The 137,109-nt window shown below is 39.0% G+C and overlaps 1 protein-coding gene across 1 annotated transcript; it reads left to right on the top strand.

The window, feature by feature from the left end:
- Positions 1–64,186: 64,186 nt before the first annotated feature.
- NOX3 (NADPH oxidase 3) lies at positions 64,187–121,612 on the top strand. Its single transcript, XM_014846976.2, has 13 exons — positions 64,187–64,234; positions 64,848–64,943; positions 65,056–65,166; positions 66,182–66,266; positions 74,897–75,042; positions 77,514–77,695; positions 81,137–81,266; positions 86,555–86,647; positions 88,471–88,724; positions 94,468–94,630; positions 106,021–106,167; positions 110,334–110,458; positions 121,486–121,612. The coding sequence occupies exons 1-13, from the start codon at positions 64,187–64,189 to the stop codon at positions 121,610–121,612; spliced, it is 1,707 nt and encodes a 568-aa protein (XP_014702462.2).
- Positions 121,613–137,109: the final 15,497 nt, after the last annotated feature.

Genomic DNA, 137,109 nt, shown 5'->3' on the forward strand with positions numbered 1-137,109 from the left:
CAGTCCACTTAATAGTAAAATCTAGGCGGATTCACCAAAGGAATGTGTCATCATTTAAAAAATATTTAGTATATTCAATAATAATGATAGTGTTATACAAAATAACTCAAAAAATGATTCTCTTGATTATTTTATGAGACATAGTATTGCTAAACGGACTCTCCATTACCAACGGTAACGATTGTTAAAGATCACCAATTCTACACAGACCAATTCTTGGTTTTTCTTCACAGGTAACTTGCATGTGGTTATATTATCTTCATATAAAGACTTCTCCCTTCCCCTATAGTCATCAAAATGTGTACCTGAATGTGAGTATCAACACTGGCTATCATTGGCCCTGGACTACCCATGCTCTTTTGCCTGGAATCCTTTGTGATGGAGTATGCAATTTTTGACCTGTTTAAGAGTATAATTTAAATAAAATGGTTATTATTTCTTTTTTGTGAAGCTAGTGACCTACATGGGGACTAAGCCTACAAATTTGGACTCATTAGCATTACGTTCAAACTTAGTTAACTCCCAGGAGGCATTATTACCCTGAAATATTTTTAGTTGTAAATCAGAATACAATCTCATGATAATATATCACTGTTGTTGGAACAGCCAGTGCTCTAGCAAGATTTCAAAGAGAAAGTAAGGAGACAGGATCAGGGATTACAAAACAAGGGGAGACCCTGGTATATAATAAATATACATAGAGCTACATAACTAGAATCCTGATCAACGAAGAGCTGAGGGTCAACGGCCGGAAGTCCAAGGTGATTTGCGCTGGTTGATCACTCAGAGCAAAGCAAAGAGGAAAATGCTCACATGCAAGGGAAGACAATAAGAGTTAGAGAACTTACATGCTTCACAGGCAACAAGGGGAGCTACTGTGAGGTCAAGTTCCCCCAGAGCCAGGAAGTTCCTCCTAGGGAGTCAGTTTTTGTTGCAAACAAACCACCTTAGAAGTTAATGGTTTAAAACAATATCCATTCATTATATATCACGGGTACATGGGCTCATTGGGCAGTTGTTTCTGATGATCTGGGCAAGGCTCAGCTGATCTTGGCTGAGTGCCCTCATGCGTCTGTGATCAGCTAGGCTGTTAGGTGGGGGCTGGCTTGTCTTGGACGGCTTCACCTCAGGAGACTCAGCTCTTCTCCGGGATGCTCTCTTATCTCTCCAGCAGGTTAGCCTGGGCATGTTCTCATGGTGAGGTACAAGAAAAGAGGCTACACAGGCACTTTTTCAAGCCTTTGCTCACATCTAATTTGCTATCACCCTATTGACAGAAGCAAATTACGTGGTTAAGCCCAGAGCCAGTGTGGGAGGGCATGACCAAAGAGATGGTACAAATTGGAACCATTAACAAAGGGAACATACCACAGTGAGGAGCCAATATCAAGGTATCAGTAGTTCAGAGCTAAGTAACTAGACAGGTAAGTCCTTATACCTTCTGATAAAGAATAACCTGGAAACTGATGCATGCAAAGGAAGTATTTAGCTTGTAAATACTTACTCAAAAATAATTAAGGAAATAAAGACCATTCAAATCCTGGTTGCACATTTCTCCCTGCTAAGGTTTAAGAATGCAATGTGGGAGACTCAGGCTAGACATAAAGAAAATCTTGCTGACAATGAGAGTTGTTAAACACTGGAATGGATTACTAAAGGAAATTGTAATTTTCTTTTCTTTTAAAGTACTTAAAATCAGACTAGCTACCTAGTTATCTGGTATGTGTTCTTGGACGGAAGCAGAAAGATGAACTAATTGAACTTTCAGAGTCCCTCCAGACCTATTATTGTCATCCTGAACCTGTTCACACAGTGGAAGAAAGATTCTAACAGTCTGCCTTTTATTTCTACTCTTAACACACATTTATTGCAGACCCTCTCTGTGCTTGGCACTCTGCTTGGTGCTAGAGATGCAATCCCAACCTTTAAGGAGATCATAGGCTTTGGTCAAAAGGTGGAGCAAAAATGTTCCATCTACATAACTGTTAGCACATAGGGGTGATAGAAGATGCTATTTAAAATAGTGAATGTCTTCAAAGGACAAAGCTGCTGTGAAAGGAAAGATCTCTTGCCCTGGGTCTCTGCCTATCTTTTGAGCTGCCCAAGAGCAGAAGGCTCTTTTGTTCAACTGAGCCCATTGATGGGTTTGAGACAGACAAAGGGACTTAGAGCAGAGTTACAGGGTAGGAATGGGAGAGAGCAGAGTTCTCTGCATAGTAAAATGAGAATTTGTGATTCTCCAGAAAATGTAGGTGAGAATGGGAGTGGAAGAGAGATGGAATAGGGAAGCCAGGAATCCAGGCAGTAAGAGGGGAACACGCCAGTGAGAAATCCCTTGTTCTGTGGTATCTAAAGGATATCTAAGAATCTAGTAATATAACTTTAAAAAAATCTAACAAGAATTCTAGCCAAACAAAATAGCTTGTGTAGACTCATCTCTCCCTTCTTCTCCCCGCTAGGTGCAATGATAAACCCTGGAAATAGTGCAGGAGAAATTCAGAGGAGAACTTTGAGAAGTGGTAAGAGGAAGAAAAACTGATCAGGGAGCCAGGACTGAAGAAACAACATAATGTTGGAGCATCTTGCAATCTCCTGCCCAACATAAGAAGGTAACCCAGCCCTGGTATTTCCCAACCACCAAAACTAACAACAGAAAGTGGCCCAGATAGTCCTAAGGGAAACAGAATCCACCAAGAAGGCTTAATCACCCTAAATGTGTAGACACTGAGCAATAGAGCCTCTAAATATATGAAACAAACACTGATAGAGCTGAAAGGAGAAATAAACAAATCCACAATTATAGTTGGGGATATCAACACCTACCTCTCGGCGATTGATAGAACTGCAAGACAGAAATCAGCAAGAATGTAGTGTATCCAAACAACACAATCTAATTGATCTAATTAGAACACTTGAACACTCCACCCAATAATACATATTTTTTTCAGCTGCCAATGGAACATTCACCAAGACTGACCACATCCTAAGCAATAAAAGAAAATATTGACAAATTCAAAAGAATTTAAATCATAGAGAGTATGTTCTCTGACCATAGTGGAATCAAAACAATAACAGAAAAATCTTTGAACACTTGGAAATTAAACAATGCATTAAAAAATATTCGTGGTCAAAGAGGAGGTCCCAAAGAAAATTTTAAAAAATATGTAGAACTAAATGAAATTGAAAATACAACATGTCAAAATGTGTGGGAGGGAGCTAACACAGAGCCAAGAGGGAAATTTATAGTACGAAATTCTTGTATTAGGAAAGAGGAAAGGTCACAATTCAATAATCTAAATTCCTACTCAGGGAACTACAAGAAAAGAGCAAAATAAACTCAAATCCGTAGAAAGAAGAAAATCTTTAGAAAAAATCAATAATATCGATAGAACTCCAGCAAGACTGACAAAAACAAAAAGAGAGAAGACACAAATCACAATATCAAGAATGAAACAGGAGATATCAGTATAGAAATTGTAGTTATTTAAAGGACAATAAAGAAATTCTACAAATGCTTTAAGCCCGTAAATTCAACAACTTAGAAGAAATGGAGTAATTCCTCGAAACCCACAAACTACCAACTAGACTAAATGAAAGAGTTAATCAGAACAGTCCAATCACCAGTAAAAAAATTGAATTTATAATTGAAAAGCTCCAAAAAAGCAATCTCCAGGCCCAGATTCGTTCACTGAGGGATCCTGGCAAACATTTAAAGAAGAATTAATACCAATTTTATACAGTCTCTTCCAGAAAATAAAAATGGAAGAAATATTTCCTAACTAATATTACTACTCTGATACAAAAAACAAAGACAGTACAAAAAGAGAAATTTAGAGACCAACCTCTCTCATAAACTTAGATGCAAAAACTTCAACAAAATATCAGTAAATCAAATACAAGAATGTATACTAAGAATTCCACACTATGTCCAATTAGAATTTATTTCAGTTATGCAAGGCAGTTCAACATTGGAAAATCAATCACTGTAATTCACCATAGTAACAGACTAAAGAAGAAAAATGTCATGATTAGACCAAATATGCAGATTATACCAAATTTGTCAAAATTTGAAACTCATTCATGATAAAAATTCACAGCAATTTAGGAACAGAGGGTAACTAACTCAGAAATAGACCAACATCTATGCTCAATTCAATGGAGGAAGGCTAGACCTTTCAATAAATGGTGCTGGAGGGATTGGATATCCACAGGCAAAAAGTAAAAATAAAAATAAGAGTCTTGACCTACAACTCACACCTTACATAAAATTAACTCAAAATGAGTCACAGAGTTAGACGTAAAACATAGAATTATAAAATTTTAGAATACAACATAGGAGAAAATATTTAGGATATAGGGCTAGACAAAGAGTTCTTTGACTCAAAAAATTAAATATTCAACTACCAGATGACCTAGTAACTGCACTCCTTGGCATTTACCCCAGAGAAATGAAAACTTATGTTCACACAAAAATCTGTACATGTGTGTTATTGACAGCTTTATTTATAACAGACATTTAAAAACTAGAAGCAGCCCAGATGTTCTTCAACGGGTGAACGGTCCAACGAACTGTGGTACATCCACGCCATGGAGTACAACTCAGTAACACAAAGAAGCAAACTATTGACACACACACACAACTTGGATGGCTCTCCACGAAATTACACTGAGTGAAAAAGCCGATCCCCAGTGGTTACATAATGTATGATTACATTTATGTAACACTATTGAAATGACAAGATTATAGAAATAGAACAACAAATTAGTGGCTGCCAGAGATTAGGGACAGGAGAGAGGGTAGAGAAATGGTATGGCTATAAAAGGGCATCATGTTGGGTCCCTGTAGTGATAGAAATGTTCTGTATTTTGACTATGTCAATGTCATTATCTTGGTTGTAATATTGTATTACAATTTTGAAAGATGTTACCATGGGGGCAAACTGAGTAAAGTGCAGGATCTTCCAGCATTATTTCTTACACGTGAATCTATAATTACCTCAAAATAAAAAGTTTAATTTAAAAAGTCTAACAAGAGGGGCCTGGCCCTGTGGTGTAGTGGTTAAGTTTGTGCACTCCGCTTTGGCAGCCCAGGTTTTGTGGGTTCAGATACCGGGCGTGGACCTGTGCATCGCTCATTAGGCCATGCTGTGGTGGCATCCCACATACAAAATAGAGGAAGATTGGCACAGATGTTGGCTCAGGGACAATTTTCCTCAAGCAAAAAGAGGAAGATTGGCAACAGATGTTAACTCAAGGCCAGTCTTCCTCACACACACACACACAAAAGCATAACAAGAAATGAGCAGAGTCTACAACATAAAACATTTAAACTCTACTGAAAGACATAAAATAAGATAAGCATATCGCAAGGCTTTCTGTTTTTGGATAGTATGTAAGATTTAATATTTAAATACTATTTTACCTAAATTATTCAATAAATTCAATGTGATCCCAATGAAGCTACAAATGGGTTTTTGAGAGAGAGAGTGAGACAAGCTTGTTCTCAAAGAGAGTGATTGCCATATTTGTTGAAATTAAATATCTGAATACCTTGTTAGCCAAGAAATTCCATTCATAGAAATTTATCCTACCAAACCTTCAATCACGTGGGGATGAAGGCATATAAAAGACTCTTTGTTGCAGAATTTATTGAAATAACAACAGACTGGAAACTTCTTGAACATCCTTTAAGAGCCAACTGGTTAATAAATTATGGTACATCTCCTACATTGGAATATTATGCAGCTATTCAAAAGAATAAAGCAGGTCCATAGATGTTGATATTATATTACTCAAAAATATTTTGTTAAATGAAATGCAAGTTACAAAATATTGAGCATAGTGTGATCCCATTTTGTTTACAAAAAGGGATTGAGATATATACATAAGCCTATATACATATATAAATGTTATAGAAGATTACAAAAAGATATTCATCGTCGTTACTTCTGATGGGGGCAATTGGGGATCTGCTAAGAGAATATTTTTCACTGTACACTTTCCATACTACTTAAAAATTTTAGCACATGCACTGATTAGTTTTTCTAACCACAAACCGTTAGTAAAAGTCCTACTTTATGTGATTAATCTGCATTAATGTTGCTCTGCAGTGAAAAGAGAATCAATGAAAAGCATCTGTGTTCCTTCTTTGTGTCAACACCAGGACTGGGAAGTAGGAATAGCCACGAGGTGAAGCATGAACAGCAGTTCAGCAGAGGCAAAAGGAGAGCCAAAGTTGACCATATCTGAGTCCCCTCACCGTCCCCCCCGACACACACACCAGAGAATCACAGGAATCTTGATGCACGCATTGAACTTTCACACAGCCAGGTGTTGTTGTTCGAGCTCATTTCATTGACATCTCAAAGGCAGAGTTCCTTAGCTGACCACCAGGTGACAGCAGTGTGACCTATCTCTTGGTCTATGCCACTGTGTCCACTTGTAGAAAGACAGGGTGAAATGGTTTGACCAAAAATTACACATCCGGAGTCTTCAAAAATTTTCAAGGATAATGCCCATTGACAAGATTCACAATTTTAACTATTTAAGTACTATTTCTAAATATAATAAAAGAATCGCGTTCCTTAGATACAAGTTGCTTGAAGCACCTACACCATATTTTGCAATATATCTGGAGCCATTTTGAAATTCAGAAAGAGAATGCCCATGAGCTGAACCCTCAATGACAAATTCTGTTCCTTCTCTCATGACAGTAGCAGTGGGTGAGACAGATGACTCAGAGCTTTCATATATTAAGATTTTCCCCATTAGCTATTTATAGGGAAATCTTTTAAAAATGTATATGCTTAAAAGTTTAAAGCGTGCTCCTCAGCATGTTACATTGACAAATGGATATGCTGCGGGTTACTCAGTTCTTTTACTCCAGACTTAATTTTATTGCCAAAGGAAACAGAAAATGTAGAATGTTTCAAGTTCCTGATCAAGACTCTCAAATAAAAAAAGAATTTTTCTCTAGATAAAAAATAATACTATCCAAAATCCTTAAATAAAAAGACAGGAATTTTTTTCCCGAGAAAATACAACAGTACAAGAAAATACACTTGTAAGGGTGATTCAGACCTGGCAAGGGAGCGGTATTTGGAGATACAGGAAGAATATTGAGATTAAATGGAAGAAATGACAAGAAAAACTCCAAAAGAGGATTCAGTCTTATGGACCTCATTGGCTATTCTTGTCACTTGTCTCTTCTATCTAGTAGCTTTAGAAGTGGCACAATAGTGAAGAAATTACTCTAATGGCCGCCATATTAGAATTCTATCTACCTTATTACTAAGTGAAGTTGATTTGATTCCTGTAGATAAGTAAGGTGCATTGGTCAGCACATTGGGTTGGAGAGAGGTTTTCTACACAATCAAATGACCTATTTAATTGCCAAATCATTATTTCACCCTGGACAAAGTACTTATAGCCTATGCATGTCTAACAGCAAGAAAAAGCAGATCAGATTTTGCACTACCACTCACCAGTAGCCTTAAGCTTCTTAGGATCCACTTGGTTTTCTTGAAGCGAAGAATACAATCTTCCACTTGGCTCTCGACCAGAGAGGCCAAGAATGATTGCCTAATGCTGCAGTTTATTTTGAGTGACTGCCCTCTTCTTATACCATATTTAAATTCCTGTACCAAAATAAACAGAGGAGGCAGTAGGGAATAATTCAACTCTTGTGGATCATATTGTTTAAACCTAGAAGGACAAAATGCCCTGCACTAGTGCGTGCAAAACATATATATTTGGAAGATCCAAACTTGGGTTTTTTTGAAGTCAATTTATTATTCCCTTTTTTACTTCTACTATATGTGAAGGACATAGGCAAAGTGGAGGAATCCAAGTCTAAAAGATTTCAGAAGTGCAATATATAATAAGATCACCCTTAATTCAACAGAGTTATTAGGAAACTTCCATACCAGCTTTTTTATATATACAAAGCTTAATTCAGCTGACTTCCCTAAATATTTTCCCTGTCTTCAAGGAATTTGTAACTGAATAGTGTAACCAGTATAACAAATTGTTCAGTGGTGCAAATGATCACAAAGAGAAAAATAGAGGAAAAGAAGAGAGAGAAACAAGAATCACTATTGGAGAAAGAATATAGTTATTTACATGGAGTATTTGCCATGGAAATATTTTACCGTATAAGATTGGTTGTTCACTGTAAAATCCTGTTTAGAAACTGTTGTATATTACAGAGATTTGGTGTTATGAAAACAAATAGTGGACTAAGAGTAATAAGAGAGTTTCCAATGTCAGCTGATGTGCAATATTTGACAATGGGCAACACACTTAATTTTGTATGTCTTCATTTCCTCATCTATACAATGAAGGCCTTGGACCAAAACTATTTCTAAGCTCTACACAATAGGAAATATATTTTTTAAGCACTAGAGGGTCAAAAATTTTAAAATATATGTTTCAGAAGAAGTAAGACATGGACTAAATATTGTTTCCTTTGAAATTTTTTTGCATTTAGTATTTTACAAAAATAATTTTTATTAAAAAATAAGTCATCTATGATTTTTTCCTAAAGGATTTTGCATTATTAAAGGTTGGAAAAGCAGGCAGGACTTTAAATGTTTCTAAGTAATGACTATCTCTAAGAATTTTTTTAAGTTATTCAGTCTTCAAACAAGCTGATAATAGTTTATTTTTAAGATATCTTGAGATGTAATATCAGAAGACATAACATGTATGAAAATATTTGGTCAACTGTAAGCCAATACAAAATACAAATATCACTACATATGACAATAATAATATTGTCCGTGCTAAAAAATTTCACATATGCTGCTATTGAGTTTTCAGGTTTATGGTTTATTTCTTTTCATTTTTAGTTACAATAAAATCTAGATGTTAAATTCTAAGCAAATTTCTAAGATGAGCAATTTAGGTGAATGCTCTTTCTCCTCATCTTTTAGAATATTTGGTAAACCCAGATACTATCTATAATTCTTCAACAGTTTTATTCAAATACGGTACTACTACTGATTTTAGCTGAAGAAGCTATCTATCATCACTCCTGTAGCTCTGGATGAATGAGTTTTAATTTGACCCTCAAGAGTCAGTCTAGCCAAATAATAACAATGAAAATGCATGAGAACAGCAATTTCAACCTGGCTATTTCACAGACAAGCTTATTTTATGCATCAATAGCAAATAAATCAAGAAATTGGATGGACTTGCTGAATGTCTTTCACTGCTCTAAGTAAATCCACCTAGCTAGCGTAACAAGCAGTTCTAAAGATTGGAGTGTAAGCAGAGAAGAAATATTGATTGATTGCTTTATTTAGACTAGAACTGTAACACCACCTATGTAAGGAATTCAGCATATATAGCCAGGCAGTACCATCTTGTTGCTATAAACTTAACTGCAAGATAGATTAGACACCAGTGTGTGGATTTTGGTCCCGTAATTTAAAGCCATCTCTAATAGCAAAACAGCTCCTACTTAAAGGTATTAACTTTTGGGAGATGCAAGTGACCACTGGTGGGCACATTAGGTTTCCATAATGCCACACTGCAGGGTAGCTGAGTATTTGTGGGAATGTTAAAATTCACATGTAGGAGCAAGTTGTTTCCAATCAACCTTGTAGACACTTTAAAGAGGAAGAATGCCTTACATCAAGGAACTAAATTCCAAATTTATGCTCCATTTTGGAGATTTAGACATTGTTATATACACACATCAATAAAGCATCCTTCAGAAAAATCTTCTCCTTGCCTATCAGCAATTCTTACTGTTGTTGTAATTATTATTTCACAATAGGAATAATATGAATAAGCCCTGACCCAGTCTGAGACCTAAGAGATATCCTACTGAGACTAAAAGAGCATGAAAGAATTAAAAGAATAGGAAATATCTGCATTAGCAATAAAACCACCCTGGTAGAGAACTGTGCTTAAGTTCTTTTTTTTGAGGAAGATTAGCTCTGAGCTAACATCTGCCACCAATCCTCCTCTTTTTTGCTGAGGAAGACTGGCCATGAGCTAACATACATGCCAATCTTCCTCTACTTTATACGTGGGATGCTGCCACAGCATGGCTTGATAAGTGGCATGTACATCCGTGACCAGGATCCGAACCAGCGAACCCCAGGCCGCTGAAGCAGAGCACATGAACTTAACCACATCGCCAGTGGGCTGGCCCCGGTGCTCAAGTTCTTGTTGTGTGATTAGCAGTATTTTAATATCAATGCCAGGCCTGAGAAAAACTGGGGGAAATATTTACCAACTTCATGAATTTCTAGACTACTCTACAAAAGTATCCAATTACCCAAGTTTTCCAGGGGACATTTCTCTAGAATCTACTCATCCACTTTGAAGCCTTCTTTGAGCAGCTTCCAGCCAGTGCTCCCCTCATGGATATTTGAAATGCTGCTGATTCCTGGTGCCTGTGATTCCAGTGCATCCTTCATGTTCCGAGCACCATTTGTGGTGTTGACGCAGACACTCCTCAGGGAACCTAAATTATGGAGGCCACAAACTTTAAGAGGAGATAATTAAAAATTCAATCAGTTGCTTGAGGCTGAGAAGCAAAATTGTCCAGGTAGTATAGTAGCTCTTGACATTCACGGGGAACTAAATCCCAAGAGCTTTGTGTATCTACAAATTAACATGCAGCATTATAGCTTATAAATTCTTCCACATAATGAAGTGAGTTATATTTGAAAAAATAATCCCAAATGACTCCTTCAATCCCTTCAAAAAGAGTTACTTTGAATACAATAAACAGTAGGGAAAAGCAAAGCAGCATTCAGATTCAGGCTGGTCAACCAGGCTTGCTCCCTAGCTAGATAACCCGCCATGCAGAGGTAAGAACGCATGGATTCTGGTGCGTGAGATGCCAACTGCTTTTCTAGGAAAATGACAAATTGTTAGAAATCCCAGGCCTTGAAGTGGGTCACTTGTAAATGTAACTGCTCAAACTTATTTATTACTGTGTAAAATCTTATAGGCATGTTTATCAGAAGAAAGTTGTCTGTTCTCACAAATAACTTGACATAATCAGTTGGGAATGTGATTCAGAAGTAGAACCATGGCTTATACTTAATACAAACACCAAGGGAAGGTGTTTAAATATATTTGTATTACACTCAAATGAACAGTAGTAGTTTGATAACTTTAAAAGAGGAATATGAGGGGCTGGCCCCGTGGTCGAGTGGTTAAGTTCGCGCGCTCCGCTGCAGGCGGCCCAGTGTTTCGTTGGTTCAAATCCTGGGCGCGGACATGGCACTGCTCATCAAACCACGCTGAGGCGGCGTCCCACATGCCACAACTAGAAGGACCCACAACGAAGAATATATAACTATGTAGTGGGGGGCTTTGGGGAGAAAAAGGAAAAAAATAAAATCTTTAAATATGCTAACAACTATAAACTAATGAAAAAAAAAAAAAAGAGGAATATGAGTGGGGCCCGGCCCAGTGACGTAGTGGTTAAGCTCACATGTTCCGTTTGGGAGGTCAGGGGTTTACAGATTTGGATCCTGGGCGGGGACCTATGCACCACTCATCAGGACATGCTGTGTCAGACATCCCATATACAAAGTAGAGGAAGATTGGCAGACGTGTTAGCTCAGGGTGAATCTTCCTCTAGCGAAAAGAAGAAGATTGGTAACAGATTCAGGACCAATCTTCCTCATAAAAAAAAAAGAAGAAGAAGAAGAAGAAGAATGTGATTATAATTTTTTGTAAAGACTTGGTTTACAAATATCTGGTCCAGTATCTATCAGACACTCGCCTGTGAAACTGACATTCGTCTACATGTTACTCTGCGATAACAGCGCTACAGCGAATCCACCCGCATGCCTTCTTTAAACACCACGATTCCTACACTGGAGGATTGCAGAAACACGTGATACATTCTACTCCTGAATTTTACAGCTTTCACTCAGTTGCAGTGATATCAAAGAATGTGAGAATTATTTTCATGGATATTTTGTAGCTATCTGGAACATCTCCTTGCTCTGTGAGGTGATGCCTCTCCTCCGTGTTCTGGCGATTTCCTCTCCCTCTGTCCTGGCACATAACCCACGGTACTCATACTATCTGACAATCATATGAATAGATGATAAGCTCCACAAGAATAAGAGCTCTCTATTAGTCATCTCTGTGTCCCCAACCTCAAGCAATAGTGCATGTCACATCGACGCTCATACAACATGTATTGACTATTTAAACTGAATAGTGACCAGCCATTTGACTACCTTAGCTTTCCATTTCTAATGACTGATACCCTCCCACATTTTTTCTTATCCGAAGCCTTAGGAAGCATAACCAAGCCCTTGGCAGAAGATCATAAGACTTTTTGGTTCTCCAGTGACAGAAGAGGAAAGCAAAATGGAAGGTTTTAGCAGGGAAGATAAATAGCTGTACCAAGCAATGCCGAAGGGCAATCTAGTGCATCTCGGTGAGATGGTGAAACGGGAATAGTTTATCACCTAGTGTAAACAGAAAAATGAGCACAGCTACTCTCGTTTCTTATAGTGCAGTATGAAAGGAAATTGAATAAACACCCTTGATGCCCAAATCACTAGGTTTCATACTTGAAATGACTGAGCAAAAAGAGAGAGTCTCAGAAAAGGTTTTTTAAAATGGGCCTGTTTAAGCAGCTTGTTTCCTCAAGCAAAACTATAAATTTTGATTTATAAAGTGCAAGTAGTTGTGGAAGCACCTTTGAAAAGGCAGGAACCTCATAACACTAGGTGGTTATTTTTCTACAGAAAATGCTGTTGCCAATGTGTTGGACGTGCATTGTTACACAGGAATCCACTTTTCTCCCATCAGTGAGGAACTCCCCAGTAAGTGAACAGAAAAGAAACTCCAGTTCTCTTCAGCCTTCCTTCTGCCCATGTCAGAAAAGAAATATCTAGAAGGTTGCACAAGGCTGGTTGGCTGAGAGTTGAGCTGCAACGTCATGAGAAGACTAGTCAACTCTCTACCCCTCTGTGATCATGCTGGCTTTTGAACTCCTATGGCCCGGGATGTCACACATCTACCACAAAGGAGGACAGACCCTCTGCATCATTTCTAGATTTCTCTAGCAGTGATTTTCTCATTCCTCTTCTGATTTGGATTGTTCCTCCCCTTTCTTCTCAAAACATGTCACAGGTTCATTTTCAAGGCTCAGGAGAAGAGTAAGCTGATTATATCAAAGAGTGATCTTGATAATTAACAATTTTCCCCTTTTTACACTTCCACTCTATTTTATGTGTTTTCCAGTCCTGGTAGAGGACAAAATGAGCATTTTTATGTTCTAACCATATTTTGTAAAAGAAAAAAAATGGTTTTAAACTCTCCTTTAAAGTTGGCAGGAACATAAAATTAAACTCCCCCTAAGATCCTAAAATCAACCTAATAAAGAATAAAATAATGAGATTTCTAAAAACCTTTAAACAGCTCCAGCTAAGAAAAATGTAAATTCAACCCTATAGCCTGAAAAGTCTTCCATGAGAAATAATTAAGGTTTGGAGAATGAAGTTTAGGAAGAGAGGAGGGAGGAATTCTTCCACAGTGGGGACTAATTTCTAAGGTGAACATCATTCACTCACATACAAAATGGAGCTGCAAATTTATGTAGACAACTTCCGTATCTACAGAGTAAGGAAAGCATCGTCAAAGCTTCTACCCATGAAGGGTTAACTGCTATGGGACTTGCCGGCTGCTTTACACAACTAGAAAACCAGACAAAATATTTGAGACAAATGTTTTCAGACAGTGGACAACAAGAAATATAGGTCAGTGGCTCCTGAGAGACAGGTAAAAGTGAGGTAAATCCTACAATTACCCTACTTGACTGCCTGGAGGCAGTTTCTAGGACCAAAAGCAGTCGGCAGAAAACAAAGAGGTTGAAGGTCTCACTGAGTTGAAGAGCTCAGATTTGGAGTTTGGAAAAGCCAGAGTGTCTAAAATTTGTAGAACAGAAGAGTGAAGGAGAGGGAGACACCTCCAGAGATCTGTAGATGTGTCCACTCGGATCATCGCCTGAATACTAATCTGCATATGCATATGGAAAATTCCAGAATATTGGGGAAAGAACCAAAAAGCATTAGGATGAAAAATTAATCTTAGAGAAGGCAGGAAAAGCAGGAGGAAAGAAAAAAGGAAAAGTAGACAGCAACCAGCAACATAGTAGATTTAACGCAAAACATGTCAATAACTACATTTAACAGAAATGGTCTAAAGACTAATTAAGAGCAGAAATTGTCAGATTTAATAAAGAAACACAACTTAGCTATAAACTGCCACCAAGAAACCAATTTTAAGCATAAACACTAAAACAAATTAAATGTAAAAGTGTGGAAACAGATATACTAAGAAGATATACTAAGAAAAATAATCAGAAGAAAGCTGGGAGGGCTATATTAACAGCAGACAAACTAGACTTCAGCACAAGAAATACTACCATGGATTAAGAAGGCCATTTCATCACTATGAAGGGGTCAATCCATCACAGTCCTAAAGATGTACTCACCTCACAACAGACCTTCTAAATATATAAAGCAAATATTGATGAACTGAAGGGAGGTACAGATAAATCCAAAATTATAAGTAGATCTCTGAATATTTTCTTCATAATTGAAAAAACAAGTAGAAATCATTAAAATATTGAAGACCTGAGAACAGCACTATCAATCAAGTTGACCAAACTGGTATTTATAGAACACTCCACCCCAAAACAGAAGAATACATATTCTTTTCAACTGTACATGACTGAAACCAGCTCAACACAAGGTTGACATAAGGGAAGCCATATTCTAGAAAAGAGACCATGTTGTAACTTTGAAGGACCTCTGACTAACTAACCCAGCTGGATTTGCACCCTCCAGGAGATCCACCTGTTCTATAGATTTTATGACCCCTGCTAGTGCATATACTTCTCAGCTATGATAAGACGATAGCTTCGTTCCTTTGAGTTCCTTAGGAATGTGATGACCCCCCAAACAGAAAGTCTATGCTGATAGCCATCATCAATGAAAACTGAAAGATCTGGTGTGGCGACTCCCAGTCTGTAACACCAGAGCGTCAACATTCCTAACCCCTCCTCTATAACCCACTGGTCTATACAACTGCTTCAAGATTCTGTGCCCCCTTAAGATGGTTCTTTCGGACATTAATCGGCCATCTTCCCTCTTGCTAGCAAGCTGTAATAAAATGCCCTTTCTCTGTCACCATCTTACCTCTTGACCATTGGCTTTGGCTTTTGTCTCGCAGTGAGCAGATTGTGCCCTATGCGCAGTAACAAGTCCATGTGCTATGTCATACATTGTCTCGATAAATTTAAATAGACTGATCATACAAAGTATGTTCTTTAAGCACAGCGGGATTAAACTAAAAGTCAAAAGGAAAAGCATGAGGAAAATGACAAACGATTTGGAAATTAAATAACACACTTCTAAATAATCCATGGGTCAAAAAAATATTACAAAGGAGATAAGAAAATATTTTCAACTAAATGACAATGAAAATACAACATATCAATATTTGTGGGGTGCAGCAAAAGCACGGCTTAGAGGGAAATGTATAGCTTTAAATACTTATACTAAGAAAGGAAAATAGTCTAGAAATAATTATCTAAGAAATTAAATCCAAATTTAGCAAAAGAAAGGAAATAATAAGAAAGAGGACTATGAAATAGAAACTGGATAAACAATAGTAAAAAATCAGCATAACCAAAAGCTCATTATCTGAAAAAAAGGAAGAGGATATAAATTATCAATATCAGGAATAAAGGAGGTGACACCAATGCTGATTCTATAAATCTTAAAAGAATAATAAGAAAATATTGTAAGCATATTTATACCAATAAATTTGACAGCTTAGATAAAATGGAAAAATTCCTTGAAAGACGGAAAAAACAAAATTCACTCAAGAAGAAATAACCTTAAAGACCTACATTTACTGAAAAAATTGAATTCATAGTTTAAAAACTATCCCACAAAGGAAATTTCAGATCTAAGTGGCCTTATTGGTAAATTCAACGAAATATATGAGGGAAAAATAACACCAACACTTCCAGAAAATAGAAGAAAAAGAAATATTTTCCTAAAACCAACATTATCCTGATTCCAAAACAAGACCAAAAATACCACAAGAAAAGAAAACTACAGTTGGAGATCTTTCATAAGCATAGAGGCAAAAGCCTTTAACAAAATATTAGCCATATGTAAAAAGACAACGCATCATGCCCAAGTCGGATTTATTCCAGGAATGCAACATTCAAAAATCAATGTAATTTACCATATTAAGTGTTAGTTAAAAAAGAATGATTCTCTCAATAGATACGGGAAAAGAATCTGAAAAAACTCAACACATACTCATAATAAAAACTCAGTGAGCTACAAAAAGAAAACTTTCTCAACTTGATAGAGGACATCTACAAAAGAATCTACTACTATCATAAATCATGGTGACCAAGGGAATGATTTCCTCCTAAGATTAAGAATGAGACAAAGATGTCTTTTCTTACCACTCCTATTCAACAATCTACCAGATTCCTAGTTGACACAACAAGGCAAGAAAAAGAGAAAAGAAAAGCATACAGACTGGAAAAGAAAAAATAAAATTGTTTTTATGTTTTGACAACATGATCATTGATGTAGAAAATACTAAGGAATCTAGAAAAGTTAAATTGTTTTAGCAAGATTGCAAGATATAAGGTCAATATAAAAACATCAATTGTAGGGGCTGACCTGGTGGCACAGTGGTTAAGTTCACTGACTCCACTTCAGCAGCCTGGGGTTCGTGGGTTCGGGTCCCGGGCATGGGCCTACACACTGCTCATCAAGCCATGCTGTGGAAGCATCCCACATACAAAATAGAGGAAGATTGGCACAGATGTTACCTCAGGGCCACTCTTTCTCAAACAAAAAGAAGAAGATTGGCTATAGATGTTAGCTTAGGGCCAATCTTCCTCACCAAAAAAGAAAAAAACCACATCAATTGTATTTGTATATACAAGCAATAGACAATGGGAAATTGATTTTTTAAAAGAAACAATTTCACTTGTAATGGCATTAAAATTAAAATTAAAATTGAAACATCTGAGGATAAATGTAGCATAACATATGTAAGACATACACTGAAAACTATAAAACATTGCTGAGAGAAATTAAAGAAAACTTAGATTAAGGAAGGGGTATATCACGTTAGTGGATTAAAAGACTCAATATGACTGAGATGTCAGTCCTCTCTGATTGATCCATGGATTCAACACAATCAAAATCAAAATCCCAGACAGCTTTTAGGTACAAATTGACAATCTGATTCTAAAATTTATATGGAATTGCAAAATCCTTGAATAGTCAAACCAAATTTGAAAAAGAATGACAAACTTAGAGAACTTACTGATTTTGAAATTTGTTATAAAGCTAGAATAATCAAGGCATTGTCGTGTAGGTGTAAGGATAGGCATATAGAACCACGGAACAGAATAGAGAGTCCAGAAATAGAACGACATATATGGTCAATTGATTTTCAACACAAGCGCCAAGGTAATTTAATAAGGAAATGGCACACGTTTCAACAAATGGTGATAGGACAATTGAATATCCATACACACACCAAATTTCATCACACACCATATACAAAAATTGACTCAGAATGAATGAATCATAAGCCTACATACCTCCGATACAAAGCACAGAAGAAAATCTTTATGACCTTGGACTAGGCGAAGATTTCTTAGGACACAAAAAACACAAACCATAAGAAAAATTCGTTACAAAGCATTGCTCTTCAAAAGATACTGTAAAGAAGGTAAGCCATGGACTTGGAGGAAATATTTTTAAAACACATATCTGATAAAAGACTTGTAGCCAGAATATCCCGAGAAGTCATAATTTGCTAATAAGAAGACAAACAACCCAGTAAAGACTGGGTTTTAAAGAAGTATGAATACTTAAAAGAAGATATACAAATGGCAAAAAAAAAGCACAGAAGCTCAGTAACGTTAGTCATTAAAGAAATACAAAGGGGACTACACACCCACTAAATTGGCTAAAGTTTAGAAGACTAACTCTATCAAGTGTTGATGAGGATATGGATCACCTGAACTTCATACACTGCTTCAATGTATAAATACAGCAAAGATTGCTATAGCCACTATCCAACACAGTTTGGCAGCTTCTTATAATGCTAAAAGTATATTTACTGTATTACCCAGAGATTACACACCTACATACTTACTTAAGAAAAATGAAAATATATGTCACACAAAGACTTATATCTGAAGGTTCCTAATAGTTTTTTAAATTAATAAATTAATTAATTTTTATTTTTATTTTTTTGAAGATTGGCACCAGAGCTAACATCTGGTACCAGTCTTCTTTTTCTTATCCTTCTTCTCCCTAAAGCCCCCTGGTACATAGTTGTATATTCTAGTTGTAGATCCTGTTGTAGTTGTGGCATGTGGGATGCTGCCTCAGCATGGCCTGATGAGCGGTGCCGTTCTGAGCCCAGGATCCGAACCGGTGAAACCCTGGGCTGCCGAAGCGGAGCATGCAAACTTAACCACTCGGCCACGGGGCCGGCCCCTCGTAATAGTTTTATTCATAATAGCCCAAAACCAGAAACAAACCAAATGTGCCTCAAGTGGTGAATGAATAAACAAATGGCATAGCCATACAAGGGAATACTACTCAGCCATAAAAGAAATGTACTACTATAGACTTGAGACGGATGATTCTCAAATGAATTACACAACTGGCTGAAGCCAGACACAGACAGCTACACACTATGTGACAAAGACAAAACTATAGTGATAGAAAGATCCAGAGTTTCCAGGGACCAGGGCAAAGGAGAGATTGAATACAAAAGGTCACAGAAGAATTTTTAGGGATGATAAAAATGCTCTGTATTTTGATTATAGTGATGCTTACTTAGCTGTATACATTTGCCAAAATTATACTTTAAAACTGATTAATTTGATTGTATAATTGTACAACAATATTTTTAAAAAGATTAGAAGGAAATATAATAGAAACTATCAACATTTATTTAAAATTCTGCATAAAAAGATATTGCTTTTTTCCCTGTTATTGTGTGTCCTGATGTATTTTGTCTTTTATCCAGCAGGGGAAAAATTGAGCTATTTAAAACTGAAGTAAACCATGTAGACAGATCTTCAAGTGGTATAAATAAATTTATATTAAAACCAGAGTACTTTGTCGTAACTAATCAATACTCTTTTAAGATGTATTTTAGAAGTGCAAAGAGTACATGTGGATGCTTGCCTTCATTGTGATTTAAGTAGTTTGACATGTCTACAAAAATGTCAATATTTACTACCTTCAATACTTTATTTGAATTATAGCTTCATTTAGAGCGTTCTAATTTTTATAATCAATAAGTCATTGCTTTTTACATACAATTATAATAAAAATAGTGTCGTGATAATATCATGTTTACCCTTTTGCAGTTTCACTTCTAGACTGTTTTGTCAGAATCCGAAAAACAAATTCATTGAGGGGAACAGATTTTCCCTACTTGGCTTTCAAATTCATTGTAATCAATCCTGTAACATTAAGCACATTTCCTCATCAATATGAAAATTAAACTTCAGGGACTAACCTTATAAATAGATCAGAGAAAGCAGAAGGACATTGAGAATAAGTTAATGACATTTCCAGATAATCAAGCCCAATAAAAATGTAGCGTTTGAACGTGAAATGTGCAGAATAAATCAGATTCAAAGGTATATTTCAAGACTTTAAATACCTGTGCTGAATGAGAAAAGAGTAACCTGATAAATCTTGATCACCTTAAATTGGCAACAATCTTGAGTGTGCCGTGCAGGAGGGATAAATGTTGGAGATACACACACATACCCCGTGAGTTTATTACCAAATCAATCAGAATAATACTGAATTAAACAAAATAAAGCCAGTTTCCTCATATCAGGATTTCTTAAAATATTTAATATGCTCATCTGCATTGTGATTCTTATAGAGAAAGCTACATGACCCCCAAATTATTTGATCATGCATTCTTTTATTAAGGATCAGCTACTGGAATTTGTATCTGAAAAACAAACTTTGGGAAAGCTGTCTTGACGTGGTGTTCATTTTCCCAAAGAAACTCTTTCTTAAATATGTGAGCACAGTTCTCTAAATCACATCTCAATCTTTTAATAGGAATGTCGTTTCATTTATTCTGCTTGGTCAATGTCAGAAATAAATGATTTTGTGACTTGTTTTTGAATAATCTCTTAGAAAATGTTTATTTGTATACATGTGTATATTTTTGCAATTTGTTTTCAATAAGTAAATAATTATAAAATGTATGTATATACTTTTTAGGTGATTATGAATGGATCTAACATTTTCTAAACGTTGGTGTGCTAGTCTGGTGTATATCAGACAGGCATACCCACTTATCTGCAAAGGGACACTTTTTAAACAATAAGCAGTTAGAAGACAATTCTCCATTGGTCTCTCGCATTTCTGCATGTTCTAGGACCAGAGGCATTGGCAGCTTTTTTCAGCACTATCTTTTAAAGGACATTTGCATAGAAAACAGCCTTGGAAGAGAGAGAGTCTCCATCTGGGGCATAAGACTCCAGACAAAAGCTGGACATATTTACTAGCAGCTCCCTTCAAAAGAGGGGTTCCTTTAAAAGATTGATTCCTGAGTTCCCTTTAAAAGCTCGGGGCTCCTCAGCCATGAGACAAACCCACTGCATATGGAGTTTCCACCTGGGCCGCTCCACATTAGACCCATAGGTCTTGGGGTGCAATGGAAACATTGTGAACATGAAATTCATGCTTCACACTGTGCCGTGAGTAACAATATTATTTGTCTCTGACTCAGGAGTCTCATATCTTCTACAAGCATCCATGAAAGTGTGACAGGCTAACTTATTAGCTTGCACGTAGCATAAAATCTCAGACTTTTCATAGTTCTTGGCAGCTGTAACAGTTACATTGAGGTGACATTTTCAGGTGAATATCTTCCCATCTAATAGCAGAAAAGATTTGAAGATGTCAGTGGAGGATTGAATGACACAAGGTGGGAAGAAATAAGGAGGCTTAATGTCGTTGAAAGAGCCAAATACATAGCATTGGTTCCCAGGGACTGCCAATATAAGACACAATGACAAAGACAAAAAGAATATGACAGAGGCAGAATTTTAGAACACAGTGGTTTTGTTTTCATGGTCCAGCTGTACCCTCTATATAGATTATGTGACTTACAAACAGAGGAGAGTGGCGGGAAGCTAGAATCTGGAGAGTCAACACACGAATACTCTATAGGTCTGCAAAAAATAAAAAAATTTAGAAAGCCAAAATAGTTCTATGTGTGAACTATACTACATCTTTATTTTGGTTTTTCCCTGGGTGATCAGAATATATACTGCCTGCTTGCAATTCTAGAATGGAAGAAAGGATTTGAAAGGTACCTTGTAGGGACAAACTGCAAAGAACAACATTCCAGAAAAATAAGTGCTCTGGAATTAGAGAAATAAGATTGCACTGTCTGCATTCATGATTAGCACCTAACGGGGTATTCCTATATCATTTTCTTCATTTTATTCTTTTAGGACAAAAAAAAAATCCCAAGGTTTTGGACTATGAAACCCTCTATCCTATTATTCAACACTGTGTGGTAGGTAGAATAATAGCCTCATAAAATATCCATGTCTTAATCCCTAGAACATAAAAATAAGTTGTAATACATGGCAAAAGAGACCTTGCAGATGTAATCTAGGTTACAAACTTTAAAACAGGAAGATAATTCAGATTATTTGGGTGGACCAATCTAACCAACAAGCCCCTAAAACCAGAGAACGTTTAACTAGGGGCCACAAAGATGCATCAGAGGGAAAGTCAGAGAGATTTGAAGCCTGAGACGGACTCGCCCCATAGTTGCTGGAGAGGCACCACGTGGAATGCATGAAAAGCAATGTGGACAACCTCTAGGAGCAAAATCCAGCTAGGAGCAAAGACCTTGCTGATGGTCAGCAAGGAAATGGAGACCTCAGTCCTACACCCACAGGAAGTCAGCCAACAACCTGAATGAGCTTAGGAGTGGATTCGTCACCAGAGCCTCCACAAGGGAGTGTGATCCTGCCATCACATTGATTTCTGCCTTATGATTCTCTAAGCAGAGGACCCAGCTAAGCTAAATTGTACTCGGGCTTCTGACCTACAGATCTGTGAGATAATAAATGAGTGTTATTTTAAGTACTAAATTTGTGGTAATTTATTATGGCAGAAATAGAAACTAATCCAAATACTAAACTCCCTCTATAACCACTGATGAACAACTTGTATGAAGCTTTCATACCTGAGGGTTCACGCAGTGATGACCCAGTAAGCAAACCTACAGAGATGTTGCCAGTTTCTAATTTAAGTGTCATTTATTTGCCTACAGACATTTGTCTAGTAAATGAAATAACTTGATGAATAATTGAAACTTTGCTATTTGATACCTTTTCAATTATTCAATAACAAAAGATAATAACAGTCTCATTGCCAGAGAGTTTAAATAAATATTTCTCTCCTGAATTTATTTACCTCTTACACTGTGACCACAATGTCAAGGTTCCCATACTGGCAGTGAAGATTGGAAGATTTCCTTTGAATTCCTCTTTTAGGCATTGAACCTGATGTCTCTGTAGGTTAGGAAAGCACATAGGTTAGAATTTGCATGTTGCCCAGCAAATGACCTAATCCTTCCAAAAGGATCTTTCCTGTTACTTTGAACTGAGGAAGCTAACTTTTCTTTGAAAATAAAATTCTTTGACAACCTAAACAGCTGGATTGGTGTCCTGTAATCTATGCTTTGGGCAGATGATGATATAACTGATCATTAGTCAACACAGCATTATCTTTATTAACTTTTAAGTTAATTTAAACTAAACTATTAAGGTAATCTTTATTAACAAACCACAAGAAGAGTACTAAAGAACTTCAAAGGAAGGAGGAATCTCTCTAGGGTGCTGTGAGCGATCTGGAAGGATCACATTTGTTTATTTATTTGGTGACACTGAGTCAATACTCCAGAGGAGAAAATGCATTTCAGGATCATTAACAAGGTCTTAACACTTCATGTGGCTTCTCTCCAGCCTTTCATTTAAGATTAAGGTACAGTGGTTAATAATAACAAGCTGTCAATTACCTCCTTCCAAATGTAAATATTTCAGAAGCGGGGCATTCTGCCTATTTCCAGTCTTTTGACATCGACAACAACAAAACTAGAATAGAAAAATGTGCTGGTTCCTCCCTAGAAAATGTCCCGCCATAACACAACTTGGTAGAGAGACCACTGAGCCCCTGCCAGGAGAACTTTCTATGTGATAATAACAATACATGGCATCTCACTTATAGCATGTGGACTCCAATAAAGGAATATGCAAGAAATTTAAGGGAAAATTTTCTTATTGATGCAACTTTTGCTTTTTAAATTGTACCCGGAGGTTGTTAAAGGGCAAACTCAAAGTGGAGCTTAAGGACTAAATGTCATATAATCCTTCTTCCTCTTTTCAAGAAGGACGATACCAAAACTATCTCAAGTAGACAAAAACTTTTCCTATTGAAAAAGTCCTCCAGAAAGGGGCATTTCACAGAGTCCCACGGCAACTCAGATCAATATAGCATTTTTTGGAATACTTATTTTCATATATAACTCATCTATTGAGGTCTGCTTCTTCTTGAAAAATCATTCCATCAATATTTATTAAGTACCTACTAAGGTCTCATTCTTTCTTTCTTTTATTGTAACGGTTTTATTGAGATGTAATTCACATATCAAAAATTCACCCTTTTAAAGTGTTTTTAAAGTGGGTTTTGTATTTTCAGAGTTGTACAACTGTCACTCAAAGTCTGTTGAGAACATTTTCATCACTCCAGAATTAACAGTTACTTCACCATCCTTCCCTCCCCAGCCCTCAGCAAACATTAATCTGCTTTCTGTATCTACACATTTACCTATTTTGGATATTTGATAAATATGTAGAATCATACCAGGTGGGGTCTTTTGTGACTGGCTTTTTTCACTTACAGAATGTTTCAAAGTTTATGCATGTTGTGGTGTGTATCAGTATTTCATTCCTTTTTATGGCTGAATAATATTCTGTTGCATGAATATACCACATTTCATTTATTCGTTTATAAACTGATGGACACGGGTTATTTCCACTTTTTGGCCATTATGAATAATGCTGCTATAATTCATCACACAAGTTATTGTGTGGATATATGTTTTCATTTCTCCTAGATATATACTAGAAGTGGAATAATAGGTTTATGGTATGGCTAACATTTTGAAGGACTGTCAAATTGTTTTCCAAAATGGCTGAATGGTATAACATTCCCACCAACAATGTCCTACACATCCCCACTAGACTTGTTGTTATCTGTCTTTTTTATTATAGCCATCCTAGTCAATATGAAATTATATCTCATTGTGGTTGTAACTTGCATTTTTTGCAGTTAATAATTATGTTGATCATCTCTTCATGTGCTAATTAGCCACTTACCTATCTTCTTTGAAGAACTGTCCGTTCAAATACTTTGCTCACTTATAACTTGGCTTATTTATCTTTTCTATTATCAGGTTGTAATTTTGGATAAAAATATCTTATCAGACACATAATTTGCAAATACTTTCTCCCATTCTGTAGGTTTTATCACTTTCTTGATGGTAGTGTTTATTGAAAAAACTATTCTTTCTCTATTGACACCCTTGTTGAAAATCAATTCACCATAGATGTATGTATTTCTCTACTCTTAATTCTATTCCTTTGATCTATATGTTTATCTTTTGGCACTACCACACTATCTTAATTACTGCAGCTTTGTAGGGTCAAAATTAAGAAATGTGATTCCTTTAACTTTTTCTTTTTCAAGATAGTTTTTGTTATTCTGGATCCCTTGAGATTTCATATGGATTTTAGCTTTGTCAATTGCTACAAAAGAATGCAGCTAGGACTTTGGTAGAGATTGTGTTGAATCAGTAGATCAATTTGGAGAGTATGACCATTTTAACAATATTAAGTCTTCTGATCCATGAACATGGGATATCTTTTTTAATTCATTTAGATCTGCTTTAATTTCTTTCAACAACGTTTGTGGTTTTCAGTGCACAAGTTTTGCACTTCTTTTGTTATTTTTCTTTTACTTTAATTTCCCTAATAATTTTAAAGTTATTTATTATTTCATGTAATAACCTTTTAAATAATCGATCCCGTGAATTTATTGCCATTGTGCCTTCTTGACCAAGCAGTTTGAATTGTTATGTATAAAAGCTCTTTAAAGACATGAATTCTCTTTTCTATTGACTTTGCATCTCCCACAGTACCCAGTTAAATTTATAAGATACTTTACAGGAAGCTAATTTGTAAGTGCTGAATGAATAATTTTTACTGAGGGGGAATTTACCATAGAATGCAGAAACTGAATGACCACGAACATGGAAATTAAGACAATATGCCAAGAAACATTGGGGAAAGTTCCCCCAGGAGTGATTGCTGAAGATTTAAAATATGTAGTCCTAACTTACCAATGACCTATAGCTATATGACAAATTGTGTAGTTTATAAATTTATTTTTCTCCTCCAGAAATCTACATGTCTAGGATGATCAGAGGCTTAGGCACAAGAAGCCCCTTCAGTCAACAATAGGGGTCAGCAATTTTTTCTGTAAAGAATCAAAGAGCAAATATTTTAGACTTTGTGGGCTATCTATTCTCCATTACCACTACTCAATTCTGCTGTTGTAACAGAAAGGCAGACATAGACAATACACAAACAAATGAATGTGGCTGTGTTCCAACAAAATTTAGTACAGAAAAACAGATGGTAGACCATATTTGGGCAGCCAGCTGTAGTTAATCAATTCCCGGTCTATCATGATGTACTTCGAACACAATGCTGTCCTCACAGACCTATAGAACTAAACACCATGGGCAGGGGTTGACGTTTCAAAGAGAAATATTTTTTATTGACACAGCCTAGATTATCAGGAGCACCTCTCCACCAGGCATTCAGCTAACCAAAAGGAAGACAGATTCCACCAACTCTATACCTTTGGTGATGACTGACTTTTGAGGAGGAGTAGGGTTCATGCAGCCAGAGAATAAGGAGCCACCATATCCCAATCTTCTGAATCAGTTCGCTAGGGCATCATAATAAAGTCCCACAGACTTGGGGGCTTAAACAACAAATTTATTATCTCACCATTCTGGAGACTAGAAGTCCAAGATTGAGATGTCAGCAGAGTTGGTTTTTCCTGAGGCCTCTCTCTTGGACTTGTACGTGACCATCTTCTCCCCAGTCTCTTCACATGGTTTTCCTTGTGTGTTTGTCTGCGTCCAAATTTCTCTTCTTATAAGGATACCAATCATATTACATTATGGCCCACCCTAATTACCTCATTTTAATTTAATCAATTTTTCCTCCAATCATGGTCATATTCTAAGGTACTAGGGGTTAGGACTTCAACATACGAATTTGGAGTGGACACAGTTCAACTCATAATACCTTCTCTCAGAAGAAACCCAGAAACACTTCAATCTAAACCCAGTCCCTAAATCCCCCCTTTTCCTTTTGTTTCACCTGTTCCTGTACCTGTGTTGCCCACTTCCCTTTCCGTGGCCACCACCGGCGGTGAAGGATCTGGATTTCTTCCCGTCCTACTCTACTGAAGAACAGATACAACCTCCCAGCTTCTCCCTGATTTCTCCAGCCCATAAACCATGCTCACAGCCATCTGAAGATTTTTATAAGTTTAAAGTATTATGTAATAAATGTCCTTTCCCTCTGTCAGAACTTAAATCTTGTTAGGAGAGACATAGTCACACAAGGAGAAGTCATTGTATATACGATGGACCAGAGAAAGATTTGTCTATTTAACTGTTAATGAAAGTAACTCACATTGACATTGAACTTTGCCAAAATATACATATACATATATCATCACTTTTGATCCCCATGGTAGACTGTGAGGAAAATAGGACATCCTCAATTTACAAATGAAGAGTCTGAGCTTTAGAAAGTTTCAATGATTTTGCCTAAGGTTGCACAACTAGGTTATATACAACTAGAAAGATCCAGGGCTCTGACTCAGACTCAGGGTTATTTATTCCTGATATTGCTCAGGTATTCTAAGCTATGACCTACCTATTTTAAATGAAAATGAAGGTGTGGCATTTCTGATTGAGGAAAAAAGGAGGTGAGGATGGAGAATGGACTTGCCTGAGGAGTGATGAGCAGATTCGGTCCTAGGAGAAGTGGGAGAAGATGAGGTAAGTCGGCTGCAATATTCTGGAAGTACAAAACCCCAATCACGAATGAGAATGGTGTGCTCCCCCACCCCCTCCGCTAGGCTGATGGTCACGAGGCAAAAGTCTGAAGTGCTAGTTTAGGGGAAAGGTGAGAGAGAAGATAAGCAGACCTACCTGGGCTTCCCCAAGACCATTTTCCAAGAGGAAAGATGGCAGAAAGCTATCCCAAGGTGTAGCTGCTCCACAGCCACGGGGGAGCAGGCTTGGAGAGCTGTTGCAGACATGCCCAGCTGCATATTGAAAATATGCAGCCTATGTGCATCAGGCACGAGGAAGCCTGGGTCTGCCTGCAGCCTGTTTACAGAAGAAATGGTCTGTGGGGGATAAACCTAAGGAGAAATCCTCACATCAGAATACTTTGTATTGAAAAGAAATTGTACCATCTTTCCCTCCTTGTCCTCCAGAAAAGGCTTTTTATTTTCTAAAGGGCATGAAGCTTAAATTGTTCCAACCATGGCTGTGCTGAGCTCTTCAAAGGGCCTTCTATGGCTGCCCTTGGGAGACGGTGCCAAAACACATTAGATTTTGAAGCTCTAATTTGAAAAAATGTTTCTAATTCAGATCCTACAGTTTCCTTTAGTGAATTTCATGGTATTATTTCTCATTCTACTTCCTTTTGGCACTATATATAATCCTACCTTTCTTTTTACCCTTCAGATGGCAGTCAAGAGTTATTGCATTTCCCCAATTCATCACTTAGCTAAGACATATAAAGTATATTGAGTTATTTTAGCCACCTTTTGCAGGCTTAAGTCCTTACTATGATCATTTTATGGTCCCCAGCACTCTTCCGGCAAAAGATTTCAAAGTTGGGAAGAATTTTAAAGATCACTTTAGTCAACCCACCCTGTTGATATGTAAACCCCACTCTCCCAGCAGACCAACAAAAAGAATCCCAAATGACTACTTGGCCCTCCAGCTGACTCAATACCTTGTGAGTCAACCCTTTCTTTATTTGGACAGTGGAGATGTATTTTTTTGTGTTTTTTTTGTTTTGTTTCATTCTGATGGGAAAAATATTTGTGGCTTCCAACTATTGTCCCATGCACCAAACAGAAATCTACTCAGAAAGCCAGTCAAATATTGAAAACAACTTTGAAGCTCATTGAATATACCCAAGACTGCAGCTAAGGTCAGGTAATAAGGGCATCCTTTAGCTTTAACTATGAAGTAAGCCATTTGTTTACCTATCTGCTCATCAGCTTGACCAGAAAACACAAAGAAAGCATCCAAGTGCTGTTTTCTGAAATTCTATTCTCCTCATGACTTCTTTCCATCGCTGCCCTGCTTGTTCCCCAGGAGAGCCCTTACTTTGTACTTTTCCCCGTCATTTACCTATAATATTTCCCTTAAGTCCCTAACAGGTGATTGGTAAGAAATCTAACGTGAATTTGGACTAATAAGTGAATATGACAGAATCACTTAGCCTTTTCTGATAACATCATTTTATTTTATCAGAGAACATCGATATTTAACATGAATAAGTACATGATGTTGCAAACATCAGATGACCTAGCAGTTTCAAAAGAATGGGACCTTGAGATGTGGAAAGTGCTTTTGACCTTTTTAAAAGAAAACTTGATTTGTCTAGCCTAGGGCCCAGTGCTGGAGAATAATAGTAATATGTCTCAGATTCTAGAACAAACCTACATTTCAATGTTAAAAGAATTGCTTACGTTATTTGTTTTTGGAGATGACTCAACACGTCTGGCATAAGCTTCAAATCAGCTCAGCTGAATTGTAATTTGCATCTGGGAAGTAAGAAGCTTACCACAAGCGTTCTCCTGTGATTACTCATATATTGCTCATATATTCAGGGGAAGAAAACCCAACTAATTCTAATTCCTCATTTCTAGAAATGCCTTCATTCTGTGGACAGAATGACCCATTAGCTCAGCTGTCTTTCAAGGCAGAACCCCTAAACCTCCCCTGACTGATGAGAAGTTAAAAGTCTCTCAGGAAAACAATGCCACTACATCCTGTGGTTACCTTGCCAATGTGGCACTTAAATACGACTGTGGGTCCCTCTGCCCTTTTCACCCTGAATCTAAACCCTCTGAATCTCCCTGCCTTTTTCTATTATTCCCATCAAGACATTTTCACTCGCCTCACCCTGCCAGATTAATCTTTGCCAAGTCAGCTCTGACCTGCTCAAAGAATGCCAGCAGTTCCATTTGCTTCCAGAAGAAAAGCCAAACTCTAACCTGGCAATCCAGACTCTTCATGAGCCATCTTACTCCTACCTCTCTGGGCTGTCTTCCCACATTCTCTTCATAATTCCTCTGATTTAGGCAAAGCTAACCATTGTACCTACCTCCCATATACACAAACATTGTCGCATCAGCTCTGGATGTCCTTTCTGCCTGGGACGCCCTTTGCTGCTTGTTTCCAAATGAATGTGTTCTACCTGCCCATCAAAGTCTAACAGAATGCTTCTGCAAAGAGTTCTTTGATACTGTTCATAATTCCTCTTTCTAAACTCTCAGGGAATTGGTTTTATTCCTTTCTTGTGGTATTTACATAATCTAACCTACAATATTTTATCATCTTCCTACCTAACCACAGTAATCTCCTACACCAGAGCCTAGTACCATGTTTGAATCCAGTAGTGCTCTATAAGTGCTTATCAGATGGCGTCAATCTTAAACCAGTAACTTGAGTTTACTCATATACTCAAATTCCAGTGAAAAACAAATCAAGTCAGAATAGATATATAAGTAGCATATCTGCATGTTCATTTTAGGCAGAAGGCCAGCTTTTTAGAATATTGACTTTGGGTACTTGATCCAATGCATTTTTGTGGTTCTATCACTGAGCCTTTTATGTATCCATATTTACTTGCTTCATAATTTGCTCTCATCAAGTCTCAGTCCTGATAAACCATCCTGGAAACTATTTTGCATTTCATTCATTGCTGGCTCACTCACAACTTTTTATTCTGCATCCCTCTTAACATTTCTGTGCTGTTCTCTGAAAGTCTTCAGAGTTGTAGCAGAATATCATTATGTCTTAAAATCATTGAGAAAAATGGAACAATTCAATTTCCTACCACCATAACTCTGGGTAATCCTCTTTTGCTGCTAATTCTGAAAAGGACTGGAAAACATCAAAGTGCTATTTCCTGAAATAATTCCATTCCCCCAGAAGACTTCTCAAAAGTGACAGCAGAAGCAGGGGAAACAAGGTGCAGCTTCCAGAAGCTAATGGTAGTGCCACCATCCAGGACTGCAATAATTGAGTTTTAATGTCCTGAGCTGTTGCTTGTCATAAATCCTCTATATGTAAAACTCGGGCCTCTGCTAGGCAAGATTAATGGCTAGCAGTGTATATAATATTTATTAAACCTCTTTTTATGTTGCTTGGCAATCTGTGCTACCATCAAACAAGTTGAAATAATTGACATTTAGCACATCAACCTGCTTTTGACTAAGAAGCATGACATTCATGTGGATAGTAAACATTTGGCAATTGCTGTAAATGTCTCCAAATTTAACGCCATGACCTTTTCTCAGGTAAATGTTTTTGGATAGAATGTAAATAATGATTCACTGTATGTCAAATACCACAGTATGTCAAATACTGCGCAATGTCAAGTTTACTGTCTTGTTACCCTCCAGAGGTTCATAGATTGGTTGACCTGTTGTATCTTCCAGTGAGTTTTATATTAAAACTCACTATTATTTATTATAATTCATTGGCTTTCCAAACTTTTCCCCCACAATATTTCTGACTAAGAAGAAGCGTGGTTTGGTTTCATTGTTTAATTAAATGAAACTTGGCATTTTAAAAATCCATACTCCGGCATGAAAAAATTAATTCTATTTCAGAGGCCTTTAAGCACAAGGATAATTCATGCTTCAGATTCTCTGGAAGTAGTGACTTCAAATTATCAAATAGAAAGTAAGACTAATGCATTCAAGGGGTCCATCCTTTCACCTGCCAACATCTCTGGGCTCTTCTCCAATCACATAACAAATGCTAATGTTATGAAAGCATAACGCAACTGCATCTAATCTTGCAGCTCTATAAAAATTCATCCTCAATCATCAACGTGGAAAGGATCGCTCTAATTAACAGTCCAATGGGTCCTTCCAACTGCACAACTGCATTTACATACTTCCCCTAAAAGGAGCTGGACTCTTCAAATGCTCTTCACTCTGTACACACTGAGTGCAAATGGACTTTTTTCATGCATCTTCCATTCCTTAAGATTAACAAAGTATTCTAGACAGAGTATTTTGCAACTTCTGAAATGTTCAATTAGAGTATTTTAATGAGGCAAGAGAAATGGATGTGCATTGATGTGCTACAAATAAAATTAAATCTATCGAAAATTGTTTCTTATGTTGAAAGATAAGAAATTTGATAGGTCAAATTTCTAGAGAAGTTCCTACAGAGGAGCTAAGATAATCAGTTTAGAAAAAATTAGGTATGAAGACCTTTTGGGTATTATTCATTTGGGTAGTATTCATTTTGCATTTTGAACATTCTTTATTAAACATTCTTTCAACAGAATTTTATTGACTGCTTACTATGAACAAAGGGTCACTCTAGACTTTGTGACTTTAGCTCTGGATTAGAATTGCGGTGCCTCCCCTCATGAAGCTTATGTTCTGGAGGAAACTTTATATTATGTGTACCTTCTCTTTGTCTCCTCAACACCAAGTCACAATTAAAACTGTTGAAACCTTAGAGATCATTTCTTCCAACACCCTCATTTTCTCCATGGAGAACTTTAGACCCAGAATTTCTCTATCACTTGTCCAACGTCACACACTTCCAGTGGCAGAGTGAAATAACAACTGAGTTCTCCTGTCTCCTAGCGGGCTCCACCTAATTCATTCTCCAGTCCATTTAAAATTAAATTACAAAATGGCACCTCATACAATAGTTTGGAAAAAATTATCCGGTTCTCACGCAATTACCCGGAACTACCTGGAAACACAACAAATTCTGCGTACACATTTTCACATCTCTTACAAATACTGTCAGATTGGGATTAAAAATAATGTTGATAATGAAAATGATATCAAACCACTGCATAATGCCTATTAGCTTCCAGACCTATTTCTAAGCCCCTTACCTACCACACTGAATCCTCACAACAACACTGAGGCAGCTACTATTATTATGCCCAGCTTCCAGATGACAAAAATTGAGGCACAGAGAAGTAAAGAAACTTACTGTTAAATAAAATGTTCAAGTTAATGAGTCAGTGCAGCTGTTAAAAAGAATGAACTTCCAATGGATATCGATGCTGTAAGATATCCCTAGTATATTATTAAGTGAAAAATACGCATATATATACGTGAAATCTGTATACATACATACATGTGTATGTGTGTTGCTGTTGTTTGTTTTGTTTTAATCACCAGGGAACTTTGTCAAAATGCACTTTCCAGGATCCTAACCCTAACCTATCGATTCAGAATATCTCTGGACAGGGTCTACCTTCATAAGTAGGGGATTCGTAAGAGCACTCTTGGTTAAGATTGCCTGCCATAGTGCAACTGAACTCATCAGGAAAACAATGTTCTAATTAACCGACCACAATAAGTCATATTAAGTTGTCAAATCCAATAATCTTAAAATTCTCAACATATATTTTATATTTTTATAACTATAAATGTATCCCACATCATGTGCAAGAAAAATACACATGAGCAAGAACAAGAGCGTGCAACCCTGGCTAACAATGAGCATCCACGATGTCGCTCCTGTCACCAATATGCCAGAAAAACAGGATTCAGAACTTTAGCTGTTAATCCCTGATTTAGACCATTGAACTGCAATGGCCTTTAAGCCTAAACTAAATTTTAAATTCAATTCGCTTGAAGGAGTTCATTGGTGACCTTTGAGAAATCAATTGTGTATTATCCCAGAAAAAAACATGATCTAACTTCCCTATAAATTGATGACCTTAAAAGACATGTGCTCTCCTCACCAAATGCATTGGGAGAGCCTTTGCCGGTTAAAGTTGATGACATCCTGTTAAGCCCTAATGTGAAACTTTTAGTCTCCACAAAAAGAGGGAGTGAAGGGACACACAATGAGAGCCAGCTCTGAATTGGGGAATCCGAAGAAACACTTAGCAGTCTTCATAAGCACTATTTTGGCCTTATCCACTCACTGTTTTGACTACTTGAGTAAAAATTAAAGACACTTTTTGATGAATATCATCATTTTAAAAGCAACAAATTTTTTTTAAAATGGTGAAAGTCCTTTATATCTAGACAAATTTTAGCGGTAGTCACAGAAATACAATTTTTGGAATGTAGATACACAAAATAGGAGCTATCCCGTGAATTGTCATTAACTATCCAATGAATGCACCTCCCATGAGTGGCCTTAGCCTGACCAGGTGCTTTCTCTCTCAGGGTCCCAGGATCCCTGAACATGCTGGTTCAAGAGTTCCTTTCCTGCAGCTGAACCTTATTTCAATTGTTTTTCTTTTTTTTTTGGTGAGAAAGATTGACCCTGAGCTAACATCCATTGCCAATCTTTCCCTTTTTTTGCTTGAGGAAGATTAGCCCTAAGCTAACACCTGTGCCAATCCTCCTCTCCTTGGTATGTGGGACACCTCCACAGCATGGCTGATAAGTGAAATAGGTCTACACCTGGATCCGAATCCACGAATGTGGGCCACCGAAGGGGAGCGCTCAGGGCTTTAACCACTCAGCCACGGGCTGGCCCCTCAATTATATTTCTTATGGTTACCAATGGACCTTCCTAAATGATGTGCAACCTATTGCTGAGACTCTCTCTCTCTGAGACCCGTGACATCCCAGCAGCCCTAGTCCCGTGGAAGCCCAAACCAGGCTCCAGTACTTCATCTGGAGACGGCAGCAGTCCTGTCAAATAACTCCATGATTGACTGCAACCACCAGTTCCTAATTTCCTTGACATTTAGTAGTTTCAAACATCCACCAATGAGGTAAACAACCGAGTACAAAGTTTAAACAAAATGATGAGATGCGCCTGTTGTGTGAGATCAGCAGAACTTGGAGGAAAACCGAGAACATTCCAGAATAAAATGACAGAGGTGTTAAGATGTCTCGTGTCTCATCTGTTTTCAGGGAATGTTTGTCAGTTACCCTCTGACACTCAGTAAACAATGACTTAGGTCCCAAGTCCCATCTGCCCAGCCAGCAGAGTTAAACACTGCTTCTCAGGACAGACTTGTATAAATAAGTTATGGACAATATATTGCCAGCTTCCACCACCTAATAACATCATGTATTTTTTATGTATTGTTGGGATTCGTAAGTTGGAGGCATATCCATTGAGATGGATAATAGTTTTGCTCTTTTATTTTATGCACTTAGCCTTCTTATTGAGAACTGCATTAATCTTGTGTTTTATGATGGTGATTGCCAAAGAGGTGTCTCTCCCTCTCTGTTAAAAAAAAATCCTGCTTTGGCTTCTGATGTGCTTCTACTTCTGTTTATCCCCTGCTTAGACATTTTTATTAGTTTAATTGTTTTTGGAAGCGTAAACCAAAAGCCGGAATCCAAGGAGACCAAATTCCTGTGGAGCAGATTTATGATCCAATATGAAAAATTCTGGTACTTTGAAATGCAGTCCCCAAAGTCAAGAAGGATTTGATGTCAGAATGTTTTTAAATCATCTCCTAGAGGAGATCTAATACTGGTGCCTGGTGACTCTCAGGTTCCGACAAATGGAGTTAAATTTCAGATTAATTTGCGTCGATGTCAAGGAGTATGAGGTGATTTAACCATCGTTAGTTTCAAATCGTTATTCAGATTAAGTAGCTGTATTATCCTAAATGCAAACACAACGGCAAAGCACCGAACTATCATTTAATTGTTTTAAATAGACTGTAATTTTGAATATTTCTAGGATGACAGATTTTCTCAACCTTTCTGAAATCAGCAATACCTCCAACATGAGAACAAGCGCTAGTCAGCGTAAACACACCATTACACAGTAGAAAGGAAAGCTTAAGCAGATATGGGGTTTTTGCAACTGCAAATCTGCATTGACATTCTAACACATTTTCTAGTTTATAGAACATCAGAGATAGACAGCATCTTAAAAGATCATCTAGTCTAGCACCTTTCTTTTACACTGGACCAATCTGAGTGGCTAAGTGGATTATCACACAGCCTTTTAGAGGAAGAGATTAGGTAGGAAAGCAGTGTTCTGCCTTCTGTTATACACAATGTTCTTTCCATCAGACTATGTTACAACTATATGACCATGGAAAACCAAAGCGCTAATGTGCTCCTGAAATTACTTGCCGTCCTTGAATGACAATTTGAAGGACCCCATGATCACTATAAGGGAATCTGATGGTAGTATTTTAAAAAATAAAACTAGGTAAAAACCAAATTGCTTTTTGTGTTACATACAATACTAACCACTTTTTTTTTTCTACTTACTTATTTTTATTGATGGTTCATGGAACTTACTTTTACTGTTTTTCTGACCTTGAAACTATCTTTATAAAGTATTGTTTTCTGGTCTTTCTCTGTTGTTTTCACTTAGGGTACAGTAATAACAAATACTTGGTTGAAATTTGGAAAAAAAATCTTTCATTTTGATAAAGCTATTGAGCTATTACATCTCTGCCAAAATTACTCTATTAGATGTACACATTTTTATACTAAGCCTGAGAATGTGAATAGGATCACCAGAATAAGGATATGAGAAGCAAGTCTAATCGCCATGCAGATATCAATATTAAAATTTGAAATGTTGTACTGTGGATGGGAATGTAAATAGGTACAGTCAGTATCGAAAACACTATGGAGGTTCCTCAAAAAATTAAAAATAGATCTACCATACGATCCAGTAATTCCACTTCTGAGTGTATCTCTGAAGCAGAAGAAATCACTATCTTGAAGAGACATCTACAACTCCATGTCTATTGCAGCATTATTCACGATAGCCAAGACATGGAAACAACCTAAGTGGCCATTGACAGATGAATGGAAAACAAAAATGTGGAATGGGTAAAGAAAATGAAATATTATCCAGCAATATATAAGAAGGAAATTCAGCCATTTGTGACAACTTGGATGGACCTTGAGGGCATTATGCTAAATGAAATAAGTCAGACAGAGAAACACACATACTGTATGATCTCACTTACACGTGGAATCTAAAAAACCGAACTCATAGAAACAGAGAAGAGATTGGTGATTGCCAGAGGTGGGGACTGGGGAAAAATGTCGTAAGGGGTCACAAACTTTCAGTTACACGTAAATAAGTCCCAAGATTGTAGTGTACAGCATGATGACTATAGTCAACAATACCATGTTGCATATTTGAAAGTTGCTAAGAGAGTAAATCTTTTTTTTGCATTGAGGTCATAGTAGTTTATAGCATTGTGAAATTTCAGTAGTACATTCTTATTCGTCAGTCACCATATAAATGTGCTCCTTCCCCGCCTTTGCCGACCCCTCAACCCCGTTCCCCTCTGGTAACCACTAAACTGTTCTTTTTGCCCATGTGTCAGTTTATCTTCCACATATGAGTGAAATCATATGGTGTTTGTCTTTCTCTGTCTGGCTTATTTCACTTAACATAATACCCTCAAGGTCCATCCATGTTGTTGCGAATGGGATGGTTTTGTCTTTTTTACAGCTGAGTAGTATTCCATTGTCTATATATACCATATCTTCTTTATCCATTCCTCAGTCCGTGGGCACTTGGGTTGCTTCCACGTCTTGGCTATTGTGAATAATGCTGCAATGAACACGGGGTTGCATAAGTCTATTTGGATTGTTGATTTCAAGTTCTTTGGATAAATACCCAATAGTGGGTTATACGGTATTTCTATTTTTAATTTTTTGAGAAATCTCTGTACCGTTTTCCACAGTGGCTGCTCCAGTTCGAATTCCCATCAGCAGTGTACAAGCGTTTCCTTTTCTCCACATCCTCTCTAACGTTTGTTATTTTTTGTCTTGGTGATTATAGCCATTCCAACGGGTGTAAGGTGATATCTTAGTGTAGTTTTGATTTGCATTTCCCTGATAATTAGTGATGTTGAACATCTTTTCATGTGCCTATTGGTCATCTGTATATCATCTTTGATTGGGTTGTTTGTTTTTTTGTTGTTCAGTTGTGTGAGTTCTTTATATATTTTGGAGATTAACCCCTTGTCTTATATATGATTTGCAAATATTTTCTCCCAGTTTGTTGGTTGTCTTTTCATTTTGTTCCTAGTTTCCTTTGCCTTGCAGAAGCTCTTTTGTCCAACGAAGTCCCACTTGTTTAATTTTTCTTTTGTTTTCCTTGTTTGAGTAGACAAGGTATTCAAAAAGATCCTTCTAAGACCCATGAAGGAGTGTGTACTGCCTATATTTTCTTCTAGAGATTTCATGGTTTCAGGTCTTACCTTCAAGTCTCTTATCCATCTTGAGTTAATTTTTGTGCATGATGCAAGATAATGGTCTACTTTCATTCTTTTGCATGTCCAGTTTTTCTGTCCAGTTTTCCCAACACCATTTACTGCAGAGACTTTCCTTTCTCCATTGTATGTTCTTAGCTCCTTTGTTGAAGATTAGCTGCCTGTAGATGTGTGGTTTTATTTCTGGGCTTCAATTCTGTTTCATTGATCTCTGTAGAGAGTAGATCTTAAAAATTCTTATCACAAGAAGAAAAATTTGTAACTATGTTTGGTGATGGATCTTAACCAAACTTACTGTGATAATCATTTCACAGTATATACGTATATCAAATCATTCAGTTGCATACCTAAAACTAATACAGTGTCAACTATATCTCAATTTTTAAAATATATATGTCTTGCAATAGCTAAAATTTATTATTTGTGTGCCAAGCTCTTGCCAAGTGTGTTATATATATATATTTTCTATTTAATCCTCAGCTCAAAACTGCAAGGTGGAGAGTATTATTGCTTGAGTGTGAGGTGAAGAAACAGAAGCTCAAAGAGAACTTGGTCAAGATCATATTAGTAGCCAAAGATAGATCAAGGTTCTGATTCTTGCAATCTGGTTCCAGACCTTTGCTATTGACCACTGTCATCTAACTGCTCTGACATATTTCCTCTCCTAGATTTTGCCACCCATAATTGGCAACCAAGCTTGATCAAAATAGTAGCCCTAGCAAATCTGACTCAGAAAATAGCATACTCAAAAAAAAAAAAGACTGGTTTCACTGAAGGGGTCTACAGGAAACTCATTAAGAGCTTCACTTGGAGCAGATTGAGGACTGTTCCGTCTTCAACTATGCAGATAACAATTTCATGAGATTTGAAGGCTCTTTTGCCAATAGCCTCAATCAATTGCTTTCAATTTCTTATGCAAATGAATTTACAGATATGTAAATGCCAGCTCACAGCAGAAATGCAGACTTGATAAATCTGTAATGAATACAGCCCTTATTAACAGTCTATGGTTCCAATGAGAAATCTTCTTGTAATTTACAGCAGTGGCATAATTATTCTATTTCTCGTAAATGGCGACTGGAGTGATACCAAGTTTGCAGTTTGTCACATGGGTGACGGAACAAGTACATGTATAGCTATTCGTTTTTAATAAGTCAGATGCATTGATGGGTATTCTCTACCAATAACATTATGGGATATATTTACGAATGTGCGGGGAGATTTAGTTAATGGCACAAATTAAAACATTAAATAAGAAGCAAATAGGGTATATAATGAAATGCAGCACACAAATAAACAAAATGTTCTTACACATTTTGTCATCTTTGCCTCGCTACCTCTATATTTATCCATTTGTGCCATGTTTTTACTTAATGTCAGAGTGACAAATGTCACCACAATCACTCTCCATGTGAAGAGAACCACTTGCATTAATGTAGTAATGAAGCGAAGAATGATAGGCCTACAACCAATCAGCATATATAAGCACATCTGGAACTACTTCGGATCCCGTTTCTGAAATATTGGTATTAATTACCAAAGAATGTCTTAATTAGCCGATGTCATTGCTTTAAGTAAACTTTTCATTACTTTATTTCAAAGTCTAAAATATTGATAATGGGATGATTCATAGAGAGTGATGACAGTAACATTTTACCTTTGTTATATCTCAAAAGGTCACTTGGTTTTATGGACTTTTATAGGCACTTGTTTCAAGTAATTGTGCATTATATCTCAGTGAAATAAGATGTATGATGTCAGAAGGGAAAAAGATGCCCCAGCCTAATTTTGCCCTACATCTTCTAGATTGAAGGTCACACTGATGTGTTTTCACATTAACCTAGTATACTCAAAGAATTACATCTTGGATACCTCCAGGATAACAAAAAATGGTGTAATGAATCTTGAGTTAGTGATCTTCATGTTTTCCCTATAACATCATGTGTTTTGTTCTATCTTACTGTCTATTTACTGGTCTATCCCCTCCCCTAAATTACAAGCTCCTCAAGATGGTGATTGTATCTTCTTCCTCATGCAATATTCATGTTCATCTTTGTATCCTCAATGCTGGCACAGTGCCTTGCATATAATAGCATGTGATATCCATTTATGGAATTGAGAAAGGAAGGAAAAGAGGAAGAGAGAGAAAGAGAGATGGAAGGAAGGAAGGCAGGAAAGTGGGGAGAGAGGGAAAAGGAAGACAGGAAGGAATTCTCCTGCATCCTCTTCATAAACTAAAACACTCCATCCTTGTAGTCCTAGCAATGGCATACTTATGCAGGAAACATGAATTTCAAGATGGAGACATTCATGCAGATACCAATGATACCAAGAAAAGGCATCAGCACAATGCTCTACTGCTATGAAATTTCGAGGAAATTCCTCTGGTTACAGTATATTTGGAGTTCCATTCAATTAGGTTAATCAAGCATGAGATCATACTGATCATTGTTTTTTAATAATAATTTTAAGACCCTCAAGTGGGGTTTAATAAGTGTCTGGAATGGGTCCCACATTATGCTAGCCACTGAAAGAAAAGCAAAAGAAGTTGTGCAATCATCCATTCATTCAGCATTTATTGAGTATTTAGTAATTTGCCAGATGTCCTGAACACTTTCCCTGCCTTTGAGATAATTACATTGCTCCTGGGAAGCCAAAGCATGCAAGTGTAAAGGAGAACAATGTGAGAACACTGAGATAAATATAAGCATTTAATAATAAAGGTAGTGTTAATCAACATTTAGTAAGTGCTTACTGTATGTCAAAGTGCTAAGCATGGTCCATGCATTATTTTATTTAATGTTCACTGTACTTTATACTCTTTGTCATTGAAGCTCCCATTTTACAGTTGAGGAAGCTCAAATCAAGGCAATTAAATAATTTTCCTAAGTCATCAGCTAATCACTTGAACCAATCTTTCTGGCTCCAAAGTTCACGCACTTAAACATTATGCTCTACAACCTCTGATCACCTGCTGAAGTTTTTGGATGTAGGTAATATATTCTAAGGAAGGGAGATTCTGTTTTGGCTAAAATTATTTCTAAAAATGTTTCATGGGAAAGATAAAACTTGACATACAGGTCTTGAAGTGTTGATATGATTTACATTGTTTGAATAAATAGGAGAAAAACTTGATAATATCAAGATGAAAAAAGGAGATAGTAAGTTGAGAAATGTCAATGCAAATTTATGCAAAATGATGAGCTCTGTTGAGGAGTAGATAATTTAATGAGATGGAAGCTTTGGCACATAAGTCTATCAAGACCAGTGGATACACCTAGGAAGGAAATCTACAGCTTACGAACCACCATCCTCCCCTTCCCCACCACCACTGACTTAATGACACCAAGCTCTATTCACTTAAGTTTTGAATCAGTTTTCTCCTTTCCACCTCGACCACCAAAACCTTAGTTAAGTACCTCACAATTTCTCCATAGGATTAGTGCTCCAACACTAACTTGCTTTGTACCCCCATGCAAATTACTGAATCGCTCTCTAATCCTCAATTTTCCTGTCACAGAAGTGGGCAGGATAATAAAAGCTGTCTCTCAGGTTAGTGTGCACATTAAATAAGACAAGACATATAAAGTACATAGCTCAGGACTATTTGCCTGGCAAATAGGATGAACTCAATAAATGTCAGATTTGTCATATTCTTACCTTGTCTTTTTATGGTGTCTCCTCCATTAGCTATTTCTTAAACTATGGCTGGAGTTAATCTTCCCCAAAATGTACATCTGATCATTTCAGTCTGCTGCTTTAAAATTTTCTGATGATTTTTCACTGTGTCCAGTATGAAATCCATACTGCTTAGTCTGGTATTAGCCTTGTTGGCCAATCATTCTTGGCACATTAATTTAATTTTAAAAATAAGTAAGCCCCTCCTATGTGCCAGGAACTATTCTAGATGTGCAACAATAAGAAGAAACTTGTTAATTCAAAGTTTAGAGCTCAAGAAGAAGTTCTGATCTAGAAGTAGAGATTTAGGTTTATCATCACTAGTGTGAAACCATGAGCGTGGCTAATTGATGATGGAGAACATGAAGTGTGAGAAGAAAAAAGAGTCAAGAATAAAACCTTTGAGACCACCAACATTTAAAGGATAGTCAAAGGAAGAAGAGTCCATGAAGGAAACTGTGAAGAAAGAATTGGGAGAAATAGAATGGGAGCCAGATGAGGCTGCCATTAAAGTCAAGGGAGAAGGAAGCAAAGAAAGATGGAATAGCCAACCACATGAGTGAATAGATCCTATATAACAATGGAAAGCCATCAGTCACATATCTGACAAGGAGTTAATTTCCAAAATATATAAAGAACTCAAACAACTCAACAACAACAAAGTGAATAGTTTCATCAAAAAATGGGCAGAGGATATGAACAGACATTTTTCCAAAGATGACATTCATATGGCCAATAGGCACATGAAAAGATGTTCAAAATCACTAAGGATTAGGGAAATGAAAATCGAAACTACAATGAGATATCACCTCACACCAGTCAGAATGGCTATAATTAACAAGACAAGAAATAACAAGTGTTCGGGAGGATGTGGAGAAAAGGGAACCCTCGTACACTGCTGGTGGGAATGCAAACTAGTGCAGCCACTATGGAAAACAGGATGTAGATTTCTCAAAAAGTTAAAAATAGAAATACTATATGATCCAACTATTCTACCACTGTGCATTTATCCAAAGACCACGAGATCAATAATTCAAAAAGATCTATATACCCTGTATTCATTGCAGCATTATTCACAATAGCCAAGACATGGAAGAAACCCAAGTGCCCATCAACTGATGAATTGATAAAGAAGATGTGAGAGTATTATGTTAAGAGAAATAAGCCAGACAGAGAAAGACAAACACCATATGATTTCACTCATATGTGGAAGATAAACAAACATACAGATAAGGAGAACTGATTAGTAGTTACCAGAGGGGAAGAGGGTATGGGGAGGGCAAAAGGAGTAAAGGGGCACGTATGCATGGTGAGGTAGAAAATGTAGACTATTGGTGGTGAACACAATGCAGTATATACAGAAACTGAAATATAACGTACACCTGAACTTTACATAATGTTGTAAGCCAACAGGACCACAGTAAAATAACTAAAAAAAAAAAGAAGGAAAACGAGCCGTTGGTAATGCGTTCCGTGGCAAAGGTGGAAATTTAACTGCAATAGCTTGAAAACAGAATGGCAGGTGAGCAAATGAAAGCAGAATTATAGGCTATATTTTTAGGTGCTTCTTGGTGAAATGAAAGAGATAGATCTCTCCGCCCCAACTCCTGCATCTCCATGCAGCCAAGAGCTGAATTTTCTTTAAAGGGAAGATTTCATTTGTCAGTAGTCTTCAACCCTGGCTACTTATTGGAATCACTTCAAGCTACTTTAAGAAATAATGACACCCAGGCCAAATGCCAACCTTCTTATCCAATTGATTTTGAAATAGATCTGACATCTATATTGTTTTAAGGCTTCAAAAGTGATTCGAATTTGCAGCCAGTTTTGAGGACCATTATCATAAGCGACAGGGAAGAAACCAAGCACAAACCTCCTGGGTATCTCCCAGAAGAAACTTGCAAACTCTTGTTGCATGCCAGGGACTTTTAGTAATAACTAACATATTTTATGCATTCATGATGCACCGTGCCCAGGAATTGATGTATACCATCTTAATGTATTCTCAGAATCACCCAATAAGTGAGTATTATAATCATCCCCATTATATGGCTGTGAAAACTGAGGCTCAGGAAGGTTAGCACTTTAGCCAAGGTTAGCAGAGCCAGGATTCACAGGAACCCAAGCTGTGTGCCTAATTCTGCTGCCTCCCACTTTCAAATCAATCCCACCAAAAAAGCGCTATGGCTGGCCATACAGAATAACCAAATAATTAATTACCATGGCTACACAGACAAAAGCAAAAGCCAGAAGTGAAAATTTAAGACTAACAACACAAAACTAACTCTATTGCAGGTTCTACTAGAATGTTCCGGAATATCATGTCAATTTCCAAAGTTATCCTTACATCATTTACTTGGTTAACTATATACTACAGAAATTTAATTAGCAGATCCAGCACAATCCAGATAAACCACTAGACAGGTAATTAATTTTGTTTAAACTAACCCTGAACCTGAATGGCTCTTCTATTCTACCTTTCTAAGTGACCCAAAACTGAACGGATACAATGACATAAACCTAAATAATGATTTAGTAGAGCAATTACCAAAAGTTTAAAATTTTCTCCTAAATTATCTGCGTGATAAAGAGTCCTCAATTTGCGCATAAGTGAAGTTTGTAAATTACTCAAGACTGGTAAGCAGAAGAGTATTTCCAGCTGCCCTACAATGGTCACTCATTGTAACTAAAATTCATTTCATTGCACACACATACACAAATCACGCCTGTCCGCAAAGAGTAGACACAAATACGTTAGCACGTGTGTGCATGAGTGTAATAGTCACACGTTCCCTAACATGGAAGAACTTAGATGAATCACAGAGTCGCAGTTGCCTTAAACAGTGACAGCATGATAGGGGCTAAATAAACAATGGCTACTTTTTTAATTTGTAAGTGACAGGATGAAGAATATTGTGGATTTTCCCCAATAGACTGTAACAATATTAAGGTAAATCAAATTTTGCACCTCATTTATTTAACAATGTCATTTTTCAGTTGCTATAGGGTTTTTTAGCCCCTCAGACTACAAGGCTGCACAATTTCCTAGAACTTGTTTTTGAAAAGGAAAAAAAAACTGTTAGCTCTTGAACACTTCATTATAATTGGCTACGCTTCTTTTCTTTTATTAAGTGATAATTTATGAAAGACTACTTCAAGATCGTCTAAAACGCTGCCTTTGGAAAGACTAAAGCAGGGGAATGTGTAATCACTATGTAATGTAATCAGAATATTTAATTAACATGTAATCATAAAAGAAGAAAATAGTCTCATAGCATTTGGGCACCAAAGTCAACAACAGGACTGTATTTAAAAGACTATATATGCTTTTAAAAATATTTTTTAATGGAGATAACATGGTTTTTAATAAAATATTTGCTGATCCTTTTTTTTTGCATCTTTTGAAAATTTTTGTTCGGTTTTTTTGTCACATGGTTTATAACATTGTGTAAATGTCAGGTATACATCATTATATGTCAGATTCTGCATAGACTGCATCGTGTTCACCACCAAAAGTCTAGTTTCCATCCATCACCATACATACGTGCCCCTTTACCCCTTTCACCCTTCCTCCACCCCGTTCTCCCTCTGGTAACCACCAGCCTGTTCTCCGTATCTGTATATTTGTTTATCTTCCACATATGAGTAAAATCGTACATCATTTGTCCTTCTCTGTCTGACTTATTTTACTTAGCATAATACCCTCAAGATCCATCCATGTTGTCACAAATGGCACAATTTCAGTCTTTTTTAAATGGTTGAATAATATTGCACTGTAAATATAGCACATCTTCTTTATCCATTCATCCATTTGTTACCAATTTAGCCTAAGGCACCTGTATAGTCAGTTTAGCCTCCCTAATTTAGCCTTCCTCCACTGAGACTTTAATCCACAATCCGCTGAGACTTCCTTGGGGCTCCAAGGAAGATCCCATGGGTGAGCTGCGAACCCACAACCCATTCCTTCCTTGGAGGGTCCTTTTTCTGTTTGGTGTCACAAATGTGAGATGAGACCCCAGCTGAACGTTCAACAGCGCAAGCTTTATTCAATGGCCATTGGATGGAGAAGCAGAAACGAAGTTCACAAATCAATTTCTCAATTCTTAGGGTGATCATGCAGCTGTTATAAGGGATCAGGGTAATGAAGAGGAGGAATATTCACAGTTATGTGGGGAAATGGGCAGGCTTTTCTGGGAATTGGGGTGCCATTTCTTTTCCTCCCTGATTTGGTCTGGTGTTTGCTGACGTGGCCGCGGGCAGCTGTGTTATTTAGTATGGTAATATACTACAATGAACATATAACAAGCTGCAGGGTCTATGTCAGGTCAAGTCACACCGCCACGTTGCCTTCAACCAGTTTTACCTGGTTTTGACATATGTCTCATATGACATCTTCTTCCTCTCTTTGTGGTTTCCCGTAAGCTAAAGATAATATGTTAGGCTTGTTCTGAGCAGGGTTGTGGTTAATGTCTTATGGGGTCAGTGGGTGGGGTAACACATTGACGGGCACTTAGGTTGCTTCCAAATCTTGGCTATTGTGAATATGCTACAATGAACACAAGAGTGCATATATCTTTTTGAATTATGTTTCTTGTTCTTTGGATAAATACCTAGTAGTAGGATAACTGGATCGTATGGTATTTCTATTTTAATTTTTTAAGAAATCTTCATACTGTTTTCCATAGTGACAGCACCAGTTTGCATTCCCACCAGCAGTGTACACATCCTCTCCACATCCTCTCCAACATTTGCTATTTCTCATCTTTTTAATAATAGCCATTCTTATGGGTATGAGGTGATGCCTCATTCATTCTTTCACTTCAAAGATAAAATAGAAACTTGACCTAGAACTTAGTATTGAAAGGATAGTGCCTCTGGTGTTCAATCAGTTCACACCCTCCTCCTCATTCCCCAGCTCCCACGTAGCTCCCCAGCACTCTCCATCCCAAATGCTTCTCTAGTCACATCCTCCTCTGTCCACCCCATACATTTCTTCTTTCTCTTGAGTCTTGGGTTACTATTTAGGACTCTCCTCCAAAACCAAGTCTTTGTTATTTTTAACTTCCAATTAAGTTTTTCCTTTTTAAGGATTCATAAGAACATACAGAAATGCAATCTTAGAAAATCACAGAGGAAGGTGGGAAGACATATTTTGTCCATCAAATCAAGGGCAAAACACAAGAGATGAGTTTGATTAAGAATAAAAGGTAATATTCAGAATTATAATAGCAAACATAGAACAGAATCATGTGCCTTTGATACATTCTCTTATTCATGGACATGAGGTGGTTTAAAATGTATTACTTTTTTAAAAAAGCTGCGATAAACTTCTTGTACATATCTCCTTGGATACATGTGCAAGAGTTTTTTAAGGCAGGTACCTAGAAGAGTTGGTGTGTGGTAGTCTGGACAAATATTTAAGACAGCTACATTCTACTAAATGGCTTTCCAAAGTGGTTATAACAATTAACACTCCCACCCACAGGTTGGAAGTGTTCCTTTTCCCTTATCTGTGCCAACTCAGCAGAGTCTGACATTTTAATTTTTGCCAATCAAATGAGTAAGAGAAGATACCTTATTTCTCCAGTTTGTATTTCTCTGATTATTAATAAAGTCAAATTTCCTTTTATATATATGTTGACCAATTTGATTTCCTCTTCTCATTGTTGTCCAGTTTCATTTGCCTAGTGTTCTAGAGACTTCTTTGTCTCTTTCTTATGGATTTCTAGAATTTCCTTATATCTTCTTTATATTAAAGATACTAATTCTACATCAGTTATATATGTTACAAATTTTTTTCAGTTTTCACATTCCTTTAACTACGTATTATATCTATTATTGTATAAATTATTGTATAATTTGTATAAATTATCAAAAAAATGTATAATTTTGACGTGGTCAAATTTATAAATCTTCTCCTTAAGGATTGAGCTTTTTGTACTTAAGACATCTTTTTCCACTCCCAGGTGATAAATGCATTTCTTATATTTTCTTCTAATATAGTTTTTCTAATCTTTACATAACATAGTCTTTCTAATAGTTCAAAATTTGGCTTTTCACCTTAGGCATTTAAACAACAAAGAATTGATTTTTACGTGATGTTAGAAAAGGACTAAATTATGTTTTTCCCATGTTGAAAACCATTTATCTCCTTATCCTGTGCTAAATAGTCCATCTTTTACTGACTGAGTTGCAATGGCATCTCTTATAGGACATTGAATCTGCTTCTAGACATTATATTCTGTACCACTCAGTAATGTGTTCTTGTTCCAAAACTATATAGTTTTACATTGTTTTATATTATATCATTTTTTAAAATTAAGCTTTATATTGTCTTCATACCTGATAGAATAATTGCTCTTTCTTTGTTTATGTCTATTTCATTTGTTTAATTTTGGTTTTAGAATCATCTTAGATATTTTTGGACTTTTTATTTTTCCATTTTAATTTTTGAATCTTTTTCTCAAATTGCAAAAACTTAGTGACGGGATTTTAATTGCATTGAATTTAAAAATTGATTTGGGGGAAAATTGAATCTTCATTGTTGTGAGTCTTCCCGTCCATGACAATGATATATTTTTATTGCTTTAAGCCTACTTCAATGTTTCTCAACAAAGTTTTGTAACTGCTCCATGAGAATCTAACATACCGTTTGTTAAATGTGTTCCTGGGTACGTCATAAATTTTATTATCATTGTGAATGGCATTTTCTAATTGATTATATTTTAGAAATAGGAAATCTATTAGTTTGTGTATGTTAATCTTGTATATGCTAACTTTCCTAAAATCTTTTAGCGGCAGTAATATTTTGCCAGTTGATTCTCTCGGATCATATGTGTAGATGATCATTTGCAGTCTACCTTTTTCTCTACAATTCTATAAACCGTAATTCTATTTCTTGTCATATCTTGTTGGTTAGGTCCATGAACACAAGGTTGGATGATTATAATGAACATCCTTGCCTAATAAAGTGCATTAATGAAAATACTTTAAAATTTTATCATTGTTTGAAGTTTATTATAATTTTTTCTTAGATGTAAACTAGCAACTTTTATCATAAATGAATATTGACTTTTATAGAAATGCTCTTTCTCCAATCATTGAGATGTTTATATGGATTTTGATCTGATTTGTTAATATAGTGAATAGTATTTAGAGACTTTTCTAATCTTAAAAAAAATCCTTGCATTCCTTAAATAAATGCTAATTGGTCTTAACAAATTTTTCTATACATCCCTATATTCAATTCGCTAATATTTTACTTAGGAATTTTATATCAGGTTTCAAAATAAAATTTATCTATAATCTTCCTCTCTTGTACATTCCTTATCCAGTTTGATTGTCAAGATTATACTAGTACGGAATTGTTTTTATAAGATAGAGATGTCTTCTAAAGTTTCCATAAAACTTTCTTCTAAAACTTCCTCTGGTTTTATCACCACTTTGGGAAAGGTCAGTGTAGGATTTTGACTATTAATTCATTGCTTTCATCATTACTATTCTACTCAGAGCTTCTAAACACATCAGGATATTATTTTAAGTATTCTTCTATGCCCAGTATTTCCTGAAAATTGGTGGTTAGATCTAGAAACCTGATCAAATAATAGTTCAGCATTTTGTTTGGCAAAAATACTTCATAATGTTATGTATCATGAAGAGATTTGTAACATCTGATTGAATTTGTTTTTTGGACATTAGCAGCCAGTGGTAAAAATTGCCTAAATGCTCTCAACTTCAGGTTAGTGTTAGAGTTAGGGTTGGCATGCAAAATGATAATTCTAAAATTTTATTATTCTTTTTCCAATTACAAGCTTGAAACTAGTACTCTGAAAAAGAGAAATTTTTCTTCATCAATCATTTGGTTAGCCTAGGCACAGTTCAAACAGAAGGATGGGATAAAAATGTAAAAATTTTTTTTATTTCCCTTTATTTATCAGTTTTCAAATAATGAGTTGAAATCTCCAAAGCTTCCAAAGGTAACAAAGGAGGTGCTTCTTTTTTAGTATCTTTATGAACTCGTGCATTTAAACATATTTGATACGTTGTTATCTTCATTGGTCCTCAAGCTCTCCCATCTCTGGCCAGAGGAAACTTTTTCAGTTTGGCTCTTAAGTCGTCTTGACATGTTACTGGGAGCCTTTGACAGCTTCCTTCTTCCTGGTATGACAAGATATTCCAGGCTCTCCTAAATTTCCTGCTCCAGACGTGGACTCAGGACTTCTCCATGGATTTGTGGTTTCTTCTTTTGGTAAGTGGTCTTTAAAACCACAACCTGAGCCAAGAGATACTCATTGTCTGTTGCCATTTGGTTGTTCTTTTTTTTTCTTCTAGGTCTTTTAAATTAAAATAGCTAGAAAATAATCTTTTAGATAAATACATATCATGACTTTATACTGATACTTCTAGTTCAAATCCATAATCACAGAGTTTCTACTTAGTCTCATTGATCTCACATCTGCATCACTTTTTTTTCGCCACATTGGAAACCTTGATTTTCAATGAGGCCAATATAAATATTCATTTTCTTCAAACTTCAATACACACAAGTCTCAGAATAATATTACGACTAAAAATATATTTTAGGTTTTTTTGTGCTTAAAACATATGCCTCAAAATGTAGTCCAATTACTTTCTTAAAATAACTTAGAATAATTCCTCTCTCTGTAGTTATTGCTCTTTTATTCATAATAATTTAGATGGCAATTATCCAATTTATTATTTACGGACTGTCTTGCTTTGTACTGAACCTTGGATGTATTAAAATTTCTATATGTAAAGTCATCTCTCAGTCTTAAGGGAAACCCGATAGTTGAGTCTTAGCTTCAGTGGGATATTTCCCAGTGCCTCTGCCAAGACCCTAAAAGTTTCATTGGTTATGAACCATTTTCACCTTAATTTGTGGCTCCATGTTTCATCACCTTTCAGGACAAATTTAAGATTCCAACTCTCAAGGCGATTCTGTTTCCCCCCACAGTAAGTATGAACTCAGCTTCCTGCCTTACAAGCAACGATTTTTCAGTTCCTATTGTCAAACAAGACAGCGGTTTCACAGCTTCTTCCAATGGGCATGGAGGCTGGTATATTTCTTGCGTATGTCTGGGGCATCTTCTCTAACCTGTAGGTCTGAAGGTGAGTTTCCGTCCTGGGGGCCTCTCGCCACTACTGCTTTTCATACTTTCTTCATTTGGCTACCTGGAGTTTTCTATTTTTGTCATAAATCTGGTTGCGTATTTCTTAATATTTAAGAATAGTTTAGCTGAATGTAGGGGTGCATATCTCTCTTCAAATCAGTGTTTTCATTTTCTTCAGATCAATAGCCAGAAGTGGAATTGCTGGATTGTATAGCAGTCCTATTTTTAATTATTTGAGGAACCTCTATGCTATTTCCCCTAGTGGCTGCACCAATTTGCTTTCCCACCAACAGTGTACGAGGGTTCCCTTTTCTCCACATCCTTGCCAACACATGCTACTTTGCGTCTTTTTGATAATAGCCATCTTGACAGATGGGAGGTGGTTTTGATTTGCATTTCCCTTATGATTAGTGATGTTGAGCATCCTTCCATGAGCCCGTCCATTTGCGACAACATGGATGGACCTAGAGGGTATTATGCTAAGTGAAGTAAGTCAGACAGAGAAGGACAAATATCAGATGATTTCACTTATATGTGGAATCTAAAAAACAAGACAAACGGACAAGCAAAACTAAACAGAAACAGACTCACGCATACAAGAAACAAACTAGAGGATACCAGACGGGAGAGGGACTAGAGGGCGGGTGAGATAGGTGATGGGATTAAGGAGTACGAACTCCCAGTTACGAAATAAGTCAGTCATGGGAATGTAATGTACAGCAGACGGAACATAGTCAATAATATCGTAATAACTTTGTATGGTGACAGATGGTAACTAGACTTATCATGGAGATCATTTCATAATGTATATAAATCTCAAATCACCATGATGTACAATTGAAACTAATAGGATATTATATGCTAATTATACATCAATTAAAAAAATAGTTTAGTTGGCGTGTCTATGTATTTTAAGTAGCAGTGGAGTTCCCTGCATCTATTAAGGCCACAGCCTTGCCCAGAAGTCTCAGAAATTAAACTTGTACAGATATCTTCACAAGGTCCAGAAAATCCAGGTGAAATCTGGAAGCTTTCTTCATCCAGATATTTCGATTTCTGTAAACACCTGAATAATTGAGTTTTTCACCTGGACACTTGAGTTCCTGCAGAAATACTTCCATTTTGTACCTGTTTCAAAAGGTTTTTAAACATTTAGTCTGTCTTGTAATATTTTGACCTTGAGCATGACCCTTAAGCTCTCGCTGACTCAGTGGATGCTTTATTGTATTCTAGATCATGTGACTTCACCTGATGTGTGAATGTCCTAGCGAAAGCATACTAGACGCTACCAGTTTGAAAGCTTTTTCTCTGGGTGTGCATCAAGTACTTTTCTGGGCACTATCTTTCTCAGTTCATTATTTAGTTAACTATTGTTCTGAAGGAGACCTCACGGCTCCTCAATTGCATCATTTGCGTTTACATTATTAGGGTCCTCAAACTTCGCCCCTATTTCTTCTTAAAAGTTTCATTTTTTAAAAGAGAAGGAATCATATATTTTCAGCACTTTCTACTTCCATGTCTTAAATATATCTTAAGACGATTCCAAAAAGATATTTAAAACTTAAATTTATCCCTTGGCAATTTGATTTAGAGGCTAAGGAGAGCAAAGTTTTACAAATGGAATACTTTTAAATGAATCATAATTAATTAACTATGCAAATATATCAAATAAATTTGGATACATAGATAACTAATTATAGTTCAGAGAGGTTAGAAATTGTAATACTATTTTTTGGCTTGGTTAATATAATATTATAATTGGGGTTGCTTTGATCATGGGGAATGTCAGAGACAATAATTTTTCAAGCTTGGCTGATTTTGAAATCATACAGTTATGAGTATTAACAGCTTAATATAAAATGTGGTACTGTCCACAAGTTAAAAGAAATTATTTTTGTCATAATAAGCGATATTAATTTAATTAGTTGTGTTTACGGTTATATTTTTCATTTGAAAATGAAAGCAGAATGGTAGTTGATAGCTCTAGTTCGTAAAAAAGAGAAAAAAGAATTCTTTGATATTTTAATTCCATAGGAAAAAACTTCTCCCACCTGGTTTTATTATTTCAGATGTCCTAGAGTTTTTAAATGCCCGTTAATTCCTGTACTCATTTGGCAAGTGTCCATATGGGATTTGGCAATGTGTTTGGGGCTTCCCTCCTCGGGTTAACATTCACGTCCACTCTCCTGGTCTATTACAACAGGCTTCTGGCTTCCAGGCTTACTCCTCCAGTCCATCCTCCACCCAGACCCCAAGATCATCTTCCAATACAGCAGTCTGGGGCCTGTATCCCTGTGTTTCACACTTTTGTCTGACTTACCATTCCCTTCAGTGGCAGCTCTAAATGAAGGGCCCATGAGCCCTTTCCAGTCAACAGATGTGCTTCTTGGGCTCATACTGTGAAGTCAGTCCTGTTTTTTGTTTTAATTTAAATTTGCTTCCTAATTTAAACGTAAGGAGGTTTCACATAAAATTCTAGAAATCTAACTTTTCTCCAAAAATTAAAAAGACATGAAAAATTACAAAGATAATGTTGGTCGACATTCCTTCTGGAGCTAAGCAGAGGCTGCCCCTTTGAGATGAGGTCAGTCACAGCAGGCACCTCGGGCCCCTGCCTCACTGACATTAGCTACCTGGAATCTGAGTCTGTCATCCCTGAATGCAGGCTCGGACCCAAATCTATTATTTTTCCTTTAAGCCTGTAGTGGGTTGAACTGTGGCCCCCAAAAGATATGTCCACCCAGAATGACAGAATGTGACCTTATTTGGAATAAGGGCCTTTGCAGATATAATAAAGGTTAAGTATCTGGAGAAGAGAGCATCCTGGATTAGGTTGAACTTTAAATATGACGACCGGTGTAAGAGACAGAACAGGAGAAGACACAGAGAAGAGGCCATGTGGAAATGGAGGCAGAGATTGGAATTATGTAGCCCCAAGCCAAGGAATGCCAAGGGTGCCAGCAGCCGCCAGAAGCTACAAGAGAGGCATGGAAAGGATGCTCCTTCAGAACTTCCAGATGGAACGAGCCGCGCAGACGTACTGCTTTCAGACCTCTAATCTCCAGACCGTGAGACAACAAGTTTCTGTTGTTTGAAGCTGCCAACTTTGCGCTAATTTGTTACAGCTGCCCTGGGAAACTGACAAAGATGGTCAGCGATCCAGCCCTGGCCTGCCTCTCCAGTCTCCTCTCTTGCCTGTCCTGGCTTCACCTTTACCTCCGTGTGCATGCTCGCAGTTCCCTCACATCCATGTGGTTTTGTGACTGTTTTTGCGCCCGCTACTCCCCCTGCCTAGAAAACTCTTATATCTCTTTCTTCCTGGTTGAATTTCAATTCCCTGCTTAAGGCTCGTATCATAGGACAAACTCCTTAAGCAACTCCGCCTCCTCATCTCCCACACTGAGCAGATTGCTGCCCCCTAGTGGCAATACTGTGTCTTGAACTACAACACTCCCTGTTGTCACTTAACCATACCAGGCTGAAATTATTCCAGGGTAGGAAATCTTCCAGAGGAGTTTATATATGAACTAATCCTTTAAGGAAGTTAATGTTATGAGTCATATGATGGTTAATTTCATGTGTCAACTTGACTAAGCTATGTTGCCCTGTTGTTTGGTCAAACACCAGTCTAGATGTTGCTGTGAAGGTATTTCTTAGATGTATTTAACATTTAAATCAGTAGACTTTGAGTAAAGCAGATCACCCTCCATAATATGGTGGGCCTCGTCCAATCAGTTGAAGATATTAAGAGCAAAGACTGAGGTTCTTCAAAGTAGAAAGGATTCTCCTCAAGACTGAAGTGTGGAAAGCCTTCCTGAGTTTCCAGCCTACTGTGTGAAATTTAGACTTAAGACTGCAACGTCAACTCTTGCCTGACTTTCCAGCCTACCTGACAAATTTCAAACTTGCCAGCCCCCACAATCACATGAGACAATTCCTTAAAATAGAGTTGTGTGTGTGTTTGTGTGTATGTCTTATTGATTCTGTTTCTCTGGACATCCCTGAGTAATACAAGGTAGGAAAGAAAAGGAAGGGCATTTCAGGAAGTGGGAACCAAATCCAGACATGCCAGTGGGTTCAGGTGTGGCTGGTTCATAGTGTGAGCTGAAACATGGAAAGAGGTGAAGCTGCAGTGGGAGCTCAGGGCCAGCATCTCCTGGGAGGCATTTCAGACAAACAAGCAGAGTAAAGACATGATTTAGTCTGTGCTTTAGAAAGGTAACTACTCTGATTGCAGAGTTGGGATGGAAATGAAATAACTAACTACAAGGGACATATCAGTTAGGCACTGTTGCAACAATGCAAGTGAAACATAATAAAGGCATAGGGTGAGGCACCTGGAATGGATGGGAGGGGACATGTGAAGATGCAGAGCAGAATCAAGTGATGCAAACCGAAAGCCAACTTGCTGCACTGTAGCTTCTTGAAGTCGATCTGTGTCTTATTCATCTCGGCATCCCAGAGCCTAGCACACCTGGGACACAGCACTCCATAAAGTTTGTTAAATGAGTTAATAAATGGAAGAATACACAGGAAGAGATTAAAGGAAGGATTAAAAATAGCCCTGATGCTTCTGCATCAGAATGCCTATTTTCTTTCTTTCGGTAGCTTTTTGAAGCTCTACGTCCTGTCGCTCATCCTCAAAATCCATACCGTCTAAAAATAATTGGGAACAGTGTGGATTCAGCTTCCCTCAAAACGTCTTCTCCCTTAAGCCTTACCTCCGATTTCGCAGTCCATCCAATCCCTTCTCTTTGTCCATCCTCTGGTTTCCCCTGTATCATTCTGAGCCGTGAGTCTATGAGATGTGATTGATGAGTATGAGGGCATGGTGATGAGAGGGGAGGTCTGGTCTAGTGGAAGAGGAATCAAGGTTGGTTAGAAAAAATATTGTTATCAAACTTGGGAAAAAGTGTATGCATAGGCAAGAGCTACCCATACAGTGTGGAGAGGCATACAGTTACGAAGATTCCAAGAGCACCGATGGGTATTTTGCAGTCATCTGACAAAAGTCAACTGAAGGAAGTTGGGGTTTGACCTAGTGGTTTTGAGAAAAAGCCAAATTGCACATGGCATCACCTTGGTCACCTTAACAACAAATTCTCCTTCTTATGACAATAATATCATACCAAGAAAAGCCCTTGCAAATTAAGCAAATATTAATCATAGGTGGAATAGCATACAACTAAGCCAGCTTCACCTATGGAAATGTGCGGAAAGGCATCCGAAAGGAGTTTGTGCCATTAACACAGAATGAGATAAGGAGGGGGACATTGTAGTTATTCACAAAAAGGATAAAGTGCAAAGGGCAGATGGCTTACTCACAGCCAGTATCAATCAATCAAAGGATGTACAGCCGTGATTTTGGCTCCACTGGCCTCACCTTCTGGAAAGGACTCTGACCTGGAAAATGGAAGCGCCACAGTTAGAAGTTGTAGCCATTGGAGCACCTACAGCTTCAGCTAACATTTATATGAGCTGGGAGGCTGAGGCCACCCGGAGCAGGATGTCGGAGTAGGACGAGGCACCAAAGGCAACAACAGACCAATATACTGATTTTCAACATACTTACAAAAGTTCCTTGTTCCTGTGGAAGATTCATCTTCTAAAAATCACTCTAAGGTGGATTTGGAGCAATTTTTTTTTCTCCTCTTGGCCAAAGGAATTGCTAAAAATATGGCAAGGGCAAAACCAAATTTTAGTTTTAAATTATCTACCAGTAACAAGACATTTCTTCAAGACAATTGTCCTATTGAATTGTATTCTCCCATTGGGCAAACTTATGTTTTACGTCTAACGGTTTCAACTTTGACATAAATTCTACGCTCTCTCAAGAGCTGTGTTGTCAGTGAGGGAGGGCAGAGCAGCAATAGTTGATGGATCCTATCTTTACATGTGACAGAAACAGCTAAATGGCTCCAGTCATTGTGAATAATGTTTTTTCTTTATTGGTTCCAGTTAATCAGCCAGGCCATCATAAAGCGTCTCTAGCTCTGGATGCCAATCAAAACAGAAGCATTCATTCACGTACAGAAAGTCATCATGGGTGGCTTGGGAAGTGCATCTGTACATCTGTCTTAAAAGCAACATGGTCAGACAGACAGACCCCAGGACGGGGGGTCAGGCACAGTGGGCTTGCAGCTCAGCCGTGATATGTACAACTAGGAGATTGTAGGATATTTGCTGAGTTTCTTTGCCTGTTCCTCCTCATCTATAAAACAGATCCTATCCTACCTTCCTCATAGGTCTTTGAGGATTAAACATCATAACTTATTAAATGTCTGGCACATGGAAGGCCCTCCAGAAATATCCACTCTCCAGGTTTGTGGAGAGTGATTACTTTCTCCCTATTAGCACTTCCGGGCCCCATCGTGTAGGACACAGGCTCCTGGAGTAGGCTCTTTTTCTTTTTTTTTAAAGATTGGCAACTGTTCTAACAGCTGTTGCCAGTCTTCTTTTTTTTTTCTTTCTGCTTTTCCTCCCCAAACCCCCCCAATACATAGTTGCACATTTTAGTTGTGGGTCCTTCTAGTTGTGGCATGTGAGACGCTGCCTCAACAAGGCCTGATGAGCGGTGCCATGTCTGTGCCCAGGATCCGAACCAGCAAAACCCTGGGCTGCCGAAGCAGAGCACACGAACTCAACCACTCGGTCACGGGGCCGGCCCCTGGAGTAAGCTCTTATGGGATGCTTTTTAATGATTCTTTCATCTCTCTCCACCATAGATGACAGACAGAGGTGTAGTGAGTGACGTAATGGAATAGCCAGAAGACTCGAACACCTGGGTTCTAGTCCTGTTTCCTCACCAGCCAGCAATATGACTTTAAACTAGTCCCTAACCTCCCATCTCTGTTTTCTCCACTGTAAAATGAGCATATTGCCCTAAATGATCCCAAGCGTTTCCCTCAGTTCTTCAGTATTTTAATTCTAGGCAATTTTGATTCAAAGTGTGAGGCTCTGCAAACCATCTCTTTAAAAAAGTATTACTGAGTCTTTTTGTGTGTGCATGTCCTGTTTTGTTGGATGATGGCTATGATGATGACCGTGGATAGGTCTGTCCCATTTTGCCTGTTTCTTGGTTAGGGCTTATCGAATGCTCACAGAAACCGTGTTATGGTACCAAGCAAACAAACTTTCTTTCTGTGCTTACAATTCTTTCTTCTATTTTCCATTTTTTTGAACTTTGTATTGTTTTGGTTCAGCTTATGAATGGCCCTTTGTCAACAAAAGGAATTTCAAAGTTGTAATAATGCAAATATTGATAGTTGAGCAGAATAACAACAGACTGCACGTGAGATGACAAATGAAGAGCGAAGCATTTCATCCTAGAAGAGAGATACCCTTGAACCTGTTGAGTGACATTGACATCCTTCAGGGCAAAAGTGCAATGTTTTCTCCAGCTGACATTTTCCTATCTGATGTTTTATTTAAAAAAATACTAAACCTTTGTTTGGTCTCTCTGCTCTTTTTTGAACTCTCATCAAACAGTCCCACAGTTTGGCAAACTCCCTTCAAAGTAAACTTTCCAGCTTATCTAAATGGTTCTTGAAAACAGAATATTTCAATAGATGTTCATTTGCTTTCTTATTTGCTACCAGAAAATTCATGGCCATTGCAAGGAATATTTATTTATAGGAAGCTTGTTTTACGCTGTCTCCCCCCTCCCCTGTCTATTAAATCGAATGGCTGTAAGTCATTTCTTGACTCCCCAGCAGCTTCCCCTGCGGCTCACAGGGCGCTCGTGAGCGAGCAGTGTGCAAGAGCAGCGGGAGAAGATCGCTTGGAAGTGCTCTCCCCATCACAAATATGTGTCTTCAATATTTAGTTGTTGTGGCAGGAAAACGGCAACAAATACATGAACTGTAAACCATCTGGCTTGAAATATGTTCAAATATGAATGTTCATCTTGAAAAATGAAATCTATGGAATTCTGGCATCCACTTTGACTTCTGAGAGATGAACAGCTTGGATATGCAAAGAAGGGATTTCTAGACTAGCCTTCGTAAACTTTAAATTTTCCTGAACTCAGAAGTTAAGTGATTCACTGCCGAGACAGGAAAACTGCCCTGGCACTTCTAAACTTTGAGGGAAAATGTGGACTGCTTGACAATCCTGCGACCCTCTGTGGAGAGATTTGTCTAGAATTATCTGATGTGATAAGAAGCAGAGACACGAATGTGGTTCTGTGTTTATTATTTAACATTTAGTAGTTCCAGGGTGTGCTGGACACAATATAAAACATGTAAAAAGCATGATGATTCTGGCTTTCACCAGATTCCTAAACCAAAAAGTTAAAACTAGCAAAACAGGAAAGTTTGAACTGTGCCACCTAGTTTGGGATAAGAAATGATGAGTCAGTCATCCTGCTCTCTTTGAAACTAAGATCCTCAAGTGATGCAGCGTCAGTGTCCTAGAAAGCAGCTCTCCAAATGACTTTGAGAAAGGTTTTGGCGACTTGATAAATGTAAAGAAGAAACGTGTTGCAAAAGCATGTGAGCAATGAGGACGATGAAGGCAGGAGAGAAAACCGAACGAGGCAGAGCTGGGCTCAGCAGCTGGGCTTAGCAGACCAGACCAGAACTGCCCAGAGGACAGGGTTGAGGCCAGGAGCCTCTTGCTTGCTGTTTGATGTTTTGGGAGCTTATTAAAGGGACCCTTTGAGAACCACAGAAATTCAAACTTCTTTTCCTCCTTCTCTCCTCCACACTATATACTTTTTGATGAACTCCAGCTCAATCCACCTCCTCTGAGGAATTCTCCCTAAAGCAAATCCCACATCTGGATCTCTTTGTGCTTCAGTCCCCAGGGGGACAATCTCTGCCGCTCCATGATGCACTCACCTTTAAAGAATTCTTTAGTTGTTGCACGTGTACCTGCTGCCTCCCTGCTACATTGTAAGCTTCTAAATAATGGAATCCAGACCTCCATCTGATATCCACTGTGCCTAGCCTCATGTGATGCTTGCAGTGGTCTCAGTAAATATACACTTGAAATTATGAAAGTTGAATAAATGAAAGAATTATGCCAGAGGTGGGAAAAAGCTTGAACCAGATGTTAACTAAGTTTGTGATACAATCCATTTTAAAATGTTAAGAGAGCACAATGTTTTCTTAGACAATACATTTAATTCAGTAAAAGGTAGGATATCAGTGATATACATCACTAAATTTTATTTTAAAATCAGATATATTTTAATGTATGAACTTTAACTTTTTTCTTTTATTCTGCTTTTCCTTTAAAAAATGGAACTTGGAGCTCGCCCAGTGGTGTAGTGGTTAAGTTTGCACACTCCACTTCGGCGGCCTGGGGTTCACAGGTTCAGATCCCGGGTGCAGACCTATGCACGGCTCATTAAGCTATGCTGTGACTGCATCCCTCATAAAATAGAGGAAGATTGGCACAGATGTTAGCTCAGCCACAATCTTCCTCAAGCAAAAAGAGGAAGATTAGCAACAGATGTTAGCTCAGGGCCAATCTTCCTCACACACACACACACACACAAAAGAATGAATGGAATTTATCCAACATATGATTTATCTAATATAATTATCACAACAAATGCTCCTTAAAATAGCCATGTAAAGATTTGAGATGATATGTGCTTGTATTTTTTCTTTATTTTTTGTCATCTCTTTTTACTTTAATGCTTAGATGTTTAAAAATGCTCTTAGGAAAGGCAAAAACATGTTTAATGCTTAAAAGAGGAAAACTTGGTGATGCTATTTTTATACTGTATGAACTTTGCTATATCTGCAGGGAACTTAGATTTTAGTATGCAGCAGCAAAAGCTACTGGATGATCAATCTTGCCCTTGAGGATCAAAGTGTTGCTTTGTTGGGTCAACTGTTCAACGAAGAAACTAAAAAGAACTAAAAATATAGGAGAGCATATCCAGTTCAGGAATGTGGTGTGGGCAATGCAGAGTTTTTCATATACACAAGCAATTAACCTGTCTTTGTAAACATATTTGTTCTACTTCCCTCCTACTTTGTCCATTATAGAAAGTTTGTTATTGGTGATCTTTATCAGGGAAAAAACCCTACATCATCTTTTGTGGTGGGCTGGAAGAGCCAATGAGTATATCCGTTTAATTAGAAAGACTGTATCCACCTTGGAAACAGGCAATGCAAATTTCACTTCCTTTGTTTTGAGAAATGAAATGGGTACTATATATTAGCGATGAAAACAATTAGATGAGAATAGATCAATTCTGAGCATTCATATCATTTTAGTAAATTTTGTACAATTCCTCTCTCCTTAGATGCAACTCCATTCACTTGGCCCCAATTCTTGGGAAATGATTCAGATAGTCTTGATTTAAATTGTGATCTGTGCAGATTCCTTCATTGAAGTAAAAACTGAGGCAGACATTTGAGGCATGATAGGCATTCCGGAACTTTCACCAGGTAAATTAAAAAATAATGAAAGCAGCCACAATGTCTTATTAATCAAAACTGAGAGCTCCCGGGAAGGAGCCCAGAGGTTCAACTGAGTTGGTCTTGGGTGTCTGGTATAAGACAGAGCATCCTGGGCCTTGTGAAGTCTGATTCCAGTATTGTGCATCAGCCAGTGGTGTCATCAGATTATTTGCAAACATGAAACTAGAAAAGTTGAGAAGAAAAAGTATGTCCATCAATTGCACAAAATGGTTGAGCTCTGAATGAATTTGAATAGAATTTGAAATTCACCTTTTTTTTTGAGTAAACTAAATATCATGGCAAGTTCTACAAAAGTAAAATCTATGAAGAATAATGCTGAAGTTAAGTCCTGAGTTACAATTTCCTAACACAGCCATGAACCATATTCGTACACTATAAATGAATAATAGCTACCCGTTAACACAATGTACACTTACGTACTCAAAATAAGGAATAAACACACCACATTTTAAAAATAAGAGTGGAGCATGCCAAGATGTGTTTTTAAACCTAAACCTTTACGTTTTATTTTTGCTGTAGCACTAGAAATATTCTAAGCAATTAAGAAAAAAAATGTGACCACACATTATTATTCAGCAATATATGCCTCTCATTTGTAACACTGTATGAAGAGTACAGAAGGCTAGAAAACATTCCAGCTCACACTCATTGGATCTAAAATAGACAAGATACTATAAAATTCTAGATGTATTCTCTCTGTATTAATTTTTATAACCCAACTGAATAAGGCCTCTAAGATATGTAAATCCTATACACTTCAGAAATAACAAATCATTCATCATAGAAGATTATTGGCTTAAAGAAATGAATATGAAGACTTTACATCTTTATATTGCTCACTGTTAAAGAAGCTACTACAGATATTTCGCTAACTGCACTCTGACCTCAGGTTAAAGCTGCCAGAATACCTGTACTTTTATATATTTCTAGAGCGGAAAATTTCTTTAAAATGATGTCTTTTTCTAAAGAGAAGCAAATTTGCTAAATTTTCACTGGCAGGTCTAAGACCTCTCCGGAAGAGGCATCATCATGCACATGTGTGAGTCTGTGTGTGTGTGTAAGTATGTGGATGTATGCATGTGCGTTAGGGGAACCGAAGGTGGGGGAGGAACGGGGTTGGCTTATGAGGTAGATATTATAATTAGCCCCATTAAACAAATGTGAAAACTCAGGCTAAAAGAGCTAACACGGTCAGGGCTAGATAACAAGTAGAAAGCTCGCCCATTCATCAAAATGCTTAACCCGCGATACCAAAGTTCAAGATGTTTAGAAATACAGGTGTTTTAGGGGCTGGCCCCGTGGCCGAGTGGTTAAGTTCGCGCGCTCCGCTGCAGGCGGCCCAGTGTTTCGTTAGTTCGAATCCTGGGCGCGGACATGGCACTGCTCATCGGACCACGCTGAGGCAGCGTCCCACATGCCACAACTAGAAGGACCCACAACAAAGAATATACAACTATGTACCAGGGGGCTTTGGGGAGAAAAAGGAAAAAATAAAATCTTTAAAAAAAAAAAAAAAAGAAAGAAATACAGGTGTTTTAAAACGTACCTGGAATTTGTTTTAATCAAGTACAGTAAGGTGACAGACATTGGGACATCTGCCTTGAAAGAAGAGTTGACTACCTATAGTTCCCCAAAGAGGGGGCACACCATACCACACACAGGGCCACATAGGGAAACACCAGGTCACTCAAGAGGCAGAAGGAGCAAGGGAGAGAACATGGATCAGAGACTTTATTGTGGTTTTTGCACGAAGGAATGAGCTAGACAGTGTGGGAAAGCTGAGCAAGCTTAGACTGGATAGTTTGAACAATTTCAATAATAGGATAACTTATTCATTTTTTCATAATTCAATGGTATCATTAAGATAACATACTTAATCATATATAACAACATATTTATCTGTAATTAATAAATTAAATTAATTCCTATAACTTTAACGTGTCCAATTTATAGGAATGAAATTGATATCTGCGTATTAAGGACATTTGATGCACAAACCCATGTACTAGCATTTCATAAAAGGCACAGTATAAGGGCGTGGTTAAAGCTGAAGATACTCCAGCCAGAGAGAACTGGATTCAAGTCCCAGCTGGTCCTACTGTAAGTTACTTCTTTGGGCTTGTTTCCACATTTGTGTAATGGGGCTTATAAAACCAACCTCATAAAGTCAGCATATGATTTAATTGAACAATACTTAAAAAGCTCTTAACCTAGTGCCTGGATCATTTATTTAGCATTTAGGATTATTATTATTATATAGGTCAATGAATAGCCAATTATTTTTCTTACCAGGTTTTTAAAATCTTTAAATTCTTTTAAGACAGATAAGTAGGTTCACCATATGATGACACAGAAAACTTCGGCAGTTATTCAACTGATTCAAATCTCCTATTTTCATCTTAATTGTCTGAAAATTTTAAATGAAATTCTCAGGACAGGACTAGCCAGAAATTGCTTCACTTGGGACAACTTCGCCTACCAGAGTGGTCATAGTCATTGTACTTAACAACTATGGCTTAGACAAAATGGGAGTACGGCCAGGCTCATGCACAGCCACTCCTGGGATCCCTAAGTGTAAAAGGATATTCTCATTTGCCTCATGGGTGCACCTAGTGGGATTAGGAAAAAAATAGGATTTATTTCATCTATCCCACAAAAATAACCTGCTGCATTCTGTGCAGTCATATTTTTAGATTTATGAGCATTCTCCTTTATGTGATTTTTCTCTTTTCTTTGACATCTTCTGAAAGATTGTTTAGTTCATATTTCTTTACCCACCATTCTATATCTTTAAAGAGACTTCTTTTAAAGAGAGGAAAAGGAAATAAAGAAGAGAAAATAAACAAAGTAGAGAAAGCTCAAGAGAAGTGTTTTGCTGGATCCAACCTTCAGCAATTAGGTTATTTCTCAAATTTACATAAAGACTTATTATCATCTTGACTGCAATCATCTAGAAAATGAATGGAGTATAAAGTACATGAGGAGAATTTAATAAAACAAGCTTTCTTTTCTTATGAAATCTTTGAAGAAAGGAATCATTAGACAGAGACGTGCCTTGTATTCACCCAGGTCATGAGGCATGTCAGCTTGGTGATGTGCCGCTGGGAAGAAGTCCTTAATTAGAAATTCCTCGAGAGCTGCTCCCAGTAGGTGCTTCCACCAACAAAAAGACAACATAATTTACCAGGCAAGCCCTTACTCAGAACACAACATCCAGGCTCAGGTGAATGAAAGAAATAATTTGACGACAGCAAAAGGGCAAAGCTATCATGATGGGATGCTGGATTTTCAATGAGAGTCTCTCCATCATATTAGTAGTAAGTATCATTTTTGTTATTCAACTTTAAATAAATATATATATTAAATAGTCTTTGATTTTTAGGATAATTTGTACAGGCATACTAAATAGCTTGAAGTATTACACTGGTTAAAAGACTAAAACTTGTTAGAAAACATTCAGTAGATATATTTAATTTACCTTTACAGAATGATGCAAAGTTGTTTTCCGATTGAGTTCATTTTTAATTATTTTTAAAGTCAAGTAGTTTGTTTTTGCATAATGTATGAATGTTTTTCTAAATCAAATGAAGTCTTTGAATTAGACTCTGAAATTGGAATTTTTCTAGAGCACTCTCTGAGTTGCTTTTAAAGATTTCCTCCTTCTTGACATCATTGACTTAAAACGTTATAGTAACGTTGATTAGGAAGGTTATGTACTCTTCACTAAATTCCTTAAAGTATAAAGTTAGCAACAATTTCTTACCATTATAATCACTGTTAAAAACTAATCTATGAGAAATATGTATATGGAATAATTCTGATTAATATTGAGAAGCTCTTCATTTCACTTTGAAAGAGGAACCCCAAGTGATTTTGAACAGAAGAAAAGTGGAAGGTTGTATTGATGGGTCTCTTTTCATTCTGCTCTAGATCTCCTGGCTGGGCGTGAATTTATATCTGTTTATCGACACCTTCTGTTGGTACGAAGAGGAAGAGTCTTTCCTTTACACACGAGTTATTCTGGGTGTAAGTAATGTTGGTGACTACGCATTATGATTTCAAAAAACAAAATGCATTTATTTTCCCCAGCTTCCTTATTGTCACTGTATCTCTTTCTCATGTCTTTATATATGGGCAGTCAACACTGGCTTGGGCACGAGCTTCTGCTGTATGCCTGAATTTCAACTGCATGCTAATTCTATTACCAATCAGCCGAAACCTTATTTCATTCATCAGAGGGACAAGCATCGTAAGTACTAAAATATTTGGAATAATTTCAGTCGTTATGACTTACTAATATAAGTGCCATGGAAAACAGAGAAGTACTTTATATGAAATTCCCAATAATCCCATTTAGATTGAGGTTTGTTTCTTGGTCAGAGAGAACACAATGTCTAACACTGAAAATCAGAAATCGGTACATCTGATATGACTTTTGCTTTTGCCATTGACTCCCTACCTGACAGTGGACTCATTACTCAAGTTTTCACTGATGCACTGACTCCATCTGGAAAGTAAGTCTAGTAAAATTGACCTGACTCGTAAAGATGGAAGTATTGGAACAGCTTGGACTATTACCATTTCTGATTGAAAAGAGACAAATAAGCAAATGAGCCAAATGCCACTGAGGAAACATCTCTCTGAGTTCTCAGCCCCAAAAAGCACAATCATAATACGCAGAATTTACTATGTAGATTTTAACCGCTAGCAGACATAATGGGACATTTCCTAACTATATTGATTTCACTGTGTTGGATATTTCCCTGTGTTTCCTGCTAAATGGAAAAACATGTTGTACAGAAAAATGAGACCTTCACTAACCCTTAGTAGATGAAATAATTTATTTTATAATCATTATCATAATTTTATGAATATTTAGATATAGATGAAAATAGTGCCTGTCTCTGTGCAATAAGGAATAATTTATTGACTACTTAAACCACATCGATGAGGATGATGGCTATCATCTTCCTTTTCCGAATAAGCTGAGGCATGGATATTACCAGGTTTATTCTAGAGTTTTGACTTATAGCCAGGGAAACTACTAATTCAATCACATTTATTGAGTTGAAATTTCAGCAAAGCCAGTAAGAATCATTTGATTTTGCCTGTTGGACTAATTGATGGTCACTCATTTTTGTGTCATGTAGCCCCAGCTTCAGCAATTGAGAGGCAGAATCTGAGTGCTGTTCTCTTAACTCTTAAGACACTGTCACAACTATGGTTTTTCACTTTTAAAAAGACTTTTGTTTTTGATACTCTAGTGCTGTAGAGGACCATGGAGAAGGCAATTAGACAAAAACCTCAAATTCCACAAACTGGTCGCCTATGGGATAGCTGTTAATGCAAGTAAGTGCTTATTGTTAATTGCCTGATGGATTTTACAATACCTAATGTTTAACTTTATAGTTCTGCTTATTCCCCTCAACAAAAGGCTCAACCTTAGGTTAAAGAAAGCTTTGTCTTCCATCTGACCATATAAACCTTATATAAGTGGATTTTTAAATTTCTAATTTATACTCACACAATTTTCCCTACCAAGCCTTCAATTTGAACCCTGTGTTATTCAATATAATTCCCATCGAAATAAAATTGACCTATATTCAAAATCTCATTCATGGTGGTAGGAAAATGATTATCGAAGGGTGTGATGGGCAGTAAAAAGAAAAAGGAAAAGCAAGACGATGTGGACAAAGCTCTGGAGAGTATTGAGCTGGTGGATATGAAAGGATCTTGAAAAGATACGAAGCTTTATAGGCATATAAAGTGTTACTGCTATTTCTTGAATTAGAAAACAAGAGAAATCAAGAGAAAGGCACCAGAAATTAGCATCCAAGGGAAAGGTTAGACTTCGGTAAAATAGAAAAGAAGAAGGGCAATATCCAACTGGCTTGTGGTTTTGTTGGACAACAAATACGTTGAAATAAAAGGTTATCTGAACGATAAACAGTTATGATTTGAGGCTGTTTCCTTCAAACTAATTTAACTATAAAATGTTTTCCTCATTTGTTTTTATCCTCTCATGCATAAAAAAGAGCAGAGCGAAAAGAACACTCAAAACAAATATGGATTTAATTAAGCAACAAGACATGACAGACGGGGCCCGAGTGCCAATTAACACAACTCTGGGTGTGTGGTGAGACTGGCGGGAGATTTCCCCATCAATTGTCTTCAACGCCAGATTAAACCAACCCAGGAAATGTTTGCAAAAGGTCTTTGTAGTTTGTTAAGAGACAAGGGTAAAAGGACATCATGTCCTAAAGAAAAGCAGCTAAGGGATGGAGGGCAAAGACCAAGGCCAATTCATCTTTGCATTCCAAGGCCTACAATGGTGCTGAGCACACACAGGCACCAATAACCTTTGATGAATGAGTGAATGCATGAAGGAATGAAGACTCAAGGAAGCAGATTTCAGCTCAGAAATCACAGTCTTTTCCAGACCTTGAAAATTATCTAAAGTTAGAATGATTGTCCCTGAGGGTGCTGGGTTCCCCCTCATGGGGGGCGTCCACATGTTATGGGTGGTGTCTAGATTGCTCCTTGGAAGGCTATTCAGAGAACGGAATTTAAGACCTCTTTGGGCTTCCTTTAAAGTCTTAAGAATCTTGGGGCTGGCCTGATGGCGTAGTAGTTAGGTTGGTACGCTCTGCTTCAGGGGCCCAGGGTTCACGGGTGCGGATGATCTCAGGCATGAACCTACACGCCTCTCATCAAGCCATGCTGTCGGGGTGTCCCACATACAAAATAGAGGAAGATTGCCACAGATGATATCTCAGTGACAATCTGCCTCCAGCAAAAAGAAATGTTAGCTCAGAGCTAATCTTCCTCACACACACACACAAAAATCTTAAGAATCCTTAATTCTTGCATTAAAAGAGGAGATATGGGGCAAGTCCAGTGGCGTAGTGGTTAAGTTCACTCACTCCACTTTGGCAACTTAGGGATCCCTGGGTTCAGATCCTGGGTGTAGACCTACACACTGCTCATCAAGCCAAGATGTGGCAGAATCCCACTCACGAAAAATAGGGGAAGATTGGCACAGATGTTAGCTCAGGGCCAATCTTCATCACCAGAAAAAAAAAAAGAGAGAGAGAGAGGAGATAAAACACAATAAAATGGCAGGAAGAATATTATCACCATGCAATAGCTTCAAGGCGAATTGGACTCTAAGAGAAAGTTATAAAGATATTATAGAGAAAAGGTACCCAAAAAAACCCCACAGTATCAAAACACATCAGAATAGGAAGCAAAGAATAAAGGAAAATATGTGTTAGGAAATAATTTTCTCCTTAAACCTTTGGGTATGTATACTTCTCCATGTGTGATAATATACTGATAGCGTAAATGCATCAGTAATATGTGTTGAATGTCTCCCATGTGCAAGATACTCTGGTAAGAACTATAACCTTCTGAAACCAGTGTGGTCAGTACTGCTTTCAGAATGGAGTATAATTTAGTAGGGGCAGCAGTGGACTAGCATCAGATGACCAAGTTATTCGGTATCCCTGCAACAGTAGATTGGTTGTGTGATCTCAGATAAGTTCCTTATGCCCTTCCCTCTGTGGAGTTAAAAGAACAATAATGCAATCTTTTCATCTCTGTGAGATGTGCAGACTAGTCATCAGGAGCGGCCATCTTGGAAACCTACAAGGTCATTCACTTGCTGCTATGGCAAAGAATCAAGTCTAAGTTTCCCACGGCGGGAAGGCTCCACTCACTGAGCCCTACCCACCACTCCAGTCTCATCTCTTGTCACACCTCCTTGCTTCTCCCCTCTGCAGTGACACTGCTGGCAGTCCCTGAGCAGTCTATGCCTTTGTTCTTGTTACTCCCTTTGTCTCAAATGTTCTGCCTCTCCTTCTTCGTTGGATGAGATGTCACCACATTCAGGACTCCTTGCCTGGCCTGCCTCCTTCTGAACCACGAGGTCTGGGCTGTTAGTCCACCTCACCTGCGGGCCTCCGTCACACCTCCTACCACATAGTGAAACTTCTCAGACCCTGATGGCCTCAAGGGCTGAGACTGTGCCTTAGGCATCTTGGCTTTCCTGGCCCCTGGCACATAACAGGTCCTCAACAAACTTGGTCAAACCTGAGGATGAGTAGGAGTTGACCAGCAGGCAACAGAGGTTGAAGGAATTCCTGGGAAACACACCAGACATGACAGCGCTAGAGTCATTCATGGGACCAGGGACAGTTCAGGGTCCAGGAAACCTAGAAGGTGGGCAGTGAAGAGATTCAAAATGATGCCAGTCATCCAAGACAATAAATTCACATTCTGCTGCAACAAGAAGAAGCCGGATGCTCTTTCTCCCTCTTCCCCTCACAAATCCCTGGCGAGAATCAAGTATTCCGGCCCCCTTCTGCTTGAATACCCGCTGCTTTGCCAGGCTCCCAAGCATCTCCTGGGGCTCCTGAGCAGGGTCAGGCTGCCTTTGAGAGCAAAGTGCTCCTCATCTCCCACCGCCATGGCAACCAGCAGCGCTTCAGTTGTTACATTCTGGGCAAAGGCAGGAGGGTGGGGAGAAAGCTCTTTGCTTCTCCAGAGTCCTGACAAAGCAATTATTACATTTCACGTTAACTAAGAAATGCGGCTGGCAACTGCGCTTTTAGGGAAAAAAAAAATGCTAAGCCCTGGTTTCACAGATATACCTTTGCTTTTCACATTTTGTCCTTCTGGTGTATTCACTTGGGAGCAGCTGAAAATGTCCCCATGCTTATTTTATTAGCATCGCCCATTATGCTGCTTTTCAAATAGCCGACTGGCTTAATAGAGGTGTGTAACCTTGGAAGAAGTACATCCACATCGAAGTTTGCGTGCCAGCCTCTAATTTCTCATCCGTTCCCCTATAAGTTGAACTGCAGGCTTTAATTGGTCAAATCATTAAAGGATGTAATTAGAGCCTGGTGGAAGCAGGCTGGAGAGGAGGAGGGAAGAGGCAAACAATGGTATCTATAATCAAGGGCATCACCGAAAATGCAGCGACAGGAACTCTTCTTCTCTTGGCTTCCTGCCTTCCTGCTTGCCTGCCGATGATAAGAGCTGCTGGAGCATGCTTCAACCACTAATAAATCATTTTCAGGGACCTGTAACCCCACTGGTATAAAAATCATAGTTTCACACCCTCTCTTTTCTTATTAATGTGGATCTTTCTGGACTGTCTGGTTCACAGTAGACCTTGAAGACCCTTCCAATTGAGTGGTGGTACTTTGAGCTGAGCTTCCTTCAAAGGGGGCTGTAAATAGTGACCCAGGCATCTCTCTCCAGCAAATTCTGCAGCTTGCATCTGCTGGGTTCCGGGGATGTACAATTACCTATGTGCTGCTCCTGATGAGTTGGTAAAATTAGTTTACAAATGTCAGTAAACATAACAGGGACAGGTTGAGAGAAACAAGCTCAGAACAAGAGTCCTGGGGGAAAAAATTGGAGTCCCCATGGTGGAGGATAGCCCCTGATCCCTAAAGAATTGCCACTAAACCAGTTCTGCCTGAGGCACGGGGACCTCAAAAGGAGGCTTTATCCCCAGTCCTGCCTAACACAATTTAATGCAATTTACAAATGAGCAGCATGCACAGGGCGCCATAGTCAACACGCATTCCTGCAGAAATCAGACCACAAGTTTGAAAGTTTGGAGCCATATTCTGGCTGCAGAAGCACAGCCAGGATTTGCTCCTGGATCCTTATTTCCAAAGACTGCTTAATTAGGAGGTGACTAACTCCAAAATGACTGTTATCACTGACAGGCAGGCAGAAAGATAGCAAGAACTGACCACACTTCCAAGATTCTCCCTCAATTATGCTTCCTTTGATCTCCTGAAAAATAAAAAGAAGGAAAGAAGGAAGGGAAAGGAACTTTCTCAGGGCAACTGGCTCTAATTGCAGCCTTTATGATTTTTCTTTTGTTCCCTCTTCAATAAAAGCTCCTTATTTGAACTCAGAAGTTCACACACCAATTAAATGTGCATTTGTAGTGTTTCCAAGATCGCTGCTCTCTTTTAACTGTACAAGGACTTTGGTGAGAAAATAAAATTGTGGAAAGACCCAGTTTTAGCATCTTTAGCCTGGCACATTTGGGTGGGTTCTGGAAATGTGTGTCTTTGGGCAGAAATTCCACAAAGGCACCTTGAAGAGCACACCTGTGAAGTTAACAGTACTGGATTTGCCGCAAAACTTAAAAAAGCCCCTTTAAGCCGGTGTTGATTTTGAAAACATATTAAAACATGAGTTTCATGTTTGCGTTACTTTCATATTAGGTTACAGATCCCTTTCAGATGATAAATGTTCCCTGTTAATTTCAGATGGAGACACAGGAGCCAGACAGCTGGAAGGGAGATTAGCTATCTCTCAGTTTAGTCCCACCCACCCATTTTATAGATGAAAAAAACAGAGGCTGAAAGAACTGAGGTAACTGAAGGGTAACCTCTTCAGTCTTCTTTCTGCTCCATGCCAGTATCCAATCTAATAACATGAGGTGATATCAATGACTAAGAGAGAGAAAAATAAAACCAGAACACTCTTGTTTGTTTTTTTTTTTAAAGATTGGCACCTGAGCTAACAACTGTTGCCATTCTTCTTTTTTTTTCCCTGCTTTTTTCTCCCCAAATCCCCCCAGTACATAGTTGTATATTCTAGCTGTGGGTCCTTCTACTCGTGGCACGTGGGACGCCTCCTCAACATGGCCTAATGAGCGGTGCCATGTCCGTGCCTGAGATCCGAACCCTGGGCCGCCGAAGTGGAGCGCCTAAACTTAACCACTCGGCCACAGGGCCGGCCCCAACCACATCACTATTCTATTACATACTTGAAGCAGCTGTCGCTGTAAACGTAAATAGCATGGCTATTCATATTAAAATAACTAAAATGTAGGCAGGGAAAAATGGAAAATGTAATATCTGAAAAGGAACACAATCAATATCTCCCCTGGTATCTGTCAAGTACCAACAGCCTATATTTGGTAGCTGGGGTAATTTTAGTTCAAGTCAAGATCACAATAAAATTAGGGTCTGATCTAAGAGGAAATAAAATGTTTAGACAAACATTTCTCTCTGAGAATCCCTGAGATAAATAAAATAAGATATTCCACTTTTTATCTCCTCCTCGTGAAAAGAAAACAGGATGGAGGAAGCTGGAGCACAGGAACATTTAAGATGTAAATTTTAAAGTACATGAAAAAAGCTCAAAAGAATAGTTTTCACCATCTTCCGCCAGGAGCTACCTCTTGAAAAGTGTCTTGGGTTTTCTTCTACCCCCTTCATTTGTTTCTTCAGCTCTGTTATGGGAGACCTGGCAATAAGAATAAATAACTAGCTCAATGTCTGTGCTCTTTCAACAAATATACTGAAATTTAGTTGAGCAGTGTCAAATTCTCCTGTGCAAATCAATCTAATAGAAAATAGATTGTGATCAACAACTCATTACATGAGAGGAGAATGTTACATGATGCAGAATATAAAAGACACAAAATTTATCCTGTATTCCCTTTCTGACTGTCTCATTTGGATTACGTAATAGTAAACACATCACTTAATTTGGTGTGAAGCCAGTGTCTATGTCTGCGTGATGAGAACAGCTCTACACCCTGCCTGGTCTGCTTTGGTCCATGGAGGGAGAATGGAAGAAAGCTAGGAGCAGGGCAGTGAGGATAAAGGGGTGGAACGTAAAAGGAGTATTTACTCTCACCTTCAGTGAGGGCTCCAAGGGCTGTGCTCAGTCTTAAGTCTTAGGAGCTATTTGACTCTACATTAAAGACACCAAGTGAACTTCTCAAAGTGTTTTAGCTAAGCCTATAGGAGAAATTAATTTTCAGTAAAAAACTAAGGTATAAGTCATAGATTAGTGAAAAGAAGCAATATAACTTAAAGGTCCAAAGATAGGGTCCTGGAATCAGGCTAAAAAGGTTTTATCCCATCTCTGTAACTAATAGACTAGAAGTTCCTTAACTTTTTGAATACTGGTCTGCAAAATGGGAATAAGACCAATACCTGAGGATTAAGTGAGATAATACGCCTAAAGCATTTATAACATTTGTCAAAGTGTAGCAATCTTTGGTATATGCTAGCTATGAGAAACAGTACCTGTTGTTTTTTTTTTTTAAACTTTAAGGTAATTATCAGAAAACAGCAATTAGGAATACTACGTGATGTTTGTGTTCAATTTAGCAGCTTGTTCTCATTTCGTATATAGCATATTAGAAGAAATTGTACTAGATAAGCTTTTCCAGCTTTGTGGATCCTGAAACTGAGCGAGGCAGCCGCTTCATGGACACGGCTACATATGTTGACAAATGGAACATAAGGAAGAAATGCATTGACTTTTGGGTTCTAACACCATGGAATCCATAAGGAGACAGTCAATATCATAGACTCAACCACTATCTCTTGCTTTCCCTTCTTAGGTGGGCCTCAACCAAAAGCATATTTGACTTGATTTCTACTTAAAGGCTGCAGAAAAATGTGCAAAAATACATATATCAGCAGAGAAAAATTCCTCCAAAAATATTGCATCTACAGATCAACTTTCTGACCCTTTCTCTCTTTCTGTGATCTCACTGTCAGTCAGCACGTCTTTATTAAGTTCCTACTGGGGCTAGGCAATGTGCCAGGTGTTGAGGTTTCAAGATGAACAAGCTTTGAGGATTTAAAGTCCATTGGGAAATGTAGGTATAAATAAATACTCATAACAATAATGCCTAGGAAGTGTGATCATCAAGGTATCATTTGTGCCTGTGGAATTGAAGAATGTTCAATAGAAAAAACTTCTGAGTTGGGTCTTAAAGCATAACTAGAACTTTGCAAGGTGGAAAAGGGAATGGCTCTGATAGAAGAAATTCAGCTGACAGAGAGAAGAGGCTAAATAGAGGATGATATTTCTAAATAAATCTGCTACTTAGACCACAGGGACCAAAATGACACCAATATTCTCACAAGTTTCTGCTGTTCCTTTTTCCCTCACTCTCACATCTCAACCCGCAACATAGAGCCCTGGAGGATCCCAGAGTTTGCCCACAATTTGTAGAGACTGTACAATAGTAGTAGCCTCTGCTACTTTTCACTGTGGGAGCAAAAAAAAAAAGCGTATCAACTGGGAAATTATCTATACCCTGGGTAACGAATTCTCATTTCACACTTGAATCTGATCCCAATGGCAGGTATCAACTGGCCCGCCAACAGCAGTTCTATTTGCAGGAAAATCATCAGGATGTCCTTGCCCGGATGTTGTGACTGCTGGCTTCCCCATGGATTTCACAAGACAGGGAAGAGTAGTGCGGGGCAGAGGCTCCTTAGGCCAGGTGGCGCTGTGTTCCTGAGCTTGTTGTCCTCATTTAGAATTTACACATCACCACATCCCAGTGTTCAAAAACTGAGTTTTCTTCTTAAGAATACACAGTGAAGTTTAGTTCCACAAACACTGGCTTATTTCAATCCTCTAGGAATAACACATGCAAATATATGTGTGTATGTATATGTATGGGGTATATATACACATATATTAAAATGTATAAAGGAAGAATAGGAAATATGTCTAAAAGAGAACAAAAACAATCTCTCTCCTCGTATCTATCGTATATAGCATAGGCAAATATTTCAGAGTGTATGATGTACAGTTTTCTAGCATAATGCCTTCTGATTTCTTGGGGAAAAATATGTATATAATGGAACATATCTTAACTTATGTTATGGTATCATAATATCTATTTCACTTCCAGAATGATCATATGCTTATAATCAAATTATGGTGAATTGAGATTGACTTTGTTTCTTAATATAATTAAAATTAATGTGGTGAGTCACACAATATCTTCAGAAGTCTTCACTCCACTCCGTTCAAGACATTGGGAAAGATGTGCAAATAAATCACTCTTCTTTGGAGATTACAAAACCAGAACAGAGAGACTTGACCATATAGGCATTGTGTTGTTGAGAAACTACAAAGAAAGAAATCCATATGGCGTGTGTCCCATGTCGTTTTCTCTGCCACAGCCATCCACATCGTGGCTCATTTGTGCAATCTGGAGCGCTACCACTCCAGCCAGTCGGCGGAAGCAGAGGGACTTCTGGTTGCGCTTTCCAAACTTGGCGACGCCCCAAATGAGAGCTACCTCAACCCCATCCGGACCTTCCACACTGTGAGTTCTTGCATGGTACCAGTTTCTCCTCTATCCTTTTCCAGTCCCTTTATCAGGAACACTGTATATCAAAAGCTTTTAATAAAAGAGTTCAAGAGAACAAGTTTCTTCCTTATAATGTTAACATCAATTTCACCATTTCAATAAAAGTTCTTTTTTTATAACAAATGTTGCTAAGAGGTTATGGGCAAGGAGAAAAACTGATGCCACTTAATTAGTTTATAGAAAACATGATACACCTAAACAGTGAATGCAATAATCTGTTAAAACCTTAATATTTTAAATTTTAAAAGCAGCTCATGATTGGATATTTTTTTGCTGACGTTAGAATCATAAAGAAGGTGAAGTGCCATCTAAACCCGGGGATTATAAATTGGATGTCCTCATTCTCAATTTGCAAATTGTTTTCTGGATCTCGTCTCCTGTGTCATATTTTGGCACACATGTGAATAGCTGGTTTGCCAAATCAGATACTGGGCAAAGTAGCTAATTTCATAATGAGACCTGCATAGCTAGTGACATCCTTAATGCTAATTAGCTGTGTGCGCAGAGTACCAGCACACGTGGGGAACAAGAAGAAAACTGACAATGTGGCCACAGAAATCCACCTGTAGAGATAAAGACATTCCTCTTGCTTAATCCACCTCCCACCTCTTTCTTCCTGGTTGATCTAAACCTTTGGCCAGGTGCTGCCATATTGGAATATGCATCCCACGTGTTGACTAAGCTAAGAAAATCTATGTTGCCCAAGAAGAGCCCTAAGACAACACACTCCGGAAATGGAAATCTCTCTATTATCATCTAAGCCATCTCTTTAAGTGACCATTTTGCCCAAGCAAACTTATTTGAAGAAGCAAAATTCAAAGTCTCTTTTGGGGGAAATTCTTCCTTGTCTGCGTTCTCTAATTATCTTAAGATGGTATCCAATATCAGGCTATTGATTGAGTAGAGCTACATTTTCTTAGCTGACAGCAATTAAAAGCATATGTTTCACAGTTACAAATAAAACTACAGATCCCTCAGCCTGTGGGAATGCCTTTGAGGTCACTCAGCTGAGCCATTACCTGGCATCTACTGGAGTGAACACTTTTCCCCACTAAGGCTCTGGAAAGTTCATTGCTACACACACCCAAGAATAAATCACAACATTTCAAGGAGACTACATAGTAAATAGTATTTATTATAAACACTTTTAAAGCAATTTAAGAAGATGATTAAGCTACTCCCAATATAGTCATTTCAAAATTTTAGAAGCAATATACTATGTAAGTACTAATTAAGTTCAAGAAACCCTCTAATTTGGGGTATTTGGAGAAAGATAAGTATCAATAACACAAAGTGTACTTTATAGAGTATTTCTAAAGAGATGCAATGGGATTATTTTAGAGCATACATTGCAACTCAAACCAGTCAATAAATATGTTATAAGAAAAAGAAAGTGGGTGTTTGCTTTAATAAGCAAAGAAGAATGGTTTGAAAGTAGCACATCATATGATCTAAATGGATTTCTAAAATGCCTGTGTACACTTGAAAAAAAAATCTTTTAAATGTTTTAGACATACCACTTTGAATTTTATTTCCACTCTTTGCTCTATGAAGAAAAAATAAACATTGGAGAAATCCCTGTCCCAATTACCTCGAGATCTCAAAGCAGCTCAAATTAATGAGATTTTACTGACAAAAGATACAGTGTGAGTTTATTGAGCTCCTGGGCGTCTCAATGATGGTAACACAATATATGAATACTAATGACTTGGTGAGAACATGGGAAACTCACAATAAAAACAAAATGTTTTGTGATTCGCATTCTAAACCATCCCCTGCACTCACAGGTCAGAATTCTGACCTTTTGGCGGTGTCTACCAGATAAGAATAGCTGTATCTTTATTGATTACGTAGGATTTATGAGGCCTTATTCCAAGCCTCCTGAGCTGGCATGAAAGAAATTCAAGTCATGGTCCTTCCAATTAAAAAGCAAGAGCAAGGAATAACTACCAGGGGAACAGAGTGTGCAGCTGCTTTATTAAGAATGCCCCTAAGGGACCCCTCAAAAGAAGTGTTTATTGATGTTAAAATTCAATTAAGTATGGGGATCCACATTTTTATTTTAAAAATTAAAAACTTGAAACAGATTTATTTTGCAGTATTTTACTTTAAAATGCATTTTCATATATTGCCCTAATTTCAATTCAACACAATAACTCAGACATGAAAAATGATTTATATAGATGGAAAAAATGTAATTCGTGAAATGACATTTGATGAAATTTGAGCAAAGTGAATGTCTTCCATCAGATGGCAGAGAGGAAAGGGCGAGAAAGTCCCTCCTTGAGTTGTATGGGGATCCTTTTAGGCTAATATGATTCTGATCAGAACATTCTGAATTGTTCCCTGCTTGGGCTCACAAGGATTGATCCAAAAATGGAAACGTAGAACGAAGATATTAATGTCATGGCATTTGTTTCTTGCAGAACACAACCACTGAGTTGCTAACGACAATCGCGGGCATTACTGGCCTGATGATCTCTCTGGCTTTAATCTTGATCATGACCTCTTCTACCGAGTTCATCAGACAGGTCTCCTATGAGTTGTTCTGGTACACACACCATGTTTTCATCATCTTCTTTATCAGTCTGGCTATCCACGGGGCAGGGTAAGTCCATACTGTGCTCAGTGTGTGAGATTTTATCTCTGTGAACCTCAAAATAATCTCAGAAAGTCCTTTGGATGGAGGAACATGACATGCAGGGACTAAAGGACGCATAGAACATAGAAGGCACATTCACTGTGGTATATTCATAATGAACCTTTTTTAGTAGTACTGAAAATAAGTGACATGGGTTGTGAAGTGTTATACTTACTTTTCCTAGCTAACTCTGCTTGGTACTCTTGATATGTTTATAAGATGCAGGAATTTTAATGAATGCTGGATGACAATAGATCTAAGTTTCATTCAGAATCAGTTTCTGCAATCCAGTTTATGTGGGATTAGTTAGGATATATATTTTTGATACCCAGAATTCACTTACGCTTGACCAAAAGGAAACCACTAGGAAACCCAGTGTGGGAGACAGGACAGTGTGTGATGTGGTCGGTCTGTCTGACCTGGGCTCTGCCACGAGTCATCAGGGGGACTATGTGCCAGCCCTTAAAATTCTCTGGACCTCATTTTCCCATCTGACATATAGGTTCAAACATCCCATAAAACGCTGTTGTGACATTCGGCACCTGCCCAATACTGGTAATCTCTTCATCAGGAAACTGGAGAAACACGTGAAGCATAGCACCCTCAACGACAACATTTTCAATTCTTTAAATATTAACAAAATGGCTGGACCAATTATCCTATTGATGTCTATAAACTAGTTTGTCCCATATTAATTATTTTATAAATGGATGCCTTTTTTCCCCATGCTTCGATTTTCAAAGCACATTCACATGCATGATCAATTTGACCCAACAGCAGTCCTGTCCAATAGAGACGGTGCTGTTATCCCATTTGATAAAGAGAAAACAGATGTTCAGAGGATTAAGTGATTTGCACAAGGTCCCAGGATGAGTAAATGGCAGACTCAGTCCTAGGGTGCCGGTCTTCAGGCAACCAACCCTTTATTCATGACCAGCCCTGAGGAACGGGTCCTCACTTTCACAAGTTAAACACTCTTCGACACCTGCAATGATGTGGTCGGTGAAATTATGAAATTACAAAACCCTGCATGGCTTGCCAGCAGCTCTTCCTCTGCTTCCCACACTAGCAGAACACCGTGTGCTCCACCCTGTTCTCCCACCATTGCTGCTGCTAAGTGCAGAGGGGCCTGGTACTGGAGGTGGCCTTCATTTCTGGCCAGACCCGGAAGAGCAAGCACATGGCCACAGAGACTTCATGGCCTAGCAAGTCACACACGACACAGTGACTGTGGATCCCCTGCACAGCCCTATGGTACCTCTTCTAGATTTGCCCCTCAGCAAGTCAACCGCCTCCTCCAATCTCCCTCCTCACACTAGATGCTCCTTCCATCTCAGCACCCCAATATTAGAAGGTCATACTTCTACTGGTGCCACTGCCTATGCCTGATTAAGAGCTCTTTCAAAAGCCATCAGCTTGTCTGACACACAGACATCATAGAAGGAAGGATTGCCCCTGGGGGTCTACTTTACCCTAAAAAAACTGCCCATGCCTCTGATAGTCTCTAGAAACCTGCTCAGTCAATGTTCCCATTTATGCTGCCTGACTAAAGGCTTTCTAGTCACTTTTAGCATTGAAATACCTGCGATTGGCTCTTCTGAATTTGTGACCCATGACCCTGACTTTTTGTACTTTGAGGGGCAAGGTGGATGGTGTGTGGTCTCTGAGTGTTCCGCCCCAGGGATTGTCAGTCCTTCCTTTCTCTGTGGATTGCTCCCCCGACGCAGAGGTGTTAACCTCTGTAGGACATGCAAGAGGCTCTTCATAATTCACAGGTTAGAAGTCCTCTTCACCAAAATCACGCAAGCAGCCCCTGATCCTACCTCCCCTGCATTCACACCCTGGTGCCTCGTAGAAGCCTGAGAAGATTTCAATGGGCAGTGTTTCATTGGAGATAGGTTTTAATATCCAAATAACGTTTCATAAGATGAAATTTTTTAGTCATTTTAACTTAGTTGAAAGGCTTATTTTGGGATAAGGGCCTCGTTTAATCTTCTCAGCATGAAGTATTCTACAGCTACTGTTTACAGCAAAAAGTAATTTGCAAATTCCATGCAAAATGCCAAGTATAGTAGGATTGTTAGAACGTGTTAAAGCCCACTAATCTTCCTATTATGGGATGGCATAGATGAAGACATTAAAAATTTTAAATTTTTAAAAAGACACTGCAGAAAATAAAAAGATATTGCATTTGTGGAATGTTCTGGGGTTTCTTTAGATCGTATAAGGAATGTTGCCTTATATTGTCCTGAGAAGAAGGTTTTAGAGCCTGAGAAGGAAGGTGTTAAAGTTTACAGATTCTTTTCCTCTGGCTTCTCTTTACTATTCACCCTTCCCATGTCTGGGCATCATTTGCTCACTGGAGTCACAGATAGTTGTGTTCATCTAACTCAAAGGGATGTTATCAAGTTTGGATGACTTCCATAAAACAGGCTGGGACAAAGGCCAAGATGTCAGTTCTCCAGGCTGTTTCAAGGGCATCGCTGCTCCCTCCTCCCATGCCTATGATGCGAAAGGGGCCATGTCCCTCCACAGGCTACCCAGGACCTAAGCCTGTGTGGTGCTAAAGATTCTCAGTCTAGGGGTACCATGTTCCTCCAGAATAAATCAATTTATTTTATTCAGAAACATGTAGGAATTGAAAAAATCCTAGATGACGTGACCTCAGTGTCTTATGCTTCACAGCTCGTGCACCAATGGGTAACCCACGAACTTGTCCCAAAGCAAATTGTCAAAGGTCAGTTTGTACTGCATTGTGGCAACTATTCTATAGCAGGATTATAGGACTCTTGATCCAGTGCTCCATTCACGAGGGCCAACTTCCTTTTTTGCTCTCAAATTCATCAGCATAGTCCTGAGGACACACTTTACACTGACCTATTTCGACCTTGTCAAACACTAAGCCTGCTAGTGATCCTTGGGGGAAAAAATACCATTATTCAGAGCACTTCTTCTGACTTTTCACTTGAAAACTTCTAGGTGCTCAGAAACAAACCAAGAAGGGTAGAAGTTAAATAAATCAGCAAAAGACCCCAATAGTACAAAGTTGGCCAATTAGCTGGAATCAGCAATCAGGATGAGATATAACCTAATTAAATTCAACAGTCTACAAAAGGATGTGCTCAGACAATTTCCCTTCATTATGAATTCTCTAATATAGACACTTTCAATCTAACACAGGATACCACAGAGGGGCTCTTCTTTTCTGGGATCTTCAAAGTTACTCGAAGCTTCTTAAATTCCTCTTTTTAAAGATGTTGAGGGAAATGAATGACAGCTCAAGTTTCAAGACAGTGGCAGTGTTATTCCAGAGCCCACAGTAGAATATAAATTGGTGGTATCACAAGGCCTACAAAATCAATTTAAAATTTGGGGGGTTTTCCTTTGTTTTGTTTTTTACATGGCAAGTCGGATTGTTAGAGGCCAAACTCCAGAGAGTGTCTTGCTGCACAACGCTACCTTCTGTAGAGACCGCCATGCGGAATGGCGGCCAGCGACCCGGTGCCCAGTGCCTCAATTCTCAGGCAAGGAGCCTTCGGTAAGAATGAACCCAGGGGCTTTTAAAAATAGCTGTCGCCACAGTTAAAATAGCTCGAGCTTTTCTATGCTTCAGAAAAAGAACAGCCCCTGTCACCACGAGACAGAGCCAACTCTTTATTAAGTGTGCTAATGGAGAAATCTAGTTATGGGTAATTTTAAGAGAGGTTTACTGCCAAAAGCCCTCCGTCCATTTTGAAATGCGTTCCTCTTCTTACATTGGAATGTGGATGTCTGATACTGCGGGAATTCGTAGCACATCAAGCACAATAATGTCTCTGGAGGAGTTAGAAAAGCCTTGGCCTCACCCCTCCACTCTTAGAAAGCTCAGCTCCCTATCCCCTGCCTAACTGCTTTTTCCATTCTCAGAATTAATAGCATCACTTCTCAAACGAACGTTCAGCAACAACCAGATGAGAATCATGCCCTCTTTCTAAGCTTGCCTTCTTTCTGTCTACAGCTTCTGGGATGGAAAAAATTGGAGGATTTAAATGGATTTACTTCCTGTTCTAATTAAGCTCCCATAACTGAAATAATGACAATGTTAGCCAAAAAGGGGCTTAATGAGAATCCATGATAATGTCTATAAGATCTCAAGAGTTACGTTTCCTGGGTATGCCTTAATCATTATAGCTGGTGGCATAGGTAAATAGAAATAATAATCCAATTTGGTCTCTTGAGGTATCTTAGAACAAGGCAAGCCTTGGGACAGCTGGGTGATGCATGAAAGAAAATAAATGAAGCCAGCAGATTAAAACTAGAAGGAAGGGAGTGCCAAAAATATATATATCATAAAAAAATGGAATAATAGTATACAAATAGTGGGGATTTAGGAAATTAAGCTGTCAACATATGAGGAATATAATACTTCTTGACTTTTTCTAAAATCCTCAAATATATTAAATTAAGCGCTGGGTTTTAAGGGTGAAAACTGCTAGAAGGAAGGTTTAAAACTGAGAGAACTGGAATAGATGTGCCCATTAGACTGTGGTTCTTTTAATGGCCAGTATAGATTGTCTCTGTCTTAAACTCAACTATCGGTAGCCACTACCCAGCCTGCATATTAATGAGGAACATGAATGCCTCTCTCGAATTTTCAGCTACAGCGTCTCCATAAAAAAATCAATACCCTCCCACACCTCATGAATACAGACCAGAGCCTGCTCCCAGCAGCGTATGCTGACATTAATTATCATTAAAAGGGGGAACTGACCCATCTCTCTGCTAACTCTCCCCTGCTACACCTCCTTGCATACCCAAACTCATGTTGTCACTCTTTCCCATTATTTTTAATGGATCCTGATTCAAAGCGTGTGTGGGCTGTGCAATTACCGCTTGGCTGAACTCTGCAATATTCTGTCTGATGTCTTATAGACACTGAATCCAAAAGGCATCCCAAGGACAAGGAGATGTTCCTGCTCTTCCCTGCCCCACACCTTACCCAGGCTTGGCAAGGCTTTCCCCTTTGCTCTCTTAACTCGGTGCATTTTCATGGCGCTTTTATCACTAGATTATTTATCAATTCACCGATTCAGTGGTGCACTACCCCCAAACTGGGACTGAGAATGCTTTCTACATCACCTCATAGAAACTGAACTGATCAAAGGAACAAATTATACCTTGTGGTCCTCTTCTCCTCCACATCTGACTCCCCCTTTCTACCCCAAACTCACAGACACATATACAACTCCAGATTCTAGAATTGCTCATGCAACCCATCCTCAAAATAGGCCTTGTCTTCCTTAGCCAAAGAAGCACCTTATTTCATTTAACTACAACATAAATAATAATAACAAGGCTGACACTTTTTTAATTACTAGAGAATGATGTCAATGGTATAGGGAAAAGCTTTAACTGAAGTAGAGTCAATCCAGCAAATTTTCCCAAGTACCTATTATGTACTTGACGTTGCACTAGAGGCAGGATTCAGAGACGTGGTTCCTGCCCCTGGAAACCTTATTGTCTAGAAAAAGAGGCCGTTCGTAAACACACACATAAAATAAAATCAAAGCCAGCATGTTCTTATTTTCTGGTAGGAATGAAAAGCCAGGAGTGAAAGTGGAGGAAACAAGTTTCATTACTGTAGCTTTTAAATCAACATGGTTTTATTTCTATCATAAAACACTCACTGTACCATGACTTTTTGAGCATTTGGGAGAAGAAAAAATAAAGCTCAGATGCCACAGAGTGTTTTAAAGGAACTTAGCGTTAAAGAGCATCAAGGAAACTTAGATAATAAGTCGTTCTACCCCTTTACTTAATAGATGGAGAGATTGAGGCCCAAGGATTTTTAATTTCCTACCTATGGTCACAAAGGCAAAGGTCACAAAGGCTTTCTCAGTAAAGCCACATCAAAGAACCAGGGCTCCTAACACTGTGGCCATAAACTTTCTTCTCTACACTCTTCGACATTCATTCTGAACCTCTGGCCTTCTCTCACCTCTCATTTTGTCAATCCTCTGCTGCTATCTACAAGTACACACCCTCAACACTATATTTATCTCTGTGAATAAAGCTAAAACATTTAAGAGCTTGTAGAGAACCTAAATAATAATTTCCTCCAACTCCCCCATTTTGCAAAACAGGAAATCTGAACATAAAAAGGCCCAAGATTTGCCTTAGGCATAGGGTGAGGGATGGTAACTGCAAGAAGCCAGGTCTTCTGAGACTCAGTCCAGATTCTACCTCACCATATGCCCCTCCTGCTCTGGGGCATGGCTTCCTTCTCATCCTTACTCACTCTTGTCTGTCCTGGTGGTCACTGTTAGGATAATCTTCTAATATTCACGTTTGCACATAGCTCTCCCTCATTCCCTAGTTTCCAGGGGCTCCAAGAGTACCAATGTAACCAAACTGGGCTTTCTCCTCCTAGAGCAATTTACAAACTAGAGGAGAGATAGTGTCAAGGATGACTAGCTTACGTTCTCTTTCCCGACTAACTGTATAAAGAAAAATAATCCTTTCCATTTTATCAACATGGAAAAATCAGAGACCGTGACTGATTTGAAGTGTGTGATGTTTAAAACTTTCTAACATGGGCAGGGAAGATTATTTGTGGAAATATGTACAGGCTATGTGAGTGTTTTTGCAAATCTCTCTCTAAGCTCCTATAGGAAAAATTGCATTCTTGCTATCATTTCTGTAAATAACCAAACCAAGTCTCAAAACACTTTCTGGTCCATTCACGCATAAGTCACCTAAGGATTCACTCCCTTGTCCAACCCCATCCTTCATGTCTACTCCGTCCTGTCTTTTACCTTGCTCGTCATCACTGCCACACCCACAGCATAGGTGGACAAAAGGTTTTATTCTCTCTGCTATTCTGAACACGTTGCTGAACCCCACTGAGGCAGAAATGAATAAATGGGTCAAATGGCTTTGTGTTGCCTGAATAAATCAAGCCCTTATCAGGTAAACAAGAGGAAAAAGCAGAGAGGGTTGATGTAGGCGGGAAGACGTGCAATGCAAACAGACCCAGAAATAAACAAAAGAGAAACAGAAAAAAACAAGAACGATAACAGAAGGAAAAATAATGCTGAAGGGCCTGTGACCTGTCCATGGGAAAGATGGAGCAAGGTGATGGGGAACGGAGTGATGAGCGACCAAGATGGGGAGGCAATTGGTGAGGATTTTCTGAATGTCCGAGTTCAAAAGAATGAGACCCCCTTCTTGCTCCTACGATGGTATACAAGGAGTGAGGTCATGGTGGAATTAGAATACTAAGGAGGGAATTTAGGGAAATTAGGAAAATGCCTGAGCTCTAGTCTTAGCTCCCTGTGATATAGCTCTGTTGTCTCCCAGGCAACTCATATTCATTCCCAGAACATTCTGTGTTTTCTACTTTATTTCTTTTTCGCTCATTTGTTTGTTTTTGTTTAAATGCAAAATTAGACTATATTTCCAAGAACCCTCAACATCCTCAAATTCAATGAATTCACGAGTCTCTAATGTTTTGTAAAACAAGTGTCAGTACCCATATCAGCATTGGACAGAAAGAAGAATGATTGCATGGTAAACGCTCTAGGGTGGCACTGGGGTCCTGGGAAGAGCACTGGCCGGGTGGTCAGGCCCATCTGGGTTCACGTCTTTACTGTGCATCTCCTTGGCTTTGTGACCCTGGGCAATTTGTGAGATCTTGCTGAGCCTCAGTTTCCTCTTCTATAAAATAAAGAGAATACCATACGCCTCGTAGGGTTGTTTGGTATCAGAGCTAGTGTAAGTCTTCCAAATTTTAAAGTTCCCATTCTTTCCATTTTAGGGGAAGAAGACATCTTAAGTTGTACCCAACCCTTGGTACAAGAATAGCCTGCTGGTAAACTGATCATTGATAATGTACATTATACTCACAAAATGTTAACATAGGATGTGGCTTATCAAGAATGGAAATCCTGGGGCTGGCCCAGTGGTGTAGTGTTTAAGTTCGTGCACTCGGCTCCAGCAGCCCAGGGTTCGTTGGTTCCGATCCTGGGCATGAACCTACACACCACTCATCAAGCCATGTTGTGGCAGCATCCCACATACAAAAACAAAGGAAGATTGCCATAGATATTAGCTTAGCAACAATCTCCCTCAAGCAAAAAAAAGAGGAAGATTGGCAACAGATATTAGCTCTGGGCCAGTCTTCCTCGCCAAAAATAAAAAGGAAATGTTCACTGTCACAATTCTCCAGACAATTGTTGAGGCTTTTGTTTTGATTCTAAAAACCTAGATTTAAAATGCTGAGAAACCAACTTTATGTTTTATTCCAGATCACAATTGGCTGTGTGTGTGTGTTGTGTGAGCACATATGTGTATGTGTGAGGGTGTGTGTTTCTTCAGGCCGACCCTCAAGTTGTGATGCATTTTTGGCCCAAAAAATTACCATTCGAAATGTTTTTATTTAATTTCCCATGTCCTCTGTTGGCTCAGTAATGAAAAGACTTAGTAAGCCTTTAACTTTGGCTGAGTTTGGGAGCATTTATGACCCTATCATATGTAACATAAACATCAATCTGCTTTCTTACTTCTTTGCAAATTCAATTATTTCTAATTACATAAAGGCATCATTGATCAAGTAAGCATAAAAACCAATACAGAAGAGTTTAATCTCTTAAATAAGCTTGTAGACTTCAAGGAATAATTGAATGTTATAGTATTTAATACAAGGAGACATCTTTGTTGTTGATAACTGACCCAAAGCGAAAGGAAAATGTCCAGACCACATTATGTTATGTATCGATTTGGTTCAAATTGAAAATATTTGGATTCTATTTTCATTTCCTTTTCCTCTCTCTCTGCTGCTCTCTGCAGGCTTGGAAATGGGTTTTAGGCCCTGTGGTCTTATATGCATGTGAAAGAATAATTAGGTTCTGGCGATTCCAACAAGAAGTTGTCATTACCAAGGTATGCATGTAGCTTTATGTCTGAGTAAAAGTCTAAGTGTAGATGAAAAATTTTTATTAGCCCAAGTTTTTAATTTGCCATTTTTATTGCAGAACTGTCTATAATTTAGAGGGTCGTCTTCTGTTCTAATAATTGTTTGTACCCTGCACATCTTTTAGCGTGACTAACTTTACTGAAGACAGCAATCAGGGTTCCAGACCAGTACACAGAATTCTAATAAAGGTTACAGTACAGCCGCTGGAATCATCTGTATTTCTCTTTATTTCGATTTCTCTCTAGGGGGAAAAAAACAGGGGTCATAGTAATTTATAGTATGATCACTTCCTTTGCCACATGAAGAGATGGATTTTGCAAACACACCAAGGATATCCATACATTTTCAAGCATACACTCATGTCTGGAACTTCTGAGCAGAAAATAGGAGAACAGTCACTCAGGTTCGAGCGAGAGGAGGCGCTGGGGGCTTCAAAATGGAGAGGAACGGTGTCTAAGGAGGTCTACCCTAGTGAATGAGTGCTCCGTGCTAGCGTGTTCTAGTCTTGCCATCTCTCCTCACAGCTCTCCAATTTTTACCTCGTACTGGAGGAAGATAGGAGCATACGGACCAAGAATATATGTCTAGGAGACAGAAAAGCTACCAAGTACTCTCCCCTTAGTTTTATAAATGTCTAGGAAGAAATTCTTTGCTAACCAAACCCATCCTGCTTTGCTAATACAATATCAACAGAATACTATATCTCTTTCACTGTCATCATGAAAATAGATGCAGAGAAATTGCTTCATAGTTCTGTCTTAAGTGGTTTCCATGTTGCTGTTTTTAAGTTAAGCACCAAAGGAGATCAGGCTGTATCAAAAGGCAGACAGTCAAACTTCTAGAAATCTACTAAAGCTGTTTCTAGGGAGACAATTTAACAACAGAATCAGAATAAATATCAGTGGGGAGGGGAGAAATAGGACTAATGATTAAAATGCTGTGAAATTCTCTTCTGAATGGAAAAACACTGTCACAGAATTGGAATGCTAGATTTTGTTCCCTTACGCCTCATGCTACAGAAGAAAGTGTGGGGACCTGGAAAGCTTTTTCAGAAAACAAGGAGGAAATCTAAGAAGGGAAATTAGTTCTTTCTCTCCAGTAAGCAGCAATTTATAAAGTTGTATGAATTTAGTTTATAAAGTATATAAATTAGTTTATAAAGTATATAAAAGTGCTAAGAGCCTTTGCATGATGCTTCCTATGTCTAAAATTCAGAGCCCAGACTGGAGGCTGGACTAAAACCAAATCAAACAAACAAAACATTTCAGAGCGAGTTTGAAAATTGTTTTACGCTTAGAATGAAGAAATTCCACGGTTAATTCACAAGGGATTGAGAAAAGATGCAGATCACTGAAAGCAGTAACAAACTGGACCTCGATTTTTAAAATGTAGAGATAACTATGTGACTATTTTAATAACTTTAAGCATAATTAAGTGCTATGGATGACATGCTAGCTTATATTTTCTTGGGTCTGGTTAACTGTGCTAAGCAAAGCTTGGCCATTTGAGACACACAAAGTCACATGCTGGATGCCACATTGCACCTGGGTGCAGCCACCCAAATTTCAGACATAACACTGTGAAGGAGGTGAACTTTGTCCTTGATGGAGTTGCCAACCCAGACATAAAAGTGATGGCAAAAATCCTTGAACGCTCATAGCAAGTGGTATATGTGAATTACACTGCAACAAAGCTGATTTAAAAATTTAAAAAGCTTTGATGGAATGAAGGCTATTTTCAATTATTTCACCTGAGCAATGAGACCAACAATTCTCTTGCTCTGATTTAGGTGGTCAGCCATCCTTCTGGAGTCCTAGAACTTCACATGAAAAAGCGTAACTTTAAAATGGCGCCAGGACAGTACGTCTTGATACAGTGCCCGTCCATATCCTCGCTGGAATGGCACCCCTTCACCCTTACCTCTGCTCCCCAGGACGACTTCTTCAGTGTGCACATCCGCGCAGCAGGAGACTGGACGGAAGCTTTATGTAAGGCCTTTGGGGCTGAGGGACAGGCCCTCAAGGAGCCCTGGAGACCGCCAAGGTTGGATCCCATTTCTTTTATATGTATAATTCAGAATATTATAAAAGTAAGCTGTTTCAGTGTAAGAATGTATTACCAAATTCAACACTCTCTTTATTCTAGATGTTAAGTTTGAGTCCATTTTTTAAATTCAAGAATCTATCAAAAGTATAATTTAGTAGATTTCCAGTAGAAGCAAGTACATTTCTTTCAAAAACAAATGTTCGGTAAAGGCAGGCAACGATACAGGGAGAAGGAGCATTTTGTTATCCCAACTCCAAAACATCACTTGGCTAATTATGTGTAGCCCGCGATGAGTAAGACAGCCCTGTGAATTTTGGCGGTCACAGTCCGATGTCTTTAAATTATATTTGTAAGTTTAGTGAAGTTTGGTCTTCATAAGAAGGATACTTCAGAGTCAGAATTAATCTGGCAGGCCCCATATACTAGAGAAAGGGCCAAACAATTGCGGATTGAGGCTCATAAAATGACAAAACGATCTGAGAGTCAAGAAAGTTAGTGGTGTCATTCATTCCATCAGTCCCACGTGTGTGTATGCAACAAGTATTAATTAAGCTGCACTGTGTACCAAAATACAGAGATGTAAAACATTGCCTCCATTCTCTAGGACTTCTAACAGAATCAACATGGACATGCAAGCAAATTATTTAATTTTGTTGCAAGGGAGATGTGCAAAGGGTGGATCTGAGGATCTACTGATGCCATCTGGATTGATTTCCTAGGGTTGTCATACAAAATACCATAAACTGGGTGGCTTTAACCAGCAGATAGTTATTCTGTCACAGTTCTGGAGACTATAGGTCCAAAATCTAGGTATCGGCAGGGCCGTGCTCCCTCCGAAACCTGTGGGGAAGATTCCTTCCTTGCCTCTTCCCAGCCTTTGGTGGTTTTCCAGGGATGTTTGGCATTCCTTGGCTTGCAGCTGCAGCAGTTCAATCTCTACCTCTGTTGTCATATGGTGTTCCCCCTTCTTGTGTTGGTGTCTCTGTGTTTCTGTGGCCTCTTCTTAAAAAGATGCTGGTCACATTGGATTAAGGGCCCACCCTCCTCCTGTATGACCTCATTTTAACTTGATTAATTACATCTGCAATAACCCTATTTCCAAATAAGATACTGAGGGAGAGGACTTCAACCTACCAACTGGGGACACAACTCAACCCACAACAGCATCGGATTCAGAAAAGCCTGGGCACATAACAGAAATCCCAGCGTCAATTACCTCTCCTTGGCTCCTTTTAATCAACAGCGGCTTAAAGTCGAGGCCCACTCTGACTGCAGGATTACCCAAGCAGCACACAGGCCCATGTTTAGGGCCCCACAAAAACAGGGACACACAAAGAAAATGTTGAGAAAAACTTTTGAAAGTATTTGATATTTCAAAGGAAGCATCAAGAGCATCTTTCTCTGCCATCCTTGGAGGGTATCAGGAACTCCCAAGCAGTGGCCACTGACATAAGAAATTGGGTGGGGAACACCATGAGGACACACTTAGAATGGAACTTCCTGAGGGCAGGCCATTGTCTGGCCTCCTTGGTACATCTGGTGCCTAGAACAGTGTCTGACACATAGTGAATACAGAGTAAATATTTAATGAAGGGAAGAGTGAATACGTGGACCCAATAAGGATGCTTTATTTCATTTATTTTAACAAATATTTAAAGGTGGAAAACTAGCCGACAGAATAGATGAAAGGCACAGATTCTAATCAGCTTATTGTCCCTCCTTCCCCCTTCCCATTGGATACTGAACTGTAACTATGTAACACTGAGCTTGGCTTTGTTCAATGGGTAGGAAGAGTCATATGCCTTCATTTCAAACATTGGAATTAAAGAGAGGTGTGACAACAAACCAAGTAGAAACATCATCTGACATCATCAAACATCAGAGCAGAGCTCCAAGACAAACGACAACACCTGACTATTCCACTAAGTCATTCTCTTTTTTATCATGGAAAGCAAGCAACATAACAGAATTTTTAAGGTTCGGAATGCAATGCCAATGCTTAAAATCAGGAATGAAAGTTGATACACCCCTGTACACACAGGTCCCTGCCCTCCCCTGGGCATTGCCAAGATGGATACCTTTATCCTCTTTGCTAGCCCGGTCTCTGCTCTGGGTGTATTTAGACATCCAGTCTATCAACCAACCCTTCTCTTCACAAACCAGCTAATATTTCCGCCCACCCTCCACAAGAACTCCGTATGTGTTTCTCAGTAGTCCATATGCTTTCCGTCTGTGGAGCACACTGTCAGCTCAAGGCCTGACATGATCTGGTCCGCCGAGGCTCCTCTGCTCCGCCTCCTGCTCCCTGGTTGCACTCAGCCATTCTTCCAGCCTTTCTGGTTTTCTTCCCCACCAAACACGCTTTCCTAGGTGCCTTTGCTGTTCCCTCCTCTGGAACACTCTCCCCCAGATCTCTCCTTGGCTGCTCCCTCACTTCCTCCCTTCTCTGCTCAAACATCTCCTTCTACTGAGGCCTTTCCTTCCGGCCTCAGAGAAACAGCAGCCCCCAGCTGACACTCGGCTTTCACCAGGCCCCATGCTGTACTTTGCTCTTCTCCATAGTACTTAGCACAACTGGACACGCTCAATATCAGCTCGTTTACTCATTTACCACCTATCGCCTCACACTGATTGGAAGTTCCAGGAGAAAAGGCACTTTGTTTGGTTCACTTTGTTGTCCCCAATGCCTAGAACTGACCCTAACTCTTAGTTGGCACTCGATAAATATTTATTGAATGAATAAAAATGAGTTGTAAACAGTGCAGCTTCCCTTCATTTATTAAATTCATTTGATCTCTGCCTCTATGTACGTGTTGGCGACATATGAGTAGTAAAACCCCAGAAAACCTAGAATTTGTTTAAATCTTCAACATATCAAGAAGCAGAATTTTATTGGAGTTCCCTGGATGATTTTACCTCTCTTTTAATTTTGCAATAAATCAAACATGTTGGGGAGAGCACCATATTTTTTTTGCTGCCTTGGACACAGAAAGGATTTAAGTCAGCCCCAGGAATCTGTGAGGCAAGCAGTGATGGAGGAGCCCAAGAAGAGATGCAAACCTAGACAAAGAGAGGGAAACTTCTTCCTCGGAGCCCAGGAAAAAGGGAGAGAATGTAGCTCTTAAAAGACTCTCCCTTTTGAAGTAAGATGGAGGGATTTCTCAGAGTTGAAACTAGTGAATTTTCAGCTACTTAACGGGGCTGCCCACGGGCAGGGGCTCCAGCATCAGACAGCCTGGGTTCAAAGTCCAACTTTGTGTGTGATCCTGGAGAATGTATGTAACACCGTGCCTCAGTTTCCTCAGCTGTAAAATGAAGATGATTGATAATCATTGTACCTAAGGCTTTGTTTAGGATCAAACGTGACAGTCCTTGTAAAGCCCTTAGCATAACTCATGATAAAGAAAGTTAGCTATTACTATTAGCACAATAAGAAAAGTCAGCTACCACAGAGATGACAATGAAAGTGATGATCAGACAGAGAGGACAGTGTAGATGAATAAAGATGTGGGTTGGGAGAGACAAGACTGGCGGTGGGTGAGGTGGGTGGGGGACGCTGCTGACGCTAAGCAACAAGGAATATCACGATGTGGACGCTGGAAAGGCGGATTGTTTTCTCAGCTGCATTATTAAACTTTGTAACCACATCAAAGAGGAAGGAGCTGAGTGAACCAGAGAATCAAGAATTTGTGCAAAGGAAGCCAATTCAGGATTGTGAGACGTCTTAAGAAATGAAGAAATTTTGGCCCAAAAAAACAGTTGAGCTGTCATGATAGCTCTGAGCAACTATTGAAAGGCCTGAGGCACAGGAGAGGGGCAAGACCTGGTGTGTGTTTCTCAGGAAGGCAAGAGGGGTGAGCTGTCAGAGGATAGATTTCAGGCAAACATGAGAAAAAGGGTCTAATGCTTAGAACTGCCCCCAAATGCGACAAGGCGCCCTGCGATTTAACCATCAGCCGTCAGGGACGTGGGCAGTTGGCCTAAATATTTTCTCCTGCCGCTTCCAGCTTAGATTCTCAATCCTAATTATGTAAAAATTTGTTTATTAAGTATTTCTGTGGATTATATGATATAATTCTTCTTTCAGTTTAATTGTTATCTTTTCAAATCAGTGTCGAGTAAATCCCAAATATGACTGATTATAAAAACAATTAACAATAAGACATTTTAATCCATGGGCAGTTTCATGTTTTTCTGTCTCGATTCCCCTTGCCTAATTATTTATAAAATAATCTACAATGGGCTGACATGCTCACCCTTTCTTGTTAACGATCTTTTATTTTTATTCTTCCATTTCCATATATCAATATGTAATAAAGCCTTATTAATTAAGATTAACTTGAGGAGAGTTCATTTGAATTATTCGGAGGTCTGGCATATAGAATATTTTAGAATAAACCCAATTGAACTTTCATGAACACATAGGAAGCCCAAATGGGCCAACCTTGGGTGCCTTCAACAGACACCCCTTAGGGAATGATTATGAATAACTTAGAAGACTTTTAATTAGCATATCTTTGTTCATATGTAAATGTGTGCTTTTGGAATAGTTGAGCTTATTTAACACATTCTGCTGGCTGAAATGTTTTAAACCTTCCCTTTATGATTTATTCAACAAATTGTTATTGAACACCTCCATGCCAGAGAGGTGCTAGGATGCAGTGGTGAGCAAAAACACACATTGTTCCTCCCTCCATAGAGCTGGTAGTCTAGTGATCAAGATAGACACAAATCAAATCATGTACATACACCCCAAAAACCTGCAAAATTACAACTGTCATGAGGACAACAGAAGAAGGGTATGTGATACTATAAATTATGTAAGACGGGATTTAACCTAGTCTAGGGAAATGATGATTGGGATAAAACTAATGAAAGGGTAACTATTAACCAAGTAAGAGGAGAGGGGAGAAATTGGGGCAGAATTTCCCAAGTGATTACTTGGATTATCATGTGCAAAGGCCCTGTGGCAGAAGAGAGTACTACGTATTTTAGGAAAGGAAAGGAAAGTCAGTGTGGAGAACTGGTCGTGAGAGATGGCACAGAAGCCAGAGGGCAATCCGTTTAGGACCATGGTAAAGTCTACATCTTCAATGAACATACTTTATCCTTACAAAGAAAAATTTGCTAGGCAAAGACAAAACATCAGTGCCACCACTGGCATAATTATTGCAGATTTTGTTTCCATAATCTAAAATAACGAGTTTTAGAAATTCCATATAACTAACAAATTATCTCAAAATTTTATGTATTCCAAATAAATGGCTTCTGTTGGACTAAAATTGTATAAACACACTAAGATGTGAGATTGAACAAACAAAAGTAGGGGAGAAGTATGAAAGTAAAAGGACAGCACCTTGATGGCAGCTGGGCAAAAAAAGAAAGAAAGAAAGCAGAGGCCTTTTCTACCAGGCTTCATGATACTTGAAGCCAAAACCAGCTTCTAAGAACCGTAAGAAGAGGATGCCACCTGGAAGAGGTGTGAGCTCAAATCAGAGGAGTCAGGCTCTGTCCTTCCATGCATGACACCAGGGTGGGATTGCCTGGGGGTCCCCCAGACACAGGCCTGCGTATCCTCACGCTCAGTCTGAGCTCTCCAAATAGGGCGTTCTCGAGCACACAGCCAACCTCCCCGCACACACTCACAAATACATCCACTAAAAAGCACTGGTTTCCGATGGCTTTGTTTTCAAGAGCAGAGTGTTCTGAACGTCACACGGGCTGCCCTCTGTCATTGCAGGCTGGCTGTGGACGGGCCATTCGGAGCCACGCTGACCGACGTGTTTCACTATCCCGTGAGCGTGTGCATTGCTGCGGGAATAGGGGCCACTCCCTTCGCCTCCCTCCTGAAATCCCTGTGGTACAAGTGTTGTGAGTCACACACCCAGCTGAAGCTGAGCAAGGTATGGAAAAAATCATTAGTTCATCCTTCCGTGGATTAAAAGGTTCAAAGTCCTTATATCTATCATCTGCTGATTCTTGGGGAGGATTTTAATTAACTATGAGGGATAAACTAAAGGAACCTTAACTATACTTATGTTCTTAAAAATCTCCATTCGGTATTACATTTATGAGAAGGGTTATGTCTAATCTTGTTAAAGATGACAAGACATAAATTTTATGGCTTCATTGCCATTACAGGATATGTAATTGTTCATGGCAGTAAAATATGGACAGGCTGCAAATGGCTATGTGACTGGGCTGCAGTGGGTAATATTAACAAGGGGCCTTTTCCTCAGTCTTTTTAGCTTCATACTACGGCTGCAAGTGCACAATTCAATATCTTCCTTTCATAGACTCAGGGTCTTAACAAAAGGGTCTTAAGAAAATGTCACAACTGGGATTCATTGGCCGGCTGACTTTGGTGTTGGCATCCAGTTCTGAATCTCCCTCTTGTCATGTCTTATATGTTCTCTAGCTAGATGCCTCCATGGTTCCCTTCCTTCCTGGGTCCTATCACGAGACTCCATCCCATACTTTCTCCCTCTTAGGACAAGCAAAGACACTAGAGAAGTGGGAGAAAGGGAGCCATGCCAACACCAAGTGGCGTCAACTCAGGAGTCCCCAGGACGTCAGGCCAGCCTGGTCCTGGTCCAGGTTCTGCCACTTCTCTTCTGGCTGACACTTGGCTCCAGTTTCCTCATCTAGCAAAGATACTTGATTAGATCAACATGCCCCAGTGTGTGCTCTGTGGAACATTATCACATAACATGGTCCACTAAAGAGAATTCTGTGGCCAAGTGAACTTAAGACATTCTACTACAAATCCCACTCTGGAAGAGTCACATTATCTATTAGCCTATTGAATAAATCCTGCAGAAAAGAACCTCATTCTGTTTTGCCTCGCCCACCCTTCCCAAGCTTATTCAGCTTCAATCTTTCTTCCCCTAACATTTATTAAGGAACAGCCTTCTGTGATGCTCTGGGGAGCTATGCCAGACTAGAAGACCTCTGAAGTTGGAACTTCCCTAACTAAGAAATAAGTGTAAAATCAGTGGTCATTTCATGAATTTCCAAGTGACAGGTGCTTGACATACATTTTCTCATTTAATTTTTGTGATCTTCCCAACAACCTTAAAAAGTAGATAGTACTATGACTCTTCTCCAGATAACAAATTTGAAGCTTAGAGAAACTAAAATGACTTCCCCAAAAATACACAGATAATGAAAGGCAGAATCAGGATTCAAACTCTGGCTCTGTCCATGACATAACAACACATGGTAGACATGAATCCCACCATTGCATCTTAGGCAGACTGTGGGATTCCTGGCCGTAGAATCTACCTCAGCCTGATTCCTCTTCTCTCACTAGAAGCATCTTTGAGTGCACTAGTTCAGCTATCTGAGCTGGATTTCCTGATCCACACAATGGAGAAATAAGAGTCCATATCTAACAGGGAATTTTAATACCAAATAAATAATGTGGAAATACTACTGTGTAAATGTGTATAAAATTATATAAATGTTCATTATATCTGACAAAGGTATAGATTACTTCTGCTGGCCTAGATTTGTCTAGCATTGACTACCCACAAGGCAGGGTTAGACATTTTATACATACTATCGGACATCATCTTTCTAAGGTACTTACCACTTTTATTCCCATTTTATAGATGATGAAACTATAGCTGGATCACAAATCTAATAAGAGTGATAGAGTCATATTGCAGAATTGTCATAATACCTCTTTCAGATGAGTACTACCCTCAATTTACCAATGAAGAACCTGAAGCACAGAGAGCTCATAAATATCAGAATGCAAGTTTGAATCCAGGTCCTTCTTGCGCTAAAGTCCGTCTTCTTTCCTTTACACCACAATGAGTTTAACAAAGTGTCTTAGTCTGTTTGGGCTGCTATAACAAAATACCATAGACTAAGGGGCTTACAAACAACTGTTTCTCACAGTTCTGGAGGCTGGGAAGTCCAAGATCAGCGTAACAACAGATTGGTGTATGTTGAGAACCCACTTCCTGGTTTATAGACGGCCATCTAGCTATAACGTCCCACGGCAGAAGGGGGAGAGGGAACTCTCAGGGGTCTCTTTTATAGGGGCACTAATCCCATTCATGAAGACTCCACTCGTATGACCGAATCACCTCCCAAACACCCCACCTCCAGACACCATCACATTGGGGATTAGATTTCAACATATGAATTTTGGGGAAGACACAAACATTCAATCTATGACACGAAGTGAGCAAAACAGCCACTGTTCTATATATATGGACCCCACAGCAATGCTTTGTTACGGTTTAGATGATTTCTCAGTCCCCCTAGGCTCTTTCTTTCCTCTTGGTGTCCACCAAGTAAAACCCACTTGTAGAGATGGCTCATCACTTCATGGCTTCCATTACACTAAAGATCCTATGATAGTTCACATGGAGATGGTGACAGATTGTGTATCTCACTTTCATTCACTTATTCACTCATTGCATATTTATGAGCACCCACCATGTGCCAGGCCCTCTCACACTGACGTGAAAACCTATTACTCTCCTCACACCACGTCTTTCTCTCCACCTCCATCCCCACTGTGCTGTTCTCCTTTTATATCGTGTTCACAAACTACCTTCTTTTCCCCTCACTCGGAGCTCCTTGAGCGAGGCTTCTCTGGGTATCTTCATAATGAGATATGTATATATATGCACACACAGTCTAGAAACTTTGAATAAATACACAAATGGCCAAATGGCTTCTGCACAATTTTTTGTAAAACTCTAGGTGACTAAGATCCATTCAATTTTTATTTAACCAAAGAGACTATTTGTTCAGTAGTTTTATAATTAAAATAATACATTCCAACTATTTTATTATAAACAGAAAGGAAAATTTCTCATAAAAACCTCCAAAATCTTAAAGTCCATACAGGAACCCACAAACTCTTGATACCATCTCCTCTCTCACCATTTTATTGTTATTCCTGGGTTCTGCTTATGGGATTTCTCAAAGCTGTTTCAGTAGGAGCCTTACGCAGTTACCACAGAACTATAAAACAGGGACATTGATCTCTATTCCAAAAAACTGAAACCCTAGAATTGGAAATAAAAAAGAATGTTTTTATAACTTATAAAAATTGGAGGTAAAATAGGGACAATATTCTGCTGAAAATAAAGGTAGGACTATGGTGTATGAGAGGAAAGAAGCTAAAAGCACAGACACAAACTAACTTGAGGCGTCTTGACCTCCTAGCTTTGCATATGCAAATGAGAGCTGACATCTGTTCTTAGAGTGGGAAGTGATTTGCCTAAAGCCACTGAGTCAGGACAGAGTGCGCATTTCTGACTTCCACGTCAAAGCTCTTGTATGAAAGAAGTGAGGTTTCATGCTATTGAAAGTTTAGGCTGAAAATCATCCTGAAGAGCCACTTCCTTAGCTTCTGCATGTGTGAGACAAAGTTTAAGTTACTCTGTTTTAAAGAAACTTTGTGTTTGTTTGAGTACAGCTATGGTTAGATCTAGGCAGCTAATATTTGGCAGGGCCGCCCACATGCTTTGGAGATATAAATACTACTCCCTCCACTAAATTGTTGGCATCTCTATAATTTTTCAAGTGCAGCAGAGCAGAGTAGTGCATATTTATCTAACAGCGTCTTCACAATTATAGATCTGGTCTATAGTTTTCAGATTGTTCTTTTTTGTAACAAGGAGAGGCGGAGAAACAGCATAGGAGTTCAGAGCTGGGATTTTAAGCCTAAATGGTTAATTGCAATTAGGTGGCATTTTCTCGTCCCTCTGGAAAACACAAGTTGGCATAAAGGCATACATTTTTACACACAAGCCTCATGTTGCAAGTCTACAATAAAAAAATTGCACTAAAGTTTCTCAGTTGTTGCCATTGTATCTCTTCACCCTTCTTCTCTGCCACATTATTCTAGAACACTGCTAAGTAAAATGCAAGAGAATAGCCAATAGGACACTCACCACTTGGGATCATGTGTAGCACTCTCTATTTGAAGCTGGTGTTTTAAAATTTCTTTCTATCATTTTGTGTGTGTGTGAGGGAGATTGGCCCTGAGCTAACATCTGTACCAATCTTCCTCCATTTTATGTGGGACGCCGCCACAGTGTGGCTTGATGAGCAGTACTAGGTCCACGCCTGGGATCCAAACCTGCAAACCCTGGGCAGCCAAAGCAGAGTACACAAACTTAACCATTATGCCTCCAGGCTGGCCCCTCTTTTATTTTTAAAGATAGTAGGGAGGAGAGGAAGAGGAAAAGAGAGAAGTGGTTAGGAGACTTCCCAAGAAGGCAAAACAACAATAAATATAATGATGGCTTGCTGTGGAGGAAATGGAAAAAGCTGTAATATATGAAAGGGATATTTTCAACACAGGAGTAGGAGTCAAACTTCACTTAGTTGAACACAGATAAGAACGTAGTGCTCCTCTGGGCTGAGGGAAGCTGGTGTGGGAGGGTAAGAAGGCTCTGCGATGCAATATGGAGGATGCCCAGCACTGAGGGGTAGAGATGCCCCATGGTGATGGAAGGCCTCCAACTCCTGCCTACCGGCAATGATTAATTCTACATCACACTCAATTTGTGAAAAGAGCTCTTGAAAAAAATTAGGATAGTTTGCACAAGCAAACTGTCAAAATGATGAATGAAATAGGTGTGTACGAATGGGGAGGGAGGGGAATGATTGCTGACATAAATATATAGGCTTACACGTTTTAGTTTCCCCGATATAACAGCCATGTAGACAGAGCTGAGAGAACTGCCAACTGGAAGATTTGGTTCATTTTCTTAACTGCATATGTAATCTTCAGACTATAGTAAAATAGATTATAGAAAAACTGAGATAATCTAATTTCTTCATAAATTGTCTTCCTTCATCAGCTCAATAATATATAACTGTGATAATGGGTATTTATAGTGTGTCCCATGCAAAATGGCCTTTAGGTTCCTAACCTAATATAATAAACAGATAATTCAAATAAAAAGACAGCATGAGCCAGTGGGAACAAGGCAAAGAGGCCAAGAAAGGCAAAAATCCATACTCTACTTAAATATATTAACAAAACAAAGGAGGGCCTGCTCTTTTTTCTAATGAATGAAAAATGCTTTTAATTTAATCTGTTTAGTTTGAGGAATTATTTACTTTCACTTTCTCTCACACTGGAGGTCTGGCTACTCCTGGAATTGATCATCTCTGCTAACCACGAGAGTGTTGTAATAAATTGAACTGGGGAACACAAGGCCGTGTTTCTCTCCCGAGAAGACACACGTGCTTCTCATCTTTCACTGGGCAGCCTCAAAAGACTTCAGTCCTCCATTGGGGCTCACCATTGCCTGTAGGGAGGTGACCAGTATTAATATTTTTAATATCTTGCTTTATTAACCACACAATCCATACATGATGACAGTGTCCTTGTAAAAGATTCAAATAAAATACTCAAACAGTCAACAACCTCCCTTCATTCGCCTACCTCTCCAAATTCACCACCACCATCACTTTGCTCTCCAGGGGGGCTCACCATTAACTAGTTGAGAGCATCTTATTCCCTAACTTTTTCGTGCATTTGTACACACATACTGACCTATGCACATGCGCAGGGTGTTATTTTATTTTTATGTAAATAGGGATGTGGGATGTGGGAAAGAGAGAGAGAGACTGAGAGATGTGCGATTTGCTCTGTTTTTGTTTTTCTGTTATGACTTGGAGCACCTTCAAGCATCGATACCTGCTGATTGCCTTCATCTTATTTAGTAACTTCAGAGTATTCTGTAGTATGAAAATCTCACAATTTATTTAATCATTCTACTGCAGTCATGCACCACGTAATGAAGTTCCAGGCGACATATACCATGGTGGCCCCATAAGATTAGTACCACATAGCCTAGGTGTGTGGTAGGCTATACCATCTAGGTTTGTGTAAGTACACTCTATGATGTTTACACAAGGATGAAATTGTCTAACAATGCTTTGCTCAAAACATATCCCCATCATTAAGTGACACATCTATATTAACGAACATTTTGATTATCCAACAAGTATTATTAACAATAATTAGAACAAACAAAGGCACAATAAGGTCGGTCCTTGGTCAAGGGGCAGAGCCTCAGTACAGCCATGAAATAGTTGCCATTAAGGATAATAGCTTTAAGAAAAAGTCTTAAGGACTAAAAATGATTGACAAAGGGTGGTCTCAGTCTTACAATAGGCAAATCGAGAAACAGTTTTATAATTCTATCTCTTTAAAACTGGATGTGGAGGGCCATCCTAGTGGCGTAGTGGTTAAGTTCATTTGCTCCGCTTTGGCAGCCCGGGGTTCGATGGTTTGGATCCTGAGCACAGACCCACACACAGCTCATCAAGCCATACTGTGACAGCATCCCATATAGAAGAGCTAGAAGAATTACGGCTAGGATAGACAACTACACACTGAGGCTTTGGAGAGGAAAAAAAGAGGAAGATTGGCAACAGATGTTAGCTCAGGGACAATCTTCCTCACAAACCAAAAAGCAAAAAACAAAACTCGATATGGAAGCCACATTATTGAGGGAAGCTTCTAAATAAGAAGAAATATTTGCTTCAAAATTCATTTGCTGTTGTATTCATCCAGGATGACCTTGGCGACAACAAGCACACAATAAAAACCAGGACATGATGTTGACTTACTGAGGTGGTACTATGTTTTGTAAATATCAGTTACAATCTCTATCTTTTCAGAGAGAAAACTTCTCTGTTGGGAAAGCAGTCGTGATTCCCTGCATGGAAAGTCTCCATTACCCACCCTGCTCGTTTGGAGCTCCTGCCAGTTCTGTTACTGTTTCTTACAGTGTGGATGTCTTAGTCAGCTCGGGCTGCTGTAACAAAAGTACCATAGACTGGGGGCTTAAATAACAAACATTTGCTTCTCACAGTTCTGGAGGCTGGAGGCCTGAGATCAGGTGCCAGCATGGTCAGGGTCTAGTGAGGACGCTCTTCCTGGCTTGCAGACGGCTACCTTCTCATTGTGTCCTGACCTAACAGACAGAGGGAGCTGTGTCTTTTCCTCTTCTTATAAGGGCACTGGTCCTATTGTGGGGACCCCACCCTCATGGTCTCATCTAAATCTAACCATCTTCCAAAGACCCCATCTCCAAATACCATCACATTGGGGGCTAAGGTTTCAACATATGAATTTGGGGGAATACAAACTTTCAGTCCACAACAGTGGGGAACATTGGTGCTGCTTAGAAACAGGCAAGCTCATAGTGCGCTGGCCTTCTCCTGGGAGAGGCATCAATCAAGGTCAAGGTCAACCTTGGTACCCTGTAAAACAACTCCATGTGTGCTTAGCACACAGAGAGCCTGGGGTACACTGTCACTAGTGAAAGGGCTCCTTTTTCAGAACTAAGTCTTTATGATCAATGCTGAGCTTTCAAGACTGGTGCTAGAGATAAAGTCTAGTTTCATCTCTTCTCAATGACTACCATCTCTATAATTCAGGAGTGACCAGTGGGGACACAACCCCAAGTAAGGCAAATGGTCCCCTTTGCTCCCAAATATAAGCACACGGTATTCATTCTGTAAGCTCCTCCAAATGACAGTGAGGACAGTACCAATAGCCGCTAACATCTCAGAGCCCTTAATGTCTCTGTTAAACCTTGAGCTAAATGCTTCCAGGAATAATCTCATGGGCAGTGTTCTGTACTTTTTTGCCAGTTTACATGTGTCACAATTTAGGCTCAGTTAAATAACCTGCCCCCAGTTACACAGCTCGTAGACGATGAAGCCAGGAGTCTAGGGCTGTCATAGGGCTGAAGGGCTCACAATGTTTCATTACTATGCCACACTGCATCCTAAACCTGCGCCCTCAGGTACAGTTTCCTTCTTTGGAAAGATTCTGGGCCGTAGATAAATAAGTAATTTTTGTTCCCATGCTATTCTTGGGAAATTGATTTTGGATCCTAAAGAATCCTATGGGGTGTATTTTTGGATGTGTCTCTGCCTGTCTTTGTGGATGTCTATCCAGGCTATGGGACAGGAGCCTCTGATTGGAGAGTCTGGAACTCTGGTGGTAAAACAGATGAGTAGCTTTTCTTTTTTTTCTTTTCTGGAATTGTTTATCAAAAAGTAACACAGGTCCATTTCTCACTGGCCCCAGATCTCCTTGACCTGGTCCACATGTGCTACCATGGAATTCTTAAAGAGAAGCCCAGGCTGCGGGGAACACAGGGATGAGATGCAGCTCACAGAGAACACAGGGCTGTGAGTGTCTCTCAGGCCAAGGCCCTCTGAGACTGGACGTGGCTAAGTTTGGTCTGGTGGTTAGTGCCCAGGAATGATATGAGAGCAAAGGTCTGCGACAGGCCACATGCACACACAACTCCCTAACCCTATTACCCAGTCCTGGACTGGTCTCCTAAAACATGCAGGGATCCATTATGTCTACAAAAATGTATGGAATGAGTCCTGTAAAAGGAATAACTTCATTACCATGAAAGTTCAGAACTTTCACCATTTTACGGAGGATGACTTTCTGTTTAACAAAACCTTTTAAAGTAACTTTAAGTATTTTTGGCCTGTGATATCAGCTACACAATTCTGAAAGCCATGCTTTCTGTGGGTAACTGATTTTAGGTTTGTTTTATTTTTGGAGACTAAGGAGGGGTGAGTGTGGGAGCACAGATCACAGAGGAGTAGCCTATTGTCTGGGATGTTTCTTCTACCATTGACCAGGTCCTTCCTACCAGACGAAATGCAGAGGTGGAACTCTATGCCTTCACAGTGAGCGTCCCTCACCATTACAAAGATGAAAGAGTGTCAAAGTAAATACCCTTTTCCTCTGTTCAAAGTCTGCTTTCTTCTTTTTCTGCCTGAAGCACTTCTCCTGAGCCTATTCAGTGTCCCTCCATTGCCTCTTGCACCAGTGTCACCTCTAAGTCAATTACAGAGGGAAAAACACACAAAACCATTACAGGGAAGAACAAAGTATAAAAGGCTTGGCAAGCCCTCAGAACGCTGACACACAGCAATGCCACAAGAAAGTAAGGACAGCAATGATCTCTCTTTGAAAAGATAAGCATCAGTGAGGGAAGGAAGCTAAGATGTGGGCATTTTCCCCAGAAGGATGATTGGAACTGGACTTGAAATTGACATGTTTTTTAAAAAAGCAAATGTTTTGGTTTATTATTCTTATATGAATATTTTAAGCATGGTCCTTAAAGAGTGGGAAATAGCAGAAAATAAATCAATGATGTTTGTTCTATACCAAATGCCACCATTAATGTTCTTAGATAAAACAACCTAGGGAGAGCAGGAAAGAGGAGGAGGAACATAGGTGAGAAGGGCATTAAATTCAGTCAGTAGGTCTTCTTTTTCCACCAGGAGCAAAGCACATTCAAAGGAAGGCTAAGGTTTTCAAAGAATAATTTAGATTAGGCACTACGCAAGGTGGAAAGAAAGATAGCAGTATTCAACACCAACATAAGATATAAAATCAGCCTCCTGGCCTCCAGTCTTCCTCCCTTCCCCCTCACACTGCCCAGTCTCTTCTCAACACAGCTGCCGGAGTGCCCCTGCCCATCTTCCTTCCTCAGATCACGTCACCTCCCCTGCTCGACGCCTTCTATCTCACTCAGAGTAAAAGTCCACCATGGCCCCAGAGCCCACATCTGTGCCTCCCCGGCCTTCCCCTCAGACCTCATCTTTTCCTCCACTCCCCTTCTCACTCAGCTCCAGGCACACTGGCCTCCCGGCTCTGCCCTGAGAGGTCCCACGTGGCCTCTTCACTCCTTGTTCCTGCCATCTTTCTAGTGTGCCTCCCCTAACCATCAACTTCCTTGCCTCCTCCACATCTTTGCTCAAGTGTCCCCTTTCCTTGACCATTTGACTTAATACTTCAATATGATAAATTCCTGCACAAACCTGGAGAGAATAGGTGAGATAGGTAAGATGTTTAGCCTAGAAATCAAACTCGATCTGTTAATTAAATCTCATCTATTACTTTCATTATATGATTCCGAGCTTGCAGGCTGGCTGATGTCGGGGGAAGGAGGAGAACACTGGCTTTGTTGTTGTTAGCGCTGTGGAGTAGATTCCAACTCCTAGAGACCCTGTTTCCAGCAGAGCAGAGCCCTGCTGGGTCTTTCTGTGCCATCCTCTCACTTTCTGGCACCCTATCAGACACTACTCCGCTGCTATTCACAGGGTTATCATGCCCATTTTTTGGGAGTGGGAGGCCAGGTCCTTCTTCCTAGTCTGTCTTGGTGTGGAAGCTCCACTGAAACCTGTCCACTATGGGTGACCCCACTGGTATTTGAAATCCCAGTGGCATAGCTTTCAGCATCACAACAACATGAAGCCACCACAGCATGACAACTGACAGATGGGTGGGGTGGTTCCCTGACTAGGACACCAACCCAGGCCGTGGTGGTGAGAGCACTGAATCTTAACCGCTAGATCACCAGGGCTGGCTGAACACTGGCTATTAGAGGAGCTATTTCCTGGTGGAGATCAAGACAGTCCTGGTAGATTTTCCTAAGCAGTGGGGATGTCTCTTTGTGGACAGCGGGTGCAGGAAACCATAGTGGGCAGCAATGAGAGGAGTGCGAGAAAATTCAGAAGAGTTAATATATCTATCTCCCATGGTTTCTTCTAGATAACAGTTTCCTGAAGCTCAAAGCACAAGAGCTGAGCCTTTATTTTAGCAAACCCAAACTACTTCTTGTCACATGCCATTCGCAAAACATGGAGAGTTAAAAAGAAATATGTTCCAAGACCTAATTTCATTTTAGCAGTTGACACACAACCACAGCCACCACCTACCCGCTTTCTTGGACACCAATATGTCTGGCTGAGGGAAAACTTCTAGCCTGTGTGGCTTGATTCTGCAATTACCATAATCTCCACCTTCCCGAGGTCATGCTGATGAAGTGGATTAGCGCACAAGCCTTTGGGGTCTCTGGAGAAGAGAGTTCAAATCCGGAGCTTGGGTCATAATAAAGATGGAGGGGGTGGGGCTAAGGATTTATCCCCCTTTGGGAGCTGTGAAAGGCACAGCGAGTCAAGATTATTAACCTCGCTCAGAAGAAGCACAACCAGGAAGACGGTGAATTGATCCTCAGCCAGAGGAACTGGCAACAACACATAAGCTCCTGACTCTCTGAATTCACTCTGGGCTTTTTCAAACACAATGTGAATTTCTTTCCAAAGAAATCACAGTGTGAGTGTTTGTTCCCTGGCAGAGGGAAGCATGTTATTTTGCAGAAGTGGCCATTTGGGCTCAAATAATTTAATGGAGATAAAGTAGGCTGCGATTATCAGCACATTAAAGACAGATCTGTGCTCTTGCCTTCTCTCTTGACAGGTGTATTTCTATTGGATTTGCCGGGATCCAACGGCTTTTGAGTGGTTTGCTGATCTCTTGCTCTCACTGGAAACGTGCATGAGTGAGAGAGGGAAAACTCGCTTTCTGAGTTATCACATATTTCTTACTGGCTGGGATGAAAATCAGGTATTGATAAGGCCCTGAGAATGAGCAATGTTATCTATCTCATCTAACAATAGAGCAAAGAGAAGAGGAACAATTTCAATGATGCGCTCTATGCGTAATCTGGTAGCATGAAAGAATTATCTTTATGTTCTTAAAAAAGGAAAGAAGAATAAAATAAAACCAGATTAGAACAAACTATTGAAATTGTAGCAATCAAAGAACCTAGAGTTAACCTGCTGGAGAATAGAAACGAAGACCAGAAAAGGGGTTGGTTCATGGAAGAAAATCCCAAGTATGGAAACCCAAGAAAAACGATGTCATCAAAAGTTGCATTTGTCATTTTAGTGACACCAAGCAAATATTATTGATTGGCTGTGTTGTCTTGTTGAGCTTCTCATTGGTTTTAATTCTATGTTTTGAGTTGTTCGGAGGTAAACAGAAAAAATTCCCAAGTGTTTACATTCAATATTTTGCCTTGTAAAGCATGTGAGCTCCTACAGAAAATAATTACTGTGAATACATGATTTATCTAGAGATTTCTTTTTCTTAAGGCATTCTGATAAATTCTGTGCACATATGTTTATTCACCTAAGATTAAAATGATCTATTGTGGCAGGTGATCTGCAATGTATTACACTAAAGAAGCATCAAGGTTGAGTTTACCAAAATCAATGTCTATCAAAATATCGCACCATGGTAGTATTTCAGTGTTGATAATATTGAATGATAACTATCAAATTTTAAATCTTTTTTAACTCCTCAAATATGGAAGCTAACAATGAAGTGATTACTAGGTTACGAAATTTATGTTCTAATCAGCACTTCTGTAGCGACTATGATTGATATTTACTTAAGGAAAGTGTGTTTTAGCCAAGATATGCATTAATCACTAAATTTACAAATAAATGCGCTCCTGGTAGCTCCTGAGTGCGTGCTCTCTCCCTCTCTCTCTCTCACACACACACAGAGACATAGACATTGGCCCTATAGAACATCACTGTAATTTGACTCTGTGCTTCTGCAAATGAATAAGACGTTGCTTGAAATTCAGTAGCTAAATGAATTTTTAGGGACTTATTTGCAGTCGGCCTTAAATATTTATTCCTCTGGGATGATTTGAAATATAGGTTTCTTGGGAATTAGGCTTGAAACATCTTAATGAATTAAATAGTGTTAATTATGTTTTCCAAACAAACATTTTCTGTATTCAGATGGGGTTTTTGACTAATGATCCATATGGTGCAGCACAGACAAGCCTTTTGCTGTCTGGTACCATGCTTGCCCTTCTGCTTCTAAAGTGAATTGATCCCGTGTCCACTAGGCATTCCCAGTCATTTGGGAGTTGCAAGACTGAGGCTCTGCTTGATTTTGTGACAACACAGCTCTGTCCCATCCCATCTCTGCCACATCCAAAAGTGTATAAAATATACTTTTTTTCTGAATACGAGTAAATTGCAATAGACGTGCTCTTAAATTTTTGCCCTGACATGTTGGAAATTCTTTAGATGCCCAAATTACAGAAAAAAATAATTGGTGCATTCTGTCAGTAAGAAATCAAGAGGCTGTTTTAGAAACAGCCAATTGTTAAACTGAATTGAACAACCTCAAAGTGGCAGAATGACAAGAACAGAAGGGACAGATGGAAAAGGTATTATGAAGGGCAAATCAACAGGGTTTGGAGATTAATTGAACATTGGGCTGAGAAATATGGAACAAATATAATTCTAAATGTTTGAACATCAGTGATTGGTAGTTTGGCGGTACCACCAACGTAAGTTGGAAAGGCCCTTTTTTCTACTAGATAATGCCCAGACTTCTGAAGCAAGTATTTTAAGGCTCTTCCTGTCCTAAAGCATCCTATTTGTTCTATCCTATCCGCATCATTTTCCCCCAGCACTGGAGCCACCAAGCAATGCGTGCTTTCCCATCATGCTGTACAATTTCATGCTTCCATGTCTTCGCTCATACTATTCCCTGATATGTCGTTTAATGCCCCCTGTTCTTCCTCACTGCCTACTGCGTGTTTTAAAGCTCAGGCCCCTGGATGGCCTTCCCAATTCTCTTAGTCAAAATTACTTGGACTTCACCTGAGTGACTTGTTTACTTCTCCAGAGCACTTTGTTCTGTCCTTAGCAAAGAGGGATCCTGGTCTGGTTCATATCACGGTAGTCATACATGTGGGCTGCCCCTCTCTCGATGACCAGTTCCTCACAAAGCAGAGACCTCTCTTTCTTCTCTGTACCACTTCATTCATAATACACTGCCCACCTGTTGAAATCACTCAACGATTGTATGTGAAATTAACTTGAAGTCACAAATTATTTGGGAAGATTTATTTTTAGTTATGATCATCAATTGGAAGTAACAGAAAAAAATCCACATAAAGGTATGTTTGGGGAGTTCAAGAGGCAGAAGTCTACTCAGGCAGGAAGATGAGGGCTTGGGAGAGAAAGTTTGGATTCATCTTTGTAGATATTGCTACTTGGGCCATGAAAATGGAACCTCTTTGGAGAGTAGTGGTCCAAAAGAGATACAGAGAGCTGAGACCAGAGACTGAGAAGGCAGCTACATTTTGAGATAGGAGAATGTGATAAGAAAACAAAATCTAATGTTTCTTCCTTGGATCAAAAGAAGAGCCAGAGAGAAGGAAAAGAATTAGGATTTTACAATGCAAATAGAATCAAGAAGCAGCAATGTTCAGGCATGTGGTGGAGAAGCCAAGGAGAATAAGGCCAGAGTTATCGTTAGATTTGACACTTAGCCAGACGTGAGTTGACTGTCTCTGCTTTTCCTGCCTACAGCTGAAACCAGCTTCTTCTGCGCCATCAGTCAATCCTACTGTTAAGTAAGGGGGCTGTGGGTGTGCAACACTGCCACTCCCACCTGGAGGCTAATACAACTCTGTCCTTGAGTTCTAGTTCTGACAACAGAGCTTTTGCCAGTTTCTAAGGCTCAGTCCTGAACTACCACCTCAGTTCTTATTCCTGAACTCCTGTCTGCTGCACTCTCTGTCTTGATAAACCTGCCTAAGAAGAAGATCCTGCTCCTCTCACCATTTTTCCCTCTCCTTGCCTGGAGCCCTATTTCCAAACTCAATTCCAGTAGCAGCCCTGCTACCTGGGGTCAGACTTGCCTGAAGGCAACTTCCTGCAGCCTGGATTTCTACGATTCTGCCATCATCCACCATCATCTACTGGCTTGTTAGGGCCATTCCGTTATTTTCTGCTCCATCTGCCTATCTGTGGCTGCTTTCCTAGACTGATGAGAAGGCCAGCCGGGGAAGTCTGGCATGCAGAAGGAACCTGGGCTAAGAGCTCGCCTCGCAGGGTTGATACCCACAATGGTCAGGAGCAGGTAGAGTCAGAGAATGTGAGCAGATGGAGCAGGTGAGCTCAAGAGCTGTGGAGGCGTCAAGGGATGAGCACAGGGCACACAAATCTTGGGAGATAAGAAGCAAGGTAGCTATCAGAATTCAGCAGCTTACAAAATCATCCCCAGGCACTGCTATGCCTCAGGCTATTGTCAATCGACCACTACTGACCTGACACCTGGGTGCATTCACGTCATTGGATAGCAAACAGTTGGGCACAGAGCTCCAACCATGCCCCTTGCTATGCTTGACCACCATGTCCTGTCTGCCAGACTCAGCATCCTCCAAGCACTTGAACCCGGACAGCACACTTCAAACCATCTCACGCCAGTGGGGAGATCCGATCATAAGATCCAGCTTCCTCCTGGACACTTTCTCACTTTAATCTGGCGGCGCCCTTCTCAAATCCCCCAGGTTTCCTATGAAGTGAGTGGGGACAGAGGCAGAGATTAATTTTTGAAAACTTTGGCAGAAGAAAGGAAGTAGCTTAGTGCTTGCTTTCCCGTAACCATATTTCCTGTGTTATTCTCATCCTTTTAAAGAAAAATCTTCTCTCCAGGCTCATGTCATTGCCCATCTCCCAGGTGTAAAGCACTTTGTTTTAATAGTGGAGGAATACAAAGATAACTGAGATATGATGCCTGTCCTATAATGCAAAATCCGTGATATCTGATTATAATGATAAGCATTTCCAGCCACATAAAGACAATTTTTGAGTATTAAATCTATAAATAAGATAATAACTTCATCTTTTATTTGGAAGCAGGTTCCCTTTCTTTTTTCTAAATGTCAACTGATACCACAATTTTTACTTTAGGCTGTTCACATAGCTTTACACTGGGATGAAAATACTGATGTGGTTACGGGGTTAAAGCAGAAAACCTTCTATGGAAGACCCAACTGGAACAACGAGTTTCGACAGCTTGCCTACAATCACCCCAGGTAAGGCACAATCTTTTCTCCCTGCCTGCTGGGAGCCTCCCTGGAGAAACTCAAATTCTGCCAAAATGGAAAGGTCTTGGGCTGAGCTGGCTGCTAGTTAATCTGCAGTCCTGGGCACCTTGCTTAAGGATAAAACATTAACCTCAGAAAAGGTGGTCATGGGATATTTCAGGAACCACACCTCTGCTTGACTGGCTTACAGCATCTGACAAGTAGCAATTACGTTGAAATTTTTCACACTTAAACTTAACTAAAGATGATATTTCTTAAACTACCTATGTCTTCAAGAGATCTTTGGTGAACACAATTGATTTCTAACTACCCATCTAGAAATTCACTTATGTCCAACTGTAGACTGTTTCTAGCATGTCTAGCAAAGTAGAAAAAAAAATGTTTTAAGACCAAACAAGGATTTAGGTTGGTACTTAAAGACCCAGAATCTGCAGCCCAAGTGCCTGGGTGTAAATCTTGGCTGTGCCATTACCACCGGTTTGCCTCCAACAAGTTATTTATCCTTCCACTGACTTAGTCCTCCTCTCTGTAATCTGCAAATAGCAATAGTGCTTACCTGCTAGGTTCTGTGAGGATTAAACATGTGAATACATGTAAAGTGCCTAAAACAGTGCTTGGAACTCAGAACATGTTAGCTGCTATCATTATTATTATTATTTCAATTATTACCGTTGTTATCGTTATATAACAAACTTCAACAGAGAGGAGGAAAAGCATTTGCTCTGGGACCATAAAACAGGAGTAAAGCTTGTGGTCTCTGATTCTAGAAGTTACTGGCTCTGTGACCTTGGACAAGGTAGCTTATTTGAGCTTTTGAGCCCATTGCAAAAATAGATGATACCATGCAGTCACGGTGTTATTTCATAACTTAAAAAATGCGTAGTACATTGCAGAGTTTGGTAAAGTGCGAGGCACTAATGTACACATTTATCGTTGCTATTATATGTCCCCTAAATCAATCTTCGTTCTGAATCCTCATCATCTACGGCTCTTGGAGGTCAGCATGTCCTGGTATAAGCTTTGTCTAAAGAATAGTTTCCATATTTGAGCAAAGAGCTGAAGGAAGTGAGGGAGGGTGGCATGTGGACAACTGGGAAAGAGTAGCATTTTCAAAGGCCCTGAAGCAGGAGACACACAGTTCCTGTCATGGCCCAGGAGGCCAGTGAGGTAGGAACAGAGTGAGTGGGAGGAAGAGTGGCAGGAGAGGTAACTGGGGGACAGTTGCTGGTCATTATGAGACTTTGGCCTTTATTCTGAGAAAGGAAGCCACTGAAAGGTTTGAGCAGAAGAGTGACATGATCCATCCTATATTTAACGACATCACTCTGGCTGCTGTGAGAGAATATGCCGTGAAGGGCATAAGGCAGAAGTGGAGAGGCCAGTGAGGAGGTAAGTGGCGGTGGTGGCTTGGATTGGGAGCAGGGTAAGTGCTGAGAAGCAGCTGGATTCCGGATATTTTTTGAAAGTAGAGCTCATGTGACTTGCTGATGGCTTGGATGGGAGATGTGGCCCAAGCTAGAGTAGAGTTACCACTTACCGATACGGGGATGACTGTGAGAGGAGCAGGCTGGCCGGTGTGGGATACCAGGAGTTCAGTTTTTGACACGTTGAGCTCCAGATGCCTGTAAAACATCCAAGTGGAGATGTCAAATAGGCAGATGAATATGAACCAAGAGTTCAGGGGAGAAGTTCAGGCTGGAGATACACACGTGGGAGGAGGCAGCCTATAAACTGGGTTTGGAGCCATGAAACTGGATGAGATGGACAAAGAAGCAAATACAGGTTGACAAGAGATCCAGGAAGCACAATACTTGGAGGGTAGGGTAATATGTTCTCTATTTGCTGGTTACAGAGTTTAATACATATTACTCACAGCTATGTTATTAATCATGTCATTTAGGTCTTCTACACCCTGACCTTTTTTTCTGTCCACTTTATCAGTATTGAACCTTTAAGAGTAAATTAAAATCCACCAGGGTGTTTCTAACTAATTCCCTATTTCCTGTTATTTCCCTACTGTCCTGTCCTCTCTCCTGAGCTCTGGCCTCGCTACTCTGTGATTTTCTTGCATCAAGGTTACTGCTTCGTTACACTTTCTGTAGTTCCCTAGTATTTTTTCTATAGTATGGAATACTTTTCTGGTGAATATTATTCATCTTTTGGTCAGTTTGGCTACTCTTTTTTACATTTTTTATACTCTTTTTGTGCCAGACTATTCTACTTTCTGTTTTATTAATTGTTGCTGAATTTGTTAGACGGCCCTGGAACAGCTATTGGACAGAGATTTAGGGAGGAGGGAGCTGTGGAAGAAGTGATCAGGTAGCTGTCCAGGGTTCATAACCCGCCCACTTCCAGTGGTCTCTGTGTGTGAATTCACTTTGACTTAAACTGTCCTGTGCTCTGTGAGACCACAGTCAACCCTCTCTACACCCTATGCCTTAGCAGCCTGTCCAAGAAACCCTGGACTCAGAAAAAGAGTGTTCACTGTGGGGGGTCTGGACTCCTGACTACATCATGCCCACATCAGCCCAGGGAAGAGAGAGTTGGAAGGAGCACTTGTGGGGCTTACTCCTCACCTTGAATTATCCTGAGAGCAAAAGATTTCCAACAAGAAAAGCTAAGAAAAGCTTAATCGTTGGCCTCAGAGTTTAGGGAGGGAGTGAAGGTGATGCGGCTCAGGGAGTCAAGGAGTCGAAAGAAAGATTTCTTGGACTCTCAAGGCCTGACAGTAGTGCTCCTTTATTCAGAGAATAGCATGGGGACAGGACCCATGGGCAGTGAAGAGCTGCAGGCATGGGGACAGGACCCATGGGCAGTGAAGAGCTGCAATGTGTTGAAGGTTAAGGCTAAATTTATAAGGTATGGGTACATGACTTATTTTTACTAGACAAAGAAAAGATGATGTAAAAAGTCATTAAATGGTTTCAGTGCAGATGGGGTCTGGTTATTGTGTGGTCGTATAACTTTAGATATGAATCTGATCATATAGATCGGCATGTAGGCCAGGATGGCCTGGGCTTCTCTCCCTGGGGCGGCCCTAATCCACGCCATAAAATCCATTGGGTCATATGGATTGGCATGTAGGCCAGGACACCTTGGGCTTCTCTACCTTGGGCAGCCCTCATCCACATCAAATGGACCAGCTGCACATTGCGTTTACCCCGGGGGCTCAGCCTCAGATGCCTTAGAAGAGTTGGCCAAGCCCGATGGTAAGTGGTCTTGGGGCTCTCCCCCTGCCACTCCTGAAACCCACTGGCTCCATTTCGCCTCTTGCCTTGACTCTTGTTGACACTGGGCTTAGCATCCAGTTCTGGCTCTACAGCTTCTCCAAACGTGGTGCTTTGAACCCATCCTGGCTTCTGGAGCCTCAGAATTTGGTTCCACCGTGCTGCCTACTCAATGCCCAGTCCTGTCTCCTACATCCCCAGCCTCCTCTGGGCCCTGAAAGTCACGAGGTTTCATTGCATACCCACCGGGTACTTGTCCAGAGACAGAGACTAGATCATTTTATCTGCAGTTTCCCTAAAAGGATTATGGGTAGAAAACTAACAAAATGTTACAAGCTCATATGTTACAGCCACAACCAGATTTTTTTGATGCTATTTTGTCCTTTCGGGGAAAAAAAAATCTCTTCATCTAATAAATGTTTCACATTCAGTTTTCAATGATCATGGAATGAATGTTCCTACTTTATACGCTTTTGACACAGACACATGTGTCTCAGTTTTAAGTTCTCATAGATAGGACCACTCTTTATTGTGATTTTCCCTTATTGACATCTCACATTGTGTTTGTTTATTTTTGTTACACATAAAATTCTCAGCCCAGTGGGGAAGGACTTTCAAACCGAACCATTTAATTATCTCTCTTCCCTCAGAAAAGTGTGAGCCAGGAACACAACATCAAGAGATGGAGAGCAGAATGGAGTTTGCGCAAACTCTGCCCCCAAAATTATGTTGCATGGTGTTGAGAAGTGAGTCTGCCCGATTTTGCAGGGAGTGAGGAATAGAAAACAGTTTGAAAGTGGGAAAACAAACTGTCACTTTTTTTGTTGCCCTTTGAGGAATGTGTTCATCCCTTTTCAGAAGCCATAATCAAAGTTTAGAACATAAATGTACTTAAAGCCCAATTGAATTTTTCAGCACATTAGCTATGTAAAATCTCTCATCCTAATGGATGACTTTAGCTCTTCCAGAATAACAGTCCCCCCACCCAAGGTTTGGATGTCACTGACTCAAGCCTCTATGGCATACTTCCTAGCCCAAAAATTTAAAAATAGTGTACCTGCAATAGCCTTAGATTCTAGAATACTACAACTTGTTATATAACTTCAACTATCAATGTAACTACTATTAGACGCATGTAGGCAAGGATCAATTATTATTTTATCCCTGGAATGCCAAGTCCCTGGGAAAAGACAAGCCACCAGTTAAAAGCTTAGCACCACCCTTCCAAAAGACTTTTAAAATGACCTCCTTAAAATAATTTTGTTTTCTGCTGTGTAAAAGAAGATTTATGTTTAATGAAGCTTTTAATGAAGAAATCTCAGAAAGAGAATGCCAATAAAATCTAATTTTTAAACAAGAAAATCTAATATTGAGAAGTATTTCAATATCCTGGCCTTTGTCCAGATATAAATGAAACACACAATCCAATTATGGTTCCGCACAAAGGACAAAGTCACATTAATTTTCCTCGAGATGGTTATTAAAGAGATAAACAGTATGTTTTCCCCTGATTATGTCAAAGGTATGTTTGTTCCTAAGCTGACTTCACTACTCTTACAAGACAGGTCTGTCCTGTTATTAGCGTGTATCTTTTGGCAGAGATGGGTCAGAAAGAATTGGTGGATTTGTTAGTGGCTTCAGAAAAGATTCTTTGTTCTTGAGGGTCTTTGAAGTAGATTCTCAGCCATTTCTATTCATCAGCAAGAAGCCATGGATTCGTAGAGCTTACTCTTTTAAAAACATTTACCTGTTCTCTCAAAGCTGGAGTTTGTTCTTGTTCTAAGAAGGAGTTAAATCAAAAGAATAAAAGGAAGAGGGGCAAAAATATTTTTTCATAGAACATGAGAAACAGCACCAAAAATAACGCTTGAAGGGGAACAGATCAAAGAGAACAGTGCAAGGTATAAAGGAACCAGAAAATTGCAAAAATAACAGTAATAGAGAAACAAATTGATGGACATCAAAATGAATACGAATAAGGAAAGGGGAAGAAAAAATTTAAAAGAGATCAAAGACTGAAAGTAGAAAATGGGAAAGTGCATTTCATTGTTTAATTTGCAATTAATTTTCATAATTATATCAGCTGTATTACAAAAATACCAATATGGTTTTAAAAGAAGATCAACAAATAGTAAGTGGATGTACAAAAAGTCTTCGCTATGCCCAAACTCACACGCATGTGACAGTTGCTGTAGATTGCATAAGTTAGACAAGAAGAGAAAAAACTCAAACACAAAAACAATGAAAGTCGTTCTCCCAATTAAAACAGAGTAGGTTAATTAAATATATTCATTGAAAGCCATGTCTTACTAATCTACAGAAATGTGCATCTTATACAAAAATGGAAGCTGTGTTTCATTTTTTGTAAACATTTTCAATATGTTCCCAAGCTTAAGACAAATATTCAGAAAATCAGGGAACTGTTTCCAAAAAGGTAGACAGAATGAAAATAAATGTATCTTTGTCACATGCAGCTCCTTTTTTATAAACACATATTGTGCATATACCCAATCCTCTGGGTTTGTGGATCAGCTGTTTTTAATTAATTGAATAAAATTCTTTTCCATAGGACTTCAATCTTTGATCTTACACTTCACATAATATTTATAGTTTGCCACTTTTGACTTATGTACTAATAAGTTCACCATGCCTCAGAGGCATAAAACTTTATGTAATTAATTACCATAAAAACTTTGAAGATTTGGCCATTTTTTTCATAACTTCTGGAGAAGTGTTTCTTTTATCTTGAAGGGAAAAAGAAAGAATAAGAGAGTGCTACCATTTGTTAGAACAGTTCAACCCAACACAATGAAGAAAGATGCCGACTTACTGTACAATTGAGAGTGGCTGATCCATATTGCACGAATGTATTTTAGACCACCCATTGTTTTCAGAAATGTAAAAATACCTTTATACTAAATTGAGTAAATGCATCCATCTGGAACCACATTTGCTTGTGTGCACACCCTCCACTTCTCATTTGTACATGCATATGTGCAAAATGTTTTTAAATGATATTTTTAAGAAATTAGCATTCTGATTATAGCATACAGGGCCCTCGATCTAACAGGATATCCTAAACATTCATTATGTGACTAAAGTGATCAGAATACTCAAAGAAATAGATTTAAATGGAAATCCCACACATGATGAATTATAGCTTCATGAGAAAAATAAAGCACCATAAACTTATGCCTTGGATAGTGTTGGCATATTTAAATTGTACCTTTCCACCAGAGGACATCCAGCTCTCCAGTTATAATGAAGTGAAGATTCAATGAAAATTACTGGCGTTACTCCATTTGTGGTAGATGAGATTAAGGAGGTGGGTGAGCACAAGGTGAATTTATCATTACTTTGCAAAGTTTCTTTGGTGATATTATCTACCAAATCATTAGATATGGCAAAAATATTAGGATATTTCTAGATCAAGGTGTATATATCATGGGGGACTGGAATTGGCCACCCCAAGATACGTCTTTTTGACATGAGGATTATTTGGGGCTAGTTACTTTTAAAAAACAGAAGACAGGAAAGAAACTCTGAAAAGTAGAATTTACTTACCCTTTGTTAAGAGATATTTACATCTGTAAAGGAAATCTCCATCCGCAAATGTGTCTCCCTCTCTGTACCGGAAGAAAGGGGGATGACCTTATCTCTAGAAACTCTTAATCAATTCAGAAGGCAAGGAGTTAAATCTGCATAATAATCTTACTCTTGTTTACTGTACTTGTCTGATAACCTCCTGTACCTGACTCCTCCCACCTGCAACATCCTCCTTTGTCTTTAGCTGAAGATATTTGAGATGGTGGCTTCAGCCATTTTGGCAAGTTGCTCAGTTTGCCTGAGCCTCTCCCATGTATACATGTTATAAAGCTTTGTTTAATTTTCTCCTGTTATTCTGTCTCATGTGAATTTAGTTCATTCTCCAGCCAGAAGGACCCAGAGCGGGTAGAGGAAATGTCTTCCTCCCCTACAATATGTTGGTGTTTTATCAGAGATGGGGAGGGGACAAGATTGGCAGAAAAATGGCTCTTCCCTTCCCAGGGACCCAACACTATAAGTCAACTACCTTCCTTTCTATCCCCTATTTGACCATGATGTCCTCAAGGGCAGCAACTTTATCTAGGCTCCTCAGAACTGAGCACAGTGGCCAGCATCAGCAAGTGAAGGGACAGGGAGAAGGATGAGGAAGCTAGGACGAGAGTCGTCACTCTTGCCAAAGAAGATGGAGTTGACGGGAAGAAGCAGCACCACAGCAGTGAGCATCTGTAGCCTCTAATGAACAGCTGAATCATTAGGATGCAGAGAAAAGTAACAAAGGAGCCTGCTGCAAATCAACTGGGACCTGGGGTACAAAAAACTGGCCAACACAATTATCATGTGCGCTTATGAAAAAGAAGGTGTTGTACAAAATATAATGATGCAATGAATCATTTGGAGGCATTTCTAATGAAAAACATTCACTGGGAAAGATTAACCAGAAGTGGTGTCCATTGTCTAGTACTGAGTTTGTAGCTCCTGTTGTCTTCTTTCTAAGCCTCCATAAATCCACAGGAAGCTTCTGTTTATCGATTTTATTTGCAGAATTCACTCAGGGTATAAAGTAATTTGATTTTTTTTTAAATGGGGTTTAGGGTCTGCCCCTACAGGGTTATAACTTACCAAGCATAAAAGCCAACACGTAAAAACAAGAATACAATTTAAGGAGAGAAAGGCTCAAGGCAGCAGAACCTGGGAATCCAGCAAGATGGCAGGATTCCTCCCAGGCGCACCCACTCTCCCATATATCTGCTGGACAGAAATCTCCTGGTGGATAACATTTTGGATGTCTTTCATGCATGGCATTGCTGAAATGTTTTCAAAAATGCATCAACCCCACCGAGAAGAGCATAAGAGTTATCTAGCAAATAAAAGGGGGATGAGAGGATTTTCTTTATTGTTTATCAGAGCTAAAAATAATACCATTAATGTTAACCCTCTTTGCAGCTTGTGTAAAATGTGTCCTTTTCTCATCAAAGTCAGCAGCTCAGACTGATCAATGCGGCTAATGTCGGTGCTGATCGGACTCCTCCTGTGTGTGCAAGCTCTGCAGCTTGCAGGCTGTAAACTGAAGAATAATGCCTTGTGTTTTTATATGTCTTTTACAGAGAATCTTTTCTTTTTAATTCTAAACGATGGTGGGTAATTAAACTTTATAGAAGAATTTTTTTCTTTACCAACCCTGTTAGGGTTCTGTTGCATTTGTCCATTGCCCCATAAAAAAAAAAAAAAAAAAAAAAAGACTGCCATGTCTGTGCCTTAACCACTTTATGGGGATCCTCGGCTCCATGATTCACAGTATGTGTTTGTGATGAGAAATCTCCACACTTGAAACCACAAATGCTAAGGAGGGTAAGCAAGGCGAGCGAAAGAATGCCATGTGTGGGGACAGTAACGCACAGAAAGCTAGTGAAGGACCAGCCTTTTCGCCTTAGTGCAAGGTAGATAATGAACGGTCTTTGTGAAACTTTTTGGCGATTGCACAACCATGACAGTTACACGAATACAGAAAAGTGTGTCCTTAACTGTGCAGTGTAATTGCCACAACTTCAAAAGAGGCGGGGTAGCTGTGAGCCGCTGGGGACACCAGTGGTACACCTGGCAGCCAGCAATCAGAATCCTTTGAAAGAGAATCTTCAAGGCAGAGCATCAAAGAGCACCCTCGGGTTCTGCACACAGTCACTGTGGCTCTAAGAAAAAGGGGAATCTTAGCATGTTGGGAATAAGCCAGTGGGCAATCTCTTTGGTGACACCTACACTGATGGGAAAATATTACCATCCATAACAGCATCTTTGAACCGAGATGCAAGGGTATCTCTGGGCATCAGATACTAAGCCAAGCTGTGACTCCTCACCGGCAAGGATTTTGACTGACCCATCTATCATTCAAAATGTTTCAGTCCAGAACTCAAAAAAACCTAGTGTTAGACTGCTGATCTAGGAAGGCTGAAATCATCACTGGGTTATCAGCTCACATCACATCTTCTCTTCAACTTTGTGGAGCAGGTAGACATGGGGGTCATAACATAAGTTAATTGTTACTGAGAGCTCCCCACGTGCCAAGCACAGGGTGGAAGACTGCTATTGCAACGTCTTGTCTAATCCTCTCAAAGGTTCCAGGAGCTAGGTACTATAATTCTCCCGATTTTATAGACAAGGAAATAGGGGCTTTGAAGAGATAATTACAAGCCCAAAGTTGCCCAGGAACACAGTGGTGAAACCAACGGTACTCTTAACCATTACCTTATTTTCCACAAACACCTTAAAATTGCTTTATTCAGTCATAAACTCATATTTTTCACTGGGAAATATTTTCTGAAAAAGCACTTTCTCAAATTTAGCCATGGGAATTATGTCTTTTAAAAATAGTACTTATACATTTTAAACATATTGTCATTTACAAATGAATCCACTTGATAAGTTCCTTTGAAGCTGGAGTTTGAAACGTAATTGAACTATCAATTTCTACCACGGATATTATGGTCCTGGAACACATCATTAAATGTGGATATGATGCACGGCAGACAATCGTGTTAATATATCAGCTAAGAAGAGCTAGGCTAGAGGAGGCCCTCCCCTACAAAAACCAGGGGTCAAGAAGTAGAGGTAGTATGGTGGGCTGGTCCTGGGGTCTGAGAAATTTCTCGAAGACGGTGTTTCTTAAAGTGTGTCTCCCAGGACCATGTGCCTTCACATTACCTGGAGGCCTTGCTAAAAATGCATGCCTTGAATCTGAGCCTGGGAATCTATGCCTTAACAATATACCTGGATAATTTTATGCCCAGCAAAGTATGAGAACTTTGGATCTAGATTAACGTAACTAATCAAGTTTGTGCCAGGGATGGGAAAAATGCTACAAGGAAGAGTACAGTGCAAGACAAGGGAAAACATGGTCTCTGTAAGTATAAAGACTAGCCCATCCCAACTTCCAGAGACAGCCCAAATCCTTGCACTGATGCATCGTTTATGTATATATGCAATGTCTGTTTCCTTTCCAATTCTTCTTTTCGGCCTTCTTTGAACACTAAAATAATTCCAACAGGAGAAATAAACTAAGTTGCTGTTACTTTATAATAAATTTTATTATCTGTAAAAAGGAAGGATTGAACAGGATATTAGTAATAGCGAATACTTTCAAAACCTTCCTGAATGTATTATCTCATTTTGCTTTCAATAAAACATACAATGTAGTCATTAGTGTCTTCGTTTTACACCTGTGGAGATTGAGGTCCAAAGTCTTGCTCAAGACCACGCAGATACTAATCAGCAGAACCATTTATTCACTCATTCAACACACGTGTATTGATTGTCTACTGTATGCCAGGCACTATTCCGGGTGGTGGAATTACAGAAAATGATAAGTGAAACAGACCACCTCCCTGCTCTCAAGGGTTTACGTTCTAGTCTCCAATCTAAAAGGACTCTAATCAAAGTCACCTGACCCAAAATCCAGGCGCCATCACCTCCGTATTGAAACTGCCTCCCCCGTGGCCCCTGCTAGCCTCAATCTTGTTGGCTCCACCTAGCGGTATGATCAGCACATCAAAGGACTCTGGGAACCTGTGGGAGAGGCTGGTGCTGCTGAAAGTAGGAAAAGAGAATCAAGAAAAAAGGAAATGGGTGGAGAAAAGTAAACAATTAAAGTCACAACCACCTCCTTTTTACTAACTGTATAATTCTGCCCTGGCTTCTGGCTCACCTTGCCCCTGGGTAACATGCTTTTTCCTTTTCTTCCCCCTCCTGCAGCAGCAACATTGGCGTCTTCTTCTGTGGACCCAAAACCCTCTCAAAGACACTTCAAGGGATGTGCCGTTTATATTCATCAGCTGACCCCCGGGGGGTCCATTTTTATTACAACAAGGAAAGCTTCTAGACTTTGGAAGTAAAATCCATGTTCTGTAAGTGGCTACAATGATATAGGTCAAGAGTTGGGAAACTTTTTCTCTAAAGGACCGAATGGCAATTATTTTAGGCTCTGTCAGCCAAATGGTCTTAGTGGCAGCTACTCAACTCTGACATTGTAATACCCCAAAGTAACCACAAAAAATATGTCAATGAGGGGCCAGCCCGGTGGCGCATAGTGGTTAAGTGTGCCCACTTCACTTCAGCAGCCTGGGGTTCACCATGCTGTGCTGGTGTCTCACATACAAATTAGAGGAAGATTGGCAACAGATGTTAGCTCAGGGCCAATCTTCCTCACCAAAAAAAAGTCAATGAACAGGCATGGCTGTGTTCCAATAAAACTTTATTTATGGGCACAAATCAAATTTCATATGATTTTCTTGTGTTAGGAAATCTTCTTCTTCTGATTTGTTTTCAATGACTTAAAATTATAGAAGTTGTTCTTAGTTCATGGGCTATCCAAAAACAGATAGGAGGCCAGTGGGTAATTCGCTGACCCCTGGTATAGGTCATCTTTCCCAAACTTGTTTTCATGCTTAACAGTACATCCACCGTGGAGACTGGTCTGGCTGCTTGGCTCATAGTCTGCTTTAGAAGTCATTTCAAATTTTTATCACCGTGATGGTGAGACATCTTTCTTATATTCAAACCTGATCTTTTCTCCTTAAACTTCAGCTGCTTTGTGCTTTTTTCATCCTCTATAGACCTAACAAATCACCGGTGGGGGTTATCGCTCTCAAAAATCCTTTATATACTTGAAAATGATAGTAAAAGCACCCCTTACCTATCTCTTTTCTAGTCCAAACAATACCGAATGGCTAACCTTTCAGCCTTGAAGAGATATTCAAGCTTTTCAATCATTCTTGTTGCTCTTCTCCAAATTCATTTCCATTTTTCACATCCTTTTAAAATATGTTGACTAAAATGAAACATAATGTTCATATCGAAGCATGACTAGTATTGAGCAGACGAGTGATTTTTTGGATCTTGTATGCCATATGCTTTTCAATACAACTAAATTCTGTTTGCCTCTCTTTCTTTCATTTTTCCTTCCTTCCTCCCACATTTCTTTCTCACTATCTTTTAACAAACAGTTTTTATTACTACCACATTTTGATCTATGATCATTTTGACACTTATACCCCAACTCACCTTCTGCCTCATAAACATACTGGGATTTTTTTCTTAATTTTATACTCCCATTGAGCCCTTTTTCCCATGACTTGCAACTGTTTTATCCCAAAAGCATTCCCAAAGTATTCTTCATATCTTATGGCTTTCTCTACTTGTTTTGATTAATATTTTGGAATTTTGCTTTCTAATATTAAGATTGTTCTGAAGTTTAGCACTAGATACTAATACTAGTATTTGGCTTAGTAGTATCTACAGATTTAATTGGTGATATCTCTGTCTTTTGTTTAGGTTTTTGATCAAGTTACTGAATCCAAGGGACTCCGCCATCAATTCTTGCAACCGTCTGTTAATATGAGCACCATTGGGAACGGGTTCACGACAACTAGCCATTGAGAACATACTTTCTTAGCTTATAAATAACATGCCACTTACAATAGAACAAAAATACTTATTGAAATTAAAATAGATTATGTTTTACGAATGCTTCTTATCTTTGTAGACTGCCATTCTGCCTTAAGTGAGAATTAAATTGGTCTGACATGATCTGTTTTTATAAAGTCAGGTAGCCACTTAAGCTCTTTCAGGTATTTCTAAATTATAAATTGATTATTTCTTTCACTTTATCCTCAGATATTGATGCTGAATCTACAATTTCTAGGATATATTTCTAAATACTCTAGGAAAAAGTTGGGTATGTTCCGTGACGTCTCAAAAATTGTTTCTACTAACTCTGCATTGAGATTTCTCAGTATCTTTAAGTATTGCTTGATGCATACTCTACTAATTTTAATACACTCAGTCTTTCTGTGTATTTACTTCCCCATTTAAGTTTGATTCAGCTTTCACAAATAGAACTTTCTGCAGTCAAATGTATATATCCTATCTTCACATTAGCAGGAAAATTAAATATATTAAAAGATTTTCTCTTGGTCATATTCAATTGCTTTTCTTTCCTGTCTATTTGAAAACAAAGTCCACTCTTTAGTTAACTAATTTTGTTTAATAAATTAGTGCATACTTGTTCTTAAAAACATGTCAATCTCTAAACATTTCTCTCAATTGTGTTGTAAACATAAAACTGTTCTAAAAAAATTGTCTTTAAAAAACAGATTTTGCTGCATTTCAAAAAAATTTCAGCAGTTTTCAGCCCCTTTTTAGTTTTGACCTTTATGCTACTTCCCTACATACTATGTAGAATCTGACCTATCCAGTAAATCAGTAAAATTTCAGTAAAATGAGTAAATATTTTTTTTCCTTTTTCTCCCCAAAGCCCCCCGGTACATAGTTGTATATTCTTCGTTGTGGGTCCTTCTAGTTGTGGCATGTGGGATGCTGCCTCAGCGTGGTTTGATGAGCAGTGCCATGTCTGTGCCCAGGATTCAAACCAACGAAACACTGAGCCACCTGCAGCGGAGCACGCAAACTTAACCACTCGGCCTCAGGGCAAGCCCCAAAATGAGTAAATTTTTTTAATGCAGAAATAATCAAATAGAAAATGCAGATTTTTTTAAAGAAAGGAAATAGTCTATTCAAAATAGAAACAAAAAAGTAGCACATGTCTAAATTTAACAAGGATCATGCAAGACGATTTGATAAATGAACAAACATTTATAGAAACATTTTTAAATGGGTAGAAATGGCATGTTCCTAAATAGGAATATTAAACATACTAAAGATATCAATTTGTTCCAAATTAATTAACAGGTTAAGTGAAATTCCAGTCAAATTTTAAATTCTTTTTAAAAACTTTTGGTGTGGTCAATAATCTAAACTTCCTCTAGGAGAATATATGAGAAAGAGAGAAGCAAAAAAATGTGAAAAAGAAAGCAAAGGAAACAAGGAAAAGAAAAGAAAGAAGAGAGGAGAGGAAAGAAAGAAGAGGACAAGAATAGAAAGGAAGACAAGGAAGAGAAACGAAAAGGAAATTCAGTATCCAGAGACGTCATTGTCAAAGAGAAGACCGTGACTGAAGTAACCAGAAAGAAAAAATTACATTATCTACAAATGAACAACAACAAATCCGACAGCTACCTTCTCAAAAGCATCAGTAGAGATCAGATAATAATGAAATAATATCTTCCAAGTGCTGAAGGAATGTAATTATCAACTGAGAAATTTGCACTCTGTGAAATTATTATTCAAAAGTGAAGACAAAATATAGATATTTTCAAACAAAAGAAAACCCTGTAATTTATCTCCCTCACTGAAACAACTACAAAAGGATATATTTAAGGAAGGAGGAAATTCAATTATTGGGATACAAGAAGCAGCGATGGGCAAAGACATTGAAAAATATTTTGTCAAAATCTCTAAGCATTAACTATAAAAGAATGAATGATTATTTCAGAAGGAATGTTTTTAAAAAGTGAAACTGAAATATTGGACAACAATAGTATAGAAGATGGGAGGATGATATTGAATTAAGGCATTCCAAGGTCCACATATTGTTCAGAAGGATAAAAGAAATATTAAATGTAGCCTTTGTTAAGTTCTATAACTAACTTGAAAGGGATAACTGAAAATGGATTCCTTACTCACTACCGTTCCTTTCAGCCTAATTTTTTATACTTGAGTTTTTATTGAACCTAAATTACTAATTTGTTGGATTGTCAAGCAATATATTTTTTTTTGAGGAAGACTAGCCCTGAGCTAACATCTGCTGGCAATCCTCCTTTTTTTTTTTTTCTTTTTTTTTTTGCTGAGGAAGAGTGGCCCTGAGGTAACACCCATGCCCATCTTCCTCTACTTTATGTGTGGGACACCTGCCACAGGATGGCTTGCCAAGCAGTGCATAGGTCCAAACGCAGGATCCAAACCAGAGAACCCCAGGCTGCCGAAGCAGAACATGTGAACTTAACCGCTGCGCCACCATGCTGCCCCCCTCAAGCAATAGTTTTAAGAAGAAGTTATGAGCATAATATTCCCTGATTGAATTCGCATTTGAGAATGACAGTTTGTTGCTTTTTCATTCAGCTCATAGCTGGCTGGATATAGTGTTCTTGGACCATATTTTCTTCTCCTCAGAACTCTGTAGCTATTCTTCCAGTGTTTTCTGTCATTGAATATGGCTGTTGTGAAGTACAAGACCAAGTTCATTCTTTTCCCTTTGTAAATAAATTACCTTTTTTTCCTGCCTGGATACTAAATAGTTCTTCTTTATCTTTGAAGTTCATCACTTTTTGGTATTGAATATTTCATATAGATTTTTTTCTGTATTATAGTGTGTTTTTTGAACATTTTTTTTTCTTCATTTCAGGAAAATTTTCTTGTATTAGGTCTTTGAAAACACTTCTGTTCTCTTTGCCTCCCTATTTCAGAGACATCAATTATCCTTACAGCAGATCATTTTTTTCTTGTTTCCATTCTGCTAGTTTTTCTAATTACTTTACTCTCTTTGCCTCTTTAATTTACCTGTGGCTTCTCCTATTTTATTAGTGGTCTGCATCTCCTTCTGAAATCCTTAGAGCCGGATATGTTTTGGAATTCATAATTAGTTCATATTTTAGAAAATAACAAATGTATATTCCATATGTTGAATAATATTCCCAGTAGAGTCTGGGGCAGCACCCAGTATTCAAAAGCTTTAATGTTTTTTTAATGAAAAGTATAAATATGAGTACTCAAATTAAGTGGGATAAGCAAAGATTATAAATAACCTCACATCTGTTCAGGACAGATTATGCTGCCAAATGGGTTAGCAAAAAAAATGCTCTAAGTTTTCTTAGTTTTTTGGATTTTGGAATTTCAGCTTAGGGAGAGGTTACAGACTTTGAATTCAGCCTTCAGTAATGTCTATTTTATATCTTACTGTTTTCAATTTTTTAATTAGTTTTGTAAAGACTCTGCTTGGAGCCCTGACTTGTTACCCTAGATCTGAAATACCCGCTTTGATCTCATTCAGTTATTTTATGATTTTTATCTTCTTTCTCTACCTTATAGTTAATGTTCTCATTAAATTCTCAATTACATGAAGCAACATTGAGGAATTATCTGAGTTATAATTTCTGCTGGATTGGGTTATTTTTCTTATTCCGTGTGGCTGTTTTCCCTTTTTTCCTGCAGTGCCTCTGTACAGCTGCTATGCTCCTTGTATATTTTTCACCTTGCTCATGTTAGCTGACTCTGCCCAGATATTTTACTGGTTCTTCCATATTGTGAATAATTTCTTGGGTTTGTTTTTTTTTCTGTCCCGTCTCCAAGACCATGCTCTCTCTCTCTCTCTCTCTCTCTTTTTTTACTATAATAGCTTTACTGACATAGAATTCACATACTATAAAATTAACCTGTGGAAAATATACCATTCAAAAGTTTTTTGTATATTTACAGAGTTGTGCAACATTAGCACAATCAATTTTAGAGCATTTTTATCATTATAAGAAGAAAACCCATACTAATTAACAGTCACTCCCTATTTTCCCCCAACCTGCCCCCAGCCACAGGCAACCATTAATGTACTTTCTGTCTCCATAGATTTGCCTATTCTGAACATTGCGTTTAAATGGAGTCATACAATATGTGGTCTTTTGTGACTGGCTTTTTTCACTTAGCACAAGATTCATCCATACTGTAACATTTATCAGTACTTCATTTGCTTATTTTTGCCAAACAATATTCCATTGTATACAACATTGAGTTGTTTCCACTTTGGGGGGCCATTATGAATAATGCTGCTATGATCATTTATGTACAAGTTTCTGTGTGGATCATGTTTTCTCTTCTAAAGACTCATCTTAGCCTGGTTATTTCATGTTTTATCTACTTTTCTGCAGTCTAAGAGAAAAGCAGCCGGGATAGAGCGGTATGTAAGAGACGAGGGAAGCTGAGTGTGGGTGGTGTGCAGGCTGTGTTACATTTCCCGGCTCCATTTTACCTTCTGAGATTGTGTTGACTGTCCTGTGTCTTGGTTCACTCTAACTAATGGCACTGAGGGAGGATGTAACGCATTTCCACGAGGAGATCCTCCCAGGCTTTGGACCCTCGCCCCAAAATAAGTGTGAAGCTTGGATCCTTCTCTTCCAACAAGGAAAGTCACCTTTATTGATTTCTTCCCCTATTCATTCGTAACTTCCCAGCTGAAGAGGAAATAGATAAGAATTCTCTTTCTCTCTTCACTTCTTTCCAAAAGAAAGAGTATTAGTGAAATTTCTCAGGACGTTTTAAACTCATGAATGGGGCTTCGGAGAAGTAGCGTGAGGTAGGAGCCAAGTCATGCTGCTGGTCTCCATTGTGCTCCAGAATCCTCTGCTCCCCTTTTTTTTTTTAAGATTGGCACCTGGGCTAACAACTGTTGCCAATCTTTTTTTTTTCTGCTTTATCTACCCAAACCACCCCTGTACACAGTTGTATATCTTAGTTGCACGTCCTTCTAGTTGTGTCTGCTCCTTTTCTTGTGCCCAAGTTTTTTAAATGTTTTAGATTAGATTTGTCCTTTATCTTGTCTGTTGGTGAATATGTGTGTGTTCTTCGTAATATCAATCAACTCTCCGTAGTGGAATGTCCACAACATTCTCTCCTTCACACACTCCAATGGGAACATTATCTCCACAACTGCAACTATTTCCAAGGTCCACCATAACCTCCAGGATGTGAAATTGAACTCCTTTTTATTGGCAGCAGCAGCTGAAACAGTTGACCATTTCTCCCTTCCTGAAGCACTTCCTTCTCTTGACTTTGGAGACGCAACAATCTCTTCATTTTCTTCTCAGACTCCTCTGTCCGACTTGAAAATGTTGGAGTGTCCTGGCACTAGGTCATAGTCCTTCTCTTTTTCTCTCTACTCTCTCCCTTCCAGTAATATCGTACATTCCCATGGCTTCAAACACCATCTGCTTGCTCATGGATCCCAAATTTAAAATAGACTTCTCTGAATTCCAGTCTGATAGATCCAACTGCCTCCTCCTCCATTGGAAGCATAATAGGCATCTCAAACTTTACACATCGAAACCAAACTCTTTATTTTTCTCCTCGTAATCCTGCTCTTCCTCCAATTTTTCTTATTTCAGTTAATGGCACCACCACCTATCAAAATGTCTAGGCTAAAAACACAAAGATCTCTGAGTCACCTTTGATTTCTCTCTCACCCTCACCATGCCCTCCAACCTCTATCCAAAACCACTGTTTCATCATCTTATTTGTTCCACCTTTTTCTATAAACATTTTAGGAAAGTACGATTGTGCTTTTGTGACCTCCAGTACGTACAATAGACATTTCCAAGTTAACGCAATTGCTTATGTATGTATATTCCAACTTCAGGCAATCTGTCCACACTTATAGGAAAAGCTAGTCCACACTCCTGGCATAAATAAAGCCCCGCTCACCATGTTAAACCACATTTTCCTTCCCTAAGAGGTGGATGGCATCCTAGCTGTGCATGGTTTTTGTCTACATAGATTGCCTCATTACCAAATAATCTAAAGTATCTTCCTAGACATCTACCAGCCATTGTCATACTGGATTTTTTTTAAAGGTAGGAATTTTGGGGGGTGGCGGCGGTGAGGAAGATTGGCCTTTTTCCTTTTCTCCCCAAAGCCCAAGTATATAGTTGTATATCCTAGTCGTAAATCATTCTAGTTCTTCTACGTGGGATGCCTCCACAGCCATGGCTTGATGAGCAGTGCAAAAGTCCATACCCAGGATCCAAACTGATGAATCCCAGCCCACCAAAGCAGAGCATGCAAACTTAACCACTCAGCCATGGGCCTGATCCTCTGTACTGGATTTTTTGCTCTTCTCCTTTCTTTTTTTCTTTTCTTCAATTCTTAAATTGTTGTCCTTATCAATTTTCATAGGAATATATGCAGCCTTGTAAGTTACTTTCTCTCAGTTCTTCCCCTCAGGCTGAACAAAAGAAAAGCTGCTTTAAGAATTCTTTATCAATTCCAAGCACCTTCAAATTATTATAGAAATTCCTGATTGATCTTAAAGACAACAGCTCAATAATGATCCACTCTCAGTTTACTAATTCAGTTAAGTAAACCCCTAACTAAGGAAAGGACCATCACCATTACTTTTTTTTTTTTTTTTGAGGAAGATTAGCCCTGAGCTAACATCTGCTGCCAATCGTCCTCTTTTTGCTGAGGAAGACTGGCCCTGAGCTAACATCCGTGCCCATCTTCCTCTACTTTATATGTGGGACGCCCACCACAGCATGGCTTGCCAAGTGGTGCCATGTCCACACCTGGGATTCGAACCAGCGAACTCCCGGCTTCCAAAGCAGAACCTGTGTACTTAACGGCTGCGCCACCAGGCCGGCCCCACCATTACATTTTTTTATATGACAATGTTGAGCCATACCCTCCAAATCTCCAGCCAACTTACCTCAAAATTCAAGTTAATGTTTTTTCAAATGTTTGGCAGTGTAAGAACAGTGTCAAAAAAATAAGGTGCCAAAAAGTAATTCTTTAAAAAAATGAAAGCTTTACAAAGAAAATTATAAAACTCTATCAGCCATATCTGCCCCATGCTAAAATGAACAGAGGTTTTCCTCCTTCACTGTCCACCCCTCACCCTGAGACTGTGGGATGGAGAGCTGTCCTGTATTCCTGCTCAGAACTAAGCAAATATCTAGAACAGGTTGGGGCACAGGAGAGAGGTGTTTACAGAGAGAAGAGAACTGAAGAAAAAGATTCTTAAACCTTTGTATGAAGTCCTGGGCAAATTTCCAAAAGGCCGGTGTGTGAAACCAAGCAGAATCAACACAGCAAATGATTAGAGAATTGAACTCTGTTGAGGAACACTATCCAGCTTTCAGATTGGCCTCTGGGTTGCACACAAGTGAGGCATACCAGAATAGCACGTTGCAAAGGCTTTGAAAACTAAATTGATATTGGAATCACAAACCATAAAGTGGGCCAGGATGTGTGTTCTGAACCTAAACCTGTTAACTGCCAACTAAAATAGAAGATCTAAATAAGAACCCTAGTGTCATAACATTATACACAAAATGCACAGGATACAATCCAAAATTTTTGTCATGCAAAGAACTAGGAAAATCTCAACTCAAATGAGAAAAGAAAATCAACAGATGCCAACACTAAGATGACACAAATGTTGGAATTATCTAACAAGAATTTTAAAGCAGCTATCATCGAAATGTTCCAACAGACAACTGCAATCACTCGTGAAACAAATGGAAAAAATAGTCTCGGCAAAGAAATGGGAGATATAAAAAGGAGCAAATGCAAGGTTTAGAACTTAAAATATAAAAATTGAAAGAAAAAGTTCACTAGATGGGCTTGCGGTGGGTAGAGTAGTGCCCCAAAGATGTCCACATGCTAATAATGCCTGGAACCTGTGAATATGTGAGTTATTAGGCAAAGAGGAATTAAGGTTCCAGATGAAATTGTGGTTGATTTGAGATGATTCCCCTGAAATGGGAAGATCATCCTAGATTCTCTGGGTTGGCCCAATTTTATCACAAGGGACTTCAGAAGTGAAAAAGAGAGGCAGAAGACATGATGGCAAAAGCAGAGGTTGGAGTGATGCAACAGATGGCTTTGAAAACAGAAGAGGCCATAAGCCAAGAAATATGGGTACCTCTAGAAGGTGAGAAAGGCAAGGAAACGTACTCTCCCCTAGATCCTTCAGAAGGGAGCTCAGTCCTGGCAACACCTTGATTTTAGTTCAGTGAGATTCATGTTGGAGCTTGAGCTAAAAAAATAAGATAATAAACTTGTGTTCTTTCAAGCTGCTAAGTTTTTGGTAATTTGTTATGCTAACAATAGATCGCTAATACAGGTGGAAAGGTACAATACCATCAATATATCGATTCTCTTCAAAATGATCCATAAATTCAAAGAAATGTCAACCAGAATCCTAAAAAGATTTTTCATGAAACTTGAGAGTCTAATTTTAAAAATGTATTTAGAAGAACATAGAAATAGGAATAACCCAGACAAAATTAAAGAACAAGAATCATCAAACTTTTTCCATAAAGGACAAGATAATAAATATTTTAGGCTTTCTCAGCCACGTATGGCCTCTGCCATGTCTACAGCTTTGATTTTATTATTCAATCCTTTACAACCATAAATATCATTCTTAGCTCAAGGGATGTATAAAAACACACCACCAGCTAGATTGGGCCCAAGGACCATATCTGTTGATCCCAGAATTAGAACAACATGAATAAGCCTCACAATCATATTGAGAAACAAAAAATTGTAGACAAATACAGATAGTGTGGAACCACTCAAATAAGACTGTGAAACATGCAAAACAATATTATTTATTCATTCACATACATTCACATGTATGTAAGTATATAGAAATGCACAAATTAAATTACAAGACCCAAATTCAGACCACCGTTTATTTCTAATAAGAGGGAAGAGAGAATGGGAACAGACTGAGGACTTCAAGAGTCCAATTTCCTAAATTGGATTTTTTATTTTGTATTACTTCTGCTGTAGTTTTGTACACATCTGATATATTTCATGGTATTCAAATATTCTTGGTAGATTTTTGCTCTGCTAGGCAAGGAATGATTCCTTAAGTTATCATGGGACGCATAGACTTTCCTCAGTGGATGGAGTTTCCCAAGTTCACCCTTGCTGAGGGTTCTGTACATATATCCCATAAATTAAAGGTGAGAGTTTGAACACTTGGTTTTCTGGAACCAAGGAAAGCATGTCCAATTCATCATTGTGTCTGTGACAAGGAAGCCTGACATGTCTCTCAACAATAGATGTCTAGAAATTTTCTAAAAGTCTGTAATGAAAGAAACCCAGGCTTGCTTGGCCTCTCCCACAGCTGCCGACCCTCAATACACATGATCACTTGTCTCAGTCACTTTGGGATCTGGATTTCTAGGACTTTGCACCGAAATACTCCAATCCGCGAAGATGTGCTTTTCCAGGGCTTAGTATCTTTGGCCACAGTCACACTATGTTGAGTCCTAGGAACTTCCACTCCACTTCTATGCATTTGTTTTCTTTGAACTTTGGAGTAAGGGTCAGAGTATGGTAGAAACACAGTATGGAAAGAAAACACAAGAAACCTCCCGAGCTGTAGCAGATTGGGTGCTGGGAGGCAGACTCAGCCTAGAAGCAAGAGCAGTTGGGGAGGCAAGACAAATAGTAGGGCCTAAAGAAGAGCTGTGGGTCAGGCAACAGCGGGCATTAATACTTCAAGAAGAGATAGGCACACTGCAGTAGACCAGGGTAGTGGAAATCTGGGATGGACAGCACATTGGATGGAGAATGGCAAGTACCATCAACAGCAAGCCTCGAACCCAGGAAAAAGGTTACTAGCTACAGGGCTGAGTGTCAGAGGCAGAGATCCCTGGCCTCACTTGAGTGCCGCAGGGTTGCAAGAACCAAAACAGAGCTCAGTTCTTAGAAGCTGAGCGCATGGGAGCCCAGAGACATCACAGGGCTGTTGGGGTCTGAGAGGTTGGTATATTAAATTCCATGGGACGAAGCAATGGAGCTGTTTGAATAGTGCCCATCTCTTGTCCAAATGGGTGCAGGAACCGGGGCAGAGCTAACCCTTGTGGTGAATGAAGGACCTGGCCCAGCTCCTGTGATCTGGGGAAAGTCAGGAGAAGAGAAAGGACAGGGAATCGGCTGTTCCTCTTCTGCTTACGCTTGTCTATTTCCTCCAGCTTCTCTCTCCTGTTCCCACCCCGGCATTAATTATTTGTTCTAACATCTGCAGCACATTTTTCAGATTCACTGCTGGTACAGAGAAAGCATCACAAAATAAAGTTATGTTATTGTATTTTTTAAATGGTGCATCTTTGTTTGAAAATTGCTTAAGTTTTTGAAATGTCTCCCTCTCCAGCATGATTAATGTGATACATACAGAGGAGCAGCAGAGTGAGAGGAGAATTAGAGTTGGCGCCAGTTCACCTCCAGGCATTTATCTTTGCTTTTTTTTTCCCCTGGTGCCTGCACTGAGCCTGAGGGTAAGCTGACACTTTTTTTTTTCTTTTTTAACAAATTAAGCTTCATTTTCTTTTTTTGCGTGTGTGTTAAGAACCTTGAAGGGAATGAGCAATGTCTGCAGCCTCCAATACCAGCTGCCATGGCAGAAAAGAAAGAGGTGACAATTTCCCGCAGATTCAGAATGATTGTTTTAATGGGGCTGTGGCGGAGGTAAGGAGCATAAACAGATTGTGCTGCCAGGGAAAAGCAGCCTCTCTCTTCCCCTGGCCTCGCGCGACATGATGTAACATTTAGCTTCTGGCTTAACGTGGCATCTCTTCCCGGCTTTGATTTATTCCCACTTTTGCAAATCACAGAGGTATGTTACAGGAGATGCATTTAGAGCGGTTGTTATAGTTCATTGAGGAGTAAGACTGTTATCCTTAGCAGAGGAGAATCTCACCTGTCTCAGCGTGGGTGACCTGGAATAAAAGGAAAGAGAGGAAAAAAGCGAGAGAGGGCAGGAATGTAGATGTTATGCTGGGATGAAATTGTGTTTACCTTGATTGAAAACTCTTTTATTATGAGGGTAATTTAGATCAGAATGGAAAATAGAACTGTTGGACTCCTTGCCTAGCCAGGACTGCTGCTGAGTACACAGCCGCTACGGTAATGTAAGCGCATATGGGATGACTGGGTTATTGTGTTTATATATGAAAGTATTACGCTCCATCAAAGGAAATGAAAAATATCTTTATGAGTTTGCTCAGTCAGCTTCTTTAGCAGAAAACGCTTGGAGGTGTGGAATAGAAACAGCAGCCAAAATACAGAGTATAAAGAACTGTGTAGGCTTATGTGGAAGTCGTATATCTGTCTGAATCAGTGAAATGCGGACCAGACCCCGGCATCATCAGAATAGTTAGTCCCCGGACTGTGTTGTGATTCTGACGTAAGAACTCTTTGAGCATGAATTATGCCCACAGCCGCTGGGTAGGGCGAAACGTTGCGTAAGACAGCAGTGCTGTCTGCAACGAGCTTACACTCCGTCCAACTGGGCACTCAAAACAAATACACCTGAAGAGATCATTAGAAACCCAAGAACAGGGAGATTTCAAACAAGTTGCTGCAACGATGCAAATTCTAAGGAAAGTATTCTAAGAATTTAGCTGTTCGCTCTCCAGAATGTGTGTGCATTTATATACATATATTTATATATAAACATTTTAATTTACATATATGATATCTATTTTTACATTTTTTCCCTAACACGCTTAATTAGGAAGTCTCAGTTTCTTTATTTCTCAGATTTTCTCCGTGTCAAAGCTACACTATGGACCACAGAACTGAAAGAGAGTGAAGCATGTGTCTTCACATCCCACACACAGTGGATGTTTTCATTGTCAGTTCAAGTTGTAATTGACTCCTCATCACACAATGAGGGCTCGTGCTAGTGCCGGACACTGAGTATGGAACAGAGGAGATCGAAAGAAATAATCAGCTCCAAGCTCCACTCTGTGCTCACCTGTTGTCCCATCTGATTCATGGATGTTCAACAAGAACAGAGATCTTGTCTTATAACCAACACGGTATTCTCCCTACCCAGAGCTTGGGCTTGGCAGACAGAACATGCTCAGTAGGTATTTGTTGAATGAATGAATCTGTATAGCAAATCTGTGAAGCATGTATCATTACCCCATCTTACTGATGAAAAAAACTTAAACTCAAAGATTGAACCATTTGCACATGGTGGTGACACAACAAATAAATACGGTTGCTTGTAGTCAAGACTAATTAGGTCTGACTCCAAAGACCAGCTTCTTTCCACATAAACGTTGTTACTAAAAGGCAGAAGTCCCAAGCCTGCCCTCAAAGGGCTTACCGTCAAATAGGGAAACAACACTTAGTAGGCAAGAGACAAGAACAAACAGCCCAGGGTAGGATATAATTAAGAGAAAAGAGAATGGACACAGTGAGCGATTGTACAATGATTTTCCTGAACTCTCCTCACACTTACCAAGCCCTAGGACCCTGTCAGCAGCAGCTACAGACTGCTCACTCCCAAATCTCATCACAAAAGAGGAAGGAAAGTAAGTACTAACACGCTTGGTTTTGTCTAACCATGTTTTCCAGGCCAAAATAACCTAAGAGTAAGAATGTAAACAAATGCAGATTTTAAATTTATCATACCAGTTTACAAAATTTTTTTTCAGATTCTGCTCTCATAAATTTCTATCAGATGAGTCTGGGAATACTCAGAATAGTTCTCTGCCATTTTCTTCTTTTCTTGCACCAGCTCACTGCGGGGATATGTATCACTTAAAAAAGGTCAGCCACGCCTCTGACATGGCTTAAAGACACTGCTAATAGGAGACAGGATGAGGAAGCGCTTATAAGCACGTAGAGTCTGGGATCAGATGCTGCTCAGATGCCAGTCAAATGGGTAAAATAACCGTGGTCATGAGGCTTAGATGATATAATGCAACAATAGGGAGTCAGGCTGTCACCACCTTAACCCAGTGATGAATTTTAGTACCATTAACGGTGAGACAACCAGAAATCAGGTACCTCTCAATGTAAAGCAAGATGAAATACACAGCAACGCCCATGACATATTCCTGCCAAAATGTTTAACCTGAATCTAATTGGGCCTTTAAATACAGGAGACAGAGGAATGAGTTAAATGACACCACAAGGAAGCCATCAGACAAATAGAGAAGGGGGGACATTATAAAGGACACAGTCCTCGTCTCTTCAACAAGCCAATGTCATGATTTAGAAAAAATCAAAGAAGGCAATGTTGGATTATAAAATAATTGAAAGGGAGGTTCTAGATCAAAAGATATTTAAGAGATATAATAAATGTGACAATTTGATTCTGGTTTCAACAAATAAGCTATAAGACATTTACAGGGAAGAATTGAAGAAATTTTAATATAGACTGAATATTAGATGATATCAGAAAATTACTGTTAATTTTGTCAAGGATGATAATGATGCTATGGTTATGTAGAAAATGTGCTTATTTTTTGGAAGTGCATATTGAAATATTTAAGAGTGTAATATCATGATACATGTAACTTAGTTTAAAGTACTTCCACCAAAAAAAAAAAAGACACAGCTACAGAAAAATATGAATAATTGTTAAATGTAGATGATAGAGTTATGGGTAATTCTTATTCAGACTCTACTTTTCAGTATGCAAATTTTCATAATAAGAAAATGTAAAAGGATGATATAATACATGCAAATTGTTTAACAGAATTCCTAGCATACAGCAAATGCTTATTAATATTGGCTTTTATCATGGTTATTGTTTTTATTATTTCCAGGCTGTCACTGCTGCTACTGACGTCTGCCAACATTTCCATGAAGGCCACTGCCACCCAAAGACCAGAGCATTGGTGTCCACGTGTATTGCTGTCTCCGGGCCCTGCCTAAGCTGCTAAAGCCACTATTGCTGGAGCCTGT

Source organism: Equus asinus, chromosome 1 (assembly GCF_041296235.1).
Source record: "Equus asinus isolate D_3611 breed Donkey chromosome 1, EquAss-T2T_v2, whole genome shotgun sequence".
Classification (NCBI taxonomy): domain Eukaryota; kingdom Metazoa; phylum Chordata; class Mammalia; order Perissodactyla; family Equidae; genus Equus; species Equus asinus.

Coding starts and splice junctions, on each gene's coding strand:
- NOX3 (XM_014846976.2), top strand. CDS start 64,187: ATGATGGGATGCTGGATTTTCAATGAGAGTCTCTCCATCATATTAGTA. Junction 64,944..65,055: donor ACACACGAGTTATTCTGGGT/GTAAGTAATGTT, acceptor ATATATGGGCAG/TCAACACTGGCTTGGGCACG. Junction 106,168..110,333: donor CTGGCTGGGATGAAAATCAG/GTATTGATAAGG, acceptor TTTTTACTTTAG/GCTGTTCACATAGCTTTACA.